At 55.1% G+C, this 130,603-nt stretch overlaps 2 protein-coding genes across 18 annotated transcripts; one reads left to right on the top strand and one right to left on the bottom strand.

The window, feature by feature from the left end:
• The first annotated feature begins 9,922 nt into the window (after positions 1-9,922).
• MAP3K12 (mitogen-activated protein kinase kinase kinase 12) lies at positions 9,923-99,845 on the top strand. 2 transcript variants are annotated; one of them, XM_084609975.1, is made up of 14 exons: positions 9,923-10,266; positions 82,932-83,462; positions 88,006-88,189; positions 88,621-88,812; positions 90,215-90,373; positions 91,392-91,550; positions 92,436-92,544; positions 93,215-93,324; positions 93,583-93,699; positions 94,885-95,022; positions 95,756-96,371; positions 97,503-97,573; positions 98,066-98,279; positions 98,795-99,845. In XM_084609975.1, the coding sequence occupies exons 2-14, from the start codon at positions 83,018-83,020 to the stop codon at positions 98,891-98,893; spliced, it is 2,613 nt and encodes an 870-aa protein (XP_084466101.1). In that variant the 5' UTR covers positions 9,923-10,266; positions 82,932-83,017; the 3' UTR covers positions 98,894-99,845. The 2 variants fall into 2 exon arrangements, with proteins under 2 accessions (XP_084466101.1, XP_084466100.1); XM_084609974.1 differs by having other exon boundaries at positions 9,925-10,266; positions 98,021-98,279.
• A 3,996-nt stretch (positions 99,846-103,841) lies between these two features.
• On the bottom strand, positions 103,842-129,888 carry PCBP2 (poly(rC) binding protein 2). 16 transcript variants are annotated; one of them, XM_084610804.1, is made up of 15 exons: positions 129,730-129,888; positions 126,675-126,810; positions 125,705-125,728; positions 125,574-125,606; positions 125,013-125,129; positions 121,612-121,743; positions 120,677-120,805; positions 119,795-119,869; positions 117,837-117,923; positions 116,876-116,917; positions 115,608-115,680; positions 115,143-115,181; positions 113,993-114,048; positions 112,946-113,115; positions 103,842-104,269 (listed from the first exon to the last, which is right to left on the bottom strand). In XM_084610804.1, the coding sequence occupies exons 2-15, from the start codon at positions 126,741-126,743 to the stop codon at positions 104,233-104,235; spliced, it is 1,083 nt and encodes a 360-aa protein (XP_084466930.1). In that variant the 5' UTR covers positions 126,744-126,810; positions 129,730-129,888; the 3' UTR covers positions 103,842-104,232. The 16 variants fall into 16 exon arrangements, with proteins under 16 accessions (XP_084466930.1, XP_084466939.1, XP_084466938.1 ...); XM_084610813.1 differs by having other exon boundaries at positions 113,993-114,045; XM_084610812.1 differs by lacking the exon at positions 129,730-129,888 and adding an exon at positions 129,220-129,308.
• Positions 129,889-130,603: the final 715 nt, after the last annotated feature.

Below are 130,603 nucleotides of genomic sequence, written 5' to 3'. Positions count from 1 at the left end.
TTGGATCTTAAGAAGAATGAAAAAGCATTCAGGTTCTTAAAAGAAGAATTTTGATTAAAGAAAAGGTAAAAGAATCACCTCTGTAAAATCAGGATGGTAAATACCTTACAGGTTAATCAGATTCAAACATAGAGAATCCCTCTAGGCAAAACCTTAAGTTACAAAAAGACACAGAAACAGGAATATACATTCCATTCAGCACAGCTATTTTACCAGCCATTAAACAAAAGGAAATCTAATGCATTTCTAGCTGATTACTTACTAACTTAAGGAGTTATGAAGAGCATTCCTGATCTGTTCCTGGCAAAAGCATCACGCAGATAGACAGACCCTTTGTCCCCCCACTCCAGCTTTGAAAGTATCTTGTCTCCTCATTGTGGGTCAGGTGCCAGCGAGGTTACCTTAGCTTCTTAACTCTTTACAGGTGAAAGCGTTTTGCCTCTGGCCAGGAGGGATTTTATAGTTCTGTATACAGAAAGGTGGTTACCCTTCCCTTTATATTTATGACACTAACGAAAATCACTCGTTAAAATTTCATTTGAACTCTTAACGGCAATGGGAGGAAACTGTCCCATGTTTCCTCCCAAAACCAACATCGAATACCAGGGTTGGAAGGGACCTCAGGAGGTCATCTAGTCCAACCCCCTGCTCAAAGCAGGACCAATCCCCAATTTTTGCCCCAGATCCCTAAATGGCCCCCTCAAGGATTGAACTTGCAACCCTGGGTTTAGGAGGCCAATGCTCAAACCACTGAGCTATTCCTCCTCCAACTGCCTATTGAGTTATCTGTGTTTCCCCTTGCAAAGCCTCATTCAGTTGCTCCAAATCTGGTCTTCCCTGCTCCCTATCTAGACAGGAGATTCATAGATCCTAAGGTCAGGAGGGGCTACTGTGGGCACCTTTCTAACACAGGCCCTAGGACTTGCCTGGGTTACTTCCTGTTTACACTAGAGCAGATTTTTTTAGAAAAACATCCACTCTTGATTGAAAAATCTCCATTGATGGAGTACGCATGCGAGCCCTTGGTAAATTGTCCCAGTGGTTAATTCCTCAAGCCGGTAAAAATTTGTGCCTCTTTTCCAGCCTGACTTTGAGATTTGCCCTTTGTTAAAAATTCCAGGGTGTCTTTTGATGTCCAGAAATAAAGTTCTCTTGCTCAGCACTTTCATAAACATTTAATTTTCACAACACCCGGCCTGTGACTGACGGGTATCTCCTCCACAGTAACCAGTCAGAGGCTGTTCTGGTGCCATTTTCATGGCTCAAAGGTTGGAGGAGTTCCTCTGATGATAGACTGCAGAGCTGAGATGGGAAGGCAGCCTGAGGGTGCAGGGGATGCTCCCCCTCCCCCCCCCCCAGCGTGATACTTCAGGACGGGGGAAGAAGGTAAATTCTGAGAGCGCTGTTGCTGAGTCAGAGCTGGCTACAGCTCCCAGATGCCCCCTCAAAGGCCCAGTCCCCTTTCACTTCAGGACTAGTCTGACCGCAGGCCCTCCCATGGGCACCTGACTGCATAGAGGGCCCTATGCCAGCCCCCTTCAATATCAAGCCTGCACTCCTCTAGCCACGGCGGTCTAGGGTGTTAATTGCCAATGGGCACATTTCTTCTCCAGGCAGAGTTCTGGGGACCAGCTCTCCGCGATGGCCTTAACAATCTACCCATTTCCTTGGTGTATGACGGGAGAGGGTGTGTTTTGATACTCCCAGAGCAAGGAAAGATGTGTTACTTGTACTGTGGCAGCACTCGGGAGCCCCAGCTGTGACGGGGCCCCGGGGTGCTGGGCCCTGCATGTCCACATTCACTCGTTAAGGACATGCCGCATTGCAGTTAGTTTTGTGATGCAGTTTCTTTGGCAGAGGAGCTGGTGCAAGCAAGAGGAGGGTTTGTTCCCTGCCTCGCGCTCTCTATCCTGAGTCAGTTCTTTGGGAAGGAGAACTGGGCACTGGTGGTTGGGCTGCGGTTCTTGAAAGGGGGATGGCTGCCTGTGGTTTGTGACCACCTTTGTTCCAGGACAGGTGTGTATAGTGTGACCAAATGAACTACGTGCTGGGTTGTGTGTCACTGATTTCTCCTCCTGGGCAGGGAAACCGACTCTCCAGGCTCAGGTAGGTGTAGTTCTTGGTGCCCACGAACCATTGGGTGCTTGTGACCACGGTTTCCATGTAGGTCAGCATGTCCCAGCCTGGCCTGGCGTGCGCAAGGAGCGGAGCTGCCCACACTGCCAACTAGGGACTGGCCACATGGCCAGGCCCTGCAGCCCCGAGCTCCCGCCTGCCTGCACCCTGCCCCGAGCTCCCGCCTGCCTACACCCGGAGCTCCCCCTGCCTACACACAACCCTAGCTCCCCGCTGTCTGCACTCGGAGCTCCCCGCTGGCTGCACACAGCCCCTAGCTCCCCCCTGCCTGCACCCGGAGCTGGCTGAAAGGCTGAAAATCGAAGATGAGATCAGGTTGAGCCTTCCTAACATATGTTCCCAGCTGGAAAAGCTGTGCAAGGAGGAACAGGCACATCCATCCCAGTAAGAAGACTCCTGGCTTGTAAGTCTTTTAATATTTTTATTTACAATATTTGATTCTGTTCTAATTAGTAGAAAATAGGGCTGGATCTTTGCTTACAGAGCACAGACATTCAGACCCTTCCCCCCCTACCCCCCAAAATTGAACACACAATATAGTGTTCAAAGTTGGACAACGGTTTTGTTTTAAAATAAAATACTGTGGCACTTTTTAAACAATGTTGTTAACGTCGTTGTGTTGCTCCTGGTTCAGTTTTATTCACAGTTGAGTTTTCCCTGTTTGAATGCTGCATTTTGCTCTCACCGTGCTTATTGCAGCTGCACAGGTGGGCCTCGGGCTGGGAACCCCCTGGGTTAGAGCTCAAAGAACCGGCTGGTGGCAGCTGTTCACACCTTCCAGCCGAGCAATACCCCCATCTCAGCTCAGCCTGTTGGCCTCATGGAGTTTCAAAGCGCTGGTGCCCTGAGTGACTTCTCTCCCAGAAAGAAAAGCAATAAGAGTGGGTTGGTGGGGGGAGGAGTCCCTGTCACTGTCCCTGTCACGGCGAGGAAGAGGGACATAGGGGACACAGCCCATGGCCTGTGGGGAATGGGGTGCAAACAGAGGCCCTGCCAGGGTGAAGTGGCGAATAGGGGGCGCACGGAGCCTTGGCAGTGAGGGGTATGTATACGCATTGAATCCCTGAAATAGCGGGGTGGGAGGATGGCACACCAGCCCCAACTCGGGTCTTGTTAGGGCTAATTCATGTGCCTGAAGGCCTTTGAGATCCCAGGATGGAGACAGCGACTAGAATGGCAATTTAGTGTTGGTACTTACTGATCCATCCATTACAGTGATGATTCTTCATATGGCGCCCATCACCACAGCATCTGATCACCTCATAATCTTTTGTGTGTTTATCCTCATACGCCCACTGTGAGGCAAGGTACCACTGTGATTCCCAGTGCGGAAAAGGGAAACTGAGGTACAGAGGCTTGGATCCTCAAAGGATCGCACCTATGTGACTTGCCCAAGCTCCCTCCTGCGGCCCAGCAGGGAATTGAGGGCAGGTCTCTGGCATCCCAGGCTAGTGCACGAACCCCTGGGCCATCCTCCCCCTCCGTTGTTTGGTATTAAGGTCTCCTTGCCCCCTGCTGCCTCCAAAATTGGCAGGACCAGATTCCCAGTTCGTGTAAATCAGTGTGACTCGTTTTGCACCAACTGAGGAACTGGCCTGCTAGTTAACTGCCGGTGCCTTACCGGGATTGGGGACAGCTTGGAGTACATTGTCCACTCCACCCCCTGCTTTATTCTCAGCTCTGCCACTGACTGGCTGGCTGACCTTGGGCAAGTCACTTCCCTGTTCTGTGCCTCAGTTTCCCCTCCTGCCATTTGTCGATTCAGGCTATGAGCTGTTCAGGGCAGGGCCTGTTTCTGTGCAGTGCCCAGTATAATAATAATAATAATTAATAATGTCTAGCTCTTTTCATCAGTAGATCTCAAAGTGCTTTACGAAGGAGGTCATTATCCCTATCCCTGGGGAAACTGAAGCACCGAGAGAGGGAAATGATGTACCCACAGTCACCCAGCAGGCAGGGGCAGGAATAAACCCAGCACTCCTGAATCCCAGTCCTGTGATCTATTCACTAGGCCCTACTGCAACCTGGGGGCCTGATCTCAGCTGGAGCCAGTAGGTGCCACCGTGATATACATATAGTATTTGTCAGTGATCACCAGGAGGTGACATGGGGGGGACAGAAAACTGGCCCAGTGCAAGAGCCCCATGGCCCCACCCGACCATCACATGGATACTGCGCCCACTAGAATTGCATCCCCAGATACAGAGTAGGTTTAAGCCCCACAGGGTTGGCAGAATCTCTATCTAGGTCTGTACAGCACCAAGCACAATGAGGCCCTGATCCTGAGTGAGGACTGGGCAGATTTATAGATTTTTTTTTTTTTTTTAAAGGCCAGAAGGGACCATTATGCTGGAAAAAAATATAGGGCTTGTCAGACTTGATCATATCTGACGGCTGTTCAGGCCAGTGCCAGATGCTGCAGAGGAAAGTGTGGGACAATCGGCCCCTCGTGCCAGGTCTGATCCTGGTGTCTACTAGTTAGAGATTGGTTTAAGCCCTGAATCAGGAGGTTTAATATCTCTGCCCACATCAGCATTCACTCGTCTAAGTCTGTCTGTCCCTGCTATCTATAAATCTATCCAGCCCCTTTGGGAAACGCACAAGCCTCTTGGCCTCAATGATTTCCAATGGCAGGGAGTTGCACCAGCCAATTGCCTTTGACCTTGATCACCTAGGCTGAGCACTTGATCACTCTAGACTATATCTGGTGGGTGAGCTCGAGTGCAGTTTTTAGATAGAGCTGTCCAGTCATGCTTTAAAGACTCCAAGTGATGGTGAATCACCATGTCCCTGGGCAAGTTAGTCTACTGGTTAATTGCCCTCTCTTCGTGGTGGCGGGTTGTGTGTGTGCAAGGAAGGAGTTTACTGATTAGATAGAAAACCATTGATTGCTCATGTGCGTGGAGATGGATGGATGATGGATGTTTGGGGGGATGGATGGATGGATAGATGTATATGGGGATGGATAACTAGCTAGCCATGTATACGGCTGGCTAGCTGTCTGCGGATGGATGGAAGGATGGCTAGCCAGCTAGCTGCGTATGGGAATGGCTAGCTGCTGATGGCTAGCACTGTTGAAAAATGGAAAGTAATGCACACTGGAAAACATCCTCCCAACTACACACTTCAAATGATGGGGTTTAAAGTAGCTGTTTCCACTTAAGAAAGAGATCTTGGAGTCATCGTGGCTCATTCTCTGAAAACATCCATTCAAGGTGCAGCAGCAGTCGAAAAAGCCAACAGAATGTACAGCAGGAAAGGGATAGATAGAAAATATCATCGTGCCTCTATTTAGCCCATCGTACGCCCACACCCTGAATACCGTGTGAAGTCCTGGTCACCCCACTGCACAAAATAGACGTTAGAATTGGGAAACGTACCCAAAAGGGCAACCAACATGATGAGGGGTATGGAATAGCCTCCCTATGAGGCGAGATTAAAAAGACTGAAAATGCTCAGTTTAGAAAAGAGATGATGCGGGGGGATATGACGGAGGTCTATCAAATCATGACTGGTGTGGAAAAAGTGACAAGGGAAGGGTTATTTACCCCTTCACATGACACAAGAACCAGGGGTCACCCAGCTAAATGAATAGGCAGCAGGTTTCAAACAAACAAAAAGTACTACTTCACATGACACAGCCTGCGGAACTCATTGCCAAGGGATGTCATGAAGGCTAAAAGTATAACTGGGTTCAAAAAGAATTAGATAAGTTGATGGAGGATCGGTCCATCGATGGCTATTAGCCAAGATGGCCAGGGATGCTGCCCCATGCTCTGGGTGACCCCGAATCTCTGACCACCAGAAGCAGGTGGTGGACAACAGGATGGATCATTCGATAATTGCCATGTTCTGCTCACTCCCTCTGAAACATCTGGCATCCACCACTGTTGGAAGCCAGGATATGGGGCTAGATGGAGACCCAGTGTGGCCGTTCTTATGTCTGCGAATGGATGGAAGGATGGATAAATGAATGCACGTGGGGATGGCGAGCTAACTAGTTCTGTATGGGGATGGCTAACTGTACATGGGGATGGCTAGCTAGCTGTATACAGGGATGGATGAACGGATAGCTATCTGGCTGTGTATAGGGATGGATGGAGAGACATGTACATGGGGATAGCTAGCTAATTAATTTTGTATGGGGCTGGCTAGCTGGCTGTGGGGATGGCTAGCTAGCTGGGTACAGGATGGATGGAAGGATGGCTACCTAGCTGTGTAGGTGAATGGCTAGATAGATGTACATGGGGATAGCTGGCTGGCTAGCTCTGTATGGGGGTGCCTGGCTAGCTGGTGGGGTAGCTGGCTGGCAGACTGGTGGAGTGGGGTGGCTCGCTGGGTGGCGGAGTGGCTAGCTGGCAGGGCAGGGTGGCTGTCTGTCTGGGGGAGTGACAGGCTATCTGGCAGGGCAGGGCAGGCTGGCTAGCTGGCAGGGTCGCTGGCTGATGCGGGGGGTGGGGTGGCTGTCAGGGTGAGTTGGCTAGCTCTGCATGGGGGTGGATAGCTAGCTGGCCAGGATGGTGGCTGACTAGCTGGTGGGGCCAGGTGAGTAGCTTTGCATGGGGGTGGCTAGCTCTGCATGGGGGTGACTAGCTGGGGAGGTGGCTGGCTAGCCAGAGAGGTGGAGTGGCTAGTTGTGGGGTGGCTGGTTAGTTGGTGGGGTGGTGGTGGTGGTGGCTGGGAGTGGCTAGCTCTTCATAGCAGTGGCTAGTTGGCTGGCTGGGGGTGGGTGGCTGGCTGGTGGGGCAGGGTGGCTAGGTGGGGGGGTCGGGTGGCTGATAGGCCAGAGAGGCAGGGTGGCTAGCTGGGGGGGTGGCTGGCTGGCTGGTGAGGTGGGGTGGCTAGTTGGGGGGCTGGCTGGCTTGCCGGAGGGGCAGGATGGCTAGCTGCGGGGGGGTTGGCTAGCTGGGGGGGGAGTGGCTGGCTGGCTGGCCGGAGGGGTGGGCTGGCTAGCTGTGGGGGGGGTTGGCTAGCTGGGGAGGTGGCTGGCTAGCTGGGGGGTGGCTGGCTGGCCGGAGGGGCGGGGTGGCTAGCTGGGAGGGTGGCTGGCTGGCTGGCGGGGCGGGCTGGCTAGCTGGGGGGGTGGCTGGCTGGCCGGAGGGGCGGGCTGGCTAGCTGGAGGGGTGGCTGGCTGGCTGGAGGGGTGGCTGGCCGGCCGGAGGGGCGGGGTGGGCTGGCTAGCTGGGGGGGTGGCTGGCCGGCCGGAGGGGCGGGGTGGGCTGGCTAGCTGGGGGGGCGGCTGGCCGGCCGGAGGGGCGGGGTGGGCTGGCTAGCTGGGGGGGCGGGGTGGCTGGCTGGGAGGGTGGCTGGCTAGCTGTGGGGGTGGCTGGCTGGCTGGCCGGAGGGGCGGGGTGGCTAGCTGGGAGGGTGGCTGGCTGGCTGGCGAGGCGGGGTGGCTAGCTGGGGGTGTGGCTGGCTGGCTGGTGGGGCGGGGTGGCTGGCTGGCTGGTGGGGCGGGGTGGCTGGCTGGCTGGCGGGGCGGGGTGGCTGGCTGGCTGGCGAGGCGGGCTGGCTAGCTGGGGGGGATGACTGGCTGGCTGGCAAGGCGGGCTGGCTAGCTGGGGGGGTGGCGGGGTGGCTGGCTGGCCGGAGGGGCGGGGTGGCTGGCTGGCGGGGCGGGCGGCTGGCCGGCCGGAGGGGCGGGGTGGCTAGCTGGGGGTGTGGCTGGCCGGCCGGAGGGGCGGGGTGGCTAGCTGCGGGGGTGGCTGGCCGGCCGGAGGGGCGGGGTGGCTAGCTGGGGGGGTGGCTGGCTGGCCGGAGGGGCGGGGTGGCTGGCTAGCTGGGGGGGTGGCTGGCTGGCCGGAGGGGCGGGGTGGCTGGCTAGCTGGGGGGGTGGCTGGCTGGCCGGAGGGGCGGGCTGGCTGGCTAGCTGGGGGGGTGGCTGGCTGGCCGGAGGGGCGGGCTGGCTGGCTAGCTGGGGGGGTGGCTGGCCGGCCGGAGGGGCGGGGTGGCTAGCTGGGGGGGTGGCTGGCCGGCCGGAGGGGCGGGGTGGCTAGCTGGGGGGGGTGGCTGGCTAGCTGGGGGGGGTGGCTGGCCGGCCGGAGGGGCGGGCTGGCTAGCTGGGGGGGTGGCTGGCCGGCCGGAGGGGCGGGGTGGCTGGCTGGTGGTGTGGCTGGCTAGCTGGGGGGGGTGGCTGGCCGGCCGGAGGGGCGGGGTGGCTAGCTGGGGGGGCGGCTGGCTGGCTGAGGGGGTGGCGGGCTGGCCGGAGGGGCGGGCTGGCTAGCTGGGGGGGTGGCGGGCTGGCTGGCGAGGCGGGCTGGCTAGCTGGGGGGGTGGCGGGCTGGCCGGCGAGGCGGGCTGGCTAGCTGGGGGGGTGGCGGGCTGGCCGGAGGGGCGGGCTGGCTAGCTGGGGGGGTGGCTGGCTGGCCGGAGGGGCGGGCTGGCTGGCGAGGCGGGCTGGCTAGCTGGGGGGGTGGCTGGCGAGGCGGGCTGGCTAGCTGGGGGGGTGGCTGGCTGGCCGGAGGGGCGGGGTGGCTAGCTGGGGGGGTGGCTGGCTGGCCGGAGGGGCGGGGTGGCTGGCTGGCTGGGGGGGTGGCGGGCTGGCCGGAGGGGCGGGGTGGCTGGCTGGCTGGGGGGGTGGCTGGCCGGCCGGAGGGGCGGGGTGGCTGGCTGGCTGGGGGGGTGGCTGGCCGGCCGGAGGGGCAGGGTGGCTAGCTGGCTGGGGGGGTGGCTGGCCGGCCGGAGGGGCGGGGTGGCTGGCTAGCTGGGGGGGTGGCTGGCCGGCCGGAGGGGCGGGGTGGCTAGCTGGCGGGGCGGGGTGGCTGGCTGGGGGGGTGGCCGGCCGGCCGGAGGGGCGGGCTGGGTAGCTGTGGGGGGTGTGGCTGGCTAGCTGGGGGGGTGGCTGGCCGGCCGGAGGGGCGGGGTGGCTGGCTAGCTGGGGGGTGGCTGGCCGGCCGGAGGGGCGGGGTGGCTGGCTAGCTGGGGGGGTGGCTGGCCGGCCGGAGGGGCGGGGTGGCTGGCTAGCTGGGGGGGTGGGCTGGCCGGCCGGAGGGGCGGGGTGGCTAGCTGGGGGGGTGGGCTGGCCGGCCGGAGGGGCGGGGTGGCTAGCTGGGGGGGTGGCTGGCCAGCTGGAGGAGCGGGGTGGCTGGCTAGCTGGGGGGGTGGCTGGCCGGCCGGAGGGGCGGGGTGGCTGGCTAGCTGGGGGGGTGGCTGGCCGGCTGGAGGGGCGGGGTGGCTGGCTAGCTGGGGGGGTGGCTGGCCGGCCGGAGGGGCGGGGTGGCTAGCTGGCGGGGCGGGGTGGCTGGCTGGGGGGGTGGCCGGCCGGCCGGAGGGGCGGGGTGGCTGGCTGGGGGGGTGGCCGGCCGGCCGGAGGGGCGGGCTGGGCGGCCGGCCGGAGGGGCGGGCTGGCTAGCTGTGGGGGGTGGCTGGCTAGCTGGGGGGGTGGCTGGCCGGCCGGAGGGGCGGGGTGGCTGGCTAGCTGGGGGGTGGCTGGCCGGCCGGAGGGGCGGGGTGGCTGGCTAGCTGGGGGGGTGGGCTGGCCGGCCGGAGGGGCGGGGTGGCTGGCTAGCTGGGGGGGTGGGCTGGCCGGCCGGAGGGGCGGGGTGGCTGGCTAGCTGGGGGGGTGGGCTGGCCGGCCGGAGGGGCGGGGTGGCTGGCTAGCTGGGGGGGTGGGCTGGCCGGCCGGAGGGGCGGGGTGGCTGGCTAGCTGGGGGGGTGGCTGGCCGGCCGGAGGGGCGGGGTGGCTGGCTATCTGGGGGGGTGGGCTGGCTAGCTGGGGGGGTGGCTGGCCGGCCGGAGGGCGGCAGGCGGAGCAATAAGCGCGGAGGGTCGAGCCAGCCCGTGACTCGGCGAGAGGCTCCGTTCGCCTTTAAGAGGCCGTCGCTCGCTCTCCCGGCCCGCAGCTCCCGGCCCCCCGCTCAGGGCGTGTCTGTCCCCGGGGTGGCGGCGGGGCGGGGGCGCGGGGCGAGGCCGGGAGCGGGAGGCAGAGCCCAGCCGGGGCTGGCACGGAGCGCGCTGGGGATGCTGCTGCCGCTGGCCGGGGCGCGCTGCAATTAGCCAGCTGGGCACCGGCCTGGCCAGGAGCCGGCGGGGGAGCCCGGCCCAGGCCGGCTGCTTTGTTGCTGCTGCTGCCGGATTTTCGGGGTGGAAGGAAAAATCCAGGAGGGAGCCTCCCCCCATCAGGATTGAGAGGTGAGGGGGCTGGGCCGGCAGCGGGGGCAGGGATGGAGGGGGGGGGACCAGTGCTGGGGATGGAGGAGAGGGGGCAGGGATGGGGGGAGGGGGCCAGTGCTGGGGATGGGGGGGGGGCAGGGATGGGGATGGAGGAGAGGGGGCAGGGATGGGGGGAGGGGGCCAGTGCTGGGGATGGGGATGGAGGAGGGGGCACCCAGGGATGGGGATGGAGGAGGGGGGCAGGGATGGAGGAGGGGGCACCCAGGGATGGGGATGGAGGAGGGGGGCAGGGATGGAGGGGGGGCACCCAGGGATGGGGATGGAGGAGGGGGGCAGGGATGGAGGGGGGGCACCCAGGGATGGGGATGGAGGAGGGGGGCAGGGATGGAGGGGGGGCACCCAGGGATGGGGATGGAGGAGGGGGGCAGGGATGGAGGGGGGGCACCCAGGGATGGGGATGGAGGAGGGGGGCGGGGATGGGGGGGGCAGTGCTGGGGATGGAGGATGGGGGGGAGGGATGGAGGGGGGTACCAGTGCTAGGGATGGAGGGGGGACCAGTGCTGGGGATGGAGGAGAGGGGCAGGGATGGGGGGAGGGGGCCAGTGCTGGGGAGGGAGGAGAGGGGCGGGGATGGAGGGGGGGCACCCAGGGATGGAGGAGGGGGGCAGGGATGGAGGGGGGGACCAGTGCTGGGGATGGAGTAGAGGGGCAGGGATGGAGGGGGGGACCAGTGCTGGGGATGGAGGATGGGGGGCAGGGATGGAGGGGGGGACCAGTGCTGGGGATGGAGGATGGGGGGCAGGGATGGAGGGGGGGCCCAGTGCTGGGGATGGAGGAGAGGGGCAGGGATGGAGGGGGGGCCCAGTGCTGGGGATGGAGGAGAGGGGCAGGGATGGAGGGGGGCCAGTGCTGGGGATGGAGGAGAGGGGCAGAGATGGGGGGGCAGTCCTGGGGATGGAGGAGAGGGGCAGAGATGGGGGGGAGCCCAGTGCTGGGGATGGAGGAGAGGGGCAGGGATGGAGGTGGGGGCCCAGTGCTGGGATGGAGGAGAGGGGCAGGGATGGGGGGAGGGGGCCAGTGCTGGGGATGGTGGAGAGGGGCAGGGATGGGGGGAGGGGGCCAGTGCTGGGGATGGTGGAGAGGGGCAGGGATGAGGGGAGGGGGCCAGTGCTGGGGATGGTGGAGAGGGGCAGGGATGGGGGGAGGGGGCCAGTGCTGGGATGGAGGAGAGGGGCAGGGATGGGGGGAGGGGGCCAGTGCTGGGATGGAGGAGAGGGGCAGGGATGGGGGGAGGGGGCCAGTGCTGGGGATGGAGGAGAGGGGCAGGGATGGGGGGGGGCAGTGCTGGGGATGGGGGAAGAGGGGGGCAGGGCTTGTCCTGTACATGCTCCAATTGCTGCTGGGCCGAGCTACAGCTTGAGGGCCCCCTCCCCCCACAGGGCAGGGATGCAGGGGGCAGGGCTGACTCCCCCCACCCCCAGGCCTGGCCCCTGGTACCGGGGCTGTTTTGTGTATGAGAGCAGAGCGGTCGCACTTCCCCCTCGGTGAGCTCCAATCACTGCTGGGGGAGGGTTCACCCCCACCACCCTGGGCAGGTTGTTTTGGGGTCTGGGGGAGGACCCTGGACACGCTCATATGGTAGCTGGGAGGAGGGGATGGGGATGCAATCTGAGTTATTCACCCTGATTTTCCTGGGGGCGGGAGGGCGGTGCTGATGGGGAACTGAGGTGAGTTGTGTTGCAAGCCGCTGGTGTTCAGATCCTTGGTGGGGTCCTCCATTCCCCCCTCCCCGGCTGGATCCTTTGGTGAGATGCCCCCTTCCCCCAGGTGCCAATACACCGCCAGCAACATGGACACTCCAGGATGTGGGGGGGAGAGATTGAAAGGCCAATATGGCTGTGGAGGCTGGCAGCCTTGGCACACGCTTGTGCCCGCTCTGGTCCCCACTGCATGCCCATCTGTGCTGGGTACGCAGGCCCTGGAGGAGCTGCTGTTCTGGCCGCCTCTGCGTACCCAGGTCTCCCTCCTTGCCCTGAGGCAGTGCTGGTCGGGTGGATGTCCTAGAGGATGCAGAGGGCCAGGTGGCCCTGGGGGTGGGAGCTGGGAGCTGAAAGAGAGGGAAGCCTGGTGCGGGAGCGAGTAGGACCTTGCTCTGTCCATCTGAAAGATGGGGACTGGGCTCCCAGTGGGGAGAAGCAGCCATGCCCAGAAATGACCCTATCCAGGGGCTAACACAACGTGAGACAGCAGGGGGCGCTCTCAGTGCAGCTGCCAAAGAGAAGGGGGAGCTGTCCCCCAAGCCAGGGACAGAGAGAGGAGGAAGAGCTGTGGACTCCCCCTTAGTTTAATCCCAGCCCTTCTCCATCCATCCCCCTCTGGGTCTGGATCTGCCCGTCACTCATCCATTGGTGCCCCCCACGAGATTCCCCACCCCCTACTCTGCTGCTGCAGAGGGAGGGATGTTCCTTCAGACAGAACCACTTCTCCCTCCTCTAGCCCCTGGGATGCTGGGCACCAGAACTGGGAGGGAAAGGGAGGTGATGTGTCCTAGTCCCCTTCCTCCCCCCCGGCTTCTGTCCCCTTTTGCTGGAGAGGACTCCCCCACCTGCTGAGGACATCCTCATCATTACATGGGTGACTGCTACTCCCCATCACTTTCTGTGTTGGCTTGACAGGCCCAGAGGCCGCTGGGTAGGCCCAGAGCAGGGAGGGGTGGAGGGAGAGGAGCAGCAGGAGGGACAAGTAACCCCCCCATACACCTCAGCCCCTGTGAAAGCTTGGCTTGTCGGCTGAGGCCCCCAACAAGAGGGGTTCGATTCAAGCCAAGAGGGCTGCGCGCTTTGGGATGGGACTGTGCTGGGAGCTGGTCTGAGAACCCACCAGCTCATTTCATGAAGGGAACTGCCAGCCCTCCGAGCAGAGCTAGATTTGAACCAGCGGGCTGGAGGCAAAGACTGTCGGGTCCAACTAGGGGTGGGGAGAGATGGGGTCTGCAGGGGAAGAGGGGGAATGCTCCGGATCCCTTACCCAGAGCCCTTGCCAGCATTCAGGTGTGCTGCTCGGTTCTGACACGTGGAGTCCAGGTCACTCGAGGGGAAAGCCGCTGTAGCTGCACCAGGAGGGGTCCAGCCCAAGGGGTGTCCCTGAGAGCATTCTCCAGGAGGGGAGTGCAGCAGAGCCATCTCTTGGCCAGGCTTGGGAAGGGGGGAATGAGCCATCCCAGTTGGATCATTCACCTTGGTGTCCCTTTGCAAGCTGAGGGGAATGGGTTGCAGCCCCTGACAGAGCCCAGCAGGGGGCACTGCACACCACTACTCCAGCCTCCTGCTCGGAAAGGGGCGGGGGTGGGTGTCCGCAGGCACCAGGACCTGGCCACGTCCCAGCTGATCTAGAAGGTGGCGCTGGAGGTGGCGATCTGATGCCTCAGCTCCAGGACTGTGTCCCAGACGGGAGGGTCGTGAGCAGGGAGAACAGGCCCCCTCGCTCAGGCACATCCCTGCTTGGAGAGAGAAGGAATCCCTGAGAGCAATGACGGGTGGGAGCCTGTCCTGTCTTGGCCCAGCTGAAGGAGATGGAGGAACCCAGATCTTACCACTATGGATCAGACTCCCCGCCGGGCCCCCTGCCTCCCTGGATCGGCCCAGTGACCATCTAACTTCATACCCCAGCTCCTGCCACGCTGGGCCAGTTCAGGTCCCTCTTGGTTCTGGTTTCTTGCCTCTGGCAGTTGCCAATCGCAGCGCTTTAGGGAGGAGAAAAGCCTTCCTAAAACAATGTGGCCTGTCGGAGAGGAGAGCGGTGAGGTCCCTTTCTGATCCCCAGGGGACCATTTCTACACGGTTGGATCCATTTCTTCCCCTCCCATCCATTCTGTTTCCAGACTACCACTGGTGTGGGGTGGGGTCCATGGCAGCTGAGGGGGTCAAGCTGCCACGTGCCCCGTTGCCTGGATGTTGCAAGGTCCCAAACCTGATTGTGCTTCTGGAGGGAATTTCTCCCCAAGAGGTCCCCCTAGTTCTGGCGGGGTCCAGGGTGCATGTTGCAGTGATAGGGGCAGACAAGTGACCTTTTTTGGGGGGGGTGGTGCACGTCTGTCTCCCTGACTGGCTGCGGGGGGCGGATGCTAATCTGCTTCAGAAAGTATCACTGTCACCATTTCATGGGGGAAGGGGTAGCAGACGTGGGGGCTGGGAAGGGGGAAGAGGCATGTTGAGGTCACGTGCTGAACGGGAGCAGAGATGGCAATGGAACCCAGGAGTCCTGATTGCAAGTCCCCTGCTCCAAGCACTAGGCCATGTTCCCATCTGGATAGTAAAGAGGTTTGGGGGTAAGAGGCCATTAAAATAGATCTGCCACCGAGACCTTTACTGTGATTTTCCTGCACCCACCATGAGGCAGGGGGATTAAATTTGTAGCTTGGTCTTTTCCCAGATTGCAAGGACTCCAGCACAGACTCAGGGCTGCAGCTTGAAGCAGATCTTTGCTCTGGGGTTCTTGCCTTCAGAAGGGGAGTCAGAGATTTCCATGGTCTCTGTACCATCAGGCTTTATAGTTCGCTCTCTGACATGCCCACTCCATCCTGGTAGGAATTCTGGGTAGTGTAGTTCCAAAGGCACTTCCTGTTGCACTAAGAGCTACTATAAGTAGAATTGCCACTAGAGGGCAACAGCAACAGGGCAGGCGCGTCGATCTCACACCATTCAGTGGATAGCAGGCTGCGTGCTCCATGCGTCAGGGTTAGGGTTGCAGGGCATTGGCATTGCTTTGTGCGTGCGTGGATGGGAATGGTAGGACTGGACTAGCTGGGGGTCGGGGCAAAATGTGTTGGCAGAGCTGAGGGGATCCCAAGGCTGGAGTGGCAGAGGGGGCTGGGGTTCAGGGGTGAGGTGCCTTGGCAGAGCTGAGGGGGATCCCCACACTGGGGTAACAGAGGGGGCTGGGGTTCAGGGGCGAGGTGCCTTGGCAGAGCTGAGGGGGATCCCCACACTGGGGTAACAGAGGGGGCTGGGGTTCAGGGGCGAGGTGCCTTGGCAGAGCTGGGGGGGATCCCCACACTGGGGTAACAGAGGGGGCTGGGGTTCAGGGGCGAGGTGCATTGGCAGAGCTGAGGGGGATCGCAGGGCTGGAGTGGCAGAGGGGGCTGGCGGTGAGGAATGAAGTGCATTGGCAGAGTGGTGTAGAGGTGACTGGGCTCGACAAGCAGGGGCTGCTGTAATTCTTGCCTTCCAAGGGGGTTGCTGTGCTGGATGGAAGTTTGTTTGCAAAACGCTTTGAGATCCTGGATGGCGCTGGAGTGGGACAGCGTATCTCAATCCCCAGCTTCTCGACACGGGGGGCAGACGTGTCTCTGTCCATGCACCACCATGCCGTGCTATTGGTGGCCCTGCAGCTGGGGGCTGGCGCATGGGCCCCAGAGCTGGCATCCATCCCCTTGTGTATTTCAAACATCACCCCATGGAATGAGCAGGGCCGGTGCGGCCCCGTGGTCGTTACACTCGTGCAAGGACGAGCAGGGATTCATTTCTGTGGGCATCTGAGGGACGTGAGCCCCAAGGCAGGAGAGGGCTCACTGGGGATGCTTTGTGGTGTTGGCACTGGGAGAAGTAGTGTCATGGTTGTGCCTAGTGGCCCTAGCTCAGATGGGGGCCCCGTCGTGCCAGGCATTGCACAGACACAGTCCCTGCCCCAGAGAGCTCTGTCTAAATAGGAAGAGTGGGAGGGGAAACTGAGGCCCAGAGAGGGGAAGTGCCTTGTCTAAGAGCCAGGAATAGAGCCCAGGAGTCCTGAATCCCAGGCCAGTGCTCTATTCATTAGGCCACACTGCCCATGGGGATTACACAGCGAGCTCTAGGCAGCGGTGGGATTGTCTCCCTGTCGCAGGACATGGGCTTGCACCATTTACAACCCCTCGCTGTGGAGGGTGGGTAAGTTTTATTATCCCTGTTTTACAGAAGGGGAAATGTGCCCAGAGCAGGAAGTGACTTGTCCGAAGCTGTACAGTGAGTCAGTGGCAGAGCAGGGAATAGAACCCAGGTGTCCTGACTTCCTATGCCCTGCTCTATCCCCTGGACCACACCGCCTTCCCAGAGCCAGGAATCCGGGCTTCCCAGACCCCGGATCTAACCACTAGATGACATTCCCACCCTCAAAACCAGGAACAGAATCCAGGAGTCCTGGCTTCCCAACTTCTGAGCTAACCCCTAGACCACACTCCCCCCCTCGGGAAAGCTTTCAGAAACCTTGACTATGCCCATGCCTCTAAATTGTCCTCGAGATTTTCTTTAAATCTGGGCTGGTTTGATGCTGTTCCGATACGCTAGGATTGGGACTCCCCCCTCAGGCTGGGGGTGGGGGTGCTGTGCAGGGGGGTGGGAGGTGTTGTGCAGGGGGAGAGGGCAGTCTAGTGAGGGAGCGGGCTCTGAGAGAAGGAGGATGGCTCTAGCCTGGGATGTGGGAAAGCTTGGTTCTTCTGTAGACTTTCCTGTGTGACCTTGGGCATGTAGGCTGCAGAGCTGGGGGCTACCTGGGCATGGCCTGACCACATTTTGGCCAGCCACAGCCCAGCCTGGGGCAGCCGATCCAGCAGCACCGGGGTCAGGCATGGGGTGGAGCATCCCTGGTCATCATGAAGGGAGGGAGTGACCCGCCTGCGTGCAGTGGTGAGAGCCAATAGGGCCTGAGCATGGAGCCAGGCCAGCCCCAGGGGACAGGAGCCACCACTGCAGGCTGAATGTGGGGTGGGTTCATTCTACAACTCCCCCACCCCAGGCTCTATCATCTGCTGGGGACAGGACCCGACATCCCCTTTTTCTCCTCTCCCCTCCCCCGGGGCGTCCAACTGTAAATGGCATTCCACATCCCCTGTTTGTGCAAGTCACCTGAACGGTATTTAGACCATGGGAGTTAGGTGCCAGATGCCATTGAGGAGCTGAGCCTCTCTGTGCCTCAGTTTCCCATCTTTACAGTGGGGATAACAGCCCTGCCCTGCCTCTCAGGGGTTGTGGGAATAAATACATCAAAGTGTGTAAGATGCTCAAACACTGTGGTAACAGGGGCAGATAAGTACCTTGGATAGGTGGAGCGTGAGTGAAAGTTGATACAGGATGGCTGTATAAAAGGCAGGTGTCTGTGTAAATGTTAATAGGCAAGATGGCTGTAGACATCAGAAATCTGCAGGGTTGATTTGGTAGGTGGGGTGGGTTGAAACCTATACTAAAATTGTAAGCCATCACCTTAAATCCTCAGCGGGTTTCCTGGTCCTGCTGGCAGCCTAGGGGACTTTGTAAGGAAGCATGGAATCTGGGTGTCAGCAATCTGCAAAGAGCTGGAGCAAGGCAGGACAACTGGGGCCTAACTGTCTTAGGGAGCAGCCTGCTTTGTCTCTCTCTGGTTTTGGTTTCTGGTGTGTTAAGGTGCTGGATTTTAAGAAATCAAATAGGGTGATGCAATGTTCCAGTAAGAGTTCCTGACGTTTTTAACTAACATGTGCTGTGAACATAACAGTCGGACAGTAAAACTAGGTGTTCTGCTTGGTAAATGGCTTCTCTGTGCCAAAAACAACAAAAGAGAGAGGATCAAATAGCTTAGGTTCAACGCTGCATACGGTTTACTATTGATCATTTGCATTGTGGAAGCTCTTCTGGGCCTTAAGCAGGAACCAGGGTCCCCGTTGCACATGGTGTTGGCTTTAAAATCCCGAGTGAAAGGGAAAACGTTTCCTAGCCAAGTCTTGTGATAGTTGGTGTTTTTCTGAAAGCCCCAGCTCCTGGAGTCCTGAGATGACAAGAGAAACACAGCTTCCATTTAAGAAAGTAATGTCCATTTCTAGGTCTTGAGATGAAGAAGGAAGATCTTGAGATTGTGACTCCTAAATACCCCCAACCCAGGCGGCCAGTGAAAAGAACCCAACATTTATTATTATTTTTAAGCCAATCTGGTGATTTGTTGGGGGCCCCTTGATGAATGGCTGCGGTGGCTGACACAACGTAGCTTCGAAAATATATATACTTTCAGTGGCCACAGTAACAATACGTACCTTTTAGCATAGGTAATCTCTGCAAAGGGGGTTTATTACAGAGCCACCGGAGGGAGCCCCAGACAGTGTCTGTTTTGCTGGCTCTGCAGAAATAAGCACAAATGTTGTCGTACAGAGGCACATTCCAGGCACACGGAAACGATGCTCGAACTCAGCCAGATGTTGCGGCTCGATGCAGGAGTCATAGGGTGAATTCTCCAGCCTCTGCTTGGCAGAAGGATCAAGCTAGCCAGTCAAATGGTCCCTGCATGACTTGATCACGATCCTACATGGGGAGGCGATTTCACATAGGAGAAGGCTCTTGATTCTACCAGATAAAGGCAAAGTCCTCAAGCTGAAGCTAGATAAATTCAGGCTAGAAATAAGGTGATGGTGATTTACCATTGTAGCAACTTACTGATGGATGTGGAGGATCTCTATCACTTGGGGTTGGAACCAAGACTTCCTAGAACAGATATGCTGTATCATAGAATATCAGGGTTGGAAGGAACCTCAGGAGGTCATCTAGTCCAACCCCCTGCTCAGAGCAGGACCAATCCCCAGTTTTTGCCCCAGATCCCTAAATGGCCCTGTCAAGGTTCCTTCCCCACTCTGAACTCTAGGGTACAGATGTGGGGACCTGCATGAAAGACCCCCAAAGCTTATTCTTACCTGCTTAGGTTAAAAACTTCCCCAAGGTACAAACTTTGCCTTGTCCTTGAACAATATGCTGCCACCATCAAGCGTGTTAAACAAAGAACAGGGAAAGAGACCAGTTGGAGACGTCTTCCCCCAAAATATCCCCCCAAGCCCTACACCCCCTTTCCTGGGGAAGGCTCGACAATAATCCTCACCAATTGGCCCAGGTGAGCACAGATTCAAACCCTTGGATCTTAAGAACAATGAAAAATCAATCAGGTTCTTAAAAGAAGAATTTTAATTAAAGAAAAGGTAAAACAATCACCTCTGTAAAATCAGGATGGTAAATACCTTACAGGTTAATCAGATTCAAAACATAGAGAATCCCTCTAGGCAAAACCTTAAGTTACAAAAAGACACAAAAACAGGAATATACATTCCCTCCAGCACAGCTTATTTTACCAGCCATTAAACAAAAGAAAATCTAACTCATTTTCTAGCTAGATTACTTACTAATTTAACAGGAGTGGTAAGGCTTGCATTTCTGATCTGTTCCCAGCAAAAGCATCACACAGACAGACCGACCCCTTTGTTTCCCCCCTGCCAGATATGAAAGTATCTTGTCCCCTCATTGGTGATTTTGGGTCAGGTGCCAGCAAGGTTACCTTAGCTTCTTAACCCTTTGCAGGTGAAGGGGTTTTGCCTCTGGCCAGGAGTTACCCTTCCCTTTATATTTATGATAGGCCCCCTCAAGGATTGAACTCACAACCCTTGGTTTAGAAGGCCAATGCTCAAACCACTGAGCTATCCCTCCCCCAAACTGTAGCTCAACCCCAAACTATGAGCTGGATGCAGGGATTGCTGGGTGAGGCTCTCCAGCCTGGGTTATACTCAAGGGCAGACTAGATGTTTGTAATGGTCTCTTCCAGCCTTAAAATCTATTGATTCCCAAACTTGTTCCCCTAACACACAAACATCGCCCACTGGATGGAGCCAGTGGTTGGGGCACTCATCTGGGATACAAAAGGCCTGGGTTCAGATCCCAGTGTTGCCTGATCTGGAGCTCAGGGACTTGATCCCATGTTTTCTGTATCCTAGGGTAGTGCCCTGACTAGCAGGCTGTTGGGTGTAGTCCAGTGGCATGCATGTGTGCGTTCTCTCTCTGGCTTTGATCTGACATTTCATCCTGGGCCTGAGGAACCTTCCAAAGGCAAGTCGAAACCACCACGTTTGTGCAAAAAGTTGCACTTTCAATGAATTAGTGTTTTCTGGCCCCGGTGGATCTGTCCAGTTCTCGTCTTTGTCCCCCTCTCGTAGCCGCTCTGCATAAGAGGCCAAGGAAGCTGTAACCGCAGTTGCTCTTTAGCTCAAGAGGCAGCTGCTTTCGCTGCTAAGATTCCTGGGTTCAAAACTCACTGGTGGCGTGAGCAGCCCTGATCACAAGAGACCCTTTCCTTCCAGTGGATCGCGCTGTTCCCACCAGAGGGGTAAAGCTGGGCTCAGGAGAGGACCCCACTGCAGCTCTAACCCCGTCTCTGAGCTCAGGAGAGAGCAGCTGAGGCCAGGAACTGGTGCCTGCAAGGACTGGTTCTAGGGATGGACACAGGGACAGATCTCTGCAGGGAGGCTGGCGGCAGAGGGGTGTGTGGGGGGGGGGCGGAATTTTGTGATGCTCACAGGACACGGGGAGGGGTACAGCTGAGGGAGGGGAGAAGCGTGAGCAGGTTTTGTTGTGGGGACACTGAGTCTCAGCACCCTGGGGGCTTGGGGTCAGCATTGTCCCTGGTCTGTGGAAGCTGGCCGGGGCGGGGGGGTTCTGCCGCAGCCTGGGCATCCCAGCCTACCCCTCAAGAATCTGCATGGCCAGGGTCCCTTTAAGGGTGCTCTCAGGACAAAGGGGGGAGTGGTTTGGATGCTGCTTCACCTCCCCCCCCCTCCTGCCCCCCAGCTCAGAGGCAGGCCTGGCAGCTGGCAGCTGGTGGGGGGCCCTGCTGCCCATCTGTGCAATCTGGACCCAGCTAACGAGGCCTGAGGCAGAGGTGGGGAAGGGGGAAGGGCTGCATCTCAACCTGCTTTCTCCCTTCCACTCCCTCCATTGACTGATTGCTGGGTGGGGGTCAGAGAAATGGCTGGGCTGGGTGGGGGGGCAGAGATGCGCGCGCAGACAGAGACTCGACCAGGCTGCGCAGTCTAATGTGAGACAGGAGCCCAAAAATCCATTAGCGTCCATTATGGTGGGGGAGGGGAGCTCCCAGGGGGCTGTGGGGGGAGGGAGGATGGTTACAAAACCCTGGCTTCTCTGCATGGCTGATCCCTTCTGCTTTTCGCTCTCCTCGCTGGCGGGCTCTGCAGGAGGGGTGACTTCGGGGCTGTTGGGAGTCAGGACCCTTGGGTTCTCATCCCAGCTGTGGGGGGGGGTGTCTAGCAGTCACAGCAAGGGGGCTGGGAGTCAGGATTTGTGGGTTCTAATCCCGGCACGGTGCGGGGGAGGGTTAGAGTATGAGGGCTGGAAGTCAGGACTCCCGAATTCTGGCTCTGGGATGGCAGTAGGGTCGAGTGGCTAGAGCAAGGACTGGGAGTCAGGTCTCCTGGGTTCTAGCCCAGCTCCGCAACAGATTCACTGTGTGACAGTGGGTTTTTATGCTCTGCAGCGCCTCGGAGCTCCAGTCACAGGCTGTGAGCGCATTGTGCTTGGCGCTGTACAAATGCAGAACAGAAGATGGTCTCTGCCCCAAGGAGAGGTCTCCCCGGCTCTGTTAAATAGGTCAGGACTTTGCCTGGAGTAAATTCTGACCCTCCGGGCTGGTGAAAACCTTCCCCAATTGCCTCAGAGTCACCATTTCCTACCTCCAGCTCTTATGCTACCAAACCTACTCCACCTGCACTGCCCATTTAAACCGCCTTCCTTTGCCAGGATCCCTGCTTGAGTCCCCCCAGCACACCCTCCTCCTCACTGCTAGGATAATGGCAACCATCCCTAGCTCTGATTTAGCCCTTTTCATCAGCAGATCTCAAAGCGCTTCACAATTAGTATCATGATCCCAATTTTCCATATGGGGAAACTGAGGAACAGAGAGGGGCAGTGACTTGTCCAAGGTCACCCAAAGGCAGAGCCGGGAATACAGCTTAGGTCTCAGACCCAGTCCAGTGCTGTACCCACTAGATGATACTGCCTAGAAGGGCCCCATCCCTGTGTGCTTCCTGTACGCCCCCACTTCAATCGCCAACCTTCACTGATCGCCTTCCTGATGTTGTTTCCAGCTGATCAGGAAGTACCCTGCTCTGTGGCAGGGGTTGCCCAGCTGTGGGCGGGAGGTACTTGCTGGTCCCTGGAGGGCTGCTTTCTGGGTCTGTTCGTTCCCAGCTGCTCAATCCCGGGAGACTTCCCTGGTGTTAGTTTGCCAGGTAAGAAAGTGGCTGTAGGTGCCATGGGGATGTCACATGAGCATGAAGGGGTGGGGGAAGAGGTGTGATCGGGGAGGGGAGCTTGCCCCATAGAGTCAGCCCCCTCTGCCCCATTCTGACACTCTCAGGACAGGGTCAGGTCCCGTAAAACAGGACCTTATTTTTACAAGCCCTGAGATGAAAAAATATACACGAGACTTTGAGCCTAGGGGAAGGTGTCCCTTTCTGGGAGTCAGGAGTTCAAATCTCAGCTCTTTAAGGTGGCCACGTGTGGTCTCTCTCATCCACATTGCCTTTCAGAGTGGACGTGCCAGAATTACGGCCCCGGCTATGCTATCTGTAACCACCACCATAACGATCCTGACCTCCCTTGTAAAGTGTTTGGAGAGCTGTGGATGGAAAGTGCTACAGAAGAGCGAGATGGGGGTGTTATGACTAATCCCTAGACCACGTGCCCAAGCCAGGAGCATAACCACAAGGCCCAGCAGCCTATGCTGTCTCGCATATAGCTGGATGCACTCTGCCAAGCACGTTGGCAAGTAACAGCGTGTCCATGGCTAGCAGTTGTTCCTGTGTGGTAGCTTCCAAGGTCACGGGGCCTGGCCTGGCTGATGACTCACGTGGGCAGGTCTCATGGTTGCACATGGTAAAATTTCCTTTTTCTTTTTTCGCCCGTTTTCTTGTTCTTTGTTTTAACGCGACATCAGTGGACGCATGTGCAAATGTTGGCCTGGCCCTTTGCTTCCATCTCCCCTCTCTAAAACGAAGGGTAATGGGCCCAGTTTTCAAAATCGCCAGGATTTATGCTTCCAAGTCACTTGCATGATGGGGAGATGAAGCCAGGAATGAATGCCGGTGCGAGCGCCATAGAGCCGCCCCATGACTGTGGCTCCTAAACGCTACAGCTAACAATAGAAAGCAAGGGACAGAGAGGGGAAGTGACTGAGCTCCTGTCTCACAGTGGGTCGGTGGTCGAGTTGGGCTGGAACCCCGGAGTCCTGACTCCCAGTCTTTGCTCTAACCACTTGGCCCTACTGCCATTTCAGAGCCGGGGCTCGAACCCAGGAGTCCTGACTTGCAGGGGTTGGGTGGTATGTGCGGTCACACGCTGAATGAACAGGATGAAAAGAAATATTGCAGAGCTGCTCAGTCAGGGCACAGGATGGCCGGCACTCACGTAATGAGGCAGGGGTCCTGTGGGAAAAATAGCAGGTGATCATGCGATTGAATGCACGGGGCAGAGGCCGAGGGGAGCTGAATTAAGGTGGCATGTGCACCCTTAGGATCTCACCCAGTGGTGCTTGCGTCTTGGGTGACCAGAGAGAAAGTGTGAAAAATCGGGAAAGGGGGTGGGGGGTAATAGGCACCTGAATAAGAAAAAGCCCCGAGTATCGGGACTTTCCCTATAAAATCGGGACATCTGGTCACCCTACTTGCGTCAAGCACTCAAATAAGCGTTGTGGCCACCAGCCAGGGATCGAATCAGGGACCTGCAGAGCTCAGCACTGGAAGATGCTCAGATTTGAGCTGTACCACCCCATGACTGCTGTGGAGCGGGCACAGAGGGGGGCTCGCTAACACTCATCAGGGGACTATGGCCGCATTTACAAGGAAACTGAATGTGGTGTGGGCTCCAGGGCTGTCACTGGTGGGTCAGCAGCTTAAGTCCCGCTCAGGTCGCTGGCCCCGGAAGACCTTCCCTTCTGAGGCGGCTCCATCCGTGAGATGAGTTTGGTGGATCTCAGCTTCCACTGGCTGGCAGACGAAGCGGAGGGACCGAGACCAGCATGGGCCCTAGAGACTGGTCTGCCCCTAGAGGGAGTCTTTGCTGCTGCCCTGAAACGCCAAGCAGCATCTTAGCCGAGTTGGACCCTGGGACAAGTTGCACCACACCAGGATATGGGGGGAGGGACAGCTCAGTGGTTGGAGCATTGGCCTGCTAAACCCAGGGTTGTGAGTTCAATTCTTGAGGGGGCCATTTAGGGATCTGGGGCAAAAATTGGGGATTGGTCCTGCTTTGAGCAGCGGGTTGGACTAGATGACCTCCTGAGCTCCCTTCCAACCCTGATATTCTATGATACAGTGTACATATGCCAGTGACGGGTTTGCTCTTTGGGCTAAACGCCCAGTGCAGATAAGGTGTGTGAGAGGTTCTCCACAGAGCTCAGCACCCAGGTGCTGTCACTGAGACTCACCCCCCCACCCCCACCCCACGCACTATTTGGAATCTTCCAGGAGTGCAGCATTGGCACGCACAAGGACTCAGAAATCGTGGCTCAGGCCGCTCCGAAACCACTGGCTTGGCTTAAAAATTGTGAGATCAAAAGAATAATGATCAACTTTGGGTTCTTTTTCTTGGGCTTCTGAGCCCCAAGGGGTCACGTCTGCAGGAAACCTCAGATTCTTTTCCTCTGAAGCACCTGACGTGGGCCACGGTCGGAAGACAGGATACTGGGCTGGATGGACCATTGGTCTGACCCAGTCTGGCTGTTCCTATGTCCTTCCAGCATGCCATGACTCCAAGCTGGGGCTTGAGGGACAGCAGCTGAATATCACAAGACTTAGGATAAAATCGTGATAGCTGGTGACACTGCCACCAGGCTCAGCCTGGCACCTTTAAGCACGGCACCCTCCTGACAATGGTGTTTCTGAATTACACACTAAATTCTCCCTCACAGTGCTGGTAGACATTAGAGAGGAAATGGTCAGGGTGCTAATTTGGGGCTTGAGAGACAGGAGTTCAATTCACGGCTCTGTTATTGATCTCTGATGTGACCTTCATAGATTCAAAGGCCAGATGGGACCCACTTTGATCATCTGGTCTGACCTCCTGTGTAACACAGCCCGTGGGACTTCCCTGAATGAACTTCTGTTTGTACCAGAGCAGATATTTTAGAAAAACATCCAACCTTGATTTTAAAATCTCCAGTGATGGAGAATCCACCACGACCCTGGGGAAGTTGTTGCAATAGTTAATTACCCTCACTGTTAAAAGCATGTCCCTTATTTCTGGTCTGAATTTGTCTAGCTTCAACTTCCAGTCATTGGATTGTGTTAGACCTTTCTCTGCTAGACAGAGGAGCCCTCTATTATCAAATTTCTGTGCGCCAGGTAGGTTCTTATAAACTGGGATCAAGTCACCCCTTAACCTTCTCTTTGTTAAGTTAAATAGATTGAGCTCCTTGAGTCTATCACTATAAGGCAGGTTTTTTAAAGAAGTGCTCAAGGAAGACAAGGCCATTGCGGAGAAGCTAAATGAATTCTTTGCATCGGTCTTCACTGCAGAGGATGTGAGGGAGATTCCCACACCTGAGCTGTTTTTTTTAGGTGACAAGTCTGAGGCACTGTCCCAGATTGAGGTGTCAGTAGAGGAGGTTTTGGAACAAACTGCTAAATTACATGGTAATAAGTCACCAGGACCAGCTGGGATTCACCCAAGAGTTCTGAAGGAGCTCAAATGTGAAACTGTAGAACTGCTAACTACTATTGCCTAAAACAGCCTCTGTACCAGACGACTGAAGGACAGCTAATGTGATGCCAATTTCTGAAAAAGGCTCCAGAGGCGATCCTGGCAATTACAGGCTGGTGAGCATGGGTAGCGGGTATCATAGGCTGGGGGAGGCTGAGCCTCCCCAAACAGCCAGGTGTAGCCCCGCCCACAATCTGCCCCCCCTCTTCCCCTGTGCCATCAGGGTCCCAGCTGGGGCTGGCACTGGGGCTGCGCTGCCCGCCCTCCCGGTGCTCCGGGGCTGGCGAGGCTTGAGGCGGGCCTCCCGGCCACCCAGCGCTCCGGGGCTGGCGAGGCTGGACCCGGGCCTCCCGGCACTCTGGGGATGGAGGGAGACTGGGGCAGGGACCAGCGGCCAGTGGCGGGGGGGCTGGGCTCTGGATGCAGAAAGGGTGGGGCCTTGGGCAAAAGGGGCAGGGTTGGGGGGCTAGCCTCCCTAAGCCAGCGGTTCACCCACTCCATGCTGGTAAGCCTAATTTTAGAAGCAGGCAGATTGGTTTAAACTATACTAAAAGGACAGAATTATCAGAGGCCTAGATGAACATGATTTGCTGGAGAAGAGTGAACACAGCTTTTGTAAAGAGAAATCATGCCTCACCAATACATTAGACTTTTTTGAGGGGGTCAACAAACATGCGGACAAGGATGATCTAGTGGCTATAGTGTACTTGGACTTTCAGAAAGCTTTTGACAAGATCCCTTTCGACAAAGGCTCTTAAGCAAAGTAAGCTGTCATGAGATAAAAGGGAAGGTCCTCTCATGGATCAGTAACTGGTAAAAAGATAAGAAACAAAGGTTAGGAATAAATGGTCAGTTTTCAGCATGGGGGATCTGTACTTGGACCCGTTCTATTCAACATATTCATAAATGATCTGGAAAAAGGGATAAAGAGTGAGGTGGCAAAGTTTGCAGATGATGCAAATTTACTCTGGATAGTAAGTGTGACGAAGTGGGACTGTTCTTAATGTTTCCTCTGAATAGTGTGGGGGTGCCTCAGTTTCCCCTATGCAGTTCTTAAGTATCTAGGGGGTGGGGTAAGGGTGTATGATCACTGCAGAGCCCTAGAGGGTAGGGGTGAGCAGGGGTCTGGACACAGAGAATGGCCGACACCCTGTTTCCTGGCAACTGATGGCCTGGGCCCTTCCCCCCTGCAAGGTGAGAGCTAAAGGGTTGGAGAACAAGGGAATCAGGTGACCTCCTGGCCCGGGAAAGGGACAAAGCCCAGAGGGGGAGGGGCTGGAGGGAGTTTCAGTTTGGGGCTGGCTGGAGACATGGAGTGAAGGGCAGACGTGGTTGTCTGGCTCACTGCCCCCCAAAATGGACCCAGCTGAGGGGTCCTGTTCTCTGCACCTGCAAGCTCTGTTTTAGACCATGTTCCTGTCGTCTAATAAACCTCTGTTTTACTGGCTGGCTGAGAGTCACATCTGACTGCAGAGTTGGGGTGGAGGACCCTTTGGCTTCCCCAGGAGCCCCGCATGAGCGGACTTGCTGTGGGAAGCGCACGGAGGGGAGAGGATGCTGAATGCTCCAAGGTCAGACCCAGGAAGGTGGAAGCTGTGTGAACTGTGTGTCCTGAAGACAGGCTGCTCACAGAAAGGAGACTTCCCCAGAGTCCTGACTGGCTTCATGGGGAGCAGTTCCAGAGCATCGCCCAGGGACTGGTAAAAAGATAAGAAACAAAGGTTAGGAATAAATGGTCAGTTTTCAGAATGGGGGATCTGTACTTGGACCCGGTCTATTCAACATATTCATAAATGATCTGGAAAAAGGGATAAAGAGTGAGGTGGCAAAGTTTGCAGATGATGCAAATTTACTCTGGATAGTTAAGTCCCAAGCAGACTGCAAAGAGCTACAAAAGGATCTCTCAAAACTGGGTGACTGGGCAACAAAATGGCAGATGAAATTCAGTGTTGATAAATGCAAAGTAATGCGCATTGGAAAACGTAATCCCAACTATACATACAAAATGATGGGGTCTAAATGAGCTGTTACCACTCAAGAAAGTGATCTTGGCATCATCCTGGATAGTTCTCTGAAAACAGTCAAAGCAGTCAAAAAAACCGAACAGAATTTTAGGAACCATTAGGAAAGGGATAGATAATAAAACAGAAAATATCATAGTGCCACTATATAAATCCATGGTATGGCCATACCTTGAATGCTATGTGCACTTCTTGGTTGCTCCATCTCAAAAAAGATATATTAGAACTGGAAAAGGTACATATGGAACAGCTTCCTTATGAGGAGAGATGAAAAAGACGGGGTCTATTCAGCTTGGAAAAGAGGTGACTCGGGGGATATGATAGAGGTCTATAAAATCATGACTGGCGTGGCGGAAGTGAATACGGACGTGTTATTTACCCCTTCACATAAACAAGAACCAGGGGACACCCAATGAAATGAATAAGCAGCAGGTTTAAAATGAACAAAAGGAAGTACTGCTTCACACAACACCCAGTCAACCAATAGAAATTGTTGTCTCTGGATGTTGTGAAAGCCAAAAGGATAACTGGGTCCAAAAAAGAATTGGATAAGTTGACGGAGAATAGGTCCAGCAGTGGCTTTTAGCCAGGATGGTCAGGGATACAACCCCATGCTCTGGGTGTCCCTAAAACTTGGATTGCCACATTCTGGAACTGGACAATGGGATGGATCACTTGATAATTGCCCTGCTCTGTTCATTCCCTTTGAAGCACCGGGCATTGGCCACTGTCAGAAGGCAGGATGCTGGGCTAGATGGACCATTGATCCAACTGAGTATGGATGTTCTTATGTAATGTTAATCATTCTCTTAGCTCTTCTCTGAACCCCCTCCATAGAATCATAGAATATCAGGGTTGGAAGGGACCTCAGGAGGACATCTAGTCCAACCCCCTGCTCAAAGCAGGACCAATCCCCAACTAAATCATCCCAGCCAGGGCTTTGTCAAGCCAGGCCTTAAAAACCTTTAAGGATGGAGATTCCACCACCTCCCTCCAATTTATCAATATCCTTCTTGAACTGTAGACACCAGAACTGGATGCAGGATTCCAGCAGTGATCACACCAGGGCCAAATTCAGAGGTAAAATAACCTCTCTGCTCCCACTGGAAATTCCGCAGTTGCCCCAGGATCACATTAGCTCTTTTGGCCACAGCGTCATCCACCGTGACCTTCAAGAATTTTTCAGTCACTGCTTCCCAGGCTAGAGTCTCCCCTTATGTAAGTAATAGGGCCGGCATTCTTTGTTCCGAGATGTATAAATGAACATTTCGCCACATTAAACTGCATATCGTTTGCTTGCACCCCGTTTACTGAGAGATCCAGCTCGCTCTGTGTCAGTGACCTTTCCTCTTCGTTATTTTCCAGCCTCCCAATCTTTGTATTATTGGCAGACTTTATCAGTGATGACTTTGTTTTCTTCCAGGACTTCCTTGGGAAAATCACTTAGACCCTGATACTCAAAGGTATTTAGGAACCTAACTCCCACTGGCCTAAATACCTTTGGAGATCTGGAGCTTAGCTTCTCTGTGCCTCAAGTCCCCATCTGTACAATGGGATAATAGCACTATCTAGGGGGTTGTGGGAGGATAAGCACTCAGCATAAATGGGGGCCATGTGAGTACCTTAGAACTGATGTGAAGTGCTCTGTGCACAAGGGCTGGGTGTTGTGATCCTCATGGAGATGAGAAGGATTCCACGTGTCTCATTCACATTCTGTGCTCCACTCGCTTGGCCAATTTCATATTCCCCTCTCTGAGTCAGTTTCCTGGTTCTGATCTCCAGCCCTTGTTAGCCACGGGACAACTCAGCCCTCCAGCCGCTCAGCAGTCTCTCTCCCTTTGAGCTTCCCGCAATCGCCTCGTGTTTTCCTGTTGCTGCTGAAATCACCAGCTTTTATTGTCCAGGAGCTTTTTACTGTGATGATTCCAGTCGGCAGTTACCAGGGACGCTTGTGTTCAATAAATCCTGAATGCGTGCGTGCACCTGGATCATCGCCGGGGGGGGGGTGGTGGTGAGGGGGGGGCAGTGCACCTTCTCCTGGCTTTGATACTACTTCAGCCACTAGGGGGAAGCCAAGCTGTAGTGCGCAGGGGAGCCAGCATTCCAATAATGTGGCCCTTGCTTCCCAGAAGTGTCTGAGTTTCACGCCGCATCATTTGCAGGCGCATAAAGGGACCCTATCAACATAATAAGAAAGCAATTAATTTCACAGGCCAACCCTTCTTCAAAGGCGTTTAAAAATGCTCTACGGCTTTAATCACACGTTGGGAGAATTATACAGCAGATCAGGTGATAAATAATAGATCGTAACAATGGGGGTGGTAAATACCGGGGCTGGCTCTGCTCTCGGTTACACCCGAGGGCAGGATCTGGCCCCACAGATGTGCAGAAGGGTCTAGTGAGAAGGTGCCCTTCTCCAGCAACTTTCTAATGCACTGTCAGGAGTGACGCAAGGGCAGGGCTTCCCGGGGCAGTGCCTTTTGCGGGACAGTCTACAGCAGCAGTTCTCAACCAGGGGTCCAAGGCCCGCTGGGGGGCTGTGAGGGGGTTTCACCGAGCAGGATCAGCCTGAGACGCCCTGGAGCCCAAGGCAGAAAGCCAAAGCTCAACTGCCCAGAGCCCCACCACCCAGGCCTCAAGGTGAAGCCTGAGCAGCTTAGCTTCGGCGGCCCCCTGTGGCATGGGGCCCCAGGCAGTTGCCCTGGTTGCTACCCCTTAACGCCAGCCCCAGCTTTTATATGCAGCAAGACAGTTGCTGTGGTCTAGTTGGGCCGTGGCATTTTTAAAGCATGTTGCGGGGGCCTCAGAAAGAGGAAGGTTGAGAATCCCTTGTCCGCGGGTCTGCTGCTCGGCTGCGCCACCAACTCAGGTGAGGTTCCGCAAAAGCCATCTTAATACTCTCTCACCTAAGGGACGAGGAGCCTGTGAATTCAAGCTTAACCTCTCCTGGGGACTGCAGTCGGTGTCTCTGAGCACCCTGCAGCCCTCGCTGCAGTACAAAGCTCCAGACTCCTCCGCCAGGGGGCAGGCAGTTACCCTTCCCCACCCGCGGCCCCCTCCCAGATCAGCTGAGGGGCTGCAGAAGGCCTGGTTGCTAAGATCTGGCCCCTTTTCAAGACCCTGCTGTTTAGTGGCCCTGCTTTTCAGAGTCCATGCGAAATCCTGTTTATTAGTAGTTGTTTTTTTTCAATTAGGCAATACCTAGAGAGGAAGGGTGATGCCAGATCAGCTTGCAGGAGAGCTGGCTTCAATTCTTGGCTCTCCCACCAACTTCCCAGCCTTTGGGCAAGTCACAGCTCTGTGCCTCAGTTTCCTTCATCTGTAGAAAGCATTCTCTCTCTCTTCTGTTTAGAGGGTATGTTCACTGGGACCAGGACTGTTTTTAGCACATATACATACAGAGCCTAGCACAATGGCAGAGGCGATGCGCAGGGGGGCAGGTGGCGTCAGGTATCCCCCCAGATTTGCTGCTTGGCTTGTACTGAGCATGCTCAGTAACACTGCTGAAGCCAGCTGCCCTCAGTCTGTTTCCCCCCCCACACACACTATTGGCAGGGGTTCTGATCTTGGTTGTGGCCTATAGGTGCTTACTGTAAATAATAATGTAACAGACTTTAAGCCCAGAAGGGACCATAGTGACTGTTATTTGCAGCTGCTTTGTAAAACCCTTGCTAGTGTTCCATACTACTTTAAGTACCATCATTAGCATCAGAGGAAGCCCAGACACCTGGGTTCTGTTCCCAGTTACAAGGTCGAGTGATTATAGCAGAGGAATGTGAGCCAAGGTTTCTAGATCTGAGAGAGGAGCATGGTCCAGTAGCCACAGCACGGAGTCAGGAGTCCTGGGGATGTGCTGTGCAGCCATAGGCAAGTCACTTCCTCAGTTTCCCTCTCTGCAAACCAGAGATAAGAGTCCTTGGCCACTTGGAGCTGGGGAGTGTTCATGGGCGAATGCTCAAGAAGGGTTCTGTGAGTTCTGAAGGGATGCGCTGTGGCTTTCTCACAGGGGACTCTTGAAAATCGGTACCACTGCGCTTGGTGCTGTATGCGACAGCATTAGGGACCTGGCCATCTCATCTGCCTGCTCCTTTTCTGGGCTACAGAGAGCCTGCAATGTGCTAGGTGTTGCAGGAAGCTGTGTCTCTGCCCTGTGGAGCTCCTGAGCTAATCTTAATGTGCCTCTGTCCTGGCATTTATGCCACACTCATCACTGGGCTCCTGGAGCCCCAAACTGACTGGAAACTCTCCGTGGCGGGGGGGGGGGTGTTATTTGCTTTAAAGAAAAAGAGAGACTACCTTCCATTGGAATTTCTCTCTCTCTCTCTTTCATTTCACGCATACAGTGCCTGCCGCTCTGAGGTTTGCTGAAGCTCCATCCGCCCTCCCCACCCAGGGTATAGGTTGGCGCCCGCATTTGCTCTGACAGGGTTTCTTTAAATCCCCTGATGTCGAGCTGAACAGATTGAGCGGTTGGTGTGGGAGGAGGCGGTGTGGGAGACCCAGCGCTCACACCAGCCCCAGCGGGGAGGGCGGTGTTCCAGCGACCCCATTAACCCCAAGGGCCCAGCTGATTGGGGAGTGGGTGGGGCTGAGACTGGCACAGCTGTTCATGCATCAGGGTTGGGGGTGGGGTGCAATTCCTCTGAAAGCTTTAAATTACCCCCCCAACCCCCTTCCTGTCTGACTGCAGCTCATTTGAACTCCACCCCTGCCCTAGATATTGGGCAGAGACATCAACGTGAACTCCTGCAGCGTCTGGGCTGCTTTTCTCATGATCCCACCCAGTCCCACCCCCCTCTGCAGCTCTTCTCTGCCTCTGTCCCTATCCCAGCCACCAATCCTCCTCCCTGAGACCCCGTCCCCTTCTCCTTCATTATCTTCCTTCTCTCCTCAAGCCAGCAGGGGTCGCTGTGGCAGCCACAGGAGGTTCCCCCATCCCACTCACCTGAGCATGGAGCAGTGTTTCAGCTGTGGCAGAAGGGTGAACCATTGGGGGGTGGGGGATTTTCTCCTCAGGATCACATGTAACTCCGGGTGTTTTCAGAAAGCCGGAACAACACGCTGCCCCCATGGGTGGTTTGGTGGCAGCAGGCATTGAACCTGGGACCTGTGGATCTAAGAGCCTGAGCTATAAAACCTTCGGCTGTAGCAGGCTCCTTTGCCTATGTGGCCCAGCCACCACTAGAGGGGAACAGAGCACCACTGTCTTCGGTGGGCGTTCAGAAGAGCTGGGAAAGCCTGTGGGTGGCACAAAAGAGTCTTTGCAAAGCCCCCTAAAGGATCCTCATGAGGGATGGGCCAACCCCTGGGTCTCGGCTTGCACCCATCACAGCAGTGTCACTAACTAATTGTTCTTGGAGCCCCAGCACCTGGAGCTGTGTCTGGGAGTTCACAGTGATGAGATGGGATCAAGAGGTGACTTGATCCTGGTGTAGGAGTACCTCCCCAGAGAGAAAATACCGGGTACTAACTGGTCTGTGATCTAGCATCAGGAACCAGGTCATGGGCAGTCAGGTTCAGTGCTTAGAGTCATAGGTGGTCAGCCCTGGAAGGGTCAAGCCAGAGTCAGTAGCTGGGGTCCGGAGCCCAGGGTCGGAGTCAAGAGGCAGGAACTGGGAGCGAACAGGCGTGGCTAATGGGAGTTTTGCAAGAAAGTTCTCCAAGTGAAGGAGGAGCGATTCTGTGACCCTTGGGGTAAATTTGCTGTCTGTAGTGTGTTTGTTTGTGGGGTGCTTGCTGCTTGACTGAAATATACCGTGTGATCTGTTTGTTTGGGGGACTGTGTGCTGAGCCTAGCGGCCTGCTTGGCAAGGCTGAGAGCTTCTTAACAAGGCTTTGATCCCTAAGCCCCTTCGCACCCATCAATCCTTAACCAGGGGATGGGGCTACTCACAAAGACCAGGGCTTTAAAAAGCTGGCTCCTAAGCAACCAGAGGAGCTAGCCAACAGTAGTGGCTAATAGGGGAGTTTTGCAAGGGAGTTCACAGTGGGAGTGTGTGTGGGAATGGCTAGATACACTTAACATTCTTTAAACTTAAATCCCAAAACACCCCCTGATAAAAACAAAACATCAACAAAGGAACGAGCTGCAGGAGTTAAAAGAGCATGCAGGCAGAAGTCCAGCAACAGAGTTGGGGCTATCCAGTTTACTGCACCCAGTGCAGCATGGGCAGGTGGCGTATGTGTGCATTTCGTGCAAGGAGCTCCTGGCCCTCAGAGACTGTGTACGGGCTTTGGAGACCAGAGTGGCTGAACTGGAGGAGCTGAGGGAGACAGAGAGGTACATAGATGAAATTTTCCGGGACACGGTAGAACCGTCCCAACCCCCGTCTGACAGCCTCTGTGCTGTTGAGGAGGATGAAAGTCTTAGGGAAGGAGAACATCCAACTGGAACAGCGGGAAACGATCCCCTAGTTGGGACCCTCCTTCCAGATGATGTCACGGTATCCTCTCACACTGAGGATACCTCTCCGGGGGAGAGAATTCCAGTTATTGATAAGAGACAGGTAATAGTTATGGGGGATTCGATTAGAAACATAGATAGCTGGGTTTGCGAACCACATGGGGACTTGCCTGCCTTGTTCAAAGGTTGCGTATCTCTTGAGACATCTAGATAGACTTATGTGTAGTGCTGGGGAGGAGCCGGTGGTCATGGTACGTGTAGGTACCAATGACACAGGGAAGGATAGCAGAGAGGTCCTGGAGGCCAAATTTAGAGTGGTAGGTAAGAGACTGAAGTCCAGGACCTCCATGGTAGCATTCTCTGAAATTAGCGTTCTATAGTTTGGCATATTAGCATAGTCGCCCCATCTCCATGGTAGCATGAGCATGGTAGCATTCTAGTTCTGTCCACAGGGCCAGTTAGACAGGCAGAACTGCAGGGTCTCAATGCATGGATGAGACGATGGTGTATGAAGGAAAGGTTTAGATTTATTAGGAACTGGAGAAACTTTTGGGAGAGGGGGAGCCGATACAGGAAGGATGGGTTCCACCTAAGCCAAAATGGAACCAGATTGCTGGCACTTAACATTAAAAAGGTCGTAGAGCAGTTTTTAAATTAAGGGCTGGGGGAAAGCTGACAGGTGCAGAGGAGCACGAGGTTCGGACATAGACATCTCTTAGGGGAGGATCTACTAATGGAGATTCTCTATGCCATAGTAAGGAGGAGAGGCTGGAAGATGATAAAATACAGGTAGGATCTGATGAGAAATAGTCCAGTGAAAAAGAGGCCCATTCAATTACATCATGTAATGGCAGACAGCTAAAAACTGACAAGTTTTTAAAGTGCTTCTATACCAATGCTAGGAGTCTAAATAATAAGATGGGTGAATTACGGCGCCTCATATTAAATGAGGATATGGATATAATAGGCATCACAGAAACTTGGTGGAATGAGGATACTCAATGGGACACAGTAATACCAGGGTACAAAACATATCGGAAGGACAGAACAGGTCGTGCTGGTGAGGGACTGGCACTATATGAGAAAGAAAGCGTAGACTCAAATGAAGCAAAAATCTTAAATGAACCAAACTTCACCATAGAATCTCTATGGATAGTAATTCCATGCTCTAGTAACAACAATATAGCAGGAGGGATCTACTACCGACCACCTGACCAGGATGGTGATAGTGACTGTGAAATGCTCAGAGAGATTAGAGAGGCTATAAAAATAAAAAACTCAATAATTATGGGGGACTTCAACTAGCCCCATATTGACGGGGTACATGTCACCTCAGGACGGGATGCAGAAATAAAGTTTCTTGACACCTTAAATGACGGCTTCTTGGAGCAGCTAGTCCTTGAACCCACGGCGGGGTGGGGGGGGCAATTCTTGATTTAGTCCTATGTGGAGCACAGGATCTGGTCCAAGAAGTGATTATAGCTGGACTGCTTGGTAATAGTGACCATAATGTAATTAAATTTAACATCCCTGTGGTGGGGAAAACACCACAGCAGCCCCACACTGTCACATTTTATTTCAGAAAGGGGGACTACACAAAAATGAGGAAGTTAGTTAAACGGAAATTAAAAGGTGCCAAAAGTGAAATCCCTGCAAGCTGCATGGAAACTTTTTAAAGACACCATAATAGAGGCTCACCTTAAATGTATACCCCAAATTAAAAAACAACAGTAAGAGATCCAAAAAAGTGCCACTGTGACTAAACAACAAAGTAAAAGAAGCAGTGGGAGACATAAAGGCATCCTTTAAAAAGTGGAAGTTAAATCCTAGTGAGGAAAATAGAAAGGAGCATAAACTCTGGCAAATGAAGTGTAAAAATATAATTACGAAGGCCAAAAAATAATTTGAAGAACAACTAGCCAAAGACTCAAAAAGTCACAGCAAAAAAATTTTGAAGAAGCAGGAAGCCTGCTAAACAACCAGTGGGGCCACTGGATGATCGAGATGCTAAAGGAGCACTCAAGGACGATAAGGCTTGGTGGGATAACTCACGTGACTGGAGTACTGTCATGGATGGTTATAAACTGTTATAGGTTATAAACTGTTCAGGAAGGACAGGCAGGGCAGAAAAGGTGGGGGAGTAGCACTGTATGTAAGGGAGCAGTATGACTGCTCAGAGCTCCGGTACGAAACTGCAGAAAAACCTGAGTGTCTCTGGATTAAGTCTAGAAGTGTGTGCAACAAGAGTGATGTAGTGGTGGGAGTCTGCTATAGACCACCGGACCAGGGGGATGAGGTAGATGAGGCTTTCTTCCGGCAGCTCACGGAAGCTACTAGATCGCATGCCCTGATTCTCATGGGTGACTTTAATTTTCCTGATATCTGCTGGGAGAGCAATACAGCGGTGCATAGACAATCCAGGAAGTTTTTGGAAAGCGTAGGGGACAATTTCCTGGCGCAAGTGCTAGAGGAGCCAACTAGGGGGGGCGCTTTTCTTGACCTGCTGCTCACAAACCGGGTAGAATTAGTGGGGGAAGCAAAAGTGGATGGGAATCTGGGAGGCAGTGACCATGAGTTGGTTGAGTTCAGGATCCTGACGCAGGGAAGAAAGGTAAGCAGCAGGATACGGACCCTGGACTTCAGGAAAGCAGACTTCGACTCCCTCAGGGAACGGATGGCCAGGATCCCCTGGGGGACTAACTTGAAGGGGAAAGGAGTCCAGGAGAGCTGGCTGTATTTCAAGGAATCCCTGTTGAGGTTACAGGGACAAACCATCCCAATGAGTCGAAAGAATAGTAAATATGGCAGGCGACCAGCTTGGCTTAATGGTGAAATCCTAGCGGATCTTAAACATAAAAAAGAAGCTTACAAGAAGTGGAAGGTTGGACATATGACCAGGGAAGAGTATAAAAATATTGCTCGGGCATGTAGGAATGTTATCAGGAGGGCCAAATCGCACCTGGAGCTGCAGCTAGCCAGAGATGTCAAGAGTAACAAGAAGGGTTTCTTCAGGTATGTTGGCAACAAGAAGAAAGCCAAGGCATGTGTGGGCCCCTTACTGAATGAGGGAGGCAACCTAGTGACAGAGGATGTGGAAAAAGCTAAATGTACTCAATGCTTTTTTTGCCTCTGTCTTCACGAACAAGGTCAGCTCCCAGACTACTGCACTGGGCAGCACAGTATGGGGAAGAGATGGCCAGCCCTCTGTGGAGATAGAGGTGGTTAGGGACTATTTAGAAAAGCTGGACGTGCACAAGTCCATGGGGCCGGACGAGTTGCATCCGAGAGTGCTGAAGGAATTGGCGGCTGTGATTGCAGAGCCATTGGCCATTATCTTTGAAAACTCGTGGCGAACCGGGGAAGTCCCGGATGACTGGAAAAAGGCTAATGTAGTGCCAATCTTTAAAAAAGGGAAGAAGGAGGATCCTGGAAACTACAGGCCAGTCAGCCTCACTTCAGTCCCTGGAAAAATCATGGAGCAGGTCCTCAAAGAATCAATCCTGAAGCACTTGCATGAGAGGAAAGTGATCAGGAACAGCCAGCATGGATTCACCAAGGGAAGGTCATGCCTGACTAATCTAATCGCCTTTTATGATGAGATTACTGGTTCTGTGGATGAAGGGAAAGCAGTGGATGTATTGTTTCTTGACTTTAGTAAAGCTTTTGACACGGTCTCCCACAGTATTCTTGTCAGCAAGTTAAGGAAGTATGGGCTGGATGAATGCACTACAAGGTGGGTAGAAAGCTGGCTAGATTGTCGGGCTCAACGGGTAGTGATCAATGGCTCCATGTCTAGTTGGCAGCTGGTATCAAGTGGAGTACCCCAAGGGTCGATCCTGGGGCCAGTTTTGTTCAATATCTTCATAAATGATCTGGAGGATGGTGTGGATTGCACTCTCAGCAAATTTGCGGATGATACTAAACTGGGAGGAGTGGTAGATACGCTGGAGGGGAGGGATAGGATACAGAAGGACCTAGACAAATTGGAGGATTGGGCCAAAAGAAATCTGATGAGGTTCAATAAGGATAAGTGCAGGGTCCTGCACATAGGACGGAAGAACCCAATGCACAGCTACAGACTAGGGACCGAATGGCTAGGCAGCAGTTCTGCGGAAAAGGACCTAGGGGTGACAGTGGATGAGAAGCTGGATATGAGTCAGCAGTGTGCCCTTGTTGCCAAGAAGGCCAATGGCATTTTGGGATGTATAAGAAGGAGCATAGCGAGCAGATCGAGGGATGTGATCGTTCCCCTCTATTCGACATTGGTGAGGCCTCATCTGGAGTACTGTGTCCAGTTTTGGGCCCCACACTTCAAGAAGGATGTGGATAAATTGGAGAGAGTCCAGCGAAGGGCAACAAAAATGATTAGGGGACTGGAACACATGAGTTATGAGGAGAGGCTGAGGGAGCTGGGCTTGTTTAGCCTGCAGAAGAGAAGAATGAGGGGGGATTTGATAGCTGCTTTCAACTACCTGAAAGGGGGTTCCAAAGAGGATGGCTCTAGACTGTTCTCAGTGGTAGCAGATGACAGAACGAGGAGTAATGGTCTCAAGTTGCAGTGGGGGTGGTTTAGATTGGATATTAGGAAAAACTTTTTCACTAAGAGGGTGGTGAAACACTGGAATGCGTTACCTAGGGAGGTGGTAGAATCTCCTTCCTTAGAGGTTTTTAAGGTCAGGCTTGACAAAGCCCTGGCTGGGATGATTTAACTGGGAATTGGTCCTGCTTTGAGCAGGGGGTTGGACTAGATGACCTTCTGGGGTCCCTTCCAACCCTGATATTCTATGATTCTATGATTCTAAGGCCATCACGGAGAAACTAAATGAATTCTTTGCATTGGTCTTTGCTGCAGAGGATGTGAGAGAGATTCCCAAATCTAAGCCATTCTGTTTAGGTGACAAATCTGAGAAACTGTCCCAGATTGAGGTATCATTAGAGGAGGTTTTGGAACAAATTAATAAACTAAACAGTAATAAATCATCAGGACAGGATGGGATTCACCTAAGAGTTCTGAAGGAACTCAAATGTGAAATTGCAGAACTACTAACTGTCATCTGTAACCTATCATTTGAATCAGCTTCTGTACCAGATGACTGGAGGATAGCTAATGTGATGCCAATTTTTAAAAAGGAGCTCCAGAGTTGGTCCCAGCAACTATAGGTGGGTAAGCCTGAATTCAGTACCAGGGAAACTGGTTGAAACTATAGTAAAGAACAAAATTGTCAGACACACAGATGAACATAATTTGTTGGGGAAAAGTCAACATGGTTTTTGTAAAGGGAAATCATGCCTCACCAATCTATTAGAATTCTTTGAGGGGGTCAGCAAGCAAGTGGACAAGTGGGATCCAGTGGATACAGTATACTTACATTTTCAGAAAGCCTTTGACAAGGTCCCTCACCAAAGGCTCTTAAGCAAAGTAAGCTGTCATGGGATAAGAAGGAAGGTCCTCTCATGGATTGGTAATTGGTTAAAATATAGGAAACAAGGGCTAGGAATAAATGGTCAGTTTTCAGAAGGGAGAGAGGTAAATAGTGGTGTCCTCCAGGCATCTGTGCTGGGACCATAGAATCATAGATTATCAGGGTTGGAAGGGACTCTTGAAGGTCATCTAGTCCAACCCCCTGCTCGAAGCAGGACCAATTCCCAGTTAAATCATCCCAGCCAGGGCTTTGTCAAGCCTGACCTTAAAAACCTCTAAGGAAGGAGATTCCACCACCTCCCTAGGTAACGCATTCCAGTGTTTCACCACCCTCTTAGTGAAAAAGTTTTTCCTAATATCCAATCTAAACCTCCCCCACTGCAACTTGAGACCATTACTCCTCGTTCTGTCATCTGCTACCACTGAGAACAATCTAGAGCCATCCTCTTTGGAACCCCCTTTCAGGTAGTTGAAAGCAGCTATCAAATCCCCCCTCATTCTTCTCTTCTGCAGGCTAAACAATCCCAGCTCCCTCAGCCTCTCCTCATAAGTCATGTGTTCTAGACCCCTAATCATTTTTGTTGCCCTTCGCTGGACCAGTCCTAGTCAACATATTCATAAATGATCTGGAAAAAGGGGTGAACAATGAAATGGCAAAATTTGTAGATGATGCAAAACTACTCAAGATAGTTAAGTCCCAGGCAGACTGTGAAGAGTTACAAAGGGATCTCACAAAACTGGGTGACTGGGCAACAAAATGGCAGATGAAATTCAATGTTGATAAATGCAAAGTAATGCACATTGGAAAGCATAATCCCAACTATACATATTAAATGATGGGGTCTAAATGAGCTGTTACCACTCAAGAAAGAGATCTTGGAGTCATTGTGGAGAGTTTTCTCAAAACATCCACTCAATGTGCAGCGACAGTCAAAAAAGCTAACAGAATGTTGGGAATCATTAAGAAAGGGATAGATATTAAGACAGAAAATGTCATGTTGCCTCTATATAAATCCATGGTACGCCCACATCTTGAATACTGTGTGCAGATGTGGTCGCCCCATCTCAAAAGAGATATATTGTAATTGGAAAAAGTTCAGAAAAGGGCAACAAAAATGATTAGGGATATGGAATGGCTTCCATATGAGGAGAGAATAAGAAGACTGGGACTTTTCAGCTTGGAAAAGAGACGACTAAGGGGGGATATGATAGAGATCTATAAAATCATGACTGATGTGGAGAAAGTAAATAAGGAAGTGTTATTTACTCCTTCTCATAACACAAGAATCAGGGATCACCAAATAAAATTAAATTAAATAGGCCACAGGTTTTAAACAAACAAAAGGAAATATTTTTTCACACAATGCACAGTCAACCTGTGGAACTCCTTGCCAGAGGATGTTGTGAAGGCCAAGACCATAACAGGGTTCAAAAAACAACTAGATAAGTTCATGGAGGATAGGTCCCTCAATGGCTATTAGCCAGGATGGGCAGGGATGGTGTCCCTAGCCTCTGTTTGCCAGAAGCTGGGAATGGGCGACAGGGGATGATGACCTGTTCTGTTCATTACCTCTGGGGCACCTGGCATTGGCCACGGTCGGAAGACAGGATACTGGGCTAGATGGATCTTTGGTCTGACCCAATATGGCCGTTCTTACGTTCTTAACCAGAGCCCAGGATGGGGCTGGAGTCAAGAGGCAGGAACTGGAGCCCAGGGTCAGGCCAGACTCAAGAGGCAGGAACTGGAGGGCAGGGCTGGCAGACAGGAAGAAAGTGAGGAAGCAGGGACCAGGAACAAGGTGAAGTCTGTCTCAGCAGCAGCCCAAGGACCTGCCTTGTTGCACAGATGACTTCCTGGTTCTCTCTCCAGGCTTAAATAGTAGGTCTGGGCCAATCAGAAAACATGAGAGGGGCTCCTGGTCACCACTTCCTGCAGTGACTGGTCTCCTAGGATGTTCGGTGCATTGATCCTGGCTCTGCCAAAACTGCCTGATGGTGGCATAGAAGCGTCACAGACCCGGATTCAAGTCCTACTAATCCTCAAATCACTCCCCTCCCCCCAACCCATTCGGGGGCCTTGTAGGACCCGGCTTGTCCAGGTGACATCTGTGAAAGTCTTTTACAAGTTCAGGGGTGTGAAGGGTCCTGACTGGCTCCCAGGGCCGCTTCTCTGGGCCAGAGCCTTCCCAGTCTGTGAGGTACCACAATTTCCCCTGCTTTATTCTGGGGTCCAACAGGGCACGGACCTAGGGTGACCAGACAGCAAATTTGAAAAAATCGGGACGGCGGTGGGGGTAATAGGAGCCTATTTAGAAAAAGACCCCAAAATTGGGACTGTCCCTATAAAATCGGGACATCTGGTCACCCTACATGGACCTCATTCTCCTCATGGACCCAAACTAGAACCGGCAGGGGGGGTGGCTGCGTTCGGTGGATGGTTTCAAGACAGAAACATGAAAGGTTGAGTATAATTTGAGGGATTTGGGTAAGCAGAGTTTGAAAGCCTCAGGGTTGATTTTTCCAGAATGTCTGGCAGGGTCCAAGAAACTGGAGGCCTAGCTTGCAAGACGGCTTGCCCGTGTTGGGATTCTCAGTGGATAACCAGACCTTCTGGCCAACTGAAAAAATGGCCCCTCCTGTCTCCGGAAGGCTGCGTATCGTTTGTGGCCTTTCTTAGTGTCCTCAAGGTGTCAGCTTAGTTCTTCTGGAACGGGGTGGAGTTGTTGAAGCAAGTCGGGAGCTGCCAGGTCTGGGCAGGCCACTGTAGGGCAGGATGGAAGCGAGGGTGGAAGCCAGAGTTAGCAATAAAAGGGCTCTGTTCTTTTGGAGGTATGTGGAGGCATGGTTGGTGTTATATACAAATTTGACATAGGGCTGGATGATGGCCCAGTTGCCTGGTGGTAATTAAGAAAACACCGTAAGTGTTGCTCCAATACTTTATTCACAGTCTGCGTCTGGCCATCCATCTGAGGGCGATATGCGAGGAGGCACAGGCATGGACCTGTAGTAGCTGGAGGGGTTCATGCCAGAAACGCGAGAGGAACTGGGGCCCTTGGTCTGAGGTGATGCAGCTGGGGAGCCCCTGGAGACAGATGACATTTATTACTAGGAACTGAGCCGTCGTCTCAGCTGAAGGCACGAGAGCAGAGGGGATGAAGTGTGCCGTCTTGGTCAGTTGTCCTATGCCAGTCTGCAGTACCATGTGGCCATTTGATTCAGCAAGTTCTACAATGAAATCCACAGCAACGGCTGCTCATAGCCAGGGCAGGGCCTCCAGAGGCAGGAAGGTGCTGAGAGGTTTGGTGAGCAGCACCTTTGTGGGAGCGCATAAATTGACATACACCCAAATTTCAGCCCACATCTGGGGCCACCAAAAGAACCGGGAAGCTAAGGCAGTAGGTTTCGAGGAGCCCGAAGTTCCCTTCGGGGGGTTGTCATGGCTCAGATGTAGTACCACCAACCGGGGACGTCCTGGAGGAACAGATATGTGGCCTTTAAAATGTTATTGCATCCCACGCGGACCGTTGTTTCTCATTCTTGGCTCTTGATTGTTCTGGGAGGTTCCCCCATCCCCTGGGCCGGGGTGGGGGGGTCATCCTGAGAGGCCGATCAGATTAGTATAGTGTATAGTGTGGTGGCAAAAAAGTTGTGGGGCTCGGGGAGATAACTGGGTTGGTCCCAGTAGTCTTCTCCCCTTTCTTGTAATATTCTCCCCTCTGGGACACGGTTTCAGCCTTGCCGTTCTTGGTCCCCAGTCGGTAAGTTATCTCTAAATGGAAGCAGGAGAAGAATAAGGCCCACCTGAGTTGTCTCCTGAGTCAGTGACGAGGCACAGATAGTGGAGGACTTTGTGATCAGTAGACACTTGTACTGGGTTTTGAGTCCCCTCCCAGGTAGGGACACTGCTCTTCAAATGGAGATGTCATCACAAGACCTCGTCTTGTTCTGCAGGGGTGAGCTTCCACAAGCAGTGGGTGCTGGGGCCTGTATCTCAGAGAGCACAGCCCCCATGGCCAGATTAGATGCACCTGCTTTCACAATGAATGCTTGCGTTGGATTGGGCTGCACCAAAACTGGAGTGGGAGTGAAGGCAATCGTGAGCTGTTCAAAGGCTTGTTGGCCTTAGGTAACCAAATGACTTTGGGGGTCTTGCTGAGAAGGGCTGTAATGGGGGCTGTTCGCTCCAAGAACCCCAGCAAGAAGTGATGATTAATTGGCGAAACCTAGGAGGCACTCCATTTCCCGAGTGTGCCGTGGTGCTTCCCCATTGCAAATGGCTTCCACCTTGTTTGGCTCCATCTTAGCGCCATCTGGACATACCCCAAAAACTCTGTGGGGGGTTACTAGAAGGAACACGTTTCCAATTTTGCTTACGGAACATGCGGCTCCCACCCCCTGCAATGGTCCCGATGTGGTGCTTGCACTGGTCCAGGTTCTCCAAAAAGGCAAGTATGTCATCTAACTAGGCGACAATGTATTGATCCAGAATATCCTCAAATACATCACTGGCGAAGTGTTGGAGGGTTGCAGGGATGCTAGTCAGTCCGAGTGATTGTAACGAGTTCGGAAAGCGGTCTTCCATTTGTCCCCCGCCTGGCTGCAGACTGGATTATAAGCCCCCACAGACATCTAGTTTGGTGAATATCTGTACAGATCTCATGTGATCCAACAATACTGGGAGTACCAGTTCCAAATTGTCACTTGGTTCAGTGCCTGCCAGTCTACACAGAGGAGCAGAGTCCTCTCTTTCGTTTTTACGACCTGGGCAGGAGCCCATGTGGGAGACGTTGAGCGGCGAATAAACCCTTTGGCCAGGTTTTCGTGAATGGAGAGCCGCCAATTCTGGTTCAGACATTTCTATGCTTCTGTGATAAATATGGCCATAGGGACCTTTTCCCTTAGGTTGTAAGTCAATAGGCCAGTCCTAGTCTCAGTGCAGAAGCCACATAGTCCTTTCCACGTTTCTTTTTTTGAAGACATCCGCTTAATCCTGGCAATTGTCAGGAATGCAGCTAGCTCCGGCCAGTCACTGCCAACCTTGGCACACGCAGGGGTGGACTCACCACTGCCTGGGAATGGGTCCCTGAGCCCAGTGACTTGCTCCTGTTGCTACAGAGGCTGGCCTGCCAACGGTGCTTGGAGGAGAAGCTGATCTTCTGTGCTCACCAGATAATGTGGGGGGTCAAGCCATGTCAGCCAGGTGACCCCGAGGATCAGAGAGAAATGCAGGGAATGGATCACACTGAACTGCAGCACTTCCTGGGGTTCCTGGACTACCTCTTGCAGAGGCACCATCTCCTGCTTCACCAGCCCCAAGGACAAGAGGGTCCCACTATGGTTGCCACGATCTTCGGTGTGGACATCTGTTGAATGAGGATTTGTAGAGCTCGGGCTGCCTCAGACTTTGTGAATCTGTCAGCGGCCCTGGAGTCAGTGAGTACCCACTGCAATGCCAGCTGTTGGGTTTCGTTGGGGATGCGCAACTGAATCAGAGCCTGAAGCTGCGCCAAGGGCTATCAAACCCTGGGAGATTGGAACCAGGTGTATTCTAGTGGCTGCACCCAGGCCAGCCCCCCTACGAGACCTGGGCTTGCTCGTTTCCCCATCCTTTCCTGGCCAGGGTCCGTGATGGGCATGAAGCGAGCACGTGTCCTGGCTTGCCAGAGTAGAAGCACGGGCTATTGCACCGACATCTTTCCTTCTCCTCCATGGTCATGTTGACTTGCATGGCTTCGGGGGATGATCTTGAGGGTGTTAGCACAGGGCTGCGTGACACCCTCTTTTCCTCCCTCCACTCATGTAGCCAGTTGTCAAAGCAGACAGCTAGATCAGTGCAAACATCCAGGCCTGAGGGGGCTTCCAACTGGATTAACTCATCCTGGACCTTGGCAGTGAGTCTCCACCAGAACTGGTACCCCTGGACCACCTGTTCCACTGGGTGTCTGCCACAAGCTGTCGGAAGGGTGGGGTGTAGGAAGTGGCTGGCCCCGGCCCCGCCAAGTTTCTGCAGGGCAGCTTCAGCCAATCACATGCTGTGAGGGTGACGAAAGATCACGGGAAAGGCTTGGAGGAAGGTGCTCCATGTTGACCTATGACAGGTCCATCAGTGCTGGACTATTCTGCTCAAGCAGGAGAGAGGCCCAATACAGGGCCTCGCCGGTCAACACAATAATTACCTATCCCACCTAGTCCTGATGGGTGGGATAGGTCCAGGGATGGCCCAGAAACAATAGTTAGGGCTGGGTGAGGAACCCCCTAAATTTTTGGTGGTCTCCATTGAACTGCTCCGGGAAGGGTACCACAAGATCTGGCTCAGGTGGCAGGTCCATCGCTCACACGTGGTGTGATGCATCCCCTTCTTGTGTGCGGGCCACTTGCTCATGGATGGACCAGTTTTCTGCAAAAAGTTGTGTCACCAGAACCCACAGAGCTGAACCCTGGGCTTGTTGGCAGGCAACCTGCTCCTGCAGATCCAGTGCTCCTTGTGGCCTGCTGGGCAATCGAATGGCCGCTCCCTCCATGTCCTCGCTGAGCCGCTGGCCACGGAAGGTCACGCTGGTCTGTGCAGACTGTCAAGAACAGGGGCACGGGTGGTCAGGTTTAGTGGTTAGAGCCATAGGTGGTTAGGCCTGAGGGGGGTCAAGTTAGAATCATCAGCCAGGAACCGTATCCAAAGGACAAGCGAGGAACTGGAGGGCAGGATGGGGAGGCAGGAACTAGGCGAAGTCTGTCTCAGCCGCAGCCTTGTTGCACAAACAACTTCCTTGTTCTCCCTCCGGGCTTAAATAGTAGTTCTGGGCCAATCAGAGGTCATGGGAGGGCTGCCACTCATCTCTGCCGTGGGCGGCACTTCCTGTTGTGACTGCTCTCCCAGGATGGGTGTTGTGTTGATGGTAGTGCTGCCGGGTAGAAGTGCTGACTGCCTGCGGACCCAGGTTCAAATCCCAAGAATCCTCCTATCTAGCAAAGAAAGGCAGGCCCAGGACCAAAAGTTAAAGCCAGCCAAGCTCAAATTAGAAATAAGACATGTGTCTGTTCAAAGTGGGAGCGATTAGCCATTGGAACAAGCTGCCCCAGGAAGTGGTGGATTCTCCATCCCTTAATGCCTTCAGACAAAGACTGGGTGCCTTTCCATAAGCTGCTTTAGCCAAACACAAGTTTTGGGCTCAACATGGGGATAACTGGCGTGACAAAGTTCCTCCTCTGCCTTGGTGGGTCCTGCGCTTATTGGTGGATTTCCTCACCTCAGAGGTTCACGGCAGCCCTCAGTTTAGCCACTTTCATGGCTCAAATCTGCCGTTCACTCAGTTAGCCTCACCACTGGCCAGCATGGGGAAAAGGAAGAAGAACAATCCCCACAGTCTCTGTTGATCCACCTAGTGGATGGGGGAACAGGCCAGAGACCTTCCCCTCTCGTGGAACCCACAGTCCAGGTCAACTCCTCCGGTACCAAGCAGGGAGTTGGGGGGATGGAGGGAACCCAGGCCCGCCCTCTACTCCAGGTCCCAGCCCAGGGCCCTGTGGATTGCAGCTGTCTACAGTGGCTCCTTTAACAGCTGAGTGACAGCTACAACTCCCTGGGCTACTTTCCCATGGCCTCCTCCCAACACCTTCTTTATTCTCACCACAGGACCTTCCTCCTGATGTCTGATAAATGCTTGTACTTCTCAGTCTTCCAGTAGTACGCCTTCTCACTCTCAGCTTCCTGCGCCTCTTGCTCCCAGCTCCTCACATGCACACACCTCACTAACTGGAGCGACAGCCTTTTTAAACCAGGTGTCCTGATTAGCCGTAATTAATTCTAGCAGCTTCCCAATTGGCTACAGGTGTCCTAATTAGCCTGCCTGCCTTAATTAGTTCTAGAAATTTCCTTTCTGTTTCAAAAATATGTTATGTGTTCTGTTATCTTATCCAGGGAAAAGGGAGCTGCTTAACCTGGAACTAATGTATCTACCTTTGACCACTCTCTTGTAGCTGTTGCCGGCACCCAGTGCCGAGAGGCTGAACAACAGCTTGAGTTGGTTCGTTACCCGGTGTGCTACACCCAATAATCACAACAGGGTGGAGAAGCAGAAAAGTTTATTTGAAGCTTCAAAAAGGTACAGGGAGATTTGAATCTCAAATCCTGTACAACAGAGCAGGAAGTTACACAGGCTTTTATACATCCTTTTTCCCAGCATACTTATCCAATAGCAAGCTGCTCCAAGTATCCATATAGCCAGCCAATCCAGTTCCCAGCTAGTTCCCTGATTCTCTGTATCATTTGTTAAACTATACATAAAGCTGCTTTATTCAGCATTGTTCTTCCATATCTGCCCTGTTTGGCCTTGCTTAGTTTCAGGCAGTCTGACTCTGCAACATACTGTTGCAGATTCTCAGCATAACTGCTGTGTGTGCCTCCAGGCGCAGGGGCCAAGGACACTTGGGCCTAGCACGCAGAGCTGCTGCGAATGCCTCCAGGCAGGGGGGGGCGCCAAGGACACCGGGGCCTAGTGCGAGGGGGCTTCATCGACACTTGTGGTCTTCCATCCCCTCGAGTTACCTAGTGGCCATACCCCAGTGTTCCCAACATAGCCATCTGGCCTGACCCTGTCATGTCCTGTGATTATACATCAGGTCAGACTGGTGGATATAATGGTCTCTTCTGATCTTAAAAACCATGAATCTCGGCTTTCATTAACAAAAATAAGTTTCTAGCCTCATGGTGGTAAAGAAAAGATGGCAAACGTAATCCTTAAAGGCTCAGAAGGCAAATACAAAGCACCCAAATTTATCATGTTTTTAATCTCATGATTTCTAAGCTGATCTCGTGATTTCTGAGGCCTCATTCATGATTGTGGGATTGGCAGAATGGTCAAAGACACTTTCCACTGTAGCTTGGCGAAGGGGCGGGGCAGAGCGGTCAACAGCTGGTGGGAAACCAGTAACGATTATTTGTGAGAACTGTAGGAAAAGTTATAATAATTTTTGTCCCAGTTCTGGGGCGCTGCCAGGGGGATTCAGAAAGGGCTTCAGGCATGGGGGCAGATGGGTGCCCTTTCCCAAGCTGATGCTGCTGCAAATTCAGGAAGAGGATGCCAGTCTCTGGAGAAGCAGGATTGTCTGTTAAGGGACCCTTTCCAAAGGTCTCCATGAGGCCCTTTTTAGAGGAACCATTTTGGCCTCACATCTGGCTGGGCAATATCCTCTAAAGGCCTTGTTCTCTGTCCCTGCCCACTCTGGGGTAACAGAAGGGGCACCGCTGAGCCCCTTTGCACTTCCTGTATTCTAGGCCCCCTGCAGGAGCCTTCAGGATCAGTTGGAGCAGCCTCAGGGCTGCTCTAAATTACAGTCTGCTGCCCCATAGAAGTAGAGAATAGCCCTAGTGCAATGTGCTCTGGCCATCCACCGATCCAGGACTGAGAGCAGGGCAGGTTCAGAGCCCTCATGCCAGGTTCACGTGGCTGGAGCACCCCCCTCTGCTGGGGGAGGGGGGATTGTCAAGGAGTGTGTGCAGATCGCCTATCGTAACCGTGTGTGTGAGTGTGTCCCCCAGCTCCGCCACTGACAGATAGCTCCACTGGGTTGTTTAAAGCAGTCTGATTGCAATGCTGCACTTTCCACTTTAAACAGCTGATGAATAAATAATGCCCAGCACTTACCTTAATAAAATACTGGCCATCCTTTGAGGGCAGCTCTCCTGATATGGGCACCATGCCAGGGTTGCCACAGCAAGATCGGGGCTGAGCTCAAGTTGAAAATCTGGCCCAGAGCTCTTTTGTCAACCTGGCTGCTGGGCCAAGATTCTGGATTATGCCAAAGCGACGGCGATTAACATTCCTGTAGCGTGTTTCATCCCAAAGCTCTTGAACAAGTCTCGGCCTTGCTCCTGCAATGGGCTGAGCGCCTTGAACATTCAGTGAGAATTGGGAAGCGCTCAGCATCCTGCAGGATTGCGCCCCTTCTGACGTGGCCGAGTTCAGCCGCATGGTGCAGAATCTTAGTTTTCATTTTAAAAAAAGAAAAGGGTGGGGGGGGAGAAAACATCGGGAACGGAACCTGAGTGTAACTGACCCAGCGACAGCTGCCTGAATTTGCAGAAAGCCTGAGACGATGGCTCTGAGATGGGGCGAACAGCCCTGAGAATCAATGATGCATGGAAGCTCTTCGCTCTAGCACAGTGGTTTTCAATCTGGGGTCCGCGGACCCCCAGGAATCCGCAGACTATATCTAAGGGGTCGGTGAAAGGTGGTTGTTACCATAGAACCATTGTTTTCAAACTGTCTTCCACAGACCCCTGGGGGCCTGCAGACTATGGCTAAGATTTCCAAAGGGGTCCACACCTCCATTCGAAATTTTATAGGGGCCTGCGAATGAAAAAATGTTGAACACCCCTGCCCCAGCAGACAAAAGTCTAACGGGAGCCAATGGCTGGAAGTTGAAGTTAGACAGATCGAGACTGGAAATAAGGCGTAAATTGTTACCGGTGAGGGTAATTAACAGTGTCGCCAGGGTCGTGGCAGATTCTCCATGGCGGACGATGACGTGATGGGCTGGTGTTGTCATGACAACCTTGCCCCCGTGGCAGGGGGCCGTGGTATGGCGCGATCCCAGCTGGCACTGGGTGGGACATGTTGGCATAGCGTTGTGGCGCTTCTGGGGCAGCCTTGCCCTGGCGACGGGGTGCCGCGGTGCCACATGGGGATGCTGCGACGGGATGGTGCGTCGGCCGCCTGGTGGTGCCACAAGGAGGCTTGCTGGAGTGCGGAGGCCACGTGGGGCCGTGTTGGCCCAGCGCCTAGGCAGACTCAGCTGTCCCATCGGCCTGCACGCAGCAGAGGGATCAGACCTTGGGGTTTTCCCTTTTACAACCCTCCCGTCAGCGTCTAGCGCAGGCAAAAGGTGATGGCCCTGGACGTGAACTCTTCAGGTCACCCCTAAGGATGACAGGCTGGATGTCCCTGACACCTGGCTGCTTCGACACCCCGGGGAGGGGCAAGAGGGGACCCCATTCCTCTGCTGAGCCTGCCACTTGTGGGGGTGATTTGGGTGACACATGCCTCCCCATGCCCCTGGGGAGTCAAGATCTGCCCCCCCGCAGCCAGCAAGGACTCTCTAGCCCCTGGGTAACTCCCATTGAGCCACTGCGGCTGCATCTCTCTTTAGGGGGCTCCTATGCAAAGTGGGTCTGGGCCGTGGTGTGTCTGGGGCAGGTGCGGCTTGTAAGAGGAAGATTCGCTCCGGAGGCCCTGGAGCTGCCAGACGCTCGGGGTGACACTGGAGTCTCTCGGCCATAAGCCAAAGCTCTGATCCGCCAGTGAGAGAGCTGGGCATCTGGAGAAGGGAGGCTTCTGCCTGCAAGAGGGAAGTGCAGGCAACCAGGGGTTAATGCAGAGCAACACAGGCAACTCCCGGTGCCCTGGCAAAGGGGGAAGACTTAGGTTGTAGGGGGATCAGACCAGCCATATCATCCAGCTCCCAGCTGGGCCTGGGGAGGAATTCCACCCTTGGGGTGCAGCGCTGCCCAGCAAGGTGACTTAGAGCGTCCCCCAAAGCATCCAGTGGTAGCTGGTGCCCTAGAGAGGACACCAGACTCAGGGAGAGATTGTTCTGCTGCTGGCAATCCCCACGTGCCACTTTTCAAGGCTGGAGTGTGGGCTCGTGTCTAAAACACAGGCACAGGTGTCAGGAAAGCAGGGCTCAGTTCCCAGCCGGTCACTTCCTTGCTCCGTGCCTCTGTTTCCAGGAATTGCCAGAAGTTGGCTCAGACCCCAGATCCATCTAGTCTGTTACACTGGCTCTGGCAGGGCCCAGCACCAGATGCTGCAGAGGAAGGCGTAAGAACAGTGCAGTAGCAGATGTGCATTATCTCGCCCCCACGTTCAATCGGGTTCTGTTCTGGAATTGTTAGGTCGACTTAAGCCCAGAAGCAGGAGGTTTAGCCTCCCTGCCCATGTCCATGTTCACTCTAGCTCTGGCTATTCCTGTTTCCTACAGAAATGTCCAACCCCTCTGGGAATCTTGCTAAGGGCTTGATCTCCCTAGCTCCCTAACCGCAGGGAGTTCCATGGTCCAATTACTTGTTCTGTGCAAAAGCATAGCCTTTGAGCCACTTTGAATTTCCCACCTGTTTAATTTCACTGAAGGCCCCCTTTTTCTTGTGGCTGGTGCCTCGCTGCCGCTGGCCCCTGTGTCCCTCCTGGACCCAGTGCCCCTTGTCCTCGGGCGCTGCCCCCAGCAGTACACCCACTCTCTGGGTCTCCCCACCTTGCCTCAGTGGCTACTGCCAGTCACCATCTAGCCCCCTTTCACTGGGGCCAACTGCAGTCTGTATAAGCCAATCCTCACAGGCAAGGGGGGTTTGGACCAGCTGCCTCTGCCTACCCTGGGCTGTACCCTTGCACCTTTCTGGCCTTTCACAAGGCCGCAGCCTGGGGCTTCTCTGGGCGGGAGCTCCCCAGCCCCCTTGCCCTATTCCCCAGCCCTGCTCCCGTCAGGTACTCTGTTCAGCTTCCCAGCAACCAGACCCTTCTCCTTCTAGGGACAGAGAGAGACTATCAGCTCTTGGCCCACTGCCCTCTTATAAGGGCCAGCTGGGCCCTGATTGGGACGTGGCCACAGCTGAGGCTGCTTCTCCATTCAGCCTTCCCCAGCCACAGCCCTCCGCCGGGGCTGCTTTTAACCCCTCTGGGCAGGAGCGGAGTGACCACCCCGCTACATTACCCCTTTGTAAAATGGTGATAATGGTATTTACCTCCTTGGTAAAGTGCTTTGAGACCAACAGATGAAAACCACTAGAGAGGAACTCAGGATTGATCAGTCTGACCAGCCACAAAATTCAGTTCCTGATCTGTCTCCTCCCAAGTTTGCAAATATGATATTTGGATGTCACCACTGTATGGGGGCGGGGGTAAGTGGGAAAGTTCAGACCCCTTTATCCAGATCTAATGCTTGGATCTTTGCCCATTGATCAGTGCTGCTGCTTTGGAAATTAACCAATGTAAATCAGGTGCCCGTGGGGGGTGGGGAGAGAGACACACACAGACATTGTGTTGGATGGATCAAGAGCGGGGCTTTCCCCCTCTAAATCACCATCTGCTTCTGGGGTTTGGTGCCTCTCTCATTTGTAATTTTAAAGCAGTGATTCTCAACCAGGGGTACACACACCCCTGGAGGTACACAGAGGTCTTCCAGGGGGTACATCAACTCCTCTAGATATTTGCCTAGTTTTACAACAGGCTACATAAAAGGCACCAGCGAAGTCAGTACTAACTAAAATTTCATACAGACAATTTCAGAGTAACAGCCGTGTTAGTCTGTATTCGCAAAAAGAAAAGGAGTAAATTGGTTAGTCTCTAAGGTGCCACAAGTACTCCTTTTCTTCATACAGACAATGACTTCTTTATACTGCTCTATATACTGTATACTGAAATTTAAGTGCAATATTTATGTTCTAATTGGTTTATTTTATAGTTAGATAGTAAAAATGAGAAAGGAAGCACTTTGTTAGTACTAGTGAGGCTGGGACACTTGTGTATTTTTAGGTCTGATTTTGTAAGCAAGTCGTTTTTAAGGGGGGTAAAACTTGGGGTCTGCAAGACAAATCAGACTCCTGTGAAAGGGGTACCGTAGTCTGGAAAGGTTGAAAGTCACTGCTTTAGAGCAAGTCTCGTGCCTCCGTTGCAAACAAAGAAAAATCCAGAGGCAGCAGAAAGTTTGAAGGAGAGAAAAGAAAAATAAAAGAGAGAGAGAAAGGTGTAGCACCAAAACAACCCATTTAGGAAGCTAATTTCAGACCCTCCAGTCCCCCTCTCCCCATCAATCTCTCTGCTCTCCAGGGACTGGTGATGAATTTTTCATATGGACAGCACGCTTGTGAAGGCTGGGGGGACGTTTGGGCGGTTGGTGGGTTGTTGTTTTGTTTTGTTTTTTTCCCCTCCTTTCTCTCAACCACCGAATCCAATGCCCTCCAAGGAGACCCCCGTCCGCTTTGCTGATTGGCGATGCGGAGAAGTTGTTGGGGAAGGTTTGCAAGGGGGACGCGGCTTGTTGCGAGGGAAATCAGCAGAGAGAAGGGATGATGCCCTTGTTGTGAGGCAAGAAAGGGAAGGATCCGTGGACTGAGGCTGCAGGGAAAGAGGACCGGACTTTCTGTAACAGCCAAGTTGAAGAGAAGTTTTGTCGTACCCAGGAGATGCCCTGATGAGATTTCAGACGGGGCTGAGATTGGAGTGGGGGACTCGGATCTCACTGGGAACTTTCCCTTGTGCGGGAACATAAACCAGCAATAAAACTAGATTGAAACGTTTCCCCAAGAGTGAGGGCAGCCCAGGAAAGGGGGATTTTGTCAACGTTCTAAATCTTCGTCAGTTTCCCTCGCTGTGACACTGGCGGGGAAGCTCACAGGTGCATGTGATTTCCTGGCAGGTGCAGGTTCTTCCCATTAGCCTTTTTGTTTGCTTGGGGTTTTTTTCTTTCCCCTCTTCCTCTCTCCTGGTCCCCATATCCTTTGCGGCCACCCCGTCCTCCCCAGCTGTCTTGGCCGACTCACGAGCCCACCACCCGTGTATGGTTTTTGGCGTCAGTCGTGTGAAATTCGGCTAATCCCACAGGCTCTTTGGTTTCCGCCCAAGACGGGCTGGGCTGGGAAGTTGGGAGGTGAGTTCCGCCTACACGGTTATGTTTTCGCCCGTAGCACGAGCCCCACAAGCTCGCCTGGATTACGAGACTCGCTTCCGCAGGGTTTTGTTTGCCATGTAGATGTACCCACTGAGATGTTATTCAACACAGAATCATGGAAACCTTGGGCTGGATGAGACCTCGAGAGATCATCAAATCCAGCGCCCTGTGCTGAGGCAGGACCAAGCAAACCTAGACCCTCCCGGACAGGAGTTTGTCTAACTGGTTCTTAAAACCCTCCAGTGCCAGGGATTCCACATCCTCCCTCGGTCACCTGTTCCAGAGCTCATCTCCCCTTAGAGTTAGAAAGTTTTTCCTACTGTCTAACCTAAATGTCCCTAAACAAGAATGTATAGCCAGCTGGCTCCTCTGGGAGAGATGGCGCTAATTCCCTTCCAGCCTGTTCTATTCCCGGGAAGTGAGTCCTGAAGTGGGGCGGCAAACCCAGACAGACAGCGGCCCTCCGAGACCCTTCCAACATCTGCCAGGCAGGAGCCCTTGTCTCTAAAGCTAACCCTCTGCTTCCAGTGTTGCAGTTGTTCTGGTCAGGTCTGTAAAGTCCAGACCTGGATTAGAACTTCCCTAAGGTGCAGGGTGTCTCTGCCGAAGGGTCTTGATTTCTGGTGCTGGTCACTGATAGCAATAAACATGATCTTCAGCAAAGGAATTCCGGCATGGAAGGAAGCGGACCTGGGCTGTCTCCTTGGAAATACCCAGCTGGCTGGATGTTGGTTGCCCAGCTGCCCGCGTCCATGCTGGTACACGTTCACGTGCCAGGCTCTGCCAGGTTCCTGCATCATCTGGTCTGTGGTCTTGTGCCGGCTGTCAGGAGGCTCTCTTCCCAGCTGAGATGGGTGCCTGCACCTTGCTAACTTTTCACCTTCCCACTAGCTGGTCAAGCTCCCTTTCCCCAGTGGGTCAGCACCTGTGTTCCAGTTGTGTCTCACGGGGGCGGCCCCTCTGGCTCACTGCCTCCTGCTGCAGCTGAGAGGGGTCTGAAGGCACAAGGGGCAGCTCACAGGCATGGTCGGTCAGGGCTCTGGTCTCCAGCCCTGCACAGCATCTCCTTGTGGCAGCAGCAGTCAGGGCAGGATTTCAGGAGGCAGCCTGTTTCATTAACACCGTAGTTGCTGTGATGGAGTCAGCCTGGAGGCCTGCTGGCCCCTCCCTGTCAGTGATGGGCGCAGTTTGGGGGCCTACTGGCCCCTCCCCATTGGCAAGGGGTGCAGCCTGGCAGCCTGCTGGCCCCTTGCTGTCCACGACGGGTGCAACCTGCCACCCCAACCTCTTTGAGGGGTTCACTGTCCTGCTGTCCCTGCCAACAAACACAGGAAGCTCCAGCATGGAGGGAAGTGGGTGCACTGAGTCTCCGGCTGCGGCATGGGGCCAGCTGCCCCATTGCATGTTCCAAAGCTCAGGTGCTCCAGGGGCCAGGATTTCAACCCCATGTTGCTGGCCGTTTCCTGCCCCTGACAGGTTTGGTTGTCCTTCTCCAGCTGCCCAAGCATGCCAAGGTATTGCCTGGACATTCGTGATTCAATCCTCCCGCCCCGTGCTGAGGGACAAAGATGGGAAGAGACTTGCCCAACTTCATACTGTCAGGGCTGGGAAGAGAACCCAGGTGTTCCAGACCCACCCCTCCCAGCTCTAACCACTAGACTCCACTCCCTCACAAGGCTGGGAACAGAACCCAGAAGTCTGGACTCCCAGCCCCCCTTCTCTAACCAGTGGACCCCACTCCCCACTGCCGAGCCAGGATTAGAACCCAGGAGTCCTGACTCCCAGCCACTGCTATCCCCTGGGACAACAGAGCCACAAAAGTGCAGCCTCCGACTGAGCTGGGCATTGCATGGATCCGGCTTGTTTGGCAGCCGAGGAAGGTTCCCGAGGCCTCGTGTGGGGCCCACCTGGCGTCTTGGCTGCATTAAGGTGGGGGGAGACATAGCGCCATCAGGAGTGAAGTAGGGGAAAGGCCTGAGCAGGACATGGGGGCAAACCCCCCGCTCCCCCAACTCTTGCAACCACGCAGCAGGACCTTGAGTCGGCATTTGGGGCCAGGACCTTGGTTTCATGGGACACCCAAAAAAAACAGCAACTACCTGGTACCATGCCAGGGCATTACACGTTCATAGGGTCAGATCCTCAGCAGGGGTGTAAATTGCCAAAGCTCCGTTGACTTCAGCTGGAGCTGAGGCCCCGGCCCATTGACTCCAGCAGAACTGTGGCTGATTTACCCCAGCTGGGGATCTGTCCCATAGCTCCTCAGGCCAGACTCCTCACACAGGCCAGAGACCCTCCCCCAGCTTCCCTCACCACCCACCCCTCCCCCCCCCCGGCAGTGAAAGGAATCCTTCCCTGCTACATCAGTGACACTTAGGGTGACCAGACGGCAAGTGTGAATATCCGGATGGGATTGGGGGGGTAATAGGAGCCTATATAAGAAAAAGATCCAGAAATTGGGACTGTCCCTATAAAATCGGGACATCTGGTCACCCTAGTGACACTACCAAGGGCAGAAACACGTGATCTTGAGCATACTGGTTAGGGAGATGCCTGGTCTCAGGCACAGTCTCCCCTGGTGGCTGGGTTTACCGTTCCCATGGCGAGCCCCTCCGGGGGGGCCAGTCCGCACCCTCTTTCTCTGTTAAATTGTGCTGGTTTATTTCCAGTTCACACCTTTCCAGCGGCAGCTCCCAGCCATTGGCTCTCGCTTTAGCAAAGAGCTCCCCCCGCCCCAGAGACTGTGACCTGGGTAGGTTGAACTCCTTAAGTCTGTCACTCCTTAAGTCTGTCAGGTTTGTCCCAGAGATCAAATCGTTCGGCTAGCTCTTCTCTACAACGTGCCATATAAAACATCTGCCCTGCTGGTTCTGAGAGCTCGTCTGAGTCGCCAACAGCCCCCCCCCTCTAGACACTGATCAGGCCAGAGGCTGCATAGTTTCAGCAGCTGTTTCGTTCCTCAAGAACAACCAGGTAGAGCGTGGCAGAAAGCTGTAAAATCCTGGAAGCAGGGAACAAGGTAGCGCCAACTTCACGAGGCAGGTGGGCCCCCGCTTTTGCCCCAGCTGAGCTTGCCATGTCTGCACTAGGATTTGCTGTGACTCATTTTGCTAGGGAAGAGGAGCCCTGCACCCAGCAGCAAGGAGCTGAGCTGTCCCAGTGTTTGATCCCTCGCAAGCTCGTGGATGTGCTGCTTGACTCTAACCATGGAGCTGGTGGGGACATTGGGGTGGGGTGGGGGGTCCAATCAAGACTCGGGGCTTCATAGCCTCTGGAGCATGTGCAAAGTAACCTGGTGCCAAGGCTGAGGGGGGTTGGGTGAGCTCCTTTTGCTGAGTAGGAACAGGAAGGCTCAGAGGAGTAGGCTGTAATTTGCACCCACACTGCAAGCAGGGTGGGTTACCAACCCCAGGGAGAAGCAGAACCCAGGCTCAAGCCCCTACCCCCAGCTGTCCTGGTTTAAGGCACCACCAAAGTGGGGTTGGAGGGTTTTGTGTGTGGATGGTAGCTGGGTTAGGGGCAACCCCTTGGGTGAGAGCCTGGGCTGACTCTGTAGTGTAGTGTAGACACAACCAAAGAGGACATGCTTGGCTGTGCTGGGGGGCGCCCCCAGGAGAGGTCAGGGCTGGCTGCGGGCCATATCTGTGAGCTTCCCCCACTGGAGAAGGTGTGAAATGGTGTCTGGTTGAGGAGCTGATCTGTGCCGAGGGTGAGTACTGACAGACGAGGCCATGGAGTAAACAGCCCCCAGCACACAGGGGTGTTTGCCCAGGGCTGGGTGGGGCCGGGGGAGGAGGCGTGAATGAATTGCCCCTTTCACTAGCCCAGCGCTGGAAGGCATTTGGGGGGGTGGCTCCATCCAAGCTGAGTACGGCCAAGGTGCAGCATCCCCCACCCAGGTGCGGGGAGTGGCTACACTGGCTTGGAGCCAGCTGGGGGCTCCCCCAAGATGGACCGGCGGCTAGCTGCTCCCTCTCTTTTCCCCCCATGATGTCCTGACTCCCCCCACCCCTTTCCGGGCCTGCTGCCCCACCAGGTCAGTTACCTTCTCCCTAGGATCCTGCTCCCAATCCCGGGAGGACCCCACAGTGTACATTCCACAGCCCCATGGCTGGCCTGGCTACAGTGGGTCAGGAGCAGCCCCTGCTGTAGACTTTGGCTCAAGCTGGAGCAGCTTGTGCTTTGAGCTGGGGAGAGCCCCCGGTTCAATCCCTGTTGTCAGACATCACCCCAGCTTCCCCGGAGATGGCCTCTGCCCTCCTTCCCTGGTTTGTTTCGCACCATATCTCAGCTCCCGTTAATATTTTATAACATGTTACTGCTGAAAAATTCAAATGGACTCCAGGATCCTTTTGCTCCATTTAACAAGGTGACGGCATGCCTGGCTCCCCGCCCGCAGCCCGCGGAGAGGGGCCCGTGCCGCCGCAGCCTCTCCCCCTCCCCCCGCACGTGAGGCCCCCGCGCGGCGCTGATTGGCAGGGCGGCTGGGTTGTCGGGGCAGATTTGCGGGGAGCTGTTGCGAGGCAAAGCGGAGGTGCCGCTAGCTGGGGCGCAGGTGGCCCGTCGGTGGGGCGAAGCCGGGCGCTGAGGCTGAAGGCGGAACAATGGAGGGGATGGGAAGCGGAGCAGAGGCTGCTCGGCGACAGGGGTCCCCGGGGGTGCGGACGGCCACGCGGATACGTCGGGGGAGGCGGCTCTCGGAGCGGCAGCGCTGGCTTCTTGGGGAGCGGAGCGGCCACTCGAGGCAAGAGGGGTTAGAGCCAGGCTGGCAGTCAGCTGACCGGGGATCCCAGCCTTAATCCCGACCCGCAGCCCCCTGCTGTTCTGGTCCTGGGCTCCCCCCCCAGCTTGGCTGATGTCCCTCAATCCCGACCCGCAGCCCCTCTGCCATCCCAGCCCTGGGCTCCCTCCACGCCCAGCTCTGCCCTGCCCCTCCTTCCTAACTCGCAACCCACTGCTGGTCCAGCCGTGAGCTCCCCCCATCCGCCACAGCTCTGCCAGTGCCCTTCAGTCCTAACCCCGGACCCCTCGCTATTCCAACCCCCTGGGCTCCCGCAAACACACACACACCGAGCTCACTCCTAGCCCGGTCCTGGACCAGTCCACCCGTTGAATGCAGCTCTCAGTCTGTTGGGGACGGGAATAGAACACCTAACTCACCCCCTTGTGAATCCAGGGCTGCAGCAGTGTCCGGCCGCCCCCCCACCCAGCCATGCCCACACCCTATAGCGCAGGTTCTGCTCCCATGGGAGGGGGCAATCCCCTGCCCTCCCCAATTGGCCTGGACCCTATCAACCTAGAAGGCAGCTGGAGCTGCTGCCACATGGGGATTCATGGTGGGGGAGAAGTTTCCATGCGGTGGCAAGGGAGCAAACAGGATCTGGGAGGGCCAAATCACCAACTTTCTGAGCTACTGCTGGGACAACCTTCTGCTGCTTTGGTACCTGGCCTGGCTCTTGTATGGACCATTGGTGCCTTGCCCCATTTACCATCTAGCTATATAGGCATGTTTCTTCTTTTGTGAGTTTATTTGTATGCCTGTAGCACCCAGGAGCCCCAGTCAGGCACCAGGACCCCGTCGTGCTTGGTGCTGCACAAACTCCCAACAAAAAATTGCTGCCCCAATGAGTTTACAATCTAATGCAGCCACCTCTGGGGTGGGGCATGGCAGCTGTGTATACAGGGCTGGCTTCACCAACCTCTGGTGTGGGATGCAGCCGCTTTCTGTCGTGTTCGGGGCTGTGATACCATGGCGATGGGCACAGGATAAGGACATAGAGGCCGCCAGGCTGTGGATGGGAGTGGGGTGGGGGTGATCTGGCAGCCTCTCCAGTAATTCAACATGCTGTTCTCCTTGTTCCTGTTCCGCTCCCGGGGCTGTGCTGTTCCGGGGCAGTGGGTGACTCCCTGCGCCGTGGTGCGTCCCTGGGAAGGGTCTGCCTCTGGCATTTGAAACCCTTCGCTTTGCAATCTCCACTGCCCTTGACATAAGTGTCCCGGAGCCTGTGCGGATTCCCACGTTTCCCGTTGGTCTCAAGTATCCGGGGGGTTGCTGTTAATGTGTCGGTGCTGCTGGGTTTTGCCTTTGGTACCAGCGGCATGAGAGGCCTCATGCAGCTCCCGGGTGTCACCCCTGGCCACTTCTAAATGCTGGGCACCGTTGCCTGCTTCTTGGGCCCAGATCTTGATTGCTGCCGCCTCGGGCTATATCCAAAGCGATTCAGAGCACACTCCCCCGCCCCAGTCCAGGATCCAGCTCCGAATCAAACCTTGAGGCCGGTTTTGGTTGAGGGGAGTAGAACCCGCCGCTTCCCAGACTCCAAAATGAATAACCTAATTAACTCATTCAAAGACATAAATGAGTCACCAATAGCCCAGCTACAAGCTGCAGAAGGTGGGCACCAAGATGGAGGGCCATAGTGGCTTATGGAGTTGCAGAGCCTCCCAAAAAGGCAGGAAGGACTTGTCCTGGGGCAGCTGGAGGTTTCCAAACAGGGCTGGTTTGGATCCGGGTTCCAGGTATTGGAACCTTCCAGGGATGCGGGTGGTGAGAGCAGGGTGGGTCGGGTTCTGGTTCTGAGCCGTCTCTCGAAGGGGACTGAGGTTCAGGATGGCTGGGAGGGCAGTGGCTCATGCTCCTTCCATCGCAGTCAGCACAGGAAATGGACTCTGCCAAAGACTCAGCCCTCCCCCCATCCCACCCCAGGGTCCTCTCCCCGACCCCAACCACCAGTCCCCTCACATGGACTCTTCCGCACAGTCCCCACTGCCCCAAGATGCACCTTTTCCCCTCCCCATGAGCTTCATAATACTGCGTGCTTCTTCCCAAAGTCTTCTCACACTGCATCTGGCCCTGATTGCAGGAAGGGGTGGTCCCCTGTGCTTCAGAGCATGGGGGCCTGGACGCCTGGGTTCTGTTTTTAGCTCTAGGAGGGAAACCTGGTCTAGTGCAGACTGAAAGCCAGGACTCCTGGGTTCTGTCTCCAGCTCTGGGAGGGGAGTGGGGGTCTAGTGGTTACAGCAGGTGGGTCTGGGGACTCCTGGCTTCTGTTCCCTGCTCTGGAAATATGTGTGTGGGGGTATTTATCAGTCAGAGCAGGGGTTAGGGGGCCAGGACCCTTGGGCTCTACCCCAGCACTGAGAGAGGAGTGTAGTGCAGTGATTGTGGTGGGGTGGGGCCACAGGGAGTCCAGACTCCTGACCTGGGTTTTTCTCCAACTGAATCACCTGGAGCAAGTCTCTTTAATTTCTCCATGCCTCGGTTTCCCCATGTGAGGTGCCCCGAAAGTGCTCTGAGATTGGGGGAGGTTAGGGAGGAGGGTAAGTGCTCATAGTCGCTCTCTCTGCTCTGAATTTGCCCCTTGCAGCAACCTTGAACCTATCGAAAAATAAAAACCCAGAGGCTCCGGCAGGACAGACACTTCTGGGGCAGAGCCAACTCCAGACTGGGGAGAGGGGGAAGCAAGTCCTGCCACCGCCTTCCAGCCCCCAGCTGTTACTCCCGAGGCGGGAGCCTCGGTGGTGCTGATCCACTTAGATCGATTCCCCACCCTACATCCTTCCTAAGAAACTTACAACAAGCCAGGCCCCATTCCATTGGTCCGGCCAGGCCCTAGATACAGTGAGTCAGCCTGTGTGTGGACATGTGTGCGTGCATGTGTATACACAATACACACACACAGCCTCCCATTGGCTCCAAGTCATCTTGCTGCTGGCAAGCAAAACAGAACCTGACCCAGCAAGACCCTGCCCAACCCCTTCCCATCTCCCCTCCCCCCCCCCCCCCCCGGTGATCTCGTATATTACAGGGTTAGGGATTAGTGTGCTTGATCCTCCCTCTTTGAGTTGCTTGGACTATCCTGGTGCTGCTCAGGCCCTGGGGTGTGGATGCTCTCCCCTCCTGCCCCCCCGAACCACCCCACAGCAGCGAGATGGTTGGTTAGTTTACTGCAGTCCCAGCAGGGGCCAGGGCAGGAGCGCTGGCTCTTGGGGGAGCTCCTGGCTACTCCAGCCCCAGCCTCTCCCACCAGGGGGCACTGTAGGGAGCAGGGCGGGAGCTCTGGCTGTAGGGGCAGCTCCTGGCTCATCTAGGCCCAGCCACTCCCACCAGGGGGCGCTGTGGGGACTGGGGCAGCAGCACTGGCAGTGGGGGGAGCGCCCGGCTACTCCAGTCCTGACCTCTCCAGCCGGGGGCGCTGTGGAGAGTGGGGCAGGAGTGCTGGCTGTGGGGGGAGCTCCTGGCTACTCCAGCCCCATCCACTCCCAACAGGGGGCGCTGTGGAGAGTGGGGCAGCAGCACTGGCAGTGGGGGGAGCTCCCGGCTACTCCAGTCCTGACCTCTCCCAGCAGGGGGCGCTGTAGGGAGAGCCCCTGGCTACCCTGGTATGTCAGGGGGAGGGGAGGGAGCGGGGAGGATCCTCAGGTGCCCCCCTCCCAACCCCTAATCTGTTTAGCGGCCACTTTTCTGCTCCCTCTCCTAATGCACCGTAAGGAATTAACGTGGAGCCGCTAATCAGCTCGGAGATGATGACCTCCGTCCATGCCAAGCCGTGGGGGTTGGGGTATAGGATGCGGGGAGCTGCTAGTGTGGGAGAGCCCCAGGGGCAGTTGCGGGGATCATGGGGCAGTTGGGCAGCAGAGGGAGCCCCGGGGGCAGTTGGGGGGCAGTTGGGGGGATCATGGGGCAGTTGGGCAGTGGAGGGAGCCCAGGGGCAGTTGGGGGGATCATGGGGCAGTTGGGCGGCGGAGGAGGGAGCCCAGGGGGCAGTTGGGGGGATCATGGGGCAGTTGGGCAGTGGAGGGAGCCCAGGGGGCAGTTGGGGGGATCATGGGGCAGTTGGGCGGCGGAGGAGGGAGCCCAGGGGGCAGTTGGGGGGATCATGGGGCATTTGGGCAGTGGAGGGAGCCCCGGGGGCAGTTGGGGGCAGTTGGGGGGATCATGGGGCAGTTGGGCAGTGGAGGGAGCCCAGGGGCAGTTGGGGGGATCATGGGGCAGTTGGGCGGCGGAGGAGGGAGCCCAGGGGGCAGTTGGGGGGATCATGGGGCAGTTGGGCGGCGGAGGAGGGAGCCCAGGGGGCAGTTGGGGGGATCATGGGGAAGTTGGGCGGCGGAGGAGGGAGCCCAGGGGCAGTTGGGGGGCAGTTGGGGGGATCATGGGGCAGTTGGGCGGCGGAGGAGGGAGCCCAGGGGGCAGTTGGGGGGCAGTTGGGGGGATCATGGGGCAGTTGGGCAGTGGAGGAAGCCCAGGGGCAGTTGGGGGGATCATGGGGCAGTTGGGCAGCGGAGGAGGGAGCCCAGGGGGCAGTTGGGGGGCAGTTGGGGGGATCATGGGGCAGTTGGGCAGTGGAGGGAGCCCCGGGGGCAGTTGGGGGGATCATGGGGCAGTTGGGCAGTGGAGGGAGCCCAGGGGCAGTTGGGGGGATCATGGGGCAGTTGGGCAGCGGAGGAGGGAGCCCAGGGGGCAGTTGGGGGGATCATGGGGCAGTTGGGCGGCGGAGGAGGGAGCCCAGGGGGCAGTTGGGGGGATCATGGGGCAGTTAGGCAGTGGAGGGAGCCCAGGGGCAGTTGGGGGGATCATGGGGCAGTTGGGCGGCGGAGGAGGGAGCCCAGGGGGCAGTTGGGGGGCAGTTGGGGGGATCATGGGGCAGTTGGGCAGTGGAGGGAGCCCAGGGGCAGTTCGGGGGATCATGGGGCAGTTGGGCAGTGGAGGGAGCCCAGGGGCAGTTGGGGGGATCATGGGGCAGTTGGGCAGCGGAGGAGGGAGCCCAGGGGGCAGTTGGGGGGATCATGGGGCAGTTGGGCGGCGGAGGAGGGAGCCCAGGGGGCAGTTGGGGGGCAGTTGGGGGGATCATGGGGCAGTTAGGCAGTGGAGGGAGCCCAGGGGCAGTTGGGGGGATCATGGGGCAGTTGGGCGGCGGAGGAGGGAGCCCAGGGGGCAGTTGGGGGGCAGTTGGGGGGATCATGGGGCAGTTGGGCAGTGGAGGGAGCCCAGGGGCAGTTGGGGGGATCATGGGGCAGTTGGGCAGTGGAGGGAGCCCAGGGGCAGTTGGGGGGATCATGGGGCAGTTGGGCAGCGGAGGAGGGAGCCCAGGGGGCAGTTGGGGGGCAGTTGGGGGGATCATGGGGAAACGGCCTCGAGGTCAGTATCAAGGAGCTGCTGGGCCCCACGTGGTTAACTCCTCACCCCGCGAGCCCCCCCCACCTCACTCCTGCCGGCTCCCCACCCTCCGCTGCCCCACGTGACTCCCCTTCCCCCCCCCCCGCCTCCATGGTGTCAGCGATAATATTAGTGCTGACTTCATGCTCCGAGCGCTGGGATCCGTTGCCATAGCAATGCCGCAGCGCCCCCCCCCCGTATTCGGTAGTCACGTGATGTTCAGGAAGCGGCGGCATGGGGCTCGGCCCGGCCTGGGATTTAGGGCTGCGGATTCCGCCTCCGTCCCCCTGGCCGCGCTGGGCCGTAGCAGACCCCGGGGGATCGGGCCGGGCCTCAGAGCCTGGGGCAGTGGGGGGGTCCGCAGAGCAGGGAAAGGGGGAGGGTCAAGAGCAAGGTGGACGTTCGGGCTTTGCCCCCCCCCCCAACACTGCAGAGATTGGGGCTGTGTTAAGGGGGGGTGGAGTCCCTGTGGCTGCCAGGGATGGGGCAACATGGGCTAGTGGCCCAAGCGCCGGACGGGGAGCCTGGGTGCTGTATGCTGCTTGACCGTGGGCAAATCACTGCCCTGCTCTGTGCCTCAGTTTCCCCTCCTGCCCTCTGTACAGATGGAGCGCTTTCAAGCAAGGGCTGTCTCTCACTCTGTGTCTGTGCAGAGCCTGGCACAGGGGGGTGAGGGTTGGGGGGCCCAGCTCAGCACTGCTGCCATAGAAGTAATTAGGAGGGAGCAAAATAATTATAATGGAGAGTGGATGCCGATGGCAGAGCCCCAATGAAGTCTATCCACTAGGCCGTGCTGCCCACCCCCGATAAAGACAGACGCATATGCACCTACTTGTGTTAACCCGTGTGTACACCCGTGTGCTGATACATGTGCATACATGTTGGTGTATGTTGCTGTGCACACACGTCACTTATATGTCGATACATGTGTGCCCATATATGTCCGTGTATGTTGACATATGTTCACACCTACGTTGATGCATGTTTGGCCATATATTTCTATGTATGTTGACATGTTCACACCTATATGTGTGCACATGGCCACATGCTAACACGTGTTCACAGCAATCTGTTGACATGCGAGCACACACATCTATCAGTGCGTGTACACACACTTTAAAGTATGCTGACACCAGCACCTTTGTATGTTGAGCCAGGGTTACACATGTTCACACCTCTGGTGACACATGCAGGACACCAGCGATATGCAGGTACGCAGGTGTGTAGATGCATGGGGGGTGTGTTTGCACATGTATATTAACACGCACATTGGGGGAAAAGGGAGTTATGCCAGGTGGCTTCGTTCAGTGAAAGCATGGTAGTAGCATCAGCGTCCCGGCAGAGGGGACAGTAGAGCAGCAATCACAGACAAGGACACTGCTCGGTCCCTAGGGCTAATGCAGGCTGTGGACATGCCAAGCTTGACACTCTCACTAGCTAGCCGTGTATGTGGGTGGACGGATGGATGAACAGACAGACAGACAGAGATTTCAGGGACTGGCTAGGAAGGATGGCCCAATGGTGAGGGCACTCACTGGTTCCTTGGGACACCTGGGTTTCAATCCCTGTTTTGCCACAGACTGCCTCTGTAACCTTGGGTAAGTCACTTAGCCTCACTCTGCCTCAGTTTCCCCCTTTGTCCAATGAGACTTGTACAACTGCCCTACCTCCCAGGGGGATTAGGAGTGCTTTGAGCTCCCTAACAAAAACCAGGATTCAACTGCGGAGCCAGTAACCCCTGGAGGAAATGGAGTTTGCTCGAGGCTGGAGTGATGTTTATCTTGCTGGTGGCCTTTGGCATCTGGTCCCCTCCTCTTCACAGGGCTGGGGGTCCCACTCAGCCTTTCTCTAGGGTTTCCTCCTGGGGCAGAGGCATGAGCTAGAGAGGGAGGGGGACTGATCAGGGCTAGCTGCTTACATGGATGGGAGTTCTCTCTGCCGCACGTACTTGGCATGAGGAGCCTGATTCACAGCTGCCCAGCACCCCGTGCAGCCATTTACACCAGTGCAGAGCAGGTGTGAAATGCCACCTGAGCAGAATGGGGAAGGTTTTTCACTCACGTTGCACTGGTGTAAATAACCTGACACAAAGCAGCCATGAAATAGTCTCAGTGTGAATGGTCCTAGGGTCCTGGTGGGCAGTGGTAGGCCAGAAGCTCACAGCCAGAGTCCCAGCTGTCAGTGGTGGGGCACTGTTGGCCAGAAGCTCACAGCTCCAGAATCGCAGCTGGCAGTGGCAGGGCACTGCTGTAACAGAAGCTCACAGCTCTGGAGTCCCAGCTGGCAGTGGCAGGGCACTGCTGTAACAGAAGGTCACAGCTCCAGAGTCCCAGCTGGCAGTGGAAGGGCACTGCTGTAACAGAAAGTCACAGCTCCGGAGTCCCAGCTGGCAGTGGCAGGGCACTGCTGTAACAGAAGGTCACAGCTCAGGAGTCCCAGCTTGCAGTGGCAGGGCACTGCTGTAACAGAAGCTCACAGCTCTGGAATCCCAGCTGGCAGTGGCAGGGCACTGCTGTAACAGAAGCTCATTGCTCCAGAGTCCCAGCTGGCAGTGGAAGGGCACTGCTGTAACAGAAGCTCACAGCTCCGGAGTCCCAGCTGGCAGTGGAAGGGCACTGCTGTAACAGAAGCTCACAGCTCCGGAGTCCCAGCTGGCAGTGGCAGGGCACCGCTGTAATAGAAGCTGGCATTACTGTGCTTCAAGCATCTTCTGATGCTAAGTCCTTCGATGCCGACTGAGGTCACCGATCCCGGGACGTGTGTGTATGCCGGGGGAGGGGAGGGGAGGGCAGCACAGGGGAAATGACCACATTTGGCTCATTAAGGAAACGGTTTGGGAAGGAAAGACCGACAATCTGATGATTGCATCACTGAGTGACTCTGCTGAGAGCCAGATTCCACACACACACACCCCCACCACACACTATCTCCTGTGGGCGCACAGGCCTCAGTGTATGAATGAGAAAATTATATCCGGTGGTTTAAGAGACAACCCCCCCAACAACCCCCTCCCCCATGGCTCCTTCCCCCCATCCACCCCACCAGTGGGAAAATAAAGCCCCTTCACTAAGGGATGAAGTCATCTCCCAGGCGGGCTCTCGGAAATGCCCTTTGAACTCAGGGCTCTGGTTGGGCGGAGAGGATCGTGTTTCCTGACGCTCACTCCCCTGGGGAGGCAGGTTGCCAGGGAACAAGCCTCCCTTCCACACACATTTCACCCCATCCTTAGCTAGGGGATGGATTCTGGAGCTGGCTCCCGCGCTCTGAACCAGATTCCGGTTCTGGGCAAGCGATGGAAGCCCGTTGGCAAGTCTGGATACAGATCGGATCCGAACTGCACCGCCCCCCCCACCTAAAAAAAGGGTTTTGGATCCATCTGTGAAGTTCTGGTTCAGCCCACGCTGACAGATGCCTGAATTGCCAAGGCATCCCTGGGTCCGGCTTTGCCCCCCGTTCTGGGGGCGGGGGTTCAGACCCACAGTCCCGCTGTAATGATACAAGTTGGAGGGTTGGCTTGAGAGATGCAGCAGGAGTTTAGCCCAGGATCCGAGTCATTGTGAACGGGGGTGCATTTGTATTTGGGTTGTCAGCGTCAGCACGGGGGTGCTGAGTGTGACGTCCTGTGCATGTGATGGGAGGCATCGGCCTGTTGGCGAGCATATATCTGGTGGGAGGTGCAGACCGCTCGGCGTGCCTGTGTGTGTTCATGCAAGTCGCCTGGTGGTTGTTTTTTTACCTTGCTGACCATGTGATGCCATTGGCGGCTGGGCAGTGTGGTTGAGGGCACCCTAGCCACACGTGAAAACCATTGCACCCACAGCCGAAATGCAGCCAGCTCTGGGGTGGGGCTTCCTTATTGAGGGGGCGGAGCCACTGAGCCCTGTAGGCAAATGATCATGTGGGACAGGAAGTGAAAAAACAGGGACGGGAGTGAGGGCTGCGGGGCCAAAACTAGGGAATCCAGAGGGGGACGCCAAGCAGAGAACCGCAGACAGTGCCTTAAGGGAGTTCAAGGAGTCAGTGGTTGCAGCCCAGAGGAACTCTGCCCAGAGACGTAGTGCAACAAGGAAATGGAAACAGGCCCCAAAGTCAAAGAGCGCCCTCCTGTAGTGCTTGTTCTGCCTCGTCTGGTGGAGGGCCATCTTGGCCAGTGTCAGGAGGAGGCTGACAAGCAGGTCTTGCGGCTCCACGGGGCCATGGATAGGGTGTGCGAGAAGATGCAAATGAGGGGAAAGTGCAGCCAGAATCTCAGTCGGAAGTCCTGGAGGAGGCGGAAGAGGGGCTGCTGCCCAGCATGCTCTACACAGATGTGCTCCAGGGTCTCCCTCTTGCCGCAGAAGGACCAAGTGTCAGGAGAGTCTGTAACGACAGCCAGACCCTCAGGTGCTGAGGCCAGGAAGCAAAGAGCAGCGGGAGTGCTGGGCATAGACACAGGATGGTGGATGCTATTACAGATGCACCAGGGGATCGTTAATAACCGTGGAGTGTTGGCCATCCTGGCTTTACCTCTTCCAAAATTTGACTCTTCCAGCAGCCAAGCACCACACAAGGTGCAGCACTCACCGCACAAGAAGAACATCCTCTTCTGAATCACCCTCACCACAGCCGACAGCCCCCTGGGGTTTCACTGGGGGTATCCCAGCCAAACAGTAAGCAGGCAGAACGTTGTGTAGCTCCTAGAGTCTGACCAAGTGAGGCGAGAGGAAGGGACACAGCAAGTATGGCTGTGGAAAATTTTGAGATTTTGGCAAAAAAATCAACATTGGAAATATTTTAATTCAGAAAGGCACCACGGGACCTCATGGGAATTGTAATTCAGGTGCCTTATGCCCCTGTTCTCCCCTATTGGAGAGACTTGCAGGCTGGACTACATCTCCCATGATGCACCAGGCTCACTCAGCAAGAGGGGAGGAGTCTGTGTATTATGGTAGACACAAGGCTGCAGTGCCTCATGGATGTTGTATTTTGGATGTTTCATGCCTCCATTCTCCTCTGTATGCCAGTTTCCCTCGTTGGACTACATCTCCCATGATGCACCATGGTCTCTCCTCTTGCTGAGGGAAGGCTGTGCATCATGGGAGATGAAGCTCAGCTGGGGAATGTGGCCCATGGAGGAGAATGGGAGCACCCACACTACGACTCCCATGAGGCACTGCGGTGACACTGCAGAATGGAAATATTTCCAGTGTGGGCTATTCCATTTTTTGAAACAAAAAAATGGAATTTTTCAGAAGGAAGAAAGATGCTTTTTGTGAAAAATTGTGATTACTCAAAAACCTGGTTTTCCCTCGAAAAACCCCTACCAGTTTTGATGGAAAATTTCCAGCCAGTGCTGGCTCTGGGTAGGGCATGGCCCCAGAGCTCTGCAGAGATCCCTTTATTGTGAGGAGCTGGACCCAGCACCCTGCCTCAGGCGTGAGGTCCTGGTTATTGACTCTCCGCTCCTTGGGAAGCATGCCAGGGCCACAGCCAGCTTAGGCCCAGAATTTAGGTGGTAAAAACACCCGAGGCTCCAGATTCTGATCTCAGCTGCACGGGTGCAAAACTGGCATAACTCCGTTAGATCAATGGAGTTTGCAGTTACATTAGATGGGATCAAAATATGTATGAGAAGGTCTATAAATCCTCATTCTCCAGGGCATGAACCAGCTTCTGAGAGGGCTTGGGAAGAAAGCCGTTCCATCACTGGCCACTATTGAGTTTCTTTCATCCTGTGACACATCTAGTCCTGTCCACTGAAGAAGACCAGAGACTGGATTAGGTGGATTGGACAGTGCCTATGTTCCTCATGAAACAAGAGCATCATCCGGCCCCAGTGATTTGTTACTTTTCGGAGAAAATGGGTGAGGGAGAAGAAAAGGAGACCGAAACTGGCTCCCCCGTTGCACTGGTGACCCATGTGGCAACTCACCCTTGTAAAACACGCATGCAACCTGTGCTTGTGTAACCCACACGGCAACAAGGACCTGCAAAATGAGGAGCCTGAACATGTACCTAGAAACAGAAAGGGAAGGTGACCAAGCATAATATCATAACCATGTCCCTTTTAATATTAATGCTTTGGCTCAGAAGATTTGCCATCAGACCGTTTGTCTATCAAATCCACTGTCTTGCTTCCAACAGTGGCCGATGCTAGATACTTAAGATGCAAAGTAAGATGGAAAAGAAAACTCTCCTTAAGCCAAATGAACCTAGTCTCTCATATGGCAGCATATGGCCTTTGGATTCCTTCCTGACCCCTGCTGTGATCAGTTCGTTCCCTGGAGCATGGTGGTTGCTAACCCTTGTATCATCATCATCTTTGTTTGTACAGCTTCAGCTATCATCTTTGGTCATTAATTTATGCAGCCCTTTATAAAACCCAGCCCCTGTAGGTCACTCTTTGTTACCCCTCTGACAATGCCTTATTACTGTATGGGCAACCCCATTTAACTATCCCACGTCACGCCCCGGAAATCGTGAGATTTTTTAAAACGATACATTTCAGGTGTTTTTTCTATGCCTTCTGAGCCATTAGGGGTCATATTTCCCAGCTTCCACAAGGGCCAGAAACTTACTTTTTCTTTGAAATGACAGCTGAGACTCTCTTGCCATAGACTAATAGAACTGTAGGGCTGGAAGGGACCTCAAGAGGTCACCAATCCATCCCCACATGCTGAGGCAGGATTAAGTGTATCTTCAGTCATCACGTCACTCCAGCAGCTGGGACTTTAAGAAAAAAACCTAGTGTCACAAGACTTGCAATCAAGTCACAAGAGGTGGCAACGCTGCATTTGTATTACAATAGCATGTAGGGCCCCCACATGAAATCTGGGCACCGCTGTGCCAGGGCGCTGTACAGGACAATTCTTGCCACCAAGAGCTCACAGTCAAAATATGATGAGGGATGAGGGAAGGATTATCATCCCCTGTTTACAAGTGGGGAAACTGAGGCACTGCACGATTAAGTGACTTGCCCCCAGTGGGATTCTGTGGCAGAGCAGGGAATTGAAACCAGCTCTCCTAAGTCCCTTAAACGCCGGGCCAGCTCTCTGCGTCAGGAAGGATTTCCCCACCCTCAGCGAGAAAGTGCAGCATTCCCTCCTAGGAGCTCAGCTTCCAGTTTCATCGGTAGAGCCCTTCTCCACATCTCGGGGGGCAGCATTACAGGAAAGGCCAGAGCCAGTCTCACTCTGACCTTCCTGCCTTGAAATCCCTCCACAGCCCTCCCCGCTTAGCGGGCTCCATAATCCTAGTCTTCACTCGCCATCTGCCAGCGTCTGTAGATAGCTGTGTGTGTGTCAGAGAAGCTACAGACCCTCAGGGCTCATAGGACAGTGGGAGTGTGTTTTCCAGGCCAGGAGGGAGCAGGGTGAAGATTGCCCCAGCAATGGGGTTAAACAGGGGGTGACAGTCTCGAGGGCTGTTGTCCCGACCCCTTTCTCTAGGGTTAAAGTTCATTTCAGTTTATCTCAGGCATCAGGTGGAGTTGGCATTGATCCTGGCTCTTCCAGTGAGGCTGTGGGTGGGATCAGGCAGTGGAACAAGCCTCCAGAGGAGTTTAGACCAGTGGTTCTCAAACTGTGGGTCAGGACCCTAAAGTGGGTCACACTCGCAACCCCTTTTTAATGGGGTCACCAGGACTGGCTTAGACTTGCTGGGGCCCAGGGCTGAAGCCAAAGCCCGAGCCCCACTGTCCAGGGCCAAAACTGAAGCCCAGGGCCAAAGCCAAAGCCCGAGGGCTTCAGCCCTGGGTGGCGGGGCTCAGGTTACAGGCCCCCTGCCTGGGGCAGAAGCCCTGTGGCTTTGACCCCCCCACCCCGCGTGGGGCAGCGGGCTTGGGCAGGCTCAGGCTTTGTCCCCCCTCTGGGGGTTGTGTAGTCATTTTTGTTGTCAGAAGGGGGTTGCGGTGCAATGATGTTTGCGAACCCCTGGATTAAACCAACCCAGAGTCTGAGCAACAAATGCTGCCCAACTCTTTCACAGAGACTGTCTGCCAGAGCATAGCACCCATGCCTCACTGACCCCGCACCAAGAATCGCCCAGCCCAACCCAAATCTTACCCTGAGCAGAGCTGTGCATGACCCAAAAAGGGAGCAGAGACAGAGATAACAGGAAGCCCACTAGGGACATTGCTATCACCAATCTGTTTCATGGACGAGGTACCAGATGCCATGGTGACGGGCAGCAGCACAGAACACTAATAATCCCTCGCTCCTGTCTAGCACATTTGATCAAGAGATCTCACAGCATTTTACAAAGGAAGTCAGTATCATTATCCCCATTTGACAGCTGGGGAAACTGAGATGCAGAGAGAAGTGACTTGCCCAAGGCCAGTAGTAGAGCTGGGAACAGAATCCAGGTCTCCTGAGTCATTCTCCAGGACTCTGTCCACTGGGACACACTAGACATAGAGCTCTGTGTGGGGATGGACAGATAGCTCTCTATAGCTTTGTAGTGTGTAAAGCTCTGGATCGGGACAGGTAGATCTGTGTGGAGACGGATAGCTAGATATAGCTCTGTATCGGGATAGATAGATCTGTATGGTGATGGATAGCTAGATATAGCTCTGTATTGGGATGGATCTGTGTGCAGATGGATAGATAAATATGGCTCTGTATCGGGATAGCTAGATATGTGCGGGGATGGATAGCTAGATATAGCTCTGTATTGGGACAGATAGATGTGTGTGGAGATGGGTTGCTAGCTACAGCTCTGTATTGGGAATGAGAGACACAGAGCGCCTCACTTTTAATTCCTAGATCTCAAAGTACAATCTAGTAGTCCCTGCTAGAACCTTCCCTTCACAGACCTGTTCTGCTCCTTGAGCAGGTGTTTCCCCAGGGGCATCCCCCTATCTTTCATTCTTTCCCACTGGGCATGTTTGCAAGAAATTGACACATTTGTTTCTTTCTTCTTTTTTGTTTTTCTTCAGTGACCTTGTTACCAACCCTGGAGGCTGGCATGCTCTAAATGCACCAAGTGGGCACCGTGCCACAATAAGCTTCCCTGCCGCCTCCATCCCTATGCTTCTATTCGTGTTGGCACCACGCAGTGGGTCCCCAGTTGGCATTGGAAATGGCTGGAGGTGGGTGGCATGGAATGGAATGAGGCTGGAACTGCTAAGAATCCAGGATGGGATTTTCCAAGGGAGCCAGGCACCCAACTCCTGTTGAATTTCAATAGCATTTAAACCTCTAACTTCCTTAGGCTTTTTTCACCTTCCCATCCCAGGTTATTGACATTATCGTAGCTCCTAAAAGGCTGTAACCAGGATCGAGGTCTCATTGTGCTGGATGCTGCACAGACAGCAAGGGAACAGCAGCCCCTGCCCCATGGATCTCACAGTCTAAAAAGTGAGAGGGGAAACCAAGGCACAGAGTGGTGAAGTGGGCATAGAATCCAGGATTCTTGAGACCCAGTCCAGTGCCCAAACCACTGGGCTCTGCTGCCTCCCATAAATCAGTTTAAACCTCACAACCCTCTGTAATATAGATAAGGATTATTATCCCCATGTTCCAGATGGGGAAACTGAGGTGCTGAGCTGCAATGTGACTCCCCCAGCATCACTCAGCAGGTCAGTGGCAGAGAGGAGAATAAAGCCAAGACCATGGTTTTGTCTCAAGCACCCAGTGTCCCTTCCCCAGTCTCACAGCACATTGTCTGCAGGCGCCAGCTGAATTTGGGGAAGATTTTCAACAAAATCAGGTATTAGTTTGAGTTAAACCTTTCATGACAACCTCACACTTCCCCCATAAGGACATGCCAAGCTGCAGATCAAGCTGTGCCAATGCATCAATCCAGAACACTTGCTGAGGTTGCTTTTATTGTATATAGAGGTAGCATCTTGAGGCCCCAATGGAGATCAGAACCATATTAGGTGAGGGACTGCACATCCACATGGTGAGAAAGTCTCTGCCCCAAACAGCTGGCAATCAAAAGAGACAAAGGGCACCAGGGGAAACTGAGGCACACAGGGGGGCACTTGCCCAAGGTCACCCAGCAGAGCCAGGAATAGAACCCAGGTGTCCTGAGTCCTAGTCCAGCATGCAGCCATGAGAGCACTGAACTTGTGCTCTCACTTGTGCTTGATGCAGGTGTTGCATTCTGCATGTGTGTCTCACCTTGGAGGCAGAAGGGGGTTCCTTGCGAAGATGCATGCTCTGTCGGTCGCATCAAGCGTGTCTGGGATCTGCTAAGAGGTGTCCCATAACTTAGCATTCCCTTGCTGTTTAGGGCTTGACTGGGGGAATGTCGCTCTTACCTAACTGACATCCCTTTTACGGGTTGTGTTTGTTTGTGGCATAAGAAGAAAATGAGGAAGAAACAGCCCAGAAGAGGTACCGATAGGTTATGATGTGGCTTAGTGGTTAGAGCAGCAGTCTGGGGCTCAGGAGACCCAGCTTCTATTCCTGGCTCTGTCACCAGCCTTCTGGGTGACCTGGGGCAAGTCACTTTTCCTCTCTGGGCCTCTGTTTTACCTGCCACCCTTTGTCCCTTTTGATGGTCAGCACAGCAGGGCCCCCATCTCAGCTGGACGTGACTGGAATAGAAACAATAATTTATACCAAGGTAAAGATGGGTAAACTGAGGCACAGAGGGCGACATGACTTGTCCAGGAAGATGCAGCAAGTTAGTGTCACAGCCAAGAACATAGCCCAGGAGTTCTGATTCCTAATGCCCTACTCTAAGCATGATATCCCCTGGAAGAACTGCGAACAGAACCCAGGAGTCCTGCTGCCCAGTCTCCTGTTCTAACCATGAAAAACACTATCATAAAGAGGTGGACTGTCATTATAGAGAGATGGGCTACTAGCACACAGGTCCCTCGGGCTAGCCCTCACCCCACATCCACTCCCCCGGGGTGGCTCCCCGAGTCCATCCCCATTTTCCTGGGATAATTATCTCTTTATAAGAGACACAGATCTTCCAGACTTGCTTGCCAAGTTTTGTTCTATGCCTGAGGGACTTGTAATGCCACTAGCCAGGTGGGCTGTAAACATTATAGCCACGAGGCCCTGGGTGAATCTAGATATACACAAAACTCACGATGGGCTGGTTCTCCTGCTCCTCTGGCTCAAGAGGGCTCTGATGATCTCCTAAGGATTGGCATGTACATGGGGCACAGGAGGTGAAGTGAGCACTGTGAGGGAGAGGTACTGGGAGTGGTCTGGGTACTGGGTGCGGGGTACAGGGAGGAGATCTGGGCACTGGGAGAGGGGTAAAGGGAGGGTGTCTGGGTACTTGGTTTATGGGGCGCCAGGGTGTTGAATGTCTTGGCCTAGGACCCCAGAGGGGCCTGGGCTTTTGCAGGGCTCCTTACATGTTTCACTTCCATGTGCCCGGCACCGCTCTTGTTGCCATCTGCTTGGAGCCCTAGCCCCTGCGTCGTGTTGGCGCAGGATGGGCAAACTGGACCCTTCCCCCCCCATGATCCTCCCCTCTCCCTGCATGCCTGTTTGGCCAGCCTCAGCCCAGCTCCCAGAGGGCAGGGGCTATGGAGAGGAGGGGGGCCCTGTGACTCCAGGGGGAGGCACAGGGCAGAGAGCGTGTGCTGCCCGGTGCCCTGTGGATGCAGAGGGTGCCAGTCTCCAGGGGCACCAAGCGAGAGGCCATGGCTGGGGCCTGGGGGGGGGGGGGGCGCCGGTATTTCCCCATCTCCCGGCACCCAAAGGGTTAAACTCACCTAAGAGCAAGGAGTCCCCCCCGCCGCGCCGGGAGGGGCGGATCCCCCGGCCCAGGGATGAGCTCAGGGCCCCACTCACCTTGGCTCCTGCCTTCCCAGGGATGACATCAGCACCGGGGGCTACCTGCGGCAGAGGCGGGCGGCGGCGCAGCCCATTGGCTGGATCCCCTGCGGGGGCGGGGCTGGGGAGAGGTTGCTTCATTGGCAAAAAAGAAAAAAAAAAGCTGGGGGGGGGGGGGCAGGGGCTGTGGGGGCGGCGCCGGGCCCGGCGCAGAAGCAGAGCGGGGGATCTGCCAGCAGCACATGGAGGGGAGGGAGAGAAAGGGGCAGCGTGCCAGGGAGAGGGAGAGGTGCATGGGGACGGCCGGATAGACAGACACACAGCCAAGGTGGGTGAGGTAATAGCTTCTGTTGGCCCCACTTCTGCTGGGGAGCGAGACCGGCTGGGAGCTACCCAGAGCGTCGGGTACTCAGAGTCCACAGCTCCAGACAGGGGAGACAGGGAGATGTGCCTGGGGAAGGGGGGGTGTATGGGGATAGATAGATCGATAGATTAGATAGAGGGGGGTGTATGGGGATAGATAGATAGATAGATAGAGGGGGGGTGTATGGGGATAGATAGATAGATAGATAGATAGAGGGGGTGTATGGGGATAGAAAGATAGATAGAGGGGGGGTGTATGGGGATAGATAGATAGATAGATAGATAGATAGATAGATAGAGGGGGGGTGTATGGGGATAGATAGATAGATAGATAGATAGATAGATAGATAGAGGGGGTGTATGGGGATAGATAGATAGATAGATAGATAGAGGAGGGGTGTATGGGGATAGATAGATAGAGGGGGGTGTATGGGGATAGATAGATAGGGGGGGTGTATGGGGATAGATTGATAGATAGGGGGGTGCATGGGATAGATTGATAGATAGGGGGTGCATGGGATAGATAGATAGATCGAGGGGGTGCGTGGGGTAGATAGATTAGATAGATAGGCAGGCAAAGGGATGGGTAGATAGGCAGGCAGGCAGGCAGGGGCTGGTAGCTAGTGTAGGGAGGGAGAGAGGAGCAGCGCTTTAGAGTAGCCCCAAGGAGAAATCCCAGCGCTAGGGACACGTTGGGAAGGAAATAAACAAAGCCAAGGCAAGGTGCCACGTGAGGGCGCCGGGACGGCACCGCGGCACCCAGCTGGCGAGGGCGGGATCGGGCGGCGGGGCCCGGGGAGGAGGGAAGGGGCGCCCCGGGGCTGGCTCGCTGCTCCCTCCGCGGCTGGTGACAGGTGAGTGGAGCGAGTCGTTTCCATCCACCCTGGGATCCTGGCGGGGGAGGGGAGGGGAGGGAGGCGGCAGGAGGGGCCGGGGGGCGATGCTTGGGGGGGGGGCCCTCCAGTTTGCAGCAGCTCCCCAGGGAGAGGAGCGGGAACCCCGGGATGGCTGATCTGTTTGCTGGGGACCCCCATGGGCAGACCGTGCGTGGGCACGGGGGCTCAGTGGCTGGGAAGTGCCAGGCGAGGGCACAGGGCAGTCGCACGTGTTGGTTTGATGTGTGAGGTGCTGAGAGGACACCGATCCCACCTGGCCTGGCAAAGGGCTCTGCTAACCCTAGGTCACCGCTCATAAAGGGGCTGCTTTGGGGGGTGGGCAGGCAGGAGTCTGGGCACTGGGGTGAGGGTATGAAGGAGTCTGGCATTGGGGTGAAGAGTGCAGGGGGGTTGGGATGAGGGGTGCAGGGAAGGGGACTGAGTATCAGGGTGAGGGGTACAGGAGTGTTCTGGCATTGGGGTGAGGGGTACTGAAGGGACCTGGCACTGTGGTGAGGGGTTTGAAGGGGTCTGGGTATTGGGGTGTGTGGTGCTGGAAGGATCTGGCACTGGCTGAGGGGTGCAGGAGTCTGGCATTTGGTGAGGGGCTTGCAGGGTGTTGAGCACAGGGGTAAGGGGTATGAAGGGGTATGAATATTATGTTGAGTATCAAAGAGATCTGGCATTGGGGTATTGGGTGCAGAGGTTCAGGGTGGGTTGGGTGAGGGGTGCAGAGGGTATTGGGGTGAGGGGTAAGAAGGGGTCTGGTTATTGGGGTGAGAGGTACCAGAGGGTCTGGCATTGGGGTAAGTGCATGGGGTGTTGGAGTGGGGGTCCAGGAAGAGTCTAGCACTGGATGAGGGGTTCAGAGGTATTGGGGTGAGGGGTGCAGGAGGGGGTTTGGGGTCAGGGGTGCAAGGGGTATTGGGGTCAGGGGTAAGAAGGGGTCTGGGTATTGTGCTGAGAGGTACCAGAAGGTCTGGCACTGGGGTAAGGGTACAAGAAGTATTGGGGGTGAGGGGTACTAGAGGATCTGGCATTGGGGTAAGGAGTGCAGGGGATGTTGGAGTGGGGGTACAGGAGGTGGGTTTTGGGTGAGGGATGCAGGGGATATTGGGGTGAGGGGTGTGGAAGGTCTGCAGTCCCCTCACTGAATCACCTCTCTCACCCGGTATTGCAGTGACCCAAACAGGTGCAGACAGACAAACTGACCATGGGCTCAGATGGGTCCATATCCTTCTCCGCACATGCCCAGCAGAACTCCCATACCCTGCCCCCCTGACGCCGGCCCCCCGCATGTCAGCCAGGCACCCATGCTGTGAGTTTCATGCCGAGCTGGTTCCTGTGTGTGACTGAGCCCAGGACCTACTGACCCACTAAGGGGGGCTGCTCTGCTCCCCGCTGGCACGGCCTGTCCTGCTGGGCGGGGGGCCCTGCTCAGCTGTCACTACAGACTGGCGAGGGCGGACAGATATGGGGCCAGAGTTACCCCGAGGTTAGGGGCGGGGAAGGTGTGCTTCAGCCAGCACTCATGCACCAGGGTGGAGTGGGAGTATGGATCAGTCCATTGCAATCCGCACTGGGCACCTGCTTACTAGATAGAGATGGACACATTGGACAGGTTTCAGAGTAGCAGCCGTGTTAGTCTGTATCCGCAAAAAGAAAAGGAGGACTTGTGGCACCTTAGAGACTAACCAATTTATTAGAGCATGAGCTTTCGTGAGCAGAGTTAGAGTCACAGAAAGGGGGGAAGGTAAGGGGGCTGTTTGAGGGAGTGCAGGAGACAGAGCAAAATGGTATCACATGGACAGTCCAGCGAAATGATGGTTAAGGGGGAGGAGAGAGAGATAATCTATCTATCCATCCCCATGTTGGCATCTGAGCGTCCCGGAGAGAGAGGAGACCTGCCACTCCGTATAAGGGGGTGATAAGGCACGAGGGGCTGGGGGTGAGGAGCTGGTCAGGGTCTCTGGCCTCCAGGTTCTCTTCCAGACCCCATTTGTCAGCCCTGTTCACAGCGTGTCGCTGTGCCCTCCATCAAGCCCCGATGTACTGCTCACACTAAGTTGCACGTGCTGCCCCAAATGCCAGACAGCAGCCGCAGGGAGAATGGACCCACATGGAGTCTCACCCGGGTGGCCCAATGCCTGGCCTCATTTGCATACACATGGCTTGCCAGCCAATCACAACCCCAGCTGGCAGCCATTGGCTCACCCGATGTGTAAAGGGAGTGGCTGGCACATTGCCTGGGAGCTGGGGCATGGAGGGGGAGACTGGGAGGATCCGGGCCAGAGATGGGTGAAGGCCCTGGTCTCCTTGGGCTGTTGCAGTCAGGAACGGTGCTCTGAGTCCCAGGTGCTGGTCCGAGCCAGCGTCCCCTCCTGTCAGCCCCAAGGGAGCCCAGGGCCAGGTGAGCCGGCTTCTAACCTGACTCTCGCATCTTCCGTAGAGTCACGGCTGGGCCCTCCCCGCGGGTGATGGGTGTCACAGACAGGATGATCCCGAGCTAGGCCTGGGAGCTGCTGGGAGGGGCACGAATGGGGCAGGATCCCGCTGCATCCGCTCTGCTGGCTTGTAGCCCTGGGGAGTCAGGAAGCTGCCGCTGCTCAGCTGTGCAGTCGATTGTCTTGATGTGTCTTTGCTGGAGGAGTTTGCAGCCAGGCTGTTGGGGTGGATTGGGGTATGAGCAGCATGTGCCCTGCGACTCCATCACCTGTGGTGCAAGCTGGTATAAGACCTCTCCCCTGCCCCGGTTTCACCCTGTCATTACTCATCGTCTGATCTGTCTATTTTTAGACACTAAGCACCTGATAGCAGGGAACCATGTCTTTAAGTGGCCTGTGCCCTCTGAAACCTCTTTAAATTATAGCAATCCCCCCCAAACCACAGCTGGTGGGGTGGGACAAGTCCAGGAAGCACCATGCTCAGCCAGCACCTTCCATCTGAGGATCTCATAGCACTTTGCAAAGAGTAATTAATTTAGCCCCATTAGCTCAGAGCATTATCCCCACATAACAGATGGGGAAACTGAGGCACAGAGAGTCCCGTCCCCCCCACTGTAATATAGCAGAGGGAATAGGACTCAGGAATCCTGACCCCTAGCCCTGAGCTGTAGGCACATGCTCCATCCTTCCAGGACTGAGACTAGAACCCAGGCATCCTGAGTCCCAGATTCTGGGTCTAACCTCTGTCTCCCCCTCCCGGAAGCAGGAACTGAACCCAGGATGGCTGATTCCTGGTCCTATGCTTTAAACCCAAGACTGTTCTCCAGCAGGCCTTGGGGGTTAGCAAGCCCCTAACCTACCCCCGGAGCCCAACGTGGAGAATTAAGCTGGTGTGGGCCAAGCAGCTTCAGTTTTGATGTTATTTGCAGAGAGAAGCATGTCGGCAAGCTCAGCAAGGGAGTCAATCCCCTTTGACCCGGGCTTTTGGTGACCCATTGGCTAATGCGCTGCCCGCCGTCCCTGAATGAGCTGGACTTGCCTGAGACAGGGTCAAGGCTCGCAATGTAATGATGGCAGGATGAGACAGGTGTCTTGCGGTATAAAGAAAGAAAGAAACCATCCATCCATCCATCCCTCTCCCCAGCACTCGGTGGTCCTGAGCAGCTGCCTTCACCTGCGCCAGCCCTTGTGGGATAGGGGGCAGTGGTGGATCAATGGCTGGGTTGTTCTGGTCAATGGCTGGGTTGGAGGGGGTGGGGGGGGGGTGTCAGCTCCAGCCTGGGCGATGCTGGTACCATCCGGTGACTGCTGAAGAGGTGATGTGGCGCGGCCAGTGGGGAGGGCTTCCCCTGCTACCCTGGGGAGGGGAGCAGCCAGACGGGTGGCAAGAGACGGGGCCAGCTCCTGGTTCCCGCAGAGCCGCCTGATTTCCCAGGAAGCCTGCTGGGCTGCATGCAAAATGAGCAGAGCTCCGGCACCTGTGTGGGAGAGAGCCTGGCACAGCGCTGCCAACTCCCACTGCAGCCGCGTCTGTCCCCACGGCCTAGGGGGCGCGCACACACCAACACAGCTACACACACAGAGCTACACCCCGACACACAGCCACACACACCCTGACACACACACATAGATACACCCAGAGCTACCCCCTGACACACAGCTACACACACACAGAGCTACACCCCGACACACAGCCATACACACACAGAGCTACACCCCGACACACAGCCACATACACCCTGACACACAGCTACACACACAGAGCTACACCCCGACACACAGCCACACACACCCTGACACACACACATAGATACACACATAGCTATGCACTAATACACAGCTACACACACAGAGCTACCCCCTGACGCACAGCTACACACACACAGAGCTACACCCCAACACACAGCCACACACACCCCGACACACAGCCACATACACCCTGACACACAGCTACACACACACAGAGCTACACCCCGACACACAGCCACACACACCCTGACACATAGCCACACACACAGCCACACAGAGAGCTACATACACATAGATACACACATAACTGCACACTAATACACAGCTACACACACACAGCTACACCCAGAGACACACTGACACACACACAAAGACACACAGCTACACCCAGAGCCACACCCTGTCACACAGCGATGCAACACACGGAGCTACACACAGAGCTAGGCACATACACAGTTACACACTGACACACAACTACACACACAGAGCTCCACGGCTACACCCGCCTCGCCGCACACACAGCTACACGCACCCAGGTACTCCCACGAACGCACGCTCGCCAATGGCCGTGCCAACCCCGGCTCGGGGGCGCTGTGCAGGAGGGCGAGCTGCGGGGCACGATCCCGAGACGTGCAGGCTGCAGTCAGTTGGGCCAGGGGCACCCGCTTCCCTGCCCCCCACCCCCCCGCGCCTCTGGTGCCGGCACGAGAGTGCGCCAAGAGTGCATCTCACACCTGCGCACTAGTGCCCAGCCTCACTGCCAGCCCTGAGCCAAGCCCCCTGCCGCCCCGGCCACTAGGCCACGCTGCCAGGACTCTTCAAACGTGACCTCCCCTCCCGCAGCGCAATGGGTCTGTCGGTGCCAGAGGGGGCCGGGACCTGCCCAGCTAGAGGCAGGGACCGGCCAAGGGGCAGGTCGGCGGTTTCAGCACCTTGGAGAGAGCTCGGGCTGCCGCTCCGGGGTGAGACCGCCAGGGACCCAGGCAGGAGCGGGGAAGCCAGCAGCTGCCTGCCTATTCTGGCCATGCGATCGCAGACCTGGGCTGTCTCCCCCCCCCCCCCCCACAGCCTCCGCCTCTCCCATGGGTGCAGTCAGTGGGAGGCGAGGTGCCTTGTACGTGGCACGTTCAATGCATGGTGGGTGCCTTCTCCCTGGGCACGCCTGGCACGTTCAATGCCTGGTGGGTGCCATCCCTTGGCGATAGCCGGCAAATCCAGGCCCATGGCAGGTGCCCAGCAGTGGAGCAGGCAGGAGGGCATTGGATACACCTGGTTGACCCCAAGGGGGCTACGATTTCCAGTGGGATCCTATTCACGAGGATTTTCCTTTCCCCCACAGGCCCCATCTCCCCCAGGCCGTGCCGGGGACGCCCATCGACCGCCAGCCCAAGGGGTGTGGGGGGCTGCTGATGCCCAGAGCCCGCCATGGCCTGCCTCCACGATACCCGGACCCCCTCCCCGTCCTTCGCCAGCTTCAACACCATCCTGACGGAGAGCTCCCTCCGTAAGCTGGACCCCGACACCTCAGACTGCACCCCCGAGAAGGATCTGACGCCCACGCAGTGCGTGCTGCGTGACGTGGTGCCCATCGATGGGGGCGGCCACAGCCCCACACCCAGCGAGGAGACGCGCGACCAGTTCGCCAACAGCGTCCTGCAGCTGCACGAGAATGAGGCCGGCGGGGGAGGCGGGGGAGCTGGGGCGGGGGCTGGGAACCCCGAGGTGCGGCATGCTCGGTACCACGCCGACCAGGTCCGGCTCCACTGCCAGACGGGCAGCGGCTTCCTGGAAGGGCTCTTCGGCTGCCTCAGGCCCGTCTGGAGCATGATCGGCAAAGCCTACTCCACCGAGCACAAGCACCAGCAGGAAGGTGCGTGGCCCTGGGTGTGCGGGACCGGGCATTAGTGGGACCTGGGCAATGGGCTGTAGGAGCCGGCCTGGCCTGGCGACCGGCTGGGGGCGCTCATGGGCTGCTCCATCTCTAGGGTGGATTCTGATCTGACCTGCACAGGGGCTCAATCAGCAGAGCTCCATGGGAGTCCCTGGGCCCGATCCCCAGCGGGTGTAAATCAGCAGAGCTCCATGGGAGTCCCTGGGCCCGATCCCCAGCGGGTGTAAATCAGCAGAGCTCCATGGGAGTCCCTGGGCCCGATCCCCAGCGGGTGTAAATCAGCAGAGCTCCATGGGAGTCCCTGGGCCCGATCCCCAGCGGGTGTAAATCAGCAGAGCTCCATGCGAGTCCCTGGGCCCGATCCCCAGCGGGTGTAAATCAGCAGAGCTCCATGGGAGTCCCTGGGCCCGATCCCCAGTGGGTGTAAATCAGCAGAACTCCATGCGAGTCCCTGGGCCCGATCCCCAGCGGGTGTAAATCAGCAGAGCTCCATGGGAGTCCCTGGGCCCGCGGTGTAAATCGGCCATGGCAAGCTGTCTGCACTGTAGTGCCATTAGCGTCACAGCGTGGCTCTCTGTCTCCCTCTAGTGGCTCGATCATGTAAAGGCGGTTTCTGAGGCTGCTGTGGCCGCCAGCCTAGCCACACTGGCTCATGTCTGTGAAATCCAGGGGGTCCGTGTTTGATCCCAGCTGCCCCCGGGACATCGCTGCGGGCCATACTAGGACAGTGTTGATTCAGAGTGTCCCACGGAGCCCCCCAGGGAACGGAGGGAAGAATCTTGCCCTATTGGAATAGTTACTGGCTGGGCCCAGCCCCCTGCCATCCCCACATGCTGGGCTTTGTCTCTGGCTGAAATGCAGCCACCTCTGGGGGGAGACACAGCAGCTGTTTAACCTGCCAACGACCCGCAGCAGACAAGGGCGGGAAGAGAAAACACAGGACATCATGTCCCCGTGAATCTGCCAGGGTGCAGGGAGAGAGGATGAGATTTAGGGGGCACAGAATGGACTCCTCTGAGTCAGGGCTCTGGGGTGAATTTCCCAGCTCTCAGTGCGAGCACTGGGGTCTGCAAGGGCAGGGCCTGTGGTTGGCATCTCCCCGGGAGGTGGAGGAGGAGGAAGGATTAGATGGGGAAATATCTGCTTCCTTAAAGTCTCTCTTCCAGAGTCTACCCTGCCCTGTCCACTTCCCCCCACAGCTCTGGCTCTCTCTGCCCTACCGGCCCTGCTCCCATCCCTCACTCCAGTTCTGCCCAGCTGGACTCCTCACCAGGCCTCTTGCGTCAGTGGTGTGGCTGGGGTCGGACGAGGGGGTGGGAGGACAGGGATGGGGGCTGGGCTGGCCCTGAGCCCAGGCTGGAGTGGAGGCTGCTGGCAGCATTCTCCCGGCATGGCTGAGCAGCAGCCGGGCCCTGCCAGTGGCTTCCCTGCAGCAGTGAGCACGTCGGCAAGCGTGAGTGGGCGTGAGTGAGCGTGACGAGTGTGTGAGCTTGGGAACGTGTGCATGTGCCTGGGAGTGTGTGTGTGTGTGAGCGTGAGCGTGCCTGTGTGAGCATGTGCGTGTGCCTGGGAGTGTGTGTGTGTGTGAGCGTGAGCGTGCCTGTGTGAGCTTGTGCGTGTGCCTGGGAGTGTGTGTGTGTGAGCGTGAGCATGCCTGTGTGAGCGTGTGTGTGTGCCTGGGAGTGTGTGTGTGTGTGAGCGTGAGCATGCCTGTGTGAGTGTGTGTGTGTGCCCAGGAGTGTGTGTGTGTGTGTGTGTGAGTGGGAGCGTGCCTGTGTGAGCATGTGTGTGTGCCTGGGAGTGTGTGTGTGAGCGTGAGCATGCCTGTGTGAGCGTGTGCATGTGCCCAGGAGTGTGTGTGTGTGTGAGCGTGAGCGTGCCTGTGTGAGCGTGTGCGTGTGCCCGGGAGTATGTGTGTGTGAGTGTGAGCGTGCCTGTGTGAGCATGTGCGTGTGCCCGGGAGTGTGTGTGTGAGCGTGAGCGTGCCTGTGTGAGCGTGTGCGTGTGCCTGGGAGTGTGTGTGTTTGTGAGCGTGAGCATGCCTGTGTGAGTGTGTGTGTGTGCCCGGGAGTGTGTGTGTGTGAGTGTGAGCATGCCTGTGTGAGCGTGTGCGTGTGCCCGGGAGTGTGTGTGTGTTTGTGAGCGTGAGCATGCCTGTGTGAGCGTGTGCATGTGCCCGGGAGTGTGTGTGTGTGTGAGCGTGAGCATGCCTGTGTGAGTGTGTGCGTGTGCCCGGGAGTCTGTGTGTGTGTGAGTGTGAGCATGCCTGTGTGAGCGTGTGCGTGTGCCCGGGAGTGTGTGTGTGTGTGTGAGTGTGAGCATGCCTGTGTGAGCATGTGCGTGTGCCCGGGAGAGTGTGTGTGTGTGTGAGCGTGAGCATGCCTGTGTGAGCGTGTGCGTGTGCCCGGGAGTGTGTGTGTGTGAGTGTGCCTGTGTGAGCGTGTGCGTGTGCCCAGGAGTGTGTGTGTGTGTGAGCGTGAGCATGCCTGTGTGAGCGTGTGCGTGTGCCCGGGAGTGTGTGTGTGTGTGAGCGTGAGCATGCCTGTGTGAGCGTGTGCGTGTGCCCGGGAGTGTGTGTGTGTGAGCGTGCCTGTGTGAGCGTGTGCGTGTGCCCGGGAGTGTGTGTGTGTGTGAGTGTGAGTGTGCCTGTGTAAGTGTGTGCGTGTGCCCAGGAGTGTGTGTGAGTGTGAGCGTGCCTTTGTGAGCGTGTGTGTGTGCCCGGGAGTGTGTGTGTGTGTGAGCGTGAGCATGCCTGTGTGAGCGTGTGCGTGTGCCCAGGAGTGTGTGTGTGTGTGAGCGTGAGCATGCCTGTGTGAGCATGTGCGTGTGCCCGGGAGTGTGTGTGTGTGCGTGTGAGCGTGCCTGTGTGAGCGTGTGCGTGTGCCCGGGAGTGTGTGTGTGTGAGCGTGTGCGTGTGCCCGGGAGTGGCTGGGTGTCTTTCTGAAGGGGGCAGGGTGTGTTAGTGTGCACGGGGGGTGTGATCGTTCTAGTGTGCGTGCACCTGCGTGTCAGTGTGTGAGCGGGTGCACATGCCTGCATGTGTGTCAGTGAGTTAGCACGTGCACCTGGCACACTGTGGGCAGCTCGCCCTGGCCAGGCAGCCCCTGTTTGGCGGCAGAGCCGGCTCTGACGCCGTCTGCTCCATGACAGTGAACCCCTGCGCAGGCAGGGAGATCCCGGGGTGGGCGATGCTCTGCGGGGGTTTGTGTTTCAGTTGGGGGGGGTGTCACAGCTCGTGTCTCCGGGGGGGCTGCGGCCATGGCTGTGTGCAGCTCCCTGGCCCGCTGGGCCTTGCGCTGAGCCCCACGGGCGGAGCTGCCTGGGCCCCACGGCACGAGGGATTCCGCTGGGACGCGTGTTTGCAGCAGGCAGCTCTAGCAGGGTCTGGGGCCTGCGAGTTACCAGAGCCCTGGCTAGTTCCTGCCCCACACCCTCCCAGGCTCTGGCCCCACAGGAGCCGCAGCTCAGCTCAGAGCTGGGAGGGGCTGGGACCTGCTGGCCCTGTCTGCTCTGCTGCGGGGGTTGCAGCCGCCACGGGGAGGGAGGCAGGAGAGAGCGAAAGTGCACTGCTGGGGTTGACAGATGTGCACACTCACATGTGCACACCCATGTGCACACGTGCACCCACGCATGCACACACACAAACTCACACGTGTGCCTGCACGCACACGCACTAACCGCAACCCAGGGGCTCGCCAGCAGGCTTTAATCGCCCAGGTATTCCTCTTTCTCCTTCTGGCCGCTGGCGGTCTCACCCACACCGTAACATGTGGCCTCGGGGCTGGGGAGTGCTGGGGACACACCCACGGGGGGGAGAATCCGGATTCTCCTGCTCCACGAGCCCCTGCCATTGGAGCGGGAGACTCTCCATGAGCTCTTAGCAGGGTAGGGCCTATGGCACACAGCAGGGCAGCGCAGATTCCACCCGGCAGAGGGCAGCAGTGCGCCCCCCCCCAGACACAGGGTTGCAGGTTCACTGCAGTCACACTGTGTGACCCAAGAAGGCTGGGAGCCGCTCTGCCTCAGCTTGCCACGTGCCCGGGTAGTGGGGCGGGGGTGCTCAGGGTCCTGCAATCCCCTCACCCCTGGCTGTTTGGTCCCGATTCCTGGGAACTGATTCTGCACAGAGTCACCAGGGAGCGGTGCCTCTACAGGGCCTGCAGGGTCGGGGTCTGGGATCTTGGTCAAGGTCAGGGGGTGCTTGTGTGGGCAGGCGTGTTTGGGTACATGTGGCTCTCCCTGCAGTTCTGTCTGCCTCCCCCTTCCCCCCCCCCCATCCCAGGAGCCCTCGTTCTGCCATTTCCCTGGGCCAAGCCCTGGCTGCCCTGCAGCGCCCCCAGCCGCCACCCTTCTCTGCGCCCAGGGCAGGTGGCATCGGCTCTGGGACTCACCCCTCCCCTAGCCCATCTCTGCGCCCAGGGCAGGTGGCATCAGCTCTGGGACTCACCCCTCCCCTAGCCCTTCTCTGCGCCCAGGGCAGGTGGCATCGGCTCTGGGACTCACCCCTCCCCCATCCCTCCAGACACGTGGGAGGTGCCGTTCGAGGAGATCCTGGACCTGCAGTGGGTGGGCAGTGGGGCGCAGGGTGCTGTCTTCCTGGGGCGCTTCCACGGCGAGGAGGTGGCGGTGAAGAAGGTGCGAGACCTCAAGGAGACGGACATCAAACACCTGCGCAAGCTCAAACACCCCAACATCATCACCTTCAAGTGAGTGTGGGGGAGGGGGCACCTCGAACAGGGGAGAGAGACACCCCCTCTAGTGCCCCCCCATGGGGCAGCACCCACCTGGGGTACACAAAACCCAGGGCACCCCTCCCGTGTACCCACAGTATTGCACACACGTGGGATGCAGAGTCTGTGGCCCTGCCAGGCAGTGCCCACCCCCACCCCCCATTTCCACCCCATTGTGTCTGGGTGTGCAGTGGTGCCCGCTCTCTGGGAGGGGCGCTCACCCTACAGCTGGGCCCAGGATGGGTGAGGGGCGCAGGGTTCCCTCGGAGGGGCAGGGCCGGGATGTCCCCACTATGCCCAACCAGACAGGCATCTCTGCCCAGCTGGCACCATCTGTTCCTGGCCAAGAGGAGGTGCCACCTTCTGCCCGGCTGGTTCCTACCCAGCCCTGCTCTCCTTCCCCTCAGGGGCGTCTGCACCCAGGCTCCTTGCTACTGCATCATCATGGAGTTCTGTGCCCAGGGGCAGCTGTACGAGGTGCTGCGAGCCGGGCGCAAGGTCACCCCCTCCCTGCTGGTCGACTGGTCCATGGGCATCGCGGGCGGCATGAATTACCTGCACCTGCACAAGATCATCCACCGCGACCTCAAGTCGCCCAAGTACGTGGCGGCAACGGGAGCTGGCGTAGGGGTGGGGATGGGCATGGGGCCTGCAGGGGAATGGGGGGCAGGGTGGGGCATGGTGCCAGGAGGGAAGCAGGGATGCGCATGGGATCGGCAGGGGAAGTGGGGGCAGAGACCGGTCTGGGGCCTGCAGGGTAGGGGGCACCCTCTGGGCAAGGGCAAAATCACCAGCTAGCTCTGTGATGCCCATCACCCCCCCGCCACCACCAGCCTGCGCGGACCCTCCCATCTCTTCCCCTGCTCCCTCTGCTGGTGAGTGCAGGAGATGCAGCCTGATCTACCTCCGGCGTGAGCCGTTCCCAGCCCTGCCAAGAGGGGAAACCCCCGACCCCCACTTTGCTCCCCCACAGGGTCCCAGTGCCTGGGGTGACAGGAGGCCTCAGGGACTGCCCCCTGCTGGTGGAGGGGATAGCACCCCCCACCCTGCACTGCCCCCTGCTGGTGGAGGGATAGCACCCCCCACCCTGCACTGCCCCCTGCTGGTGGAGGGATAGCACCCCCCCCACCCTGCACTGCCCCCTGCTGGTGGAGGGGATAGCACCCCCCACCTTGCACTGCCCCCTGCTGGTGGAGGGATAGCACCCCCCACCCTGCACTGCCCCCTGCTGGTGGAGGGATAGCACCCCCCCCACCCTGCACTGCCCCCTGCTGGTGGAGGGATAGCACCCCCCACCTTGCACTGCCCCCTGCTGGTGGAGGGATAGCACCCCCCCACCCTGCACTGCCCCCTGCTGGTGGAGGGATAGCACCCCCCCACCCTGCACTGCCCCCTGCTGGTGGAGGGAATAGCACCCCCCACCTTGCACTGCCCCCTGCTGGTGGAGGGATAGCACCCCCCCACCCTGCACTGCCCCCTGCTGGTGGAGGGATAGCACCCCCCCACCCTGCACTGCCCCCTGCTGGTGGAGGGAATAGCACCCCCCACCTTGCACTGCCCCCTGCTGGTGGAGGGATAGCACCCCCCCACCCTGCACTGCCCCCTGCTGGTGGAGGGAATAGCACCCCCCCACCCTGCACTGCCCCCTGCTGGTGGAGGGGATAGCACCCCCCCCACCCTGCACTGCCCCCTGCTGGTGGAGGGATAGCACCCCCCACCCTGCACTGCCCCCTGCTGGTGGAGGGATAGTACCCCCCCCACCCTGCACTGCCCCCTGCTGGTGGAGGGATAGTACCCCCCCCACCCTGCACTGCCCCCTGCTGGTGGAGGGATAGTACCCCCCACCCTGCACTGCCCCCTGCTGGTGGAGGGATAGTACCCCCCCACCTTGCACTGCCCCCTGCTGGTGGAGGGGATAGCACCCCCCACCCTGCACTGCCCCCTGCTGGTGGAGGGGATAGTACCCCACACTTGTGCTGACCCCCCTTTCCCCACTCCCAGCATGCTGATCACCTACGATGACGTGGTGAAGATCTCGGACTTCGGCACCTCCAAGGAGCTGAGTGACAAGAGCACCAAGATGTCCTTCGCTGGCACTGTGGCCTGGATGGCCCCCGAGGTCATTCGCAACGAGCCTGTCTCTGAGAAGGTCGACATCTGGTGAGCGTGGGGGGCTGGGTGGGGAGGGATGGGGGGAAAGCGGGGGGGTGTGTCCGAGCCCACAGCAAGGATGGGGGGGTTGGAGTTGGGGGGGCTCCTGGCCTAGGGCAGGAACAGGTGGCAGCAGTGGGGGGAGAGGAAGGGATGGGGGTAGGACTTGGGTTGGGGGTTTCATCCCCTGCAACTGGGTGGGAGGGGGGACAGGAGGATCCTGGGAGGAAGATGGATCAGGGGAGGGAGCTGGACTCTAAAGAGTTACAATGCCTCAGTTTCCCACCCCCCTGCCCCGGCTCTGCTTCTGCCCTGCAGCACCTTGAGGTCTGAGCCAGGGGGGGATTTGGGGAGGTCCCACAGAAGTGCTAGATCTGGGGCAGCTGGAGGGGTCACTGGGGGGCAGAAGCTGGGGTTATTTAGTCTGCAGAAGAGAAGAATGAGGGGGGATTTGATAGCTGTTTTCAACCACCTGAAAGGGGGTTCCAAAGAGGATGGCTCTAGACTGTTCTCAATGGTAGCAGATGACAGAACGAGGAGTAATGGTCTCAAGTTGCAGTGGGGGAGGTTTAGGTTGGATATTAGGAAAAACTTTTTCACTAGGAGGGTGGTGAAGCACTGGAATGGGTTACCTAGGGAGGTGGTAGAATCTCCTTCCTTAGTGGTTTTTAAGGTCAGGCTTGACAAAGCCCTGGCTGGGATGATTTAACTGGGAATTGGTCCTGCTTCGAGCAGGGGGTTGGACTAGATGACCTTCTGGGGTCCCTTCCAACCCTGATGTTCTATGATTCTATGATTCTAAGTGTTTGGAGCTGGGGGGAGCTTTTCCATGGTTCGTAGAGTTCTCCCTGTCCTGTCCTGGCCACCAGCTGGCTACCTGCCCAGGCTGGCACCAGCTGCCTCCCCTCCCCATCACCTGGTGCCTTGCAGGGCGTGAGGGCGGAGGAGGGGCTGGGAGGGAGATGCTGATTCTGGTACCCCCCACTGCTGGAGAGCCCCCCACCTCTGCTGACACGTCCCCCCCCAGGTCCTTCGGGGTGGTGCTGTGGGAGCTGCTGACAGGCGAGATCCCCTACAAGGATGTGGACTCCTCGGCCATCATCTGGGGCGTGGGCAGCAACAGCCTGCACCTGCCCGTGCCCTCCGGCTGCCCCGACGGCTTCAAGATCCTACTGCGCCAGTGCTGGTGAGTGCCCCCAGTGACCCCCCCAGTGCTGTTGAGTGCCCCCAGTGACCCCCAGTGCTGGTGAGTCCCCCTGACCCCCAGTGACCCCCCTGAGTGCTGGTGAGTCACCATGACCCCCTGTGCTGGTGAGTACCCCCCAGTGCCCCCCCAGTGCTGGTGAGTCCCCCTGACCCCCAGTGCCCCCCAGTGCTGGTGAGTCCCCCTAACCCCCAGTAATAGTGAGTGCCCTCAGTGACCCCCGCCAGTGCTGGTGAGCTCCCCCTGGCCCCCCAATGACCTCCCAGTGCTGGTGAGTGCCCCCCAACCCCCTAGTGACCCCACCATTGCTAGTGAGTGCCCCCAGTGACCCCCCAGTGCTAGTGAGTCCCACCTGACCCCCAGTCCCACCCCGGTGCTGGTGACCCCCCCGAGTGCTGGTGAGTGCCCCCACTGACCCCCAGTGCTGGTGAGTCCCTGTGACCCCCCATGCTGGCGAGTACTCCCCAGTGACCCCCTGTTCTGGTGAGTCCTCCTGCCCCCCCAGTAATCCCCCTGAGTGCTGGTGAGTGCCCCCCAGCATACTCCACAACAGCCCCCCTGGTGCTGGTGAGCCTGGCCCCAGTCCCCAAGCTGGCAGGAGGCAGGATCCATGGTTCACCCTCCCAGGCTGAGCCCCACAGTGCTGCCCCCTCCCATTACCATGTGGTTCAGATGCAGAGTCAGCCCAGAGCGGAGCAGCTCAATGCCCCTGCCCCCTCACTCCTTCCTTCAGCAGTCCCCCCGGCCAGTGCTACATGCCAGGGGTCTGCTGGTGCCCTATCACCCCACGTGAGCCAGAGGGGCCCAGGCTCCTTGCTGAGGGTCCCTCATCTGCCCCAGGACGCAACCCTGTCTCTGCCCCCCCAGGAACAGCAAACCCCGCAACCGGCCGTCCTTCCGCCAGATCCTGCTGCACCTGGACATCGCCTCGGCCGACGTGCTCTCCACGCCCCAGGAGACCTACTTCAAATCCCAGGTGGGTCCCCCACTGCAGCCCCCCAGGAACCACCCAGCCCCCCACAGCTCCCCCTTCCAGCCCCCTGCACCTGCCCATTCCTCACCACTCCCCTTTCCAGCCCGCCATGCACCGTCCAGCCCCCCACTGCTCCCTCTTCCAGCCCCCCCATGCACCGCCCAGCCCCCACCGCTCCCCCTTCCAGCCCTCCATGCACTGCCCAGCCTCCCACTCTTCCCCCTACCAGCCCCCATGCACCACCCAGCCCCACACCACTCCCCATTCCAGCCCCCATGCACCGCCCAGTCACCCACCATACACCCTCCTAGCCCCCCCACTGCCCCTTCCAGCCCCCATGCACCTACACAGATGCTGCAGCACGCTGTGCTGCAGGGAACAGGGGTGTCTCAGTGGGGGGCTCTCACCCCTTGCAGTCAGTGCTGCCCCCAGTGGCCCAGCAGGGGGTGCTGTTTGGAGGTTTAGCTGTAGAATCACACTCCCTCCCCCCCCACCCCTGCCACCCCTGTGCTTTTTGAAGCCCCCGGGGCAGACCCAGGCCGGGGCTGGGGCAGCAATGAAAGTGCTGAGCCCCCCCGACACGCCCCCCGCAGTGCCCTGCAGGGGGTGCCTGGCCCCATAGAGGGGGTCCCTGTCGTGGGGCCAGGGCTGAGGCCCGTGTCGCCCCCTGCAGGCCGAGTGGCGCGAGGAGGTGAAGCTGCACTTTGAGAAGATCAAGTCGGAGGGGACGTGTCTGCACCGGCTGGAGGAGGAGCTGATCAACCGGCGCCGTGATGAGCTCCGGTCAGGGAGGGCCCGGGGCAGGGGGCAACCCACTGGGGTGGTGGGTGGGGACGGGGCAGGGACCTCCATGGCGGGGAGGATGTCCTGTTCAGATCGGGGGGCAGGGCAGGGCTCGGCCTGGAGGGTGGCACCCCTGGGATGGGGGAAGACACGATCCTCGGAGAGGAGGGGGTGACATCCCATTCTGATGGGGGAGGGGGACCTTTGGCCCCACCTCCAGCTGTGTGATTGACAACTCCCCTGCTGCCCAACCCCCAGGCACGCGCTGGACATCCGGGAGCACTACGAGCGCAAGCTGGAGCGAGCCAACAACCTGTACATGGAGCTCAACTCGCTCATGCTGCAGCTGGAGCTGAAGGAGAAGGAGCTGCTCAGGTGAGGGCAGCCCCCAGCCTGGGGGGTCCAGCCCCCCCATCACTGCCCCCTCAGGGATCCATTACTGCTGATCTGGGGTCCCAGCCTGCCCATCACTGCCCCCCTGCTGAGATCCAGCCCCCCCCCCATCACCACCCCCTGGGAGATCCAGCTCCCCATCACCGCATCCTGCAGGGCTCCAGCCCCCTATCACTGCCCCCTGTGTGGATCCAGCCCCCCCCCATCACCACCCCCTGGGAGATCCAGCCCCCCATCACCGCATCCTGCAGGGCTCCAGCCCCCTATCACTGCCCCCTGTGTGGATCCAGCTCCCTCCCAACACTGCCCCCTGGGAGGCCCAGCCTTCCGATCACCACCTCCTGCTGGGATCCAGCACCCCCCCCAACACTGCCCCCTGGGAGATCCAGCCCCCCATCACCGCATCCTGTGGGGATCCAGCCCCCTATCACTGCCCGCCTGGGAGATCCAGCTCCCCCCCATCATTGCCCCCTGGGGGGCCCAGCCCCTCATCACTACCTCTTGCAGGGATCCACCCCCTCATCACTGTCCCTCTGGGGAGATACATCACCCCATCACCCCCTACTCTGACCCCCCCCCAACACACACGCATGGTCCCTGAAGGGCTGGAACTTGGGGATTCCCCCCCATGAGCTCCCACCCGCTGAGTCCTATGAACTCAGTGAGCTCCCACTGATTTACACCAGCTGAGAGTCTGGCCCCTGCCCCTGCAGGTGTCAGAGGAAGGAGTAATGCTCCCTTCCCACCCCCACTCCCACAACCATCCTCAGGCCAATTTCTTCCTGACCTTGGAGAGGGACAACTTTATGCCTTGGAGCATGAGGGTGAAAGAGCATTAGTCTGATCTGGGCAATGGTGGGGAGGGTGCAGTGCCTGGACCGGGGCTGAGTCTGACGGGGGCCGTACCCGGACCAGGGCTGAGTATGATGGGTGCAGTGCCCAGGCCGGGGAGGAGTCTGACAGGGGCCATGCCCGGGCCAGCGCTGAGTCTGACGGGGGCCGTGCCCGGGCCAGGGCTGATTCTGACGGAGGCTGTGCCTGGGCCAGGGCTGATTCTGATGCAGGCAGTGCCCAGGCAGGGCTGAGTCTGATGGGGGCCGTGCCCGGGCCGGGGCTGATTCTGATGCGGGCAGTGCCCAGGCAGGGCTGACTCTCTCTCCCTGGCAGGCGGGAGCAGGCGCTGGAGAAGAAGTACCCGGGGCTGTTCAAGCCACATGCATCGCGCAGTCTCCTGCACGGCAACACGGTGGAGAAGCTCATCAAGAAGAGGAATGTGCCCCAGAAGCTGTCACCACACAGCAAGCGGTGAGGGGTCCGGCCTGGGGCCGCAGCCACAACCCTCACCTCGGGGTGGAGGGCGGGTCAGGACTCCTGGGTTCTGGCCCTTGCTCACTGTGTTCTGAGGAGGGACAAGCCCCTTCCCCTCTAGAATGACCTGGGGGGGGGGCTGTGAGGCGGAATCACCTCTGGGCACCTGGAGGGAGACTGAGGATCAAGGAGTTGGGGGACGGAGATGGGGGGACTGAGGCTCAGGGAGGTGGGGGAGGGAGATGGCGGGACTGAGGCTCAGGGAGGTGTGGGAGGGAGATGACAGGGCTGAGGCCCAGGGAGGTGGGGGAGGGAGATGGGGGGCTGAGGCTCAGGGAGGTGGGGGGAGGGAGATGAGGGGGTCTGAGGCCCAGGGAGGTGGGGGGCAGGAGATGGGGGGCTGAGGCCCAGGGAGGTGGGGCGAGAAAGCTGGAGGGGAGGGGAGCCGAAGCATTGGAAGTTGTGGGGGGGGCTGAGGCTCAGGAGGGTGGGGGGATGGGAAGTGAGGCACAGGAACATGGGGGAGGGAAGCTGAGGGTGGGGGAACTGAGTTGGGGAAAGCTGGAGGGGGGCTGAGGGATTGGATAGGGGAGGGGCAATTGGCTTGGGGAGAGTGAGGAGATGCAGGGATTGGGGATGGGGAGGGCACCCGGGATCAAAGAGGGGCACAGGAAGTGGGGAGGGGAGGGGGGCAGGGACCGGCCACCCCCCGACCCGTGCTCTCCCGCAGGCCGGACATCCTGAAGACGGAGGTGATCCTGCCCAAACTGGACTCGGCCATTGCCCAGGTGTCGATACCCGCGTGCCAGAAGGGCCCCACCTCGCCGGGCCGGAGCCGCCAGGCCAAGCCGCGCTACCGCAAAGCCAGCGCCAAGGGCAGCTGTGGGGAGCTGACCGGGCCCCGGGCCCCGGAGCCAGCGGATGCGGGGCAGCGGCTGGAGGCCTGCGCCGCCCTACGGGGGCTGCAGCACGACTTGCTGCGCCGGATATCCTCGTCCAGCCCCGACCTCATCAACACCACCCTGGAGGCCGAGGCCAAGAAAGAGGGGGCCCCTGCCGGGCCCGAGTCGCCCCCGGCCGAGCAGCCCCGCAGCGAGACCCCCAGTGAGGACACGGCCTCTGTGCCCTTCTCCAGCAGCCCCGACTCGCCCTCCTCCAAGCAGGGGGCCGTGGGGCCGGCGGACAAGAGCCACCGGCTGTTGGGCCTCGCCCAGAGGCTGCAGCCGGGTGAGGAGCCCGACAAGGAGCCGGGCGTGGCGGGCAAGGCGGGCAAGACCTGTGGGGTGCCGCAGCAGCATCTGACACCCGCAGCGCTGCTCTACCGAGCGGCCGTGACCCGAAGCCAGGTGAGCGCGGCTCAGCGGGGGCTGGGCCTTGGGCAGGGGGCACCAGTGTTGATTTAAATGGGTTGACTGTAGGGAGCAGTAGGGGACTGTTGGTTGTGACACCGATCGCCTGTAGGGGGCGCATGCAGCATAGGTGGGACTGGAACACTGCGCCCAGCTCTGGGGTGTGCATTGCATGGGGGAGATCGGAGGAGCCACAAAACTGGCCGTAGGCTGGAGAAGATGCTGGCAGCGAGGGGCTCAGCAAAATGTGGCTGGAGACGTGCCTCAACCAGGGCTCCTGGGCCCTTCGCGAGGGGAACCAGGCACTATGGGGCTCCTCAGTTGAGTGGGGACTGGGCAGGATGGAAACCAACAGCTTCCAAGAGGGTATTTGGCACCAGTTTGTCCCAGGCAGGGTGATGAGCCCTGGGGCCAGGCTCCCGGGGGAAGGAGGAGGGACAGTGTTCTCCAGCGTTTGGAGGCTGCAGGCCCAGCTGGACTGCCCGTGGGGAAAGGGGGTCAGAGCCAAGTTACTTGGCTCCTGAAGGGGCTGGTGGGGGGAATTGGTTGGCCTGGGCTACCCGGTTTGGCTTGTGCCCCCACATCCCTCAGCATCCCCATCCCTGTGCCCTGCCCCAATCCATCAGCTCCCCTCCCTGTGCCCCACCCCCTCCCTGTGGATCCCCAATCCCTTAGCCCCTCCTTTCCATAATCCCTGTGCCCCTTCCTAGTCTCTGTTCCTTCCCAGTCCCTGTGCTACCCCAGTCCTGGGCTGTCCCCACAGCTCTGCCAGTGCCCCACAATCCTGACGCACAGCCTCCTGCTAGCCCAGCCCTAGGCTAGCCCCACAGTTGTGCTGGAGCCCCTGAAACCCGATCACAGTCCCCTCTGCTAGCCCAGCCCTGAGATTTGGTTGTGCGAGTCGTTTTCATTACCCTCCAAGGGCTGGGCAGAGTGAGTGGGTTGCTGGATCTCATTTGGCTGTCCTGGCTGCCGACAGGCCCTGGGCTGATCCTGCCCTGTGGGCGAGTGGGTGTCCAGGCTCTCCAGGGAAGCCTGTGCCCTCCTGCGCCCATGGGGTTCACAGCAGCCCTGGGGGTGGGGGGCAGGTCCCGCTAATGTGGCTCTTCTCTGCCTTCTGCTCTCCAGAAGCGAGGGGTCTCGTCCGAGGAGGAGGAGGGAGAAGTGGACAGCGAGGGGGAGCTGCCACTGAGGCAGAGGTGGGTACAGGCCTGGGCTCCTGAGCCTTCAGCTCCAGGGCTCGGCCACGTGGCTTTCCTCCCCTCCCATTGACCTGCCGTGCCCGGTGGGCTTGGGCACAGGGCAGGGGTTGCTGTGGCACGTGGGTGTTTGTCACCCTCTAGGGGGCACTGTAATAGTGCCGGAAACTGCTCATGAGCCATGGTCTTAAGCACTAGTCGTTAGAGCTGCGGGGCTAGAAGCCAGGATGCCTGGGTTCTTTTCTCAGTTCTGGGTGGGGAGCATGGGGTCTAGTGGCTAGAAGGGAGGGAGGGGTGGCTAGACACCCCGAACGCCTGGGTTCTATCCCTGGGTCTGTCACCGACCTAGTGTACGGCACTGAGCTCCCTGAAGAGTCTCTGAGCCGCAGTCCCCAGCAGGAAAAACGCTCCCCACCGGTGGGTGATGGGGGGCTGCTCTGCTGACAGGTGGCCCCAGGGGCTGAGCAAGCGTCAGTCGCTGTCCACCTTCAGCTCGGAGAACTTCTCGGACGGGGACGGTGAGGAGGGGAACACGAGCGACGCGTCACCCAGCGGCACCAACACGGGGGAGCGCTCCGATGACATGCTCTCACAGAGCTCCGAGATCCCGCTCGACGCCCTGGCCCACTCCGACGGCCTGTCCGAGAAGGAGGCTGCTGTCCAGCAAGTCAAGAGCCAGCTCAGCGCTGAGCAGAACATCGCTGAGGTGAGTGCCCCGCCCTGCTGAGGGCTGCGGGGGCATGAGGGGGGTGGGGACCCAGTGTCCCCCTGCCGGGCCGCTCTGCAGTGCAAGCGGCTCAAGGAGGGTGGGGTCCCAAGTGCTCCCCCTGCTGGGGGCTCTGACATGCAGGGGGCTGAAGGGGGGGGGTCACAAGTGCTTCCCCTCTTGGGGACTGTGGGGGGGGGGGTACAACGGGTTTGGGGGAGGGGAGTCCCGCGTGCTCCCCCTGCTGGGGGATGTGGAAAGTGCCAGGGATTCCAGGGGACGGTGTAGGGGCTCCAAGAACCACTGGGTTGGTGATGCCCATAAGAACGAGCCCCGGATTCATCAGGACTTGCCCAGCATCTTGCCCCTCAGAGGGGCCCATCTGCCCTGGGAGATCCCATTGGGCGGAGGTGGAGCAGCGGTTTGGTTTGGCATGGGGTGGGGGTGTGCCAGCTCCCTCTCCCCCCCCCCCCAATCTGTGCTCTGATCTTGCCTCTTCCCCGGCTCTGGACCAGAACCCCTCCGTGTACGAGGACTCGGACTGTGACAGCACCGAACTGGACCACTCGGGCAGTGGAGACACACACAGACAGCCAGCAGCCCCCAGCTCGTGATGGCCCGGCCCACCCCCCCCGCGAGGTTGTACAGACCCCCAGATATTTATATAAATAATCTATAAATCTCTATATAAAGCTATATAATGTATAATCTACCCCGAGGCAGCGCCGGAGCCAGCCGGAGCAGCCCATGCACTGAATTCACCTCGGTCCTGATGGACAGACTGAGGGGGGTGGGGGGAGGAAATCTCTGGGGTGCTTGGGGGTTAGCCTTGCACAGCTGGAGATCACGAAATGCCCCATGGCGTCGGACTCCTGGCCAGAAGGGCCCCGCGGCACTCGTGCCAGCTCAGAGCAGAACTGGCCCATGACCGGCAGTGTCTGGGAACAGGACCATGATGCACTGGGAGAGCAGCTGGGATGCAGGGAAGATAATCCCTCCTAAACGATCTGCAAAGCTCAACTCGAGAGAGGAGAGATGTGGTGCTGTCCCGGCACTTATCCCGTTGGCGGGCTGGGTCCGGCCAGGAGTTCGACAGGAGCTGGAGAGGACGGGCAGGCAGCGTGGTACCCTGCGGGCGGAGGTGTGCGGGTTGCTACATCATAGAGATCGTGTGGAAGCTCCTTCGAGAACAAGCAAAGCCCAGCAGAGCAACCAACCACCTCCAAGATCTGCCCAGGGCAGCAACGCACCAGGCTGGGGCAGAACCTCGAGCTGACCCGCCCTCAGGGGCAGAACTGCGACCCCAGCCAGCCCCTGCTCCTGCTCCCAGGCAGATCCTAGATCCAAACCTCCTGCTCCACACCAGCCGCCCCCGTTCCCCATCTCAGCACCAAGCAAGTCTGCCCCTGCCCCAGGTTGCAGCGGTGCTGCCGGCTTTCCGGCCAAGGGAGGATGGGGTGGCTGCGCTGCCTCCTGCTGGTAGCCACATGCACTGCACTTTTTGTTGGTGTTAATTTATTTTAAACGAATGTTTACATTTGCACTTGTGTCCTGGTTGGAACAAGGAGGGGGTGGAGCTTGGGGGTGGGACTTAAAGGGTGGGCTCTGTGGGGCTCCTGATGCCTCTGAGCCCCTGTTGTGTTTGGGGGGGCAACCCCCTTCCCCCCTTTATGTAGATGCATCCCTCCTGCTGGGCTGTTTCTCAGGTGAAAGTTCCCCCACCCCAGCACCCCTTTCCTCCTGGAACTGTTTGTCCTTGCTGCTGAGTGTTTGGGCCCCTTGGGCAGCCCCCGCAGTGCAGCTGTGGGGAGCAATGAGGATGGCTGGGAGGGGCAAGCCCAGCATCTGATTGGTGTGGGCTAGCCCTCCCCAAAACCCCAGTGCTCCATGCAAATGCCGGGTTTGTGCGTGATCAGCATCAGCCCTGCTGGGCCTTAGGACATGGCCCCAGGCTGTACGGGTTGGGCACCAAGCAGCTCAATGGGCTACTGGCTGTCATGCTGGTAGAGACCCATGGGCTGGTTGGCCCCTGTCAGAAACCCAGCTACAGTCCCTGTGCCTCCCCTCCCAGCAAGAATCTTTCCATGGCCCTGGGGGGAAGGGTGCACTGTCCCTGCCCCAACCTGGGGCAGAGCGCTGGCTATCCAAGCTAGCAGGGGGTGGGAGTGAGGTTTCTTATAGCTCCTGCCCACCAGGCCTGAGCTTCGTGCCTGTTTTAGCCTTGCTTGATGGGGCATGTTTCAGCAGGCACCTCCTGGGGGTTCTGTATGTCCTACATAATAGCATTACAAAGGAAAACCACAGGGGACAGCCCCACATGCCATCAGTCAAAGCTCCCAGTTTCCCGGGGTAGCCTAGGGTCCCAGCAAGGGGGCAGGTGGTGGGGTGGGGGGCTGTGGCTGTCAACTAACTGACCCCCAATCCCATGTAGCACATTCACCAGCATTGGACTAACCTGCCCCACCCATGCCTGCTCTCGGGCCAGCATGGCTGCCACTCAGATTGTGCCAGGCCATGGGCTGTGCTCCGCTGGTACCTATGGGAGTTTTTCTGGCAGGGTGCTGCAGGGCCAAGTTCCCCAGCCAGTCAGGTTTGTGGCTAAGTTGGTGGCAGCCTGTAGGCAATCAGCCATGGCATCTCCCCACAGGCAGGCCCACTGGCTGGCACATGGAGCTTTGCTGCTGCATGTTGCTTTCTGGCCACAGGGAAGCTTCCCCTCCCCCCAAAAAATCCACACCTGGCCCCTCTCAGACACCAAAACAGAGGGTAGGCCAGTTGCATCTCTTGTCTGCCCCTTGCAGGGGAAAAGGAGCATGTTTTGTGCTGGTCATGCACCTGCCCCCCAACGCCCCTGCCTCAGCGAGCTCACACGCTAATAGAGACAGTTAGTCCCAGTGGCTAAATCCCTTGCCTGGGACCCTGAAGGCCTTCTCTAGCTCAGCCACATGCCTGCTGGGTGACCTCAGGCAAATTGTTTCCCTTCCCCTGCCTCAGTTTCCCTATCTGTACAATGAGGCTCACGCTATGACCCTGTTTTGCAAAGACAATAGCTGGGTATTAACTCAACAAGTGGGCAGGATGGGAAACAGCAGCCCAGCCAGGGGCCTTGCCCTGAAAACGTCACCCAACAGGTCAAGTGGTAGACTGAGGAGCAGCTTCCTGGGGCTGATAGTGCTTTAGTAGCCCATGCTGCCTCTCAGTTGTTTGTAGCAATTCCTTCAGGGCCAGGCTGACCCCTGTGCACCAGCAACCGAGGCCCCCCAGAAGCCTGAGGGGCCAGGGGAGAAATAGATCATGGCCAAGAGGTAGTGCTGAGTGAAATTTTTTGACCCAAACTCTTTTAGGGGCATGGGGCTGAAAAAGGCAGATTTGGGGACACCCAAGTGGTTTGCCACTTTGTGTTGGTGTCACTGACATTGGTTCCCACTTCAGAAAAAAAAACATGAAACTTGTGTTTCAAAATGACATTTTGGTCCCAAATCCCACCCTTGTCTAGCCCAGCCCCAGCATGGTGCTTATCCCTTTGGGTTCTCCCCAGGGGCCTGCTCCTGCTCCCTCCCCACACACACTCCAAACATCTGCTTCTGGCTCCTGTCCATGCATTGCACTGCAGGACTGCAGCTGAGCGGCAGGGCTGAGAGCCCTGGCTGCACCTGGCCTAAAGGTGGTCATCTGTCCAGTGGTTCTGCCCTGCCCGCAGAGGGAGCTGGGAAGGAAAAGGCTGGAGCCAGACTTGCTGACCTGCCGTCCCCACTCCTACAGGCACTTACCTATTCACCATATGCAGAGAGGATGGAGTGCTCCATGGTCCAGCCCCAGGCAGCATGGACCATGGGGAGGTGGAGAGAGGAAGCCCCATTCCTGGCAGCAGTGGGAAAGGATTGAACAGCAGGTGCACAGCACTGTCCTGGGCTCTCCAGAGCCAGGCAATGGCTAGGCCTGGGCCACAGCCCAGAGAAGTCTTTCAGGTAGCCAGGCTGCTAAGAAAGCTCCATCAGGCAAGAGCTAAGCTTTGCCAGGTGACAGCAGCACCTGGCTGTGCTCCTGGAGGATGGGGGGGAGTGGGGGGTGGCCAGAACTGCACCCAGGCTGTTCCGGTCATTGCCTCTAACAGTTGCAGCCAGTAGGAGTTCCTGTAGGCCAGTGGGGGACAGGCAGCCAGATCTGTAACCCAGTTGCCATGTAGCTTGCTGGCTGTGCATGAAGCTCTCTGTACAGCAGCTTTCTCTACAAGGGCAGTTTTCTAGCACTTGGGGTGGGGGGCACGTAGAGCAGCTCCAGGAGGGATACCACTTGGTGGATTATGAGAAAACTCAGCTCCATTTGAGAAGGTGTTTAAAGCTGCACCCAGCTAGTCCTGGTGCATCAGAACCTTGAGCACTGCATGCGGAAGATCTGATGAGCCTGAAACCAACTGGACATTTTAGTCTATAGCCTCTTGCCTGCAGCTGTCAGATGCAGCCCTCACCCAGGCTTTGCTCCACAAATCCCCATTCAGGGCTGCTTCCCCAGAGAGCTAGGTTCTTCCCTCCAGCCTGCTGTCCTTAACACAAATCTCTTCCTTGCCCCTGCCCCTATTTCCCAGGGGGCATGGAGGGGAGATAGCCATGGGGAGATCCCACCCTACCCCACTTTGGTCATTCTTCCTGTGGAAGGCAAGTTCTCACTCCCTCAGGCGAAGCCATACCTCAACCAGTTGGGATACCTGTTCTCTACACCTCTGTGACATGCATCAGTGTAAGATAGCTCCTGGATGTAGCCTGTCCGTATGGTTCGACCACTGCTAGATGAGTAATGACACCACTGATTTCAATTAAAGACCATTTTGTATTGAAAGTGCTGGCAGGTGTGTTATTGATGCCGCAGGGCTGGGAAGGATGGCACCCCACTGGCCCATGAGTCTCCTTGGGCCACAGCTGGCAGATGAAGTAGGGGCTAGCAACCTGGGCATCAGAGGCTACCAAGCTATTTTCAGTACAACTGAAGACAAAAGTCAGTTTTGGCATTTTAGGCCTGTGCTTTGCTGGAGCAGGCAAGTCTAGCCCTGTTCTTGGGGTGAAGGTGAGTGGTGTTAAGGCCTGAGCCCTTAGCCCCAAAAGGGCAGATTTCCTCCCCGAAACTGACAGCACAAGGCTATTCTAACTGGAGAGGGGTGCAGGCCACACCCCAGCATTTAAAACCAATGTTGTTTGGGGGAGTAAACCTGTCAGGAGGCCTTGCCCTCCGGCCTCACCTCCCTCAAGGGGAAGGGAATGAGCATGCAGTGTATGGTCTAGCCCTGGATGGGCTTCTTTAGCTAGTGGTTTAGCTGAGACTTTCCTTTGGGTCTCACCCCAGCTGTCTAGCTATGGATTAAATGAGAGCTGAATGTGGGGTTCACTCCTAGCTCTTGGACTGTTGCTATCAGATCCAACCCTCCTACCCCTTGAGGCAGAGATCTGCCAGGTAAGCTGAAAGGAGCCAACTCCTTCTGGCTTCTGACATGACAGCACAGGACTCTGCCATGGGAATGAATCCTTTAGTCAAATGAGCCCAACAAAAAAAAGAGTCAGACAAGGAAGATCAATTAACAAAAATCATCCAGTTTCTATTCACAAGGAAAAGCTCCAGTCCATCTTTTTATTTTTTTTTTTGAAAAATTTCCTGACATTACAGAACTAAACTGAAATGTATTAATATTCCACTCTTACATTTCATGACAAACAGAAAAACTTCATGAGCCAAAAAAGGGAAAGCTTATAAAACTAGGATGTGACTCAGCATTTTACCAGCTGAACAGAGAAAGGAATTAAAATGCTGTAATTAAAAAAAAATCAGGAGTGGATGGGTAAAGCGCGTAGAAACTGAAATTTACAAACTAGTTAAAACCTGGAATCTGACCTGCTTAGACACTACACAGGGGCTCATGGGCATGAACAGCAGAAGGGGTAATGAGTGAGGCGTTTGCACTGTCCTAGCTGCTTCCCATTCCACCAGTCTCCGAAGAAAGCCTGGAACAAAGCAGAGGTGGTACATTTAATACAGACTTTGCCTAGGATACTGCATGTGCTACATATGAGATGTAGAGAGAGGGACGACATCTCCCACCCAGCTACATCCAACAGTTCCAACCTACACCAGGTCAACTCTAGAGGGTTAAAGCTGGGCTCTGCTTGGGCATCTTCAAGAGATTAACACGTTGGGACCACGTTGGAATCTAGCCCAAGCTGTGGGTGCTGGTGTCAGGCTCCCAAAAGCCAGCTATTGAGCACTATCCGCCCCCAGAAGCTGAAGGTCCTGTTGTACTAGGCACGTCATGACCAGGCCTGTTGAGGTTCTCTCTCTAGCACCACCTGGAGATGCATGGAGACCTTATGGTAGGGGCAGGTTTGGCACTGTGTAAGGCTGTCACAAGAGTAACTGCATTGAGTAGCCAGTTACAAAGAGTGACAAGAGACTGGGCCACACTCCAGCAGCAGCTCATTCCTCTGAAAGAGCAGAGATGGCACTGGATTCCACACATCACATCAATGCAGCCTGCACAGCACTTTGAGCTGGGCCAGGCCCCTTTTAGGGCAGTTTACAGGTCCCGCTAGTGCCAGAAAACAGTTCAGCAAAACCTTCCTGAAACATGCAACAAGACTGTGGGGGGAGAGTGTCAGGAACCACAGCTCCAGGAAGCCTAGAATGCCTGCTGCATAAACTCTCAGAAACGAAACTGGGGAAGTGGCACTGCACCAGACTCCCTGGTGGCAGCAGAGGGCTCCTGACAGCCTGCTCTTGGGGAAGGCTATCTTGCAGGATTGAACCCTGGGCACCTGCTAGTGTCACCAGGAGTCGAGAGCTCTGTGCATCACTAGCCCCTGAACCCCAGCAGACTTGAACCTGCACGTGGATTAGTTTGCATTAGAGGGATCAAGGAGGGAACATCTGGAGGGGGATTAGCACAACTAGAGGAAGCCCCTCCCCCACAGAGATGCTTGAGGCGTAACATTAGCCAACTGCATCCCTGGGCCACTGGTGAGCACTTCCCAGCTAGGCTGATGAGCAGCAACAGGGACACTGACTCCCTGGAAGCAAGTCCTCGAAGTCTAACCAGGAAACAGCACAGGAGAGTTGTCCCATGTTTGGTCCTGGAAGACTAGAGTGGGGACACTCCCAGCAGCCAGAAGTCCAATCTAGAAGCGATCCTGGATGTCGGTCTCTGCTAGAGACCACCTCTGTGCCAAGAGCATCTGCCTGCATCTATTCCCACAGCCAAGCCAAACAGCAAGTCTACAATGACACATCCCTATTCCCCCCATCCCTAAAGATGGACCACCTCTCCCCCACCCCATGCAAATTCTACCATCACATTTTCCAGCCTGGTAGCTGGAGGAGCTGAGCAGTGGGCACATTTAGACACTAGCTAGAAGGGGTGGTTTGCAGAGGACTTTGCTGTCAGTAGGCATTTGTCAAAGTGACAGGAGCTCAGCATCTCTGAACCATCAGGAGAGTTTTAATTTACGTGCCAGCCTCAAGGCACCAGGGCTTAATACTTTGGCCTTGGTCTATCACAGAGTCATCGCAGCAAGTTTATTCCTGCCAAGTCCAAGCCAAGCTCCGTGGGGAAAAGGGGCAGACCCTCAGTTTGTCACAAGCCAGCAAAACTCTGACAGGTACAAGTTCCTTCCCCACCATGTCCAGGGCAAAGCTTCACCACCACCTTTGGTCAAGACAGGGATTTAGTCACTAGTTTGCCATCTTTTTCAAGTCAATGTAGGCAGAAGATGTGGCCATGGAGTAAACACCACCATGAGGAATGACCACTTGAAGCTACGCTGGAGTGGAACCAGCTAACGCCTCACATCCCCACCCCGTCCTGTGAGGGGCTTGGCTGTGAAGGGCCAGAGAGGGAGGAAGTATTGCAACTTGGTTTTAGCCAGTTGAGTTTAACCCAAGCCAGGCAACTTACCTTGGTCTGACATGTAAGAGTCTCCAGTGCTAACGCTAGTTAGTGGAGCGGCCTGGCCAGATCGAAGGAGGCAGATGGCTCCATGCAGAAAAGACTGGATAGCCACTGCTTAGTCCCAGGGACTAGGATTAGTTTCCCTTTCAATAAAGGGGCAGCCAGGATATTCAATGCTTCAGCCCAGGCCTTGCATGCTACAGTGGCAGACATTTGTACTTCAGGGAGTGCACAAGTGATGTGGCACTTTTTCCACATCAGCTGAAGAGAAATCTAACTATGAAGCAGGCAAAGCTGAGCTGCCCTGTTCAGTCACATCAGCATTGGGGCTTGAGGGAAGTGAAGTTTGCAGGTGTCCCAAATGCTCAAGTGTATTTCATGGACAGGTTGCTGGTCTCTAGGGACAGACCTCTACTGTAGGGGGAGAGGACCTGGACCCTGAACAGTGGCAGGGCCTTGCTAGGCTGCTCTGGGAAGAGGGTGCTAAGGGGGAGACCCACCTAGTTTTTGGCAGGCAATTCAAAGGATGGTTGGGCACTTACAGGCTAGGGCATTTCCTTGGGGCCCTTTGGACAAGCTTCTCCCTATGCCGCATGACATCTGGAATGGAACAAAGCGATCCCCCCCACCCCCATGAGATTCTGGCTTCCAGCTTTGATGGGATCAGCAGGGTCTCCACAAACATGTGACGAAGCCCTGTAGTCCAACTGCTAGAAACAATCCAACTGAAGGCTACCTTCAAGCCAGCTGGACAGGGGAACTGGTCTCTGCTGACAGGAGAATTCGAGGCACTTCAAGTACATGGAAAGGGCAGCTGGGGATTGCTGGCTCCCTAGGAAAGCTGTGCCAAGAGGCAGCAGCTCGCTGTACCACTGAAGGCTCAGACAGAAGCCAAGACTGAGGGCTCCAAAGCTGGTCCTCTTTCACCCCAAGTGTATGAACCCCCCTCACCCCCCTCCAAGGGGAGCCCTTAAGGGCCAAATTTCAGAGCCCAGCACATCTGGGTGACAAACCCTTGGCAGTTGGATCCCAGCCTCTTACTCATGTGGGATAGAACCTCCCTGAGTTCAGCCCTGATCAGAGCAGGTCTGCTCTTCACCAGCCCTCCCACTGCCCACCCAGCTGCTGAGCCTCTGGCACTTTAGAGTGTCTCACCTGCAACTCAAAGGCATTGGCAGTTTTACAGGGGGAGGTGAGGGCAAGGAGAATAAGTAACTTGCCCAAGGTCAGAGCAAGTCAACAGAAGTCACCTCCCCACCCCTAGTCTGCTACCCTGCCTGTTTCCTGGCCTAACCTGCACTGCAGAAGCTGGACACCCAGCCTAGGACAGGGCAGGGGAAGGGAGGTGGGAGCAGCCAGATAATCTTTAGTACTTTCTAGCACACCAGATAAAACAGACTCTACAGGCCTGAAGTGGGTAAAGAGTGGACAATCTTTACTTAATGTGGTTACACTACATTACAGAACAGGTGTAAATTACAGCTGAGAGTTAAACTACCGCAGAAATGAATAACCGCCAGAGGATCTGTGCTAGTCAAGAATTAAGGGCTCAGCAGGCCAGCTTGGAGATCCAGGGAGCCTATTAACTGCTCCCACCAATGGGATTGAGCCAATCCCACCTATCTCATAAGCAGCTGCACACTGGACTCCAGACTGCACTAATCCTTCCCCCAAACACCCCCTACACTTTGATACTAACAGTTCCATTTTTATTCACATGACAATCTAGCAAGTTCCAAGCAGCACTGGTCAGAGTCACATGGTTGCCTCAGGGTTTAGTTTCAAAAGTGCCAGACAGCCCACTGAAAGCCAGCCTCTGAAGGGTTAAGTGTGGCAGCCCCAGGCTAATGAGGTGGTGACCTGGGCCCAACAGAGGGGAGACGAATTCTGTACCTTTGAAGGGAGCAAGACTCACTGAACTACTGTAACAAAAGGCCACGGGCCACCACCAGCTAGTAGCCCCTCAAGGAGCATAGACAGCCACTAGTCCCTCTTTGCCCTGGGATGCATCACAACACCCGAGTCACAGGCCAATAACCTACAGAGCAGAAGGAATGCTAATGGGTCACTTCCAACTCCCAGGGAAGGCAGGTACTTGAGGGAAGGAGTGTCCCAAGTCAGATTTCTCTATTTCAGAGACACCAAAGGTATGCAACAGCTGTTTCCGGACTGGATCGCCCAGTGCTCACAGGTATGAAATGGCTCTGGGACAATGAATCAGAGGCAATTGGTGCCTTCAAGGTCTCAAGGCACAAGGCCTTTAACCCACAGCTGGTTGTGGTAGTCTGCATGTCTCCAGCTGTACCATTCATCTTAGCACTAGTACAGTCTCTTGTTTGGTTCCTGTTCTGTCTGGGATGGGGGAATCCTGTGGCTTGAACCTCCAGGCCTCCCAGAGCCATTCTGTACTTTATGGGGGTGTGAGCAGAGCTGGTGGAATTTTGTAAGCAGAGTTTAGGGTAGGATTCTGCTAGAACAGTAGTTTTCAATCTGGGGTCTAATTCCCAAAGAAGTCTGCACTCCATTCAAAACTGTAGGGGTCTGAAAAGGAAACTTCAAGACCACTGCTCTTGAACAAATGGTTTCAATGACAAATAGCAATTCAAACTATGCTGGGGTGCTTAACTGCCGACCTCACAAAGAACTAGAGGACCCAGGAGTTTTAGCTCCCTGCCCTTGAATACGAGCATATCTTCCTCACGGTACTGATTAGGAAAAGTGTGGGCTACCAACATCTGCCTCTAAAGGCAGTCTAGGAATCCCCCCGTGGCCATGTTAATCCAGCACAGGGGAGGGGATTTACATTTGATCTAATTGCTCAACTCTGAACATGGTTAGAGTCTGACCAGAGGTCAAGGGGCATGCTGACAATTGTCAGGTGCACAGCTGATTTGTCCCTATCACATGGGGAGGTGTAATTTCTGGTCCCCCCTCTCCATTCCAGGACACATCAGCTATCAGAGCAGATACTCTGTGGCAACTTTATTACAAGTACAGACATCAGAGACAAGTTTGGCTGATCAGCCTCTTTAGCAACTTAACCAAAATGCAGTAATTGAGATTTTATTCATTAAATAGACCCTCCTATCACATTTTCTTCATGTAGCAATGCAAACAAGCTACTAAAAGCAACAGCTACAACTACATAAAATCAAGGAATTAAACAGATCACTAGACTCCAGGACTTGTTAAATTGTCTCTCGACCTACTGAAGGTCACCAGCAAAAAGAAAACTCCATTCTAAGAAATCACAAGCTCACTTTTTTTTGAAGTAAAAAAATTCTTCCAAGGCTCCTCTACGGGATCCCCAGGCTGACACCAATCTGCTGTTCCTTTACGGTCACAAGCAGACACTCAGTAAGGAGAGAATCTCTGTTTTTCCGGTTTCAGTTTGTTAGTAACACATGGCACAGCTGAGGTGGTGGAGGTACCCTTAGCAGCAGACACAACATTTAGAGCCAGGAGAGGGACGGGTTTCATGCCAAGCAGACTGGAGACACAAGGGGCGGTCGGAAGAGGGTTGGGGAGGCTGGAGGGTGCGTCGGAGACCCCTGCTGTCGCAAGCGAGGGGGTGGTGGTGGAGGAGGAAGAAGAAGAAGGGGTGGAGGGTTGAGAGAGGTTGATGCTGAGGTGATCGGGGATCGTGACGGAGGCTGTCTGGGAGGAGGGTTTAGCGCTTTCTAAACTGTAACAGAGGAAAAAGGAACAAAAAAAAGGGTGGGTGGATGGGAACACCACAAAAAAAAGCACAGGAGACAAACAGCTTAAATTGCATGAGCCTAGCCTGGAAACTTGAAGCACACCCACTCAGGGTTCTAGCTAACAGCAACTCAGTCTCCTCTACAGCCTTGGAGCATCCAGCTTAGCTAGCGCCTGGCTAAAAGTTAAGTCTAAAACTTAAGTGTGAGTCTAGGTAACTGATACGCAAACTGGTCTCCATCTTCTACTGTACTCAAAGAGGCAGGAAAAAAAGTCAACTGGTTTAAAACTGAAAGATGCAGAGCAAGCCTTGTACACTAAGCCACTTCCCATGCTAACTAAAAATATTCTGTAGTTCAGCCAGCTATTGGCCTGATGCAGGTATCATTGGCAAAATTCTATGCAGGCAATTAGATTAATGGATCACAGTGGTCCCTTTTGGCTTTAAGAGCTTTCTAGTAGCTCAATTGCTTTAACATCTGGACAGATGTAGCTTCTAGGAGCTGGGATCATGTGGAGTCCTTTTCTAGTAAGACCCCCTCAGAAGTATTTAAAACCTGCAATTAAGTCTAAAATCAAGGGTTTACAGCTTAGGTAAGAAATACAATACACTGTTCAGAAGGCACCATCATTTTAAGAAAATTGGGAACTTCAACAGAATAAACCTAAAGGCATTTTTTGATTGACTGAGCAACAGAAAAGCTAGCAACAAAATCAAGTCAGGTTTTTTCCTTTCACAGAAAAAAGTGGAAATCAATCCCACCTCTAAATGGTCTGGCATCAACATTAAGCACTCCATACTGACCACCTTTAAAAACCAATGTTCAGCTGTCACTGATCAATTTAAATGTGACCTACAGAAACAGCTACGGGAAGGGAATTGTCTGCACTGGCTAGTATGTTACAGCAAAGCCAGTTTTGCTGTATTGGATTCATGTTTGTTTTTAGATCTGGAGAGTTGTCATCTGAGACAGTTTACACACTGCAAGGTTTTCTGAAGCACTGCAACAGAGCAGGCTTCCCAGCCGAGACTTCCTCCCATGGCAGACAGACAAAAGCCACCTGTTTTTGCTCATTAGAATTTCAGTTCAAGATGCAATAGATAACCAGAATATGCCTGTAAACAAAAAACACCTAGAGGTCACTCACTGGCTACCCACTAACTAGCTAAAGAGTCAAGTCTTGACAACCAAAGTCTAACTGCCATTAAAAAACACAGCCCTAGAACATCTTGCTTTAATATAACCTGTAATCCTGTTTTTCCAATTGACTAATTTAAAAGTCCTACATTACTAAAGAGCGGCTTTTCCAGATGCCCAGACCCCAGGTCAAATACACCCCTGGCCCAATTCCCAAGTGGCATCAGTTAAACACACTAATGTTCACTAGGGCATCTGCAATGGTTTCATAGCTCATGGCAACAAGTGCTGCTTCCCTGAGGAACTTCAATTGCTAGGCTGCACAAGAGCTAGGGGCATTCAAGTCAGCCCAGAGACAGAGCAAAATATTTTCCCTACTGAAGTCAGTGGGCAAGACTCCCATTGACTTCAATGGAGCTGGGATTTCACACTATCAGTAGGGGTTGGTACTGGGATATTTAAGTCCTGGATCTTTGTTTTCAAGCAAAAATCCATGTGAGCCACCAATCAATGTAAAGCAGCAGCTGCTAAATCTCCTCCAAAAGGAAAAAGGTTCCCTTCCCTGCCAAACATCTCAAACAAACAGGGTCTGAATGCCTAGTTCCTATAGGAGGGGATCCTATTTCATGTCAGAGTTCTAGCAAGTATAAGCTGGGGCCAGAGATAAGCTGTGCCATGTGTCACTGTGGTTGACTAAAGCACAGAGTACCCAAAAAAAACAAACAGTCTATGGAAGCCTGGCAGGGCTAATGGCGGAATTTAACATTGCCAGAGCTCATGGTTTCACCCTGTAAGTAAGAGCTGGGCCCTAGACCTACATAGCTAGAGATCCTAGGCTTGAGCCTGGCTCTTAGTTTGCAACATAATAGAGCTGCAGCAGGCTGCACAGGAGGGAGGGAATCTAGGACATGCATGCCCAGCTGCTCTGCCCTAGGTTTTTAATTAGGGAAGTGAGTTCTCCATTAAGCTAATGCTTTTTACTTTAGTCTTATGAGATCTGACTAGCTGGAGAGCTGCAGAGGGCCAAGTGCCAGCTCAGCTCTTTGACTGAGCCTGTGGAAACCTGCAGCAGACTTATGCTGCAGTGAGTGAGGACACCTGAGAACTGCAGACCTCAGCAGCAGCTTGAAGCTAGGGCTGTTACAGATGGCAGCTCAGGGAGGGAAGCGTTGGCAGGAAAGTTCCTAATGCACAGGCCTCTCCCAGTAGCCACCAGTGCAGTAAGGAGCTGCGCAGCGATATCAAACTGAAGCAAAGCCACAGCAGCAGCACTGGTTCCATCTTTCTTCCTTTTTAAAGCTGCTAGCCAAGAACTGCTGCTAACAAGTGTTCACAGCTCAGGAGAGCTTCCGATCACAGATTTCCTTGACTGGCACATTACCAAGCTGACCCCATGTTAACGAACCCAGGACACCGGCACAATAAAATATATGATCAGACTAATCCATTTCTATCCTTGCCACAAGACACAGGAGGCATCTTCCTGTATCTCCAGCTACCTGGTCCTCCCCTAAATATATCCCAGCCTGGCTTACTGGCAAGAAATAACTGGGCCTGTTAGGGCTCCAACAGCTTCAGGAAAATATCAGATTAATCCAGTTTGGCTAATCTTGTCCTAAACCTTCCACATTCTAAAAGGAAATTAGATCATGGGAGGCAGGGGAGCTGGGTCCTCCAGCAGTTATGGGGGAGGAAGGAATGGTGCACCAGAAGTGTCAGTGATGTAAGTGCTTGTATCACTTACACCCTCTGCAATACCAGGAGTACTGCTCCCAGGAGCTACAATCCAACCAGCTGAGCAGACGAGATACTGACATCGCCCTAGTTTAGAATGCAGAATACTTTAGTCATGCTGCTCCACCCCCACATGCACTTAGACAACCTGCTGTTCAGAGACTTACCTGACATTAATTAGATACTGGGCCAGGCTAATGCTGGCTGCAGATCCAGTTATGGTAACCTGCCTGTCAGTAGATCCTTCCACTGGATTGGCAATTTTGATCTGCGCCCCAGACATCTGGCGGATCTCATTGATTTTGGCGCCTTGACGCCCGATGATGCAGCCAATCAACTAAGGGAGAAAGTGTTTCTAGTTACAAGTTAGATCAGCCAAGAATGAGGTTTAACATCCTTATTTCTTCAGTATTAAACCTGAGGACACACCCTCCTTCCCCTGCCTTGGGCACAACTCTCACCATCCTACAGGTGAGAAAACAGGCAGTGAGGTAAGGTCCCCCACTGAACCACAAATCCCAATTTCCAGGCCCCTGCTTTAGCTGCTAGTCCCATGATGGGAGAGTTTAACATTCATAAGTTTTGCCAACCTCTCCTGTCCTTAGTGTGTTAATTGTGAAGCTGTACAAAGTGCTATTTTTGAGTCTTGCAGCCAAAAAGGCCATTTAATAGCATCCCTACTTTGGGGCTAGAATAAGGAATTACACAGCTCTGTAGAGAAGATTACACCCTGCTCTTGCAGAATATAATGTACTCCAATTGGTAGCAGTTTCAACTAGCTGTTCTCTGCATACACAGTTGTTCTGCTGTATGCATCACCTTGCAGAGATCACCCATTCTTGTGTTACCTTAGAGAATGGGTGCTAGACACCTCAAGAGACAGGTTAGACACCAGGGGACCCCTGAGATGCAGGGGCAGCTGGAGCAGAGATATCTGTCTTTAGACAGGATACCTCCTTCTGACTAAAATGGGGGCTGTAGAACAACCTGTATCAAGAGAATGTTAGAAGCACTGATATCAGAGGCCTGTTCATTTTGTTTGTGGTTTTGTTCAGCAGGCCAGGAAAAGCACAGCTCTGCACACTCCACTTCTAATGGAAGATTCTGCAGGACAGCTCTGGGGAATGGATGCAATGTGCTTTCAGATCCCAGCATGGATCCTAACCTGCTCTGCCAGCTGGAGATCCCCCAGATGCTGCCTGTGGGATACTTACATCATTTGGAATGGTGAGTTCGTGAGAAGTAGTTTGAGCAGATGCATCCAAACCTGCTAAAAGACAGGAAGAGACCAGGACAAGGTTAATACAAGGCAGTGGGGTGTCCTGCTGCAGAACAGACACCTGACCAGCCAAGCCAGCATTTGCTGCTGGAATCATTGCTATCTTGAAGACTGTTTAACAGGAAGGGAAGAGCAAGCTGTAAGAAGTTACCCCAACCCCACAACACAGTCCCCAAGATGTACCACCACAGATCTTCCTTCCGGTCAGGACAGTCACAGAGCAGCACATGGGCTCCAATCAGTCAGTGGCTCCCATGCCCACTGGAACCAAGCCACCCTCAATTGCTAACTTTGGAAGTGCAATGCAACCCCTCCCCCAGGACAGCACTGCAGGGTGACACTACTCCAGTTAGCTGGGTGCTTGATGTGGAGTCAGTCTGGTGACAGATGGGGGAAAGCACACCCTTGCAAAATCTCACCCTCAACAGGCCCCTCCCCCCATTTCCAATAAGGCTAAAGGAAGAGTCCAAACCAGTTGACTGCCAGCTGTGGCTATCACTAACACCCTTCAAGCTCTTCTCCCCATTAGGGTCTGCTTTTGTATGCAGTGTTGAAATAAGGGCTTGAAGCCTCCAGACGTAAGGGATCACAGCAACAGCCAGAAAAGCAAAGCCTGCTCCCCCACCCGCACATGGCCACTACAGCGTGACCTTGAGGGTGCACCACCAGGAGTTGTTTGAAGCATCAGGATCTGCCACCAGAGACAGGGGGTGAAGACTAGTGATCTGATCCAGTCTAGCAACAACTATGGACATTCTCCTCCCCAGGAGAAGGAGGAAAAGGTTAGAAGGCACCACAAACCCACAGCTTTCTAGAGGGGTGGGTTAGCCAGACACTGACTGATCATTCCAGGAAGTTCTGCTCTCTGCTGGAGAGATTCCAGCTGGCTGCATTCTGGGTGGGGAGGGGAAGAACAAAGTGCTATCGAGCCAGTCAGTACCTACATCCCTTCCCAAACTCCTTCAGCCCCCTGTTTATGTTGCTGGCAATGTTTTGTTGTTTTTTTTTTTTCCAAAAAAGGCAAACGAGACTGACCAGTATTAATACACAATAGAATACTACAGATTTTGGTTTTTAATCATTACCCCAATAGCCTTTCACCTCTGGAGAGCTGGATTCAATGCCTGTTAAGATACAAGTGACAATGAGTTTGGTGGTCTCAGCCTAAAGCCTTAATGGACATCTTAGCCATATTACACATGACACAAGTTCAGTACAATCAGCAGTTGGCTGCTCAGGACTGGAAGAGCCGGAGGGGAGAGGATGTTGCAGCAGGTCAGAAGGGAGGCGCACTGGCAGAGCTGCGGAGGATGGGGTGAAGGAAGCAGCAGGAAGGCCCTGCCTGTTTTATGCTTATCTAGCACTCACGCTGCCCCACTCAATCGTAGGGTCAGAGAGATTTGGCAGAATGGTTACCTGGTTTGGACACACATTAAGACACACTAGCGAAGATTAAACCATGAGGTTGCATTACAGCGAGGCCAAGCGGTGGCTCATGGGCTGTGCTTGGGCCCATGCTAGCGTACAGAAGAAATAGTGAATTTCCATACCACTGAATCCAGTGTTGCCATGAGACATTGGAAAGTGTGACTGTTGCATTGCCAACTGGTGCAGCTTGGTCAGCTAGAGGGAGAGAAAGAAAAGGTTGGTGTCAGGAATTTTACAGGTTCAACCTGTCTGGGAGTCAGTACACATTAAACACAGAAAACTGACAGGGACTCGCCCAAGAGGCCCACCCCTTGGGGGTGGGGGAAGAGAGCTGGGTAAGCAAGGCTTTCCCTGGGCAGAGATGGGTGCAGAAGGGAGGAGGAAAGCACTGCATGTGCGAAAGCCACCCCCCAGTCCCAAGTGCCCTGGTTAATTGAGGGCATCTGCAGTAATTACAACAGGAATGCTCCAAAGACAAGCACAAACAAGTGAGACAGACAGGATTGCAGTGGTGCTTCACACACCATGCAGGGGTCTTGTCAAGCATTTGGAAGGTAGAGGTATGTTATGAAGAGAGACCAGGATAGAGTCAGTGTTTAGCCTCCATATCCTCCCCATCCCCTGATCACTAATTCCTAGTAGTCCAGCTGTTTCTAGTCACTCTTCCCTGCCCTAGCCCCTCCCTGCTCTAAAATATGCCATGAGCAGAGATCAGCCTCTCATTAACCCTGCCTCTAGAAAGTCAGGAGCACATCCACCTAGCTCTGCACCTAAATAATAAGGAAGGGTGACAGGTAGAAGGGAGATGCTCACACAGCAAGACAGGACACCAGGACAGCTAGAGTATAACAGCTTAATTGCTCTGCTAAAAATGGGAGTTTTACACTTCAGGCCCAGCATTAGCCAGTCTTCCACCTGGAGAGTCACTGCCCCTGCCCTGCAGCCACCCCAGCAGAAAGGATTGATATTTGATGCATTTAGCATCATGTGGAGACAGCTGCTAACCCCCTCACCAGCTTGCTATACCAGGTGTCCCATGCCCTGCCCTGAGAACCACAATGACAGTATACCATGCTGTTTGTTTTGTTTCGCTTTCTCTTTACAGGCTTTTCTCTGTGCCAAATTGGAGAAGGGGAGAGCTGGAGCTTGTGTGAAGCACCAAGCTCAGGGTGTCTGTGTGTATATGTGTCACACGCCAGGAGGAAAGGGGGACAGATCTTAGATTAGTTTGAAATGGACTGAAGGACGTGCAAATAATTTGAGGGAGTTTTTTGGTTTAAAGATCAGATTTGATTCAGACCAAGCTGACTGCTAGCATTGAGAAAGCATGGAAAAATTTTGGAAGGGAGAAGGGGTGGATTTCAAGACAAGAAGTGTAAACAAAACTTACATCTGGCTGTGGAATGGCATACTGTCCTTGAATGGTATAGGCCTACAAAAGGAGGAAAACAGTCCTATTAAAAACCATCGGACAGCCACCCAGTGACAGACAGATTTCAACTAGCCAGGAAGCCAGAGAGCCAAAGTGGAGAATTGTTTGGGGGGGGAGGGAGGGGGATGACAAAGGGGACATAATGCTGCAACAGGCAGTTTCTAAAGGGATGTTACTTGAATTGGCCATGTGTGGAATAAAGGCGGGGGGAAGATGATCTGGTGTGTTGCCCCCCCTCCCCAAGAAGAGTCAGACACAAGAATAAGGGTTGGTTTCTTGGTGAAGATGTAGAGTGTGTAGTGGAGAGTCAGACAGTGCTTCTAACCCTCCTGCCCTGCACATACACCCCCACCCACTCCCAAAAAAGGGAAAGAGCTCTATTCCCTTCAACAGCCATGATTTTGAAGGGCTTTTTGGGAAAAAACCTCCATTCACCCCGCTTTAAAAATCTCACTACTCCACACACCTAAAAACCACACTGGACACACTACAGCTGAAGGTAATGCTGGGAGCTGGCTAACAATGCTAGCTGATGCAAAAGGCATTCAGGAGAATGAGGCAAGAGGCTGACCTGCTGGTTCCATGTATTTTTAGATTAAGGGGTAAGAAAACCAGAGTTCAGATTCCTACTGAAGCTACCCACAAAGGGTCAGTCACTGTGTGGGGACTGGTTGGCTAAAGGGAGGACTTCTCACTTCCACATCACTGCAAGAAATGCAGCCCAGGCTGGAATTGACCAAGTTGTTACCATGCGACAGCTGCTGGGTGGCCTGTGTGGAGAGGCTGGTGGCCTTAATCCAGTTCCCAGTGGACAGGAGTCCACAGCACAAAAAAGCCACTGCAATTTTTGCCACCCTTGTTGGCAGTCTCAGAGAGGCCAAGGATTGAATGGGCCATGGAGACTGAACTCCCCTCTCACCTCTTGAGGTGGTCCCTCCAGGTCAGAGTTGAGGCACATTGATGGGGCGGTGTGGGGGTAGCTTGCACTGCCGCTGCTGTACCTGTCCTGTGGATAAATTAGAGGACTTCAGTCTCCAGGGCTGTCAATCCGAAACCTTCCGCTAATACGAAATTCACACAGAAATTACTCTGGTTTAGAGGGCTGACCCTGTGCTAGACAAACTTATGGTTCACTCTGAGCTGCAAGTTAAGCATCACTGCCACTGAGAAGCACAAACACCACCACGAGCTTGCCAGGGAGCCAGTCCAAATGTTAGTCTGGCGCTGGGTGCGCCTGGTGGAGCCAGGGGAAGAATGCAGCCGCAAACGAGCCTGCTCCTCACTGCTCTAGTGGCAGGGCACTCACATGCTGCAAGGCTAACCGCCAGTACAGTCCTCTGTTTGCAGGAGCCAAAGAACTGGGCCACAATATCTTCCAATCACCTCCCGTGGGCCATTCCACTGGCAGATAGCTGCCTAGCCAGCTGCCAAAGCCTTTGGAGAGCAGGGAACTGAATGGGGGATGGAGAGGAAAGGGAAGGGACCGAGGCGAGGAACAAGAACATGACAGAACTGCTCCCAAACTCAGCCTGTTGGGAGAACAGTAGGCTATCCCAACACACATGGCATATTCTCATGTAGCTCTGGTTCTAGGGAAGAGCTCCCGTCTCACCATGCACCTGCTACCTCAGTTACTTTGCTGTATTTTCCTACAGGCACCACTATTTCCTAGCTATATATGCCTCTGCTCCACACAAGAAAGCCCTGGGCATTATGGAAGGTTTTTCTCTTTTAAACTATGTAACTGCTACAGGCTCTGGTATTGTATCTGCCTTATGCAACCCTTTCCAGTGTGGAGGCACTGGCTGTGTTGAAGTGCAATCCTCTGAGTATTACAGTCCCAGCAACCTCAGGTGTACTCTCAGGAAGTAGGATTCTGGGGCTTCCCAAGGCCACACCTACCCTGACTGCCCACACAACTGTCTGCCTGAACTGGTGGTCAAGCTTTTCACATGTCATTATCTGTAGGACAAGTCTGAAACATCAAAATGACTGAAGTCACAGAATCTGCCTGAATAGGATTCTTTCAATCACTGTTTTGAAATTTATGATATTAGTGTTGAGAGGCTTCAACCCCATCCTGTCTTGTTAGAAGGCCTGTGCTACTGATAACAGCCACAAAAATGCCTTGCTTCATAGCTACAGCAAGCACTCAACTATATGGTCACATGCCATGGCATAGTATGCCCAATACATGGCATGTTTTAACTACCAACCACATGAGCCCCTGGAGGCATGGTGCTGAAGGTGGTCATGTGCCCTCCTGAGTCAACTTGTTACAGAAATGGCTAAGACCCCAGTGGTCTTGCTTGTTTCACAATCTGACACCTGCATAATCTGGTGGAGTTGGGAAAATCCTTCCTCCTCCCTGGTTGTTATGGAGTCTGACTTATCCCTCATTCCCCAACGGTTCTCTGTTGGAAACATTAACCCCTGCTGCTTCATTCTGCTGTATATCAAGGCTTGCCACCCAGCTAACACCAAATTTCAAACAGTGCCCCAACCGAAGATGTAAATCTTGTATTTAGATGTTCAAGCTGTGGTGATTTGTCTGAATGCCACATACAGGATTTGGACTGGCTACTCAGGCACCAAGCTTAAAAACTGTTTCCCATGAACCTTGTCACCCCTTCTCCAATAACCCTTTCTGCTCCTCAAAGTGTCCAACTCCTACTGGAAGTCGGAGGCTGCTGAATGTTCAGAGCAGCCTCCAGAAGAATCCAACCAAAGCAGCAGAGGTAGCTCTATAGTGGCCAGGTAGGCAGCGTGGCTGACAAGCATGCACAGAGTGGGCTGATGTGTGCTGGCAATGTTGCAACTTGGTAGGTCACCTTCTCTCCCGCACCCTATGCCCAGCAAGTAGAGGAATGGCCTTACCTGACCGCCTGCAAAGATGACCGGAGAGCTGGATGGCTTGGGTCGGTATGGGATCGTAACACCCTTCGGGGGAGACTGGGTTACAGGAGAGTTGGAGAGGAAAGAGATTAGACTCTAGAGAGACTCACTAGTACTCACAGCTAAGGACTTTCCTAAATGCTTAAACATGAAGCCTCTACTTTATACTCCTACACTTAAAGGAAGCAAATGCCCAGATCAGGAGTTTCCTAGAGACCAGCCTTCTAGGAGTTGGAATGGTCTATAAGTCCTGTCAGTGGCTCAGATTCTGGGTTAGAGCAACTAGTTACAGCAAACAGCAATTCACTTCTCCCTCCTCCCAGCCCTGGTGTCTATGTCACAACACCTGGCCAGCTGCAATAGGTCAGAGCCAGCCAGGGTATTAGGCACTAGCCTGGTGAGTAGAAAGTTCTGGCTGATGTGGTGAAGCCGTGATTATTGCTGTGTGGTGCCACTTGTCTAACTGGCACAGTCCAGGAGTCTTTGGCTTTGCTGAAGAACTAGCTTCTTGACAAGTTCATCTTAACTTTGGTATTGGCAAGTCTGTCCTAACTGAACGCTTCTGCATTTCACCTTGAAAGCCACAGAGTGACCCTAAACCAATAGGCAATTCCTCTCCTGCCCCTACAAGGCCCCAGACGCCATTTCAAGTGGGACCAGTTTCTCTGCAGTCAGGTAGGAGAGTCCAAGTCAACTTCTGTTTAATAATGTTGCTGGCCACAGAGTCTGAATACAAGGCTAATGGCATCTAGATTGTCCTTTGCCCCTCATTAAGCTTCTAGGAACAAACATGGAGATGCCACTTTGCCAACATTGTCTGCCTCCCCACACAAAGGAAGTTAGCAGCTCATCCCTGGGGCTTACCTCCAGCATGACCACACAGATCTGTTTGACGCACTCGATGATGGACTGTGGTATCCCAGCAATGGTGATAGCTCTCTCAGTCGAGTTGGGCAGCATGTCTCCGGCCACCTGGACCTGTGCCCCTGTGCTCTTAAAGTTTAAGATTAAAAATAGAAAGTCAAGCACGCCACTTTGATCTCATGGTATCCAGTAGCAGCAATGAACTCCATGCTTTCAGTTCTACCCTCCCTCTGCACAGCCTAAAGTGGTTTAGTCCTGACTGGAATTATTCAGTCATCAGAAACCCAGGGCCAAGAAAAACTAAAGCTAAACTTTGCCTTGATGTGCAAGTTGACGTGTGTCTATGAGCAGCGAAGCTGAACTAATTCATTCTTTGGTGTCCGTGACCTGGTGGTTCACAGCATTAGGTGGTACATGAATGTTGGACAACTTTAATCCTCACATTCCCTTGCCCCCGTTTTGCAGGTGGGGAAGTGGAAGCACAGAGGTTAAATTAATTAGAGTCATTCATCAAGCAAGTGGCAGAAACCCAGGAGTCCTGCATCCCATTCCCCTGCACCAACTAGGCCAACTCCCCCTCCCACTGCTTTAGAAAGGAGGATTCAAGTAATCAGGCTTGGACTGGGGTGCAAACATAACTGGGGGAGGAGGGGATCTTCAACAGCTCCTGACTCCACTATGTCTGGCTCCAGCCACTGTATTGGTCTCAGTTTCACAAGCACTAAAAATATAAGGTGCTTTTCAAGGAAGGATGATGCCAAGTCTCTACTATGTAGTATTCAACCCTGCACTTATGGCATGGGGAGGGTGGAGCGAAAAGATGCCTCTACAGAGAAAGCTCCTGCTGTTGAACTGCAGTTACTACTGGTGTTGAAAACTCCTCTTCAAAGCAAGACCTGCCCACAAGAAACTAGTCAGAGTCAGAAAGTGCAAACCTCTCTTATCTCCTTGATCTTGCAACCTCCTTTTCCAATGAGGGAGCCACACTGGCTGGCAGGTACCACAAGCCTCAGGGTGACAGGGGGCCTGCTGGCAGCTGTGCTGTTGGTCATCGAGCTGCTGATGTCCTGAAAGGATAAGGAGATACTCAGAGGGATGCCTTGGGACTGCAGCATTTAGCAAGTTAGCTAGTCTACCCAGTCTCGGTCCATCATCTGATTACACAGTGTAGCGCCCTGCATCCACTCAGAGGAGCAGGATTCCTGTATTAAAACTGGGATCACGCACGCCTGAGGTGCACAAGGGGAGGCATTTCACAGCAACGGTCCAGTTCAAGAAACTAATACCCTATTGAAACCGCTGGGAGATGTGTAGGGAAGACAGTGTAATTAGGCTAAACTCCAGTTAGGGTTAGACACCTGCCCTTGCAAGGAGCACCATGGGCTCTTCAGTGACCCATGTGAGGCACCATCCTGTTGGGCACTGCCAATCATCCCAGGTTTTCCCTTAGAGGTCTCCCATCCGATACTGATCGGAACAGACCTGGAGACTAAGGAACTCTAATTGTTTAGCCTAATGAAATGCAGGCTGAGGTAGACAGGATTGCTCTATTAATATATCAGAGGGATAAACATCAGAGAGGGAGAGGAATTATTTAATTCCAGAGCCAATGTTGGCACAAGAACAAACTGGTATAAACTGACCATCAGTAAGTTCAGGCTTGAAATTAAACAAAGGTTTCTAGCCATCAGAGGAGTGAAGTTCTGGAAAAGGAGTAGTTGGGGCAAAAAACTTAACTTGCTTTTAAGACTGACCCTGCTGTGTTCATGGAGAGGACAGTGTGATAAAATTGCCTACATTGACACATGGCCCATCTGGGACTGCTATCAGCATGTCTCATCTCCAGCGGCTGGAGAGGAGACACTAGGGAAGGAGGCCTCTGAGCTACTACAGACCATTCTTTACCAGGTGTCCAGCTAGTGGGCTGGCACACATGCTCAGGGTGTAACCGATTGCCATATTTGGGGAAAAATTCCTCAAGTCAGATTGGCAGAGATCTGGGGGTTTTCCTCTGCAGCATGGGTCACTTGCTGGTTTCGAGTAGAGTAAATGGTGGACTCTAACTTGAAGTCTTGAAATCAAAATTTGAGGACTTCAGTAACTCAGCAAGAAGTTATGGCCTACTACAGGAATGTGTGGGTGACCTAGGTCAGACTAGATGATCATGCTGGTCCCTTCTGGCCTTGAAGTCCATGACACCCTGCTTAGTCTGACAGTACAGCCAACAAGTAGTGGCTTAAAAAAAAAAAACTATCACATCACATACTCCCCCTAACTGGGAACTGCATTCTCCTGCTCTGCATAAGGGCATCAGACAACAGGAGTAACACAGAAAAAGAATAAACTCATGTGTCTTCATACCAGCTGCCAGGAAGTTTGAGTCACCCTAAAGCACTCTTGTATTAGCTGGAGATCAGCTGCTCCCACAGAACCCAATGTTCCTTAGAGGAACTTTAAGAGGACTCCAAACATGTATCTGGAGACACCTAGCTATTCAGATGGTTACAATCAAGAGGTTTACAGCTTAAAAGCTACCAGGGTGGATAGAAGAGCTTTGCTGCTATCGTATTGTGAATCCTGCAGATGATTATTCTAGTTCAGTATCAAGCTACATGAGTATGATATGGGATCAGATCACTGGCTAGTCCCAAAACAGCCTCTGAAGAATAGTTAACCCAGCAGCTATTATATAAAATAACTGGTGTTTGTAGATAGGAGGCAAAGAGGAGCCAGCAAGGAAAGCAGCAGTAAGGAGGCCACAGCTTTACCCAGAGCTGCCCTATCTCAGGGGTCTGAAATTAAAGCTAGGAAGCTCAGTTCTTTGTTTGCATTACCAGAAACTTTGCAGTGGAGTTCTAGCCCTGCAATCCAGTTATCTGCTCCCTTCTCTATTAATTTGACCCAGGCAGCTGCACACAAATGGCTTCTAGGATTGTCAAATTATGCTTAATAGCAGCCACATCAGAGCTGCATGTTCCCATCCTGGGGACAGTGGGACATTTCCACTGCTCAAGGGCAGCAGTTCAGGCTTTGCAAAGTGAGCCTTATCCCAGGCACAGGGTCAACGTTCTCAGGTTACTGACGCACAGCTACTTGCTAAAGGCTCATGGTTTGGCCTGGGCACTGGATCTCAAAATTGAAAGTCACACACCAAGTGCAGAGCTCCGGCAAGGACAGTGCTCCACAAAGAGATAAGAGCCTAGCTGGCTTTGGAGAAACCACTAAACATTGACATTTGGGTTTTTTAAGAAGCAGCCTCCAAGCTGGCAGCCTCCCATCCTACTGAAGAGCATTTGTTCCACTGGCTAGGCTAAAAAGTCACATGAGCCATCAAAGCCTTTTGCTTCAGGGCATAGCTGTCACTAGGTGCCAGGAAGAGACCTTGCTGCCCTGTGGAACAGTACTTCACTCAGTCTACCAGAAGGGAGGAATGTTATACCCTCTGAAATAACTGATTGACCAGGCAACCCACCAGACTGATGGTCATCACAATACCAAATTATGAATGTACTCAGTATTCCCAGGATAAAGCTGTTCTGACAATGCTGGATACTTTGATTTAAGAGTGCTGGCTTAACAACCATGAATCCCTGCCCCATGAATGTTATCTAGCCAGATTCGGATATAGTTCTTGGGCTCAGGTCTGAACGGTACAGAAGGGGAGTGCGAGTGCAATCACCGGAGGTTCAGGCCAGCATGGCAACTCACACACAGGACTGAAGATGCACTGCTGAAGTCTATAACCCATGCCTAAACCCGTGCCCAATTCATGTTACTCTGTGGCCACTGTTTCAGGCATGCTGGCACAAAAGGGCTCACCATTTCTCCCCAGTATAACAGACCCATACTAGGTGCAGTGGAAACTCCACCTCATCTCCACAGCAAGCTTCTGCAACTGCATCCGCTCACACACACAGGCGATTTTGAAGCAGATGGGGCCTGTTTTTACACCCTTGTAATTCTGCACCCATAAAAGTGGCCCAACACATCAAGGCTGCCAGTTAGGGCATCCTGTGCCAGGGGCTGAACAGGTAATCCACAGATGATCCATGCCCCCCTTTCTCACCATGTGCTGCATCACAGCAGGGATAGTTCATCCCCTGTGTCAACAGTCCCTTCACCCAAGGGTTAGCTACCCTACATTTGATTCAAGCAGAGTTTTCTTAAGTGTTCCAGATTCAAAGTATGTTGAGTGACTGCAGCAATTCTGGCTGGCCACAACAGTGCATCTCTACCTAAAAAGGGTTTAGTCAACGTCTTGCCTCTAGCTAGCATAAAAGCCATTAGGTACTCCCTGACTAGTCCCAGGACCCACTCGAGGGCTAGAGACACTCACCTCTTCCAGTTTGTCAATGATCATAGCAAATGCTTTGAAGATGGCATTGGTTGGTCCAGCAAGAGTGATGATCCGTTCTGGGCAGTTCCCTTCCGAGATGTTAATGCGGGCACCACTCTGGAGGAACAAAGTGAATGTAAAGAGCAGAGATGCTACACTAATGGGACTGACACCATGCAGCACTCCCACTTGGACTGGCAGGGCAGTAGATCATGTTACAACAGTCAATAATTCCATTACCTGTGTGCAGTGCCTAGCACAATGAGACCCTTAAGAGCTACTACTACACAAATAATTTCTATTTCGTACCATGAAATCCACCCTTCACTTCGCTCATCTCTGCTCTTTTGGGCAGCCATCTTAGTTTCTATCTGCTAGATCAGTGCAGAGATTGGTCAGAACTACATTTCCCAGAAGCCTTTCATCCCACGAGTTTATCTGCTGCCACTACAACTGTTGAATCCCTGCATAAGACTTCATACAAGGGCCACAGGATCCACCCAAGTTTCTCTCAACTGATTTTAAAGACCAGTTTGTGGCCACCTGGTCCCCAGAACCTACCTCTTCGCGCATCTTCTTTACAGATTCTCCTTTCTGCAGGGGGATGAGAAGAGAAGAGGAAGAGAGACTGTTACGTGTTATTTTATTTTACTACTGAACTGAATGGGTAAGAACTAAATTTAGTAATTTACCTTCCCAATGATGCTCCCAACCTCCTGCAATGGGGACAAAAGCACTAGTTAGTTCTTAAAGATTGAAGAACATGGTTTCAGAGACATGGGTGCAAGCTAATGGCATAAGTTTTCCCTTCCTGATCAAGATCAGTGTGAAGCTTAGCAATTTCTTTCAATAGGAGATTGTTTTAGTAAGTCTGATAAGTCTCACTGTTCTCCTAGCCAACTCACTTGTGTTTCTATAGTGACTTGTGTGTCTATAGTGATTAAAATGATCCCTGGTCAGAAACAGAAGCTAGACAAATTCAAACTGGACATAAAAAATTATGCTGTAATAGCCATTAGAACAGTTTGCCAAGGGTCATGGGGGATTCCCATCTCCAGCAATTTTTAAGTGGAGATTGTTTTATCTAACATCTGATCTGTTCTACGAATTATGTTGGGAAAGCTCTATGGGCTGTGTTATACAAGAGGTCAGACTAAATGAACACAATGGTCCCTTATAGGGTTTTGGAATCTATGAATGTCAGTATAAAGTGAAAATAATTTTACAATAAACATTCTATAGGGTGCTTGACATTCATCCCCTCCCGAATACACAAAGTGTTAATATCTGGTACCTTGTGAGTTTTTAATAGAACAGATACCCCCCCACCCCGACACACACACACAGTTCTGCTAGTTTCTTTACTGATATATTGAGATTTCAAAAAACTCTGTTCCAAAGGTCACTAGATATCCTTTTACCAGGAACAGACCACATGCCAAGAAGTTCCCAGCATCAAGAAGCTAATGGCTCTAATGATGAGCCATTTCAAAGAAACATTAGGCTGGTTTTATTTAGCATTATTTAAATTACTAGATTCCCATTGGGTTACAAAGACACTCCTATAAAGAACTGATCTTCTGATCAGACAAAAAGGGTTTCCAAGACATTTGCTTACGACCCAGTTTCACCAGAGGTATAAAGAGATGATATGCCAAGTACCTTTCCATGCATAAGTAGTCGAATGGTAAGTGTGACATTTAAACCACCTTCAATAACACCGGTGTCCATCTTGAGCTGTGTTCTGACGAGTCAGGCTTTGTCAGTGGTCAAATCTTTGGTCGCTGGGGGATAGAAACTATAACAGAAGAGAGGATGTCTGATGACATGCTCTGAGAACACCCAGTTCATCCTTGGTTTTTATTTACAGCAGAAAAAGCATTTTAAGGACACACCCTTTTCTACATGGCTCACAATCTATCCCAAGTACGGTGAACCCACTCTGCACTATTATTCCTCTAGAGGGTTAGCTCAATCTGACAAGAGTGGGTTGTCTCGTAACTGAGCGGCATTGACAAGCTGTCAGAACAGATTTGAGTGTATTTACAGTTGTTCATCATTTGGCACTCAACTTGCATGCACTTATTTGTATGGTAGAGACTAGTGTGTAATAAGCTTAGATGTTTCCAAGTGCGTTAATTCTTACATGAGACATTTGCTTGAGCAGTTCTGCTGAATCAAGGGTATTGAGCAACTAACCTAAACTCCCCACCCCCTGGATGCCAGAACCCAAGGCTGTAAAGAGATCAGTTGTCACTTTCCATTCTCCAGCTCCCTCCCACAGCGCCTGCTAATAGCTTCAGTGGATGAGGTCTGTGTCCATTCTCCTCCCTGCTTCCCCGCCCTTCAGCCTGCAGAAGTCTTCATATACAGTTTACCCCAGTTTAAGGGCTTCTCTACACTTGAAAAAGAATTTGGATGAGGGTAGGGTATGAATTTAAAATGCAATAGCTACTCTAGAATAAATCCATGTGTGGACATTTTAGTTCCAGAACAAGAACATTTTATTCCTGTTTAGTTTAATGGATTAAGCTAAGCAAGAGCAAAAATGAACTCTTATTCTTATAAATAGCTATTCCAGAATAACTTCTGGAGCAAAAGCCTTAAGGTTAACTAAATCAACTTTAAAAAACCCAAACATTGATAAACTAGTTTACATACTAGTGAGCTATAACCCAGTTGAAAGCCAATTTAAGTGTGCCCACATAGGGCTTTGCACCAGTTAATTTAGTTGTTGGCTTAACTTTAGAACTCATTTTAGTTAACTGCTGCAAGCTGTGTACAGATGAGCCTTTAGTGTGGCAAAGCAGTGAGGTGCTAAAGTTTAACAACTTCCAACATGGGAAGAGCTAACCTGAGCTCATTTGGCAGAGTTGTGACCTACAGTCCCAAATCAGAACTTGCCAACTGGGCTTTACAGCAGCACCGCCTTATTTCCAGGCTAAGGCCATATGAAGAAAACAGACAACTAGGAAAAAGGAGGTTGTGTTCGCTCTCTATTATGACCCCAAGGGAAGTGTTTCTTGGCCCATATTTTCAAGATGCCATCTATATATAAATCCCCTTTAAATCCTTCTAAAGTAGGGAAACATTCCTACATCCTAGTTTGGGGAAAAATTCCAAAGAGGCAAGACCAGAACCCAGGAGTTCTTATTCTCAATCCCTTGCTGAGTCCAGATGATTACACTTCTTCCCAGTTTACTGGAGGTAGTACAAGACTCATCTGTCATTGTCACCACCATTAGGAATTTAAACCATTCTTTTACCAACTAAGTTAGTACATTTCTACCCAGTTCACACAAATTAACATTAACATGCTTTTCACCAAGTGTTTTTTTCAATTTATTAACCTTTTCTCCCCACTAGAGTGATTTCTAAACAAAAAGGTAATATTTTTTGTTCATGAAATTTAGATTATCCAGCACTAAACAGCTGATCAAAACAATGTTTAAGACACTTCCGAGTTCTTGTGTAATGATTGTAGGTTTATAGCTACTATAAGCTGCTAATGAGACAGCAGTCAATAGTGATGTCTCCAATCATTACTGGTGCACAGAGAAGCAATGATCCAGTGTGTAAATTCTAATTTTAATTATGGGGGGGGGGTCACATTTCCTCACATCCAGAAGCCTGAGACTTCTCCCAGAACATTTCCTTTTCATTAGCCCCACCACCCCACACAAACAATCATACAAACATTTCTCCTCCCCACCACGCCCCGAGAAGTTATCTAAAACTGTATTTTAATCCTGCTCCTAGAGGGAGGGCATTGCAAATCGGCTTATCTTTCCCTCCACACTACATCTGAGATACGCTAGGTGTTCTTTTAATTAGTAAACACTCAAAATAAATCCTTAGTCTGAACAGCCAGCTGAGCTCCTCCGATTTCAGGAGCTTTTAAAATCCTTATTGCTTCATCGGAGCCTCCATATTTTAGGATTGGACACCGGCGGGGGGAGGGCAGGGGTGCAAGTAAAGGGGCAAAAAGCTACTTTCTACCTCTAGAGATTACGCCTCAATCTTTCTACTCTGCCCTAGTAATGATTCCCCCTTCCCCGCACCGCAATACTTGTCCCAAATAGCGATCGAGGGGTATCAATTCCCTCCCTCATACCCACCCCCCAGATTCATCACTTGCCTCCCCGCCACCCAGAGATGGGGGGGGGGGTTTACCCCACTCCCTCCCCCTATAATACGCCATACCCACATCAGCTCATAGCGCAGCAGGGGGTTCCGATCCGGAGCCGCCGCCTCGAGGAAGCGAGGCCCCGTGGCCTGCCGCGCGCACACAAGGCGGGGGGGGGAGAGGGGGAGGGAGGCCTCCCACCCTGTCCGCCAACCAGGCAGACTCGATTCCCCCAAAGCCCTTCCCCCTCCGGGCGCCTCCACCCCCCCCCCAGCCCCGCGGCCCAGCTCTCAGGCGTCCGCCATGTGACGCAGAGTCCCCGCCGCCTCCCTGCCTCCCCGTGGCCGCGGCCTCCTCCCCTGTCCCCCGCCCCGCGGCCTGCTTCCCTGGCCACCTCCTTCGTGCGCAACAGCAGCGCCGCCCCTCCCCCCGCCGCACGCACGCACACACACACTCGGAGTAGGCCGCACTAGGCCGCGGGCGCCTCCGCGGGCTGACGTGACAGCGGAGCCGGGCTGGGCGAGGGGCTGGGCGGCGAGCGGGGCTAGGCGAGGCCGGGGATCCGGGCGGAGAAGCGGGCCGCTCCCTTACCTGGCGGCGGGGTGGCCGAGCGCCCGGCCGATCGGCCGCTCCGTAGACGGAGGGACGGGGAAGGGGGGAGCGGGAGGAGGGAGGGCGGGTGACGGGGTCTCCGGGGCGGGCGGAGGGAGGAGGGGCCCCCTCGGAGGGGGAGGGAGGAGACGGGGGAAGGGAGAGAGCCGGGACGGGCGGGCGGGATGGCGGCGGCGGGAGGAGGGCGGAGGGGCTGCGGCTGCTGCTCCTGCTGCGGCGGCCTCGGCGGGTCTGGGAGGGGGAGGCGAAGAGCGGGGCGATTTCAACCCCGCCCTGACCCGGAAATGGACTCCGCCACGCCACAGAGACGCGTAGGTCAGAGCGTCCACCGCCAGCTGACCATAGAGCGGGCATAGGGAATGAACGGGGCCCCGGGAGATAGAGCGTCCCTCGTGCCACAGGGAAGCCGACGGGCTCCAGCGCCACCTGCAGGCTGCGCGCTCACAGACCTCCCAGGCTCTGCTGCGTGGGGATTTGGGGACAATGGACGAAAGTGGGAAGGGGGTGGGGACAGAAGGGAATGGGCGGAGGAGGGGAGGGCAGAGGGCCGAGGGCAGAAGAAAGGGCAGAGGGCCGGGGGCAGAAGACAGAGGGGAGGGGCAGTGGAAGGAGGATGAATGAAGAAGCTGTGGTGGTGCTGGTATCTTTGCCAGGCCTGTGCCAGAGCAGCCCCCTCCAGTTTAGTGACACCAGGGGCCCCGTTCAGAAGCGAATCCTACTTGATACACTGGGCTAGGCCCAGATCCTCAAAGGTATTTAGGTTCCTAAATTCTTAGAGGCTACAGCTGCTAGCCACAATCACTCCGTGCAGCTGGAGTGTTATTTTGCACCAGGGCTGCTCTCGCTGGAGCTA

This window comes from Lepidochelys olivacea (assembly GCF_965140295.1).
Source record: "Lepidochelys olivacea isolate rLepOli2 genome assembly, chromosome: 20".
In the NCBI taxonomy this organism is placed as follows: Eukaryota; Metazoa; Chordata; order Testudines; family Cheloniidae; genus Lepidochelys; species Lepidochelys olivacea.
Note: the sequence above shows the minus strand (reverse complement) of the source record. Positions and strands in the feature narration are given on the sequence as shown.

What these genes read in the sequence shown, in the direction of transcription:
- MAP3K12 (XM_084609974.1), top strand. Translation starts at nt 83,018, where the DNA reads ATGGCCTGCCTCCACGATACCCGGACCCCCTCCCCGTCCTTCGCCAGC. An exon ending in CGCGACCTCAAGTCGCCCAA is followed by an intron (nt 88,813 to 90,214) that starts GTACGTGGCGGC and finishes CCCCACTCCCAG; the next exon opens with CATGCTGATCACCTACGATG. An exon ending in AGACCTACTTCAAATCCCAG is followed by an intron (nt 92,545 to 93,214) that starts GTGGGTCCCCCA and finishes CGCCCCCTGCAG; the next exon opens with GCCGAGTGGCGCGAGGAGGT.
- PCBP2 (XM_084610804.1), bottom strand. Translation starts at nt 126,743, where the DNA reads ATGGACACCGGTGTTATTGAAGGTGGTTTAAATGTCACACTTACCATT. An exon ending in ATGCCATTCCACAGCCAGAT is followed by an intron (nt 115,681 to 116,875) that starts GTAAGTTTTGTT and finishes CTCTCCCTCTAG; the next exon opens with CTGACCAAGCTGCACCAGTT. An exon ending in AGAGGTGAAAGGCTATTGGG is followed by an intron (nt 114,049 to 115,142) that starts GTAATGATTAAA and finishes CCTGTCTTTTAG; the next exon opens with CAGGTTTGGATGCATCTGCT.